This window comes from Lepidochelys olivacea (genome assembly GCF_965140295.1).
Source record: "Lepidochelys olivacea isolate rLepOli2 genome assembly, chromosome: 3".
Taxonomy (NCBI): domain Eukaryota; kingdom Metazoa; phylum Chordata; order Testudines; family Cheloniidae; genus Lepidochelys; species Lepidochelys olivacea.
This window is the reverse complement of record NC_140413.1, coordinates 170,080,955-170,225,133: the sequence shown is the minus strand read 5'-3', so window position 1 is coordinate 170,225,133 and position 144,179 is coordinate 170,080,955. Positions and strand designations below refer to the sequence as shown.

At 41.7% G+C, this 144,179-nt stretch overlaps 2 protein-coding genes across 6 annotated transcripts; one reads left to right on the top strand and one right to left on the bottom strand.

Moving 5' to 3' along the window:
* Window positions 1-53,500: 53,500 nt before the first annotated feature.
* BICRAL (BICRA like chromatin remodeling complex associated protein) lies at window positions 53,501-130,172 on the bottom strand. Of its 5 annotated transcripts, none has more exons than XM_084622472.1 (12): window positions 130,042-130,172; window positions 87,358-87,406; window positions 82,448-82,496; window positions 82,280-82,348; window positions 77,711-79,414; window positions 75,296-75,401; window positions 73,933-74,033; window positions 73,303-73,364; window positions 73,009-73,154; window positions 72,724-72,818; window positions 59,404-59,506; window positions 53,501-55,737 (listed from the first exon to the last, which is right to left on the bottom strand). In XM_084622472.1, the coding sequence occupies exons 2-12, from the start codon at window positions 87,399-87,401 to the stop codon at window positions 54,938-54,940; spliced, it is 3,279 nt and encodes a 1,092-aa protein (XP_084478598.1). In that variant the 5' UTR covers window positions 87,402-87,406; window positions 130,042-130,172; the 3' UTR covers window positions 53,501-54,937. The 5 variants fall into 5 exon arrangements, with proteins under 5 accessions (XP_084478598.1, XP_084478594.1, XP_084478596.1 ...); XM_084622468.1 differs by lacking the exon at window positions 130,042-130,172 and adding an exon at window positions 113,446-113,570; XM_084622470.1 differs by lacking the exon at window positions 130,042-130,172 and adding an exon at window positions 111,750-111,820.
* Window positions 130,160-132,938, top strand: TBCC (tubulin folding cofactor C; the record flags this gene model as incomplete). The annotated part of the gene is made up of 1 exon (XM_084622473.1): window positions 130,160-132,938. The coding sequence occupies one exon, from the start codon at window positions 130,160-130,162 to the stop codon at window positions 131,282-131,284; it is 1,125 nt and encodes a 374-aa protein (XP_084478599.1). The 3' UTR covers window positions 131,285-132,938.
* Between the last annotated feature and the right edge of the window lie 11,241 nt (window positions 132,939-144,179).

Sequence of the window (144,179 nt, the reverse complement as noted above, 5' to 3'; positions counted from 1 at the left end):
CTTCCTCATTTATAGGCAATTTCAGCCTTATATCATAAAAGCAGTAAGTGATTGTCATCTGTATGCATATTATGTGACAGGCAGATTATCAGGTATAAGTCTTAGTGCTAATGACAGGACCTTTTTAGTGAGTGATTCATGTCTGCATACCTATAACCTGTTCTCGAAATAGAGTAGATGATTAAATAAGTCAACAAAAGGTCAACTATAGGCCAACTATTGATTGTATAAATGGTCAGACCTTGACTAGGTGAAATGAAAGAGACACTTTGTCCTATTCATGCGTTAGAACAGTGTGAGACAGCTTCTGTTTCTCAATAACTTTTAATATTAATTGATATACTTTGCTTTAACAATATTATTTAATATAAAGTATATTTTTATAGTTATTTTCAAAGGAAAATAATACCTTACAAAAGTCTATGCATTTCCTTTTCTGTGTGAAATTTCATCTCACAAAGAAATGAAACCAAAAAATGAAGAATGAATTGTCTTATTTAAAAGGTCTGGAAATCAGAGTTTCAAAGTCTTTGTGCTGTAAGAACCTGGTCCTAAGCTTAGTGAAGTTCATGAAAAAACTGGCCCTTAAAGAAACAATCCCATTTTTATTAGTGGGTTTGGCTCAGGCACTGTGGGTCAGGTTTTCAAAGGTATTTAGGCACCTGAAACCACAGATCAGTGCCTAGTCTGATTTTCAAAAGCACCTAAGAAGGTTTAGGCTCCTCACTTCCATTTACTTCAATGGGTGTTAGGCATCAAGTGGAATTTACAAAAGTGTCTGTGTAGGTTGGGTGCCTATCTGCCCCTTTAGGTACCTAAATGCCTTTGAAATTCTGGCCCTAAGTCATATAATATTTTAATTGTATTTAATTTAACAGTTGTCTTAGCCATTGTTAGATCATCCTAAAAATTTGTAAACTTTTCTGGAGGAAGTGGTTGTTTAACAGTGGTTAAATCAACTGCTAAGTTAAACAACATTTAAAACATTATATAACTGCACAACCTACCTTTCCATACCACTGAAATACTCTGATTTCAAATGCGAGGTCTATTTTTTCAATCCAATACTGCCGCATCAAACCAGGACTCATGGGAAGGGAAGCTTCATTGAGTCCCACTTGCTGCATGCAGATAATGAAATGACAGGTATTTCTAAAGACTTCTCTGAAAATCCATTTTAAATGTATTTGCATCAACTAAATATTACTTGAAATATTGCAGGTAATCACTGCAACTCTCCCACTCAATGCTGTGATTCCACAAGATATCACAAGCTAAGCAAAGCTTAGCTGGGGTGGCTCAGCAATTAGACGGGGCATTGGAAAAGTACAGGAGGTGTGTCGGACCCTCTTGTTGGTGACTCAGTAGATACAGACAGCTCTCCTGAGCCAGAGCCCCCTGCAGTCAATGGGAGTCTTTACATTCATTTCAATGGACTTTGGTTCAAGCCATTAATCAATACCCAACCAATGTGCCAGCACTCTGCCATATGGCACTGTGTTGTGGGACCTGTTGGCTTACAAATAAGACTGAAAACAGAAATCCTCACCCTTTGTGGTAAATACATAGAAACCATGGCACTTTTTGTAAGAATAGCAATATCAGCCCTAATGTACCTTACAAAGTTCCAATTCAAGTATCTACATTCTCCCTACCCTTAGTTTTAATATTTCATATAAGATAGTAGTATTCATTACCTGTCCTATACCTCTGTGTAGCGTTAGTGTGCTGGCAAATAGTTGCTGCACTTAAGAGCAAAGGTGGCTGCTTTTCAGTGGTAGATAAAATGATCTCTGTGGATTATATGTAAAGTACTATAGCCTTAAAATGGAAGATGGAAAGTAAATAGAAGAGAAGCTGACATGGATGCAAACACAGATGTACCAGTCACCTGTAAGTGTCCTTTCCCAATTTCTCCCTGTAAGGATCTCCTGCTTCACTGCCTGAAAAGGCTGTTTGCAATCATATTTCTGTAAAGCAATAGTGACATCTAGTGATCAATTAATCTAAGGTATGCTTTTACTCTTGTGGCTAAAACTTAGTTCCTGTGTTCTTAACTGTGGCACCTTCAGGCTTTCCTGGAGGGAAACTGCAGCATGAGGCATGCGCAAGGCCAGTCTTGAACTAGCTGTAACAGCAACAAACAAGAACAATTTATAAATTGATTTATAGGTATAGATGGCGCAGGTAGATTAGTTAGCTGCCAAACTCTAACAAGTTTCTACTGAGCATGTGCAAACTGAGATTTTCAGAAACTCAGAACTTGGTCAAGGTTAGGTGGATTTTCCTGGGGATGGCAAAAGGCACAGCCTGCACACCAGGACAACCTACCTGTCTGCCGAAATGTAAGTCCTTGCTCCAAACCAGGGAGGCACCCGAGCTTCTCAACTAAACAGTTGTACAAATTTTTAACATGATCAAAACAACGTATGTTTCCCCTAATCTCATTCTTGAAATGGCTACACCGTTTTGGCTGAAATATTTCAAAAAATTCAACCTGAAGCAGATACCCAGCACAGAAAAATTTCAACCCCAATAATTAAAGTTTGGTAAAGATATAAGCAACTCAAACAAAGACTTATAATGGGAAATGTCAGTCAAACTTATCTATAGGCATCACTACCTGCACTGCCTAGAATTACTTTAACAGCAGCCTAAGTTTTCCTGAAAGACACTTTTTGAATGAAATGGTATTTCACAAATGAAAGTATATATCAATTACGCTTCAGTAATGCAAATATTAAAAAGATCTAAAAGTTTTTTAAACAACACTGATCTATTTTCAGTATAAGATCCTACTTTAAGTATTTTATAGAAGATTAAGAATTTTGCCTAACAAACACAACACTTTTCAAAAACGGTATGCAGACTATAGTGGTTTATGTTGCTGTGTGTGCTTCGTGCCACACAGCAACATCTGCTAGCAGTTAATTTGCAAAATGAGAGACTGTCACCACAAAATGTAGACCTTTTAAAATAAACACAGGAAAAATATTACTCAAGCAAAAATAAAGCTGCACAATAAATATAAGTGGGTGGTAGCACTACACTAGCATAACGAATTTTATAACGAATCAAACGACTCACCCCACTGAAGCTGATCACCGAAGTGCCACTTCTAAGTGACTCCAGTTGTCAGGTTGATAGAAATCAGGCTTCCCCCCCTCCCCTTTTACTTTTTTTCCCCCCTGTAAAAATATCCTAATTATCTATGTATTTTCCTGGGTGGTAATATTTTAAAAAAACAAACCCAAAATCCAATCTTTCAAAGAGATTTGTCAGCAGAAAAAAATGGGGCTTTCCTCTTTTAGGGCTATGGCTACATGCAATGGTCAGAGAAACATGGTCCTTACATTACAGTAAATACAGTATGAAAGCAAAACCAGAACACATTCACTATTCTATGGTGGCCGTGTTGTTTACTGACTGACAAGACCGTTAGCATTAGAGAGCCAGAAAGAGAGGAAAAATAAGTTTTCTACAGAATATAATATTGATGCTCCTTAATGTGAGCCAAAAAAGAATCACACTGAGTTTTAAGGAAAACAGCCAACGAAACAAATTAAAAAATAATCAAATTCTTAGGGTTAAAAATATGGCACAAACAAACCTAACAATAATTTGGTGGAAATGGAACTAAGAATAAAAACTGTTTCCAGTTTTTCTATTATCTTAACTTCCTTTACTATTGGTCAATTCCAGTTCTTGTGGTCTTAGATTTTACCAAAACAGCAAGGGTCACTTTATTAATCCTTGCTAAAGGGTTTATTATCAGTGCAGTCATTTTATTGCCATAATCATTTTTGAAAGCAATAGCTTATCTTTGTACATAACGTCATATATCACAATGAGAAATGCTTTAGTACTGAATGAAGAGTAGCAAAAAGGGGTCTTTTAGCTGCATCTTTCACTTTTAGGAGGAGATCCAAATTCTCCAGTGGGAACGCAGCCGTTCTGTAACCTATCAAGCCCGTACTGGGGAATAAGCTAGGTTCCAGTAGGAAAAGAATATAAGACTACTCTCCCTTATGGTTAACCTCATATCCTAACACTTTCACATTTGAGAGGAAAAGGGGCTACAATTTGCTGTCATCATAAAATCCACCCAAATTTAGAGTACACTACCCTCAGAATCTGGACTAGAACCCAGAATTTCTGGGTTCCGCCATTCCTCTGCTGTCAGAAAACAACTGTGACAGCCACTGGTCCACACAGAGAATGAAAACCTACTACTGCTATCATTTACTATATTAGCTCAAGTGGCAGAGAGCTATGCTGTGGATCTAGAGGTTTAATCCTGCTCATTACCCACGTGGTAGCCAATATGTACAATTCAATTTCTGTTTTTTCCAGTGGTGCTGGAACTAGGGAGACGGGGGTGCTCCTGCACCCCCTGGCTTGAAGTAGTCATAACAAACACCAAATACATGGTTTCCATGGTTTCCTTCCTCAGGACTCACACTATAAAAATTGTTACAGCACCCCTGTTTTTTTCAGTCTGCTTTTTTAAAAACCTAGGCAAGTACACACAAAAAGTTATGCTAAAAGAACAGTAAGGTTGCAAAGTCAAGCACTCAAAAGTTCCTTCAGTGCACAGAATAAACAGAGCTCACAGAATGAACCAGGGTGGTGTGGTAAGAGTCTGACTCACTGAAGTCAATCACAAAACTCCAGTTGACTTCAATGGGGCAGGATCAAGCCCTTAGCGAGACTGTTAGCGGAGGTTTTCAAAGGTAGCAATGGAAGTTAGGTGCCTAACTGCCATTTGTACCTTTGAAAATCTTCCCCAATGCCTGTTTGCCCCCTGCCTCACTGGTTGCAGAAGTTGGAAGGTGAGTAGTGACTGAAGCAGGAGACTGCAAGAACGGAAAGAATTATATCATGGTTTAGGCAATCGAATGAGGCCCTCAAGAGCTGGATTCTATCCCTGCCTTTGCCACACAGTTCTTATGAGATGCCAGGCAAGTCACTTAAACCAGACTTTTCACAGGTGGTCACTAATTGTGTGGTCCTCCTTTTACTGGGTGCCTGATTTGGTACTGACACCAGAGGGAACTGTGCTCTGAACATACAGAGTGCTATGTAATACTAAGTACTCTGAAGAATCAGGCATCTCAAATTGGGCACACAAAAGTAGTGGTTACTTTTGACATCAATGTCTCTGTGTCTCAGCTCCCCGTTGGTGAAATGGAGGGGATACCTGCCTCACCTCACAGGGGTATTGTGAAGATAAATTCATTATTGTTTGTGAAGTTCTCAATTACTGTAGTGCTGAGTGCCACAGAAAAAGCACTTAAGAATGTTAATAATTCTGTCTTCAGAGCAGGGTTTGAACAGTGTGCCGTAAATACGGCCGAGACCCACACATTGCATGATGAGGACAAAACGAAATTAAATCAAATGATATGTTGAATAGCTGCTCATTAGTTGAGCACCACCCTTCCTGTGCGCCGAATGAGGCTGAATAGCTGGCAGAGAGAATGGTGAAGGCAAAGGGAGGAACTCTGACACTGATGTTTTCCAGGAGCTCTGACAACTATTGCAGAGTCATAGACTTAGAACTACTGCCCTGATTGTGGGAGTGCAGGACACCACATTCCGGGACAAATGTATCTGCGAGCAGACAGTGTAAGCCCCTCCCCGGCTGGCTGGGTTGCAGGTGGGTGTGGTATGACAGAGAGCCTGGGAAATGAGAATTGATACAAAGTGTTCTTTGGAGGATGGGGGAGTGGAGTCACCTGTCCTCAGCTCTAGGGGAGGCAGGTGCTGCTCTGCGAGGGTGCTGGCCACGTTAAAGGTTATGGAATTTTTAGACAATGTGGTCTCTTCTCATTCATTTGGATACCCTGATGCTATAGTGTAACATCCCTCTTCCAGTCTATGTACTGAATGAGGCAGGGGTCTCTGTGGGGAAAAAATAGTATGTGATCGTGTAATTAAAAACTATCCTGTAATGCAATCAAACAAGGGGGCTGAATTAAGGTGCACAAGCAACCTTGCTTCTGGCATTTCCCAACTACTGAGTGTTTGACTTTGCACCCTTAATGTTCTTTTAATATAGTTTTTTTGTATGCAATATGTAAAATAGACTGTAATGCTGTTCTATTATTGAAGATTATTTTAATGTTACTGAGATTCCCAGCACTGAATTAGCTTTGCTTTTGTAAAGATGTTTCAGTTTACATAAATGCATATTAAATTAATAAGACAGCATTTGTACATCATCCTCCATCTGAAGATATCAAAGTAGCATACAAACATTAAACAGCTAAATTCTGCTTTCACTTACTCTAGATTCACATGAGTGTAACTCCACTGACTTTAGAGTACGTTTACCTCAAATTTGGCCCTACTTAATTAACTTTACAGCACCCTGTGAAGTACTGCAGCTTTTGTTAGTATTATTATCCTCATTTTACAAGTGGGAAAACTGAGGCAAATAGTTCTTTTTTAAAGGGCTGGATACTGCCTAACCCTTCCATGTGTGCTGAAGGGATGGGAATGATTTTGAAGGGGTATAATAGGCTCCTCCTGCACACTGGTAGTTCTGGGAGAAATTCAGAATGTCTTTCAGTGCTCCATGGAGTTGTGGCTACTCCACAGAGCTGTGTCAAACTACCTGGTCAAAGGTCATATCATAAGCAAGAGTCAGAACCAAGATGGAGCATGAGTCTTCTAATGCACAGCCCTGTACTCTAACTGCTAGACCATGCTGCTTCTCTGTATCTCTCTCTTCCTCTACCACTGTACTGTAATTACGGCTCCATTTTCAGCTGTCAGATATCAATTAATGTAAAGTTATTGCATAGCTTGCCTATAATATCAATTACCATCTTTCAATAGATGAACCATATATATATATATATACACACACACACAGACCAACCCTCTGCTATGATACTCAGCTGAATTAGACCTTGTTTAACTGAGATACTTATGATTATACATATTTTAAGCTAAATTAGACAGCCCTTACCTGTGTTTAACACAGATGTAATTGTGCCATAAAGTAAATTCTGTAACTGGATCATTAATCCAAGCAAATGATTGGCTGATAACAGCTCATAGTTTGACTTTTAATCAAACTTCTCACAACTCCTTTGCAGTCAACTCAAGTCGAGTTGATTAGTCTTATAAAATAAAGCTACTGATTTTATTGATCAACTAACTCATTGTTTTAAATTGTCTTAGTAACATCCCTTTTTAGCTGACCATGGAAAAAGCTGGAAGCAGGTTTCTGAAATGTTTGAGAAACAGTGTTGTTGGAGTGAATAACGATCCCCAGTAGTTGAACTGACTTACTGGCATTCAGAGAGCAAGATCAACACAAGTGGTGTTGCATCTTTTCTCAACAGATTGCTCAGTTAAATAGTCAAAGTTACTAAATAACTTTTGCATTTCTCTGCAGCTAGCCAAGCAACTGATTCTCCAAGGAAGTATTTAAGTTGTACATACCCACTGAGGCCGTTTCGGAAATAATGATTTATTAGGGGAGGGGAAAATAAGTCCTTAAAAAATCAGACTTTGAAGCTTTTGATTGTGGCTTGCTTTACTGTTGAGATTGTGGAACTATAACAAGGTTGCTCTCAGGTTGTCAATCACCATTTTCTTTAACACAGCCACAGAGCACCACAAACAATATCCTCCCCTAAAGGAAAAGGATTTTTTTCTTCCCAGGGATCTGGTGGCAAAGTCTCAAACAAACAGAAACACTGAATGTTAGAGTTCAAGCTAAAGAAAACCACCTCTCCTCCTAGGCATCTTTGCTGGGAGTCCAAACTCTTGCTGAGATCTGGTAGACAAAGTTTTGAACAGCACACTGAAGAGTCTAAGGTTAAAATCCAAACACAAAAAAAATATGCCCTCAAATCAAATTTTCCCTTCTCTCCAGAGAAACTCTCAGTAAATCCCCTGCTAAGAGAGAGGAGAGCCTTGCCTCTTCAAAGTTCTGGTCCCAAGCCCTAGACAGCATTGGTATCCTGAGTTTTTCTACACCAATAAGCTGTAATCTCAGGACCACTTCCTCTCCCTTTGCAGTTGTTCTCGGGGGTTGCATTTTCAGGAGGGAAAAAAACCTAGAATAGGTTATCATGGTCCTCGATATTCCCCTCTCAGCCTTAATAGGCCTCTGAACCATGTTAAAATAGTCTCACTCTTTGGCATAGATGTGGGAGAGAAATATATAGATAGCTGTCAGCCGACTCTCCACTTCCCCTAACCTTGGGCCTGACTGCCAACCCATTCCAGGCCTGCAACAGTATATAATATACAACAGTAGTGTGCTCAGAGTACATCTAGATGGCCATAAAAAACCCACTACACCACGTTTAAGAGCCTGTGTGAACTGAGGTGGGCTTGCGGGGCTCAAGCTGTAGGGCTGAAAAAGCAATGTAGAAGTTCAGACTCAGGCTGGAATCTGGGCTCTGAGATCTACCCCTCCCTGACCCCTTGCAGGATTTCAAAGCCCGGGCTCCAACCTGAGCCTGAACATCGACACCACAATTTCTAGCCCAAGCCTTGCCAGGCCCAGGCCAGCTGCTGCCTTGCTGTGGCTCTTCTATTGGAGTGTAAATGTACCAGGTAGGATATGTCTACAGTTCCTTGGCCCCACTCCTTAGCATGGCCAAGTATCTCTCCCATCGTGTCTGAGAAGGAGCTGATAAAATGTGTGTTAATGGGAGGAAAAACAAAGGCCCAAATTCTGCTTTCAGTCTGCCTCATTGACTTCACTGAAATTGCAGGGGTGTAACTAAGGGCAGAATTCAGCCCTAAATATTGTGAAAGTGTATAATTATATGATCTGTTCATCTAATACTTTCACTGCTAAAATGCCTTTCATGTAGGGATTCCAAGTCTCCCTGGGAGCTCAGACCCAGCAGCTCTGCACCAGGCAAAGAGCTGTGCCAATGATATACATTGGGGCAGGCCTTAAGTCTGCTCTGTGGCCCCTCTGTGCTGATGAAGCTTGTACAAAGAGCCCACAGGGCAGTAATTAATCAGGCCCAACAACTAATAAAAACTTATAATTGTTACTTCGGAATTAATTGCTGACCTCTAGTCTGATGCATGACTTAAAGATCCAGTGAGTTCTGGTTTTGATTTTGTTTTGTCAGTACATTAACCCTGAATTGCTTCATTCGCCAGAAAAGGTGAAAACAAATTACTCAGACTGTCTTCCTCCAAGAAGATGTGCCTGATCCCCCTCCCTTTCCTCCAACTCAATGCCATTCATCTCACTTAGTTTTTAATAAGAGAGACACTGGACTGTACTATCCAGTTAGACTGCATGGCAGTAGGTGGTTGGTTTCAATTTTTTTCTCAAATCAAAGAAATTAAGGGCCTCTGTTTTGTGTCCACCCTTCCCTGCCCAGGACCCTAAGAAAGAAGCTCAGAATCCAGCCATGGAGAAGAGAAGGGATGGGAAGTTCTGGAGCCAGCATGATGTGGATCATCCTCTAATCTCCAGCAGTAAATTAATGCAGCTTCATTTCAGGGTGCATTTAAAAGAGGATTTGGGGGACAGCAATGGGCAGGGGAATAGCTGGCTGCAGCATTTCTTCAGTGTGTGGATGGAGAGGGGAGTCAGGGGACCCCAAAAGTGGGGTGAAGACACAAAGCCTTCACATTGATCCATGGGATTTGGAGGCAGAACCTCCTGTTCATTCCAAATTGGGAGCGATGTGAGAAGAACTTGGGTGAGTTTTTCCACACAATCTGGGCTCATATTTCCACAAATAAATGTTTTCCCATGTGCAAATAATTGGCACATAAATTTAACATGCACACAATAGAGGCCCACGGAAGATTTGACCACGTGAGCTAAATATTCAGTTCAGGGTGCTGGGATTAGAGCTGCAACATCCATCATTGTTAATGACACCTACACATCTAGTCCTGTGCAACACAGTAGTTCCCAGACCTGATGAGGCCTAAGACTCAATGATTTAAAAATAAAATCTCAATCTGAGTGTGCAAATACATATTTAGAATTTGAGAATAAAAATGTAGAGACAGGACTCTCTTTTTTGAAAGCCACAAAGTTTGCTTTAATACCTTATGTTCCTGAATCAGATCCATTTCTCTGCAGTAAACTGATGCTAGCCTAGCAAAGCCTTCCTTCCCAAGGTCACAGAGGAACATCATATTCGTTTATGGTTTCATAATCACCTCAAGCTGAAGTCCATTTTCTGGAGTTTTTCAAGTTATTTGCAAATTATAATTTTCTTAAACCTTGCAGAGCAGTAGCTGTAGATTATCTTATTTCAGCCTTGCCATACAATGACTTTGTTGTTTCATCTCGTCAGCAGTTTTAGGATCATATTATTAGGGATAATACTGGGAATTATGGAATTAGCTCAGACTCCTAGAATCTTGCACTGACCAGCTTATCCTGTCTCCACTTTGTGAATGCCTGATGTAATATACAAGACAAAGAAATTTATACCATTCCAAAACATTAAGCTTTCACCTAATCATTATTGTTTGAAATCTTATTGAAACTCAACCTGATCTGCAGCTGGATATTACTAATATTTGACCTCAGACATGTGATGGTACATTAAATGTGGCTGGTAAAGTATCTGGCTAGCAGATTCATGATGGGAAACTTAATGAACTAGATCTATACATATGCTGCTGTGCACATAAGTTATATCTGGCTGCCATGTGTGCCCAGAAGCAGTTCTTTCTCTGGATATGTTGAAATGCTCTGTCACCACAAGTCAGGCTAGCCCTTGATATTTTTCATAAGCCTCCAGAAGAAATTAATGTTGGTTCTTAGAGGTTATATCTTTTGTATAGTAAAAAAAAAAACAGATAACTATATCATACTGAAAATAGAAATATATCAGAATTGAAGAAGGTAACATAACCCACGCGAAACTGATAACGCCACTATGGGGCTCATGTTCCCTGAGTGAAAGAATTACACGCCATGAAAATGGCTGGCTGGTGCTTTCTCTCATCAGAACAGTCAGCGTTACTGCCAGACTGTCCGGAATGAGGGTGGAGGGGAATAAAACAAAAACGTGAGGCACAAAGGGTATGGGAGGAGAGCTGAGAAAAGGAGGCAAATGGTGTTTTTTAACATCTTGTAGCTTTCAGTGATCAGAATTGTGCCACAGTAAGTAGGACGTATTTAAATACAGTTGTTGGTAATGGGGTGCCAGCATGGTTCCCTGGATGAGTGCAGACACAGATTTGTTTTCCCTGGAAACCTTATTAGCCAAATCATGTCACAGATTGCACCTAACACCATTCCCAGCTATGTACGGTCAGCTTTGATAACACGGGAAGTGCTCAAAGTTTAAATAGATCAGACAGACAAAGGAAGTATTATCATCACCGTTTTACAGATGGGGAACTGAGACATGGAGAGCTGAAGTGACTTGCCCAACGTCCCTCAGGAATCTAAAGCAGAGTCAGGAAATGAACCAAGATTTCCAAAGTACCAGACAGTGCTTTAGCTACAAGACCCTATCCTCGTTTTGTGCTTCTATCTGACTCATATTTTGCTGACAATTATGTCCTGACCACATAAGAAGCTGAACCTTACACTACATACAATGTGCTGAGCAAAGGCATTTTACTTTGCAGAACGACATGCCCTTTAACACGTTCAGTCTCCCAGGTTGCCTGAGAAGCTCCCAGTTTTGGCTGTTTTCCACACTCGTCCCAGCTGGTAGCATCAATCTCCCAATCTGGAGAGCTGGGGGGGAGGGTGTGAAGAGAAGAGGGGAGAGAGAGAGAGGAAAAGGAAAAAGGAAAAAAAAGAAATTCCTGTTTGGAACATAGATTCTGTCAGCATAACCACATGGCCATTTCTTTGTTATAGTGGGAGGGAAGGAAAGAGGGAGGGATGGAAACGGAGGTCCAATTATTTTTTAAAGGGTGCGAACAAAGATAGACGCATACACACCTCTTTCTGTATAACTGAGCTGTACATGCAGAATGCCCAAGGCAAAACCCCTGTTCTGCAAAGCACTTAAGCACATGCTTAAGTTCCATTGATTTCAAGGGTACTTAAACATGAGCTTAAAGTTAAATACAGTTTTAAATGCTTTGCTGAATCAGGGCCTGATCCAAAGCCCACTGAGGTCAATGGAAAGACTTCCATGGACTTCAGCGGACTTTGGCTCAGGCCCCAGGTGAACACGTCAGGGACTTGCATGCGCCAAGAATTGTAGATTGTCAACGTGAGTGCACTTATAGTTCTAAAAGTTCAGGCCTGGATGCCTAGGGTGTTGAGAATAACAAAGGATGTTCCATTCTCATCTGGGTTCTTAGGGCACTCAACTAAGAGGATGACTTGATGGTTTATCAGTACATAGATTAGATAGGTAGAGAGAAAGATAAGGGACCATTTCTACAGAGTTACATCACTATAATTCTGGAATAATGCTGCGGTGAAATAAAATGAATCTACAAGCATAACAGTTTGGTTCTTGATACATTGGAATGAAATTGGAAAAGATCAAAAGGAAGTCTCAGAATGTTATTCTAGGTGTATCATCCCTTTATGTTTGACTAATTTGTCCTGAGTTCCACACGTCCCGTGTGCAGATCCTTTGCTTGTGGGTTAAGAGTAGTTGGTTGAGGAGAATAAAACTGTAAGAGCAGTTAGAGAAATTAAGAATACATGGGGGGGGGGCCCAGAAGGGGTTACTTCAGAGAATTCTATAGGTCAAACATTCAAAATGTCCATAATCAAATGTGCATGTGAAAAATTTCACCAAGTTTTTCAGTAAGAAGCCACATATTTTCAAATGTCCCTTAGTATTTAGTTGATTTTTTAAGAGTTTAGTATAGTTGGAAGGAATTTATCATTGTATAAATGTGCATTCTGCTTGAGGAGCCATTGTTTCCTGAGGATATGTCTATGCTGCAATCCAACACCCGTGGCTGACATGGGCTTGCTGGGCTCAAGCTGCATGGCTATAAAATTGTAGCACAAACCTTCAGACTCAGACTGGAACCTGAGCTCTGGGACCCTCCCCCATCACAAGTCCTAGCACTCAGGCTGGAGCCTGAGCCCCACAGCCTGAGCCCTGTGAGCCCCATCAGCTCACATGGGCCAGCCAGGGGTGTTTTATTGCATTGTAGGCATATCCTGAGTTTCTTAATCCAGTTTTTCTAAGTGTCTGGGTTTTGCCTCATTAGAAGAATTCTTGTTTGAACCTGGTTTCTTATTGAAGAAACATTTATCACCTTTAACACGCAATTCACCACAGAGAGGATAAGGATTTACGACGTTGCTGTTCTTTCTGAATGAGGTATTCTTCCAGCAGCAGAGACTCAGCAAGTCTGCAGTGAGTAACCAAAAATACAGCCCCATGATATGAGAGGATTCCATTTAAAGGGAGTGATCCAATACATTGCAAAATTCAGAAACCTCAGGAGATTAATTTTTTTCTCAACTCCTTTGCTACAGAGCTGACCTTCAGAGGCCTCTCTGATTCAAGTAAGAAGTTCTTATGGCTCTCGGATACCACGGTGATGAGTGTGGTAGAAATGCCTAGATAGGAAGATGAGATATAGATGGTAAAAGGATGTGTACATTGCTTTGAGTTTTGACCATTCCCCGTCACCCAGTGCATTATGCACCAAATCTTGTCCCATACTCATAGCCCAAGATCTGTAAGCACTGGACTGAGCTGTATTTCACTCCAGAGGCCACAGAGCTGCTCCACAATCAGTATTGCAGCCTCAGGCAGGAGAACATCTCTCTCCTGCTGAAGTGGCACATGGTTTCTTTTCCTACTCCTCCATTCTCTCCCCTATTGTGGGGATTCCCTGCAAAATATGAGCCATGTGCAGATGGTTTCCTCTGTGCACAGATCAGGATGGGATGGCATTGTCTGACTCAGCGTTTGTTTTGGGCAACATTCCTTACTTTTTGTCCAGGCAACTTTATAAGGCAAAGATTGAAATTATTGAAAAGCCTTTCTCTGAATGATACGACCTTTTGAGGACTGTATATGAGCAAACTCTTCACAAATTGTAGTTTAGATTATACATTATAGCTACATTATAGTTCTGAGCCTTTTACTAAAAGGATTTATGCACATCTTCTACTGTAACGTAACATAAGGCAAGGAATGTAAAAGTGAAGGTGGAGACAACCTCTTTTCTTCACAGTGAGGAATCAGCTTGGGTATAATGTCATAATGTGCAATTTGGTGGCATGTGCAGACTATGTCTGTGGGTATCCATGTTAATTCATTTCAGATCAGGCTGAGATAACAGTAGTTTTAAAAAAAATCTGTTACAATTAGTTGTAAAGAGTTATAACAAGTTGTGCAGGAGCTGGAATTTCTGTTTCATAGGAAATTCCACAATTTTGCATTTGTTTTGTTCCAAATTGGAATGAAAACAAAATGTTTTGAAATCTTTAAAATATAATTTCTGAAAAAGTTTCATTTCAGGGCAATCGAAACCTTTTATTTAGATAACACCAAAAAAAATTATAATAGAAAATAAATTTCAAAATGAAAAGTCATTTTGAAATAAAAAAGTCTGAAAATGTTGAAAGATATTACCTCATGCACCTTGTCTCTCACGCACTGACCTGGCAGTGTTCCTTGTGTCTCTTCTCATGCTCTGCACAGCAGGGGGAGAGAATGGAGGAGGAGGAAAAAAAGAAACCGTGTACAGTGAAGCCATGGCAGCACGGGCTTCATCACAGTCTGTACAAGCTCACCAGGGACCCAAGGTAATTACTTGGGCAGCTAACTTGCACTGTAGTCAGTGTTGCCACAGCTTCACTACCTCCATAGCTGTACCTTCCCCAAGCTCCCCAGTAGACTCTCTGCAGCTCTGGGGATCCATGCTGCTAGTAATGCTTAGAATCTGGTTACCATTGTGAATACTCCTGATCACATACTTAAAATTCACTTTCTGTGGATGTATTCCAATATTTGCTTAATGTTTACTATTTCTGCAAACATTTCCAGTAAATTTGCTTACTAGAATTTCCTAGAAAGCAAACAAAAGGGGTGTAAACAGAATCCGAGAATTCATTTTAAAATCCAAACAAATATCAGTAGAAAAATCTTTGCTGCATTCGTCCAGCTCTAGCATTTATAACAGTAAACTTCTGTGGCCAGGAACCTCAGCTGGTATAAAACTGACAGCTCTGTTGAAATCAGTAGAGCTATGCTGATTTACAGATGAGGATTTGACAAACAGTACCTTTTTTTAAAATGTGTGATTGAATTGTTTAAACTGATTAAACAAAATACAACAAAAATATATAAGTTCAAATGATTTAAACAACCTACAGAACTTTACAAATACAAGAGAAGCAAATATTCAGTTAAATAAGGTTTTAAAAAATCATTAGAAAATAAATTAGATGAAAGACAGAATGCATCCATTCCCAGTGAGAAAAAATATATATCTAATTTCTAATCCCTGCAGAATCAAATAATAAAACATTGACATGAGTCCATAAAATAAATTATGTATGTTCATCTGTGATCTATCCAGTGGATTAATGACCATAACAATCCCGTATTCAAAACAAACAATACAGCGGTGAATTTCTCTCTCAATGCCTGCTGTATACTCTTTAAACTTGCAAATCTGATGCCCTCTCTATACATGACAACTGATGTGGACAAATACCAACATTGTAGCATGACATATGTCAGCAAAAGAATATAATGGAAGAAGAACAAGTATCGGGGGTAGCCGTGTTAGTCTGTATCCACAAAAACAACAAGGAGTCCGGTGGCACCTTAAAGACTAACAGATTTATATGGGCATAAGCCTTTGTGGGTAAAACACCATTTCTTCCCACAAAAGCTTATGCCCAAATAAATCGGTCAGTCTTTAAGGTGCCACCGGACTCCTTGTTGTTTCTGTGGAAGAAGAACAGTAACTTTTTGCTAGAAGGGCTATTTTTATTTTCTCTCTTAGTGAATTAATTGCATATGAAAGTTGGTCAGTTGACAACCATTGAGACCGAATGCCTGTATTTATCCACAGAGAAGATACAGTACAGGAAGCGACTGCAGAACTCTCTCCTGTTGTGCTGCCTCCCTGTGCGCCAACCCTCAGCTAAAGTGGCAAGCGTTAACTCTGTCCCGGAGAACCAAGAGTGGAGTTCAACCTCCTTGTTAGTTCACTGTTGGGCCCCGCTATGGAGACTGCCAAGAAGGGGTGAAAACTGTAATGTTGCTTGTGTGTGTATGACACATCCATGTGAAATTGACCGGAGACCACCAACCACAGCTTAAAGATGTCTCAGAGAAGTGCCAAGTCTCTTGCTGCTCAACAATGTAGTTTCATAAACTTGTAACAACATGTTAGGGCTAGGACAGTGTTCTCAAGTTATATTACTCACTTGGGAGGGCTCAAGAGAGTGTATTTAAAATTGGATAGATTTAGAGTATTAGAGTAGATATTGATGGCAAATTACTGAACTTGTTAGTCAGCATGCACTGTGTGATTGCAACTGCCTACCCAGAAAGGAGTATGGGATGGGCCCAGAGAGTTCAGTGTTAGAAGTCAAACCAAAATCAACCCACAAGATTTATGCAATGATCTGCAATGTTCACAAAACTCATTTCCAATGGATGTGTTCCTGTGTCTCTGACACCAGAATAAAAGAATGGCCAGACTGGGTCAGACCAAAGGTCCATCTACCCCAGTATCCTTTCTTCCGACAGTGGCCAATGCCAGGTGCTTCAAAGGGAGCGATCAGAATAGGGCAATTATCAAGTGATCCATCCCCTGTCGTGTTGTCCAGTCCCAGCATCTGGCAGACAGAGGCTTATATGCATTATGTAGACACCTTTGACTGTAGCACCGGGTCCTGAGAGGAGGAGAGAACATATAAGAACATACTCTGGACGGGAATGGTCAACGATTTGCTCCCAGTCTGCAAATCAGAAAATGCTGCTTCAGATTTGGCTGTCATTCCTCCCATCGCTAGAGACCAATGCTACCCACTGGAACTCTCTATTTTGGCGGGGTCTGTCACCCCAGGTAACCTGACCCACCTTAAATCTCATTTGATTAGAATACCAAACAGCTGGTGTAATTTTTGGTAATAACTGCATTAGGCCAGATTTGACCTACAAATGAAAGTCCTTATATCCCATTACTAATCCCTGCAGTTCCCTCCAGGTAGTAAAACCTGTAAGCAAATACCACTCATACTGTAAAAAAAGAGGTAAACAAGCTTGGTATCCCAGAATCCTGAGGTCCTTCATACTCCAAGAAAGGGGATCACGTAACATTATATTTCCCATAAATACCTGAAGGCATGTTGTCAATTTCTCGACAGAACCAATTGCCCACATTTTTGCAAACCATTCTGTGGCTAAGAATAGTGTTGATCTTTTTGCAATATTTAGCCACCACTCTAGTACCAGCGTGGAGCAGCTACATAATTAGGCTCTACTGGTTTTATGAAAATGGTACATTCCGCATGGTACTAAATAAAAAATTGCATTTCTAGCTTTAGATGTTTTGCTGTAATCGCCAACATTTTCCATGTAACATTTTCTCCCAAAAGTCAGGATTCTCAGTCACAGCCACTTCATAGGTATAAAAATAGCTGATTTTCTCACAACCTCTTCAACGATTAGTCAACAAACCTGCCCCAAGGTGGTTCAATTTCATTGGAGTCAGCACCTATTGTATACAATGTGGTTTGCGTTTCTTTAAGCATTCAGGAGTGTTTTCAGTAAGAACTCCAGATGGCCTTGCAATCAAAACCTTTGCATTCAGCTGATACCTCAAGTTCTCTGTTGATATTGTTATGAAGAACTTTAGCCACATATGAATATTCAATATGGAAGGTGTTTCAAGTGAAGCAAAATATATTGGCTTCTGCAGCAACATGTGTTTAACTATTCTTCGTCTTTACAATATCTTTAAAAATATTATGTGACATTAAAAATAGTAAAATTAGGAAAGAAAGGAAAAGGGAAAGAAAGGAAGCATGAATGAAGTGAAGTTCCTTTTTCTTTTCCCAAGTGAAATTGTTACTTAATTACAAACAGGGCACCCCTAAGTGAGGAACTGAAGAGAAGGGCAATATATATGACCTTTCCATAGCACTGTGGTTTGAAATACATGCTAGGCAGAACCAATCAATGTGGACAGATTTAGCAAGATAAACACCCAGGGCGACATTTTATGTTTGACAAGACTAGGTCTTCTCTGGGATAGAGAACAGCAATGAGAAAGCTTGTTATGTACATTTACAGATGTACATTTAAAAGGAAAATATTTGCTTATCAGTTGTGGCAGTATAATGTCAAACATACAGTAACTACTTGATGTTTTAACCTTACCCCCAAGCTGTAAGGAAACTGGGTAGATAGTTCGTTTTCTTGTGTCTTTAGAGTAACTGAACATGAAAGGCTGGACTTAGGGGGAACAGCAGATAAGCTGCCCAACAAGGCCAACAGATCTGGGGAAACATGTTCATGTGCAATGGATATCCCAATGTTTGCTTGGAAAACTGTAACATTTAGTGCTGATTTAAAGAATCCCATGTGACTAGGTAGTGGAATTTACACAGGAAAAAGAAAAGGATATGGAAGATTGATACAAGTTGAGAATAAATTAATGGTTGTGTTAACATACCTAGGACCCATTTTAATTAATGCTATGATTATATACCATAGTTAACGGAAACATGTATTTTTTTAAAAAAAAGGCAAAGTAATGACCTGTGCTGAAAAATCCAATCTCAGACAAATACCTTGTAGATAGTTTAGCATCAGAGGCACATTTTCCCAGCAATACAAAACTGATGCTACAAGAAAAACAGGCCTATTTTAGCATAGATTGCTAGGGTCTGATCCCAATTTCTATTGAAGTCAATGGAATGACTTACAGTGATGTCACAGGGCTTTGAATTGGGGCCCTAGGCAGGACTTAAGAACAGCTTAAGATACTTGCAACTCCATATTAATCTTAAGGAAAAATCCTGTAAAATTTAAGAGAGAATGATAACTTTGCTATGCAATTTTTAAAATAACGTATGGAGTTCGATAGCAGAATTATAATTTTCTACTAAATTCTATAGGGTGTTTTTAAAATGTAGAAATTACATTATTCTCTACTAAATTCAGGGTGATTTTTGTAGCACCTTCTTGGTTTAACAATGAAAAGCCCTATATATTATTATTAGTTTTCACAAGGGACCCCAAAATCCCGATAGTGTTGTCATCCAAGGTTTTGATTCAGGCACAATCCTAGTCCTTAGTTACCTTTTCCACAATTAACTCTCCTGTTTGACAATAGACGTTGCTCTCATGTGCCCTCTGGATGCTTACAGAGTGATTGTGAGAACTAGAACAGGTATCTATCCCAAATATAGTTTACCACCAAATACCACATCTTTAATGGGGCTTTGTTAAGGCAGCAATTCATTGCATAGGGTTTGTACTTTGATTATTTTCTATCTTAACTCTCGCCTTTCGATATGCTGTACAACTGCTTTTTTTCCACTGAAAAATACCCCCCCTGAAATATTTCAGTTGAAAAGGAAAATGTGCAAAAATACTTTTTCTGCAACAACTCAAATTTAGGAACTAGGTCACCTGAGCAAGTTTTATCCTGGTTGTTTATTTAATGTTAGTTCTTCCCTGGAATACTACTGGTAACCAAGTATTTGGCTACATTATTCTTGGATCACCATAAGGAATAGTCGGCTAGCTGTTCCTGGGTTAAATTTTTTTTGAAGGGAACAAGACAATCTGGTATTGGGCCTTCTCTCTCCCATCCAAACTCAAAGTTGCCATTTTATTCAATCACGCTATTCTCAGCTATTGCGATTTCCTATACACGTGCCCTGAAATTAGGGTTGCCAACCCTCCAGGTGTCCAGGAGGGTGTCCTGGAGTCTCCAGGAATTAAAGATTATGTCATGTGATGAAACCTCCAGGAATATGTCCAATCAAAATTGGCAATCCTAGTCCTGATGTAGTTGGGGAAAAGAAGTGCCTATCACAGAAGTACATGAAGCACCCACTGAAATTACCAAGCATGTAAGGCAGGCCTGCTAGAACCATGTGCCCATTAGCTGGATCCTCCTGCAGCTACTCAGTAGTGGCAAGGAAGGGACCCAGAGCTGTGTTACATCCTGCACAGATTTCCACGCTGAAACTCAGCTGGCCTCCAGGGAATAAAAACATAAGACTAGCCATACTGTGTCAGACCTATGGTCATCTAGCCCAGTATCCTATCTTCCAACAGTGACCAGTGCCAGATGCTTCGGAGAACAGAACAGAGCAATTTATCATGTGATCCACCCCCTGTTGCCCAGTCCCAGCTCTGGCAGTCAGAAGTTTGGAACACCCAGAGCATGGGGTGCCACACACATTAGACAGACCTTTGCTCCACCTTATCTTGCCCCAGCCCTGCTCCAAAAATGCAGGGAGCCCCAGTGGAAGGACATTCACAGAGGACTAGGAAGTTTACTTGTATAAAGATATCTCACTGGTTGGTTCACTTGCATATAGAATAGGGTGCCTGTAAACTTTGGGTTCATTAACTCACATCCGGTTTTCCACAAGAAGAAATAATAGCTCTGCATCCAAGACCTACTACTACTGGCTAAAATTTCTTGTGCTGTCACTTGTCTAGGGATGAAACTAGTGTAGCTTTGATTATTAAACCTATACTCTCACAGTCTGATGCCTTGTTAGAAGGCCAGGGGTTATTCATTTCAAAACCAGAAGGTAGAGTTTAATGAATAATGAATAGCAGCTGTTGGAAACAAATCTTCATAGCCCTGGGACTGTCTTTCCCTATGTTACAATTACACTTTGATTGACCCCAACAATAACTAACAAGCACGCCCAGCTGGATCATAAACTAAGTGTATACCACGTCCAGATTTGGTGTAAAATTTCACATCAATGAAACACTCACCGTCCATCTAACTTTGTCCAGTTGTACATCAATTAGACTTAGGAATTAATTCTGCAGAAGTCTGGGACATGCATATTCCTGGTGAAAAGTTCTTTACTGGCAGTGAACACACACACATCTGGGAAGTCATTAATGCACAGGGACAGTACACATGGAAGAAGAACACTCACCTAGAATTTGGGGACTCTTTATTGTGTGATTGCCTGTGGGCTCTGAGGGGGGCAGATGTTTTCCAATTTGCTTAAAGCAGCAACATCCTTGTAGCCAGGACTGACAGCAGAAAAGGATTAAATAAGAGAAGCTGATTGATTGAGCAGCTGAGCTGTTTGGATGTTTCTTTATGAAAAATCTTACTAAGTTAGGGCTCAGTTCTCTAGCTAGTTGGCATTTGGAATAGCCGCTGACTCCAATGGGAGTTCAGTCCATCTATTGTTTGAAGTAAAATGTAGCACATCACCTAAATTTGTCAATTGTCTGAGAAGAACTGCTCCATTGCTTCTACCTTGCTAGCAAAACCAGAAAAGCCTGATATGTGTGCGCTAACAACAGTTCTCTGTCAACGGCTAACACAATGTCACTACCTCCCTTTCTCTCAAACAGGAAAGCTAGTCCATAGGCAAAACATTACAGGGATGAGACAGTGGTGCATAAAATAATCCATCTTTTAGATTTCCAGAGTGGTCCCCCTGTTCTTTCCCAATAACCCCAGCTGAATCAAATAAGAGAAGAGCAGATCCTCATCTCATCAAACTCCCTGGTATTTTCCTCATTAAGACAATTCCCAATATAAAACAACTACTGTAGCTAAATGTGATTTTCATAGGTTTTGTAGGGGAGACAAATTCCTCTGCCAACATTCCCTCTGCTCCACAAAATACACTGCAATGGACCACAGTTTATTTTTACAAGGCCTTTCCCTACAGGGAAGGCTGGAGTGCATCCTAACCTATAGCCAGAATGTCACAGGCGTAAGATTCAGCCATGACACCATGCCTCTCCTGTTCAGTCTTCCAGATGCCTCCAAAGACAGCACGCAACAGAACCTTTTGTATCCATTGAGCTGTGACTGGCTCAGCATCTGGGCTGTATGCAGCATGCAGCAGAACAGTAGCTGTGTTCCTTACCTGTTTTCTCCATATGTGCAGAAGAAACACAGATCCCTTCCTTCTGCTGCTCTCCCTTCCGCTGGACGTCAGACAAACAAAGGGCTGTGGAATAAAACAGGATCTATCACAAAGACAAAAACTGATCCTTCTTTCTTTCCCCTGCCCACAACACTTCTCTCCCCAAGTGCCTTCATTTGTGGTCCTCACTTTATGTTTTTACAATGATTGTAATCAGCTATACCTTGTGTTGCTGAATTTAGAACTCCACAAAGGTTGCAATTTCTTGTCAGATTTTCCTAAGGTCATTCTTTTCTATATGGAATTTCTTTGGATTCTTGTCTGAATCTCAGAGGACCATATCCTGGGCCATCATGATGGAAATGTTTCTGAATATATCTGAAGGGATGTTAAAGATAAACTGTAGGATCAAATTTTCAGCCACAGTCTATGATCTTAGGACCACAAAAGTACATGCAAAATGTTGGTGCCCTCAAAACCTTGTGGGTACTCAGCATTTGTAGTTGGCCTCTCAGAAATCCAATTCATCTGCACATACATGAGAACAGGTCCAAGTTTGAGGGTGCAATAAATGTATGAGTATTTTGGAGGGTATTCTGGTGTCAGCTGAAAATTTGGTCCAAAGTGATTTTTCGATCTAAGTGAAGCAGATACATACCTACATGCCTCCAGCTTTCATCCAGACCATATCACACGATCCATTGTCTACAGCCAAGCTCTAAGATACAACTGCATTTACTCAAATCCTTCAGACAGAGACAAACACCTACAGGATCTCTATCAAGTGTTCTTAAAACTACAATACCCACCTGGTGAAGTGAAGAAACAGATTGACAGAGCCAGAAGTCACCTACTACAAGACAGGCCCAACAAAGAAAGTAACAGAACGCCACTAGCCGTCACCTACAGCCCCCAACTAAAACCTCTCCAGAGCATCATCAAGGATCTACAACCTATCCTCACTCTCACAGACCCTGGGGGACAGGCCAGTCCCCGCTTATAGACAGCCCCCCAACCTGAAGCAAATACTCACCAGCAACTACACACCACACAACAGAACCACTAACCCAGGAACCTATCCTTGCAACAAAGCCCATTGCCAACTGTGTCCACATATCTATTCAGGGGATACCACCATAGGGCCTAATCACATCAGCCACACTATCAGAGGCTCGTTCACCTGCACATCTCCCAATGTGATATATGCCGTCATGTGCCAGCAATGCCCCTCTCCCATGTACATTGGCCAAACCAGACAGTCTCTACCTAAAAGAATAAATGGACACAAATCTGAGATCAGGAATCATAACATTCAAAAACCAGTAGGAGAACACTTCAATCTCCCTGGTCACTCAATAACAGACCTAAAAAGTGGCAATTCTTCAACAAAAAAACTTCAAAAACAGACTCCAACGTGAAACTGCAGAACTGGAATTAATTTGCAAACTGGACACCATTAGATTAGGCCTGAATAAAGACTGAGAGTGGTGGGTCATTACAAAACCTAAACCTAATTTCCCCAATACTAATATCCCCCTACAGTTACTCACACCTTCTTGTCAGCTGTCTGAAATGGGCCTCCCTCATTACCACTTCAAAAGTTATTTTTCCTCCCTTGGTATCCTGCTGTTAATTGATTTGTCTCGTTAGACTGACCTCTTTTCATGGCAAATCACATCTTTTCATGTATTTATACCTGCTCCTGTATTTTCCACTCCATGCATCTGATGAAGTGGGTTCTAGCCCACGAAAGCTTATACCCAAATAAATTTGTTAGTCTCTAAGGTGCCACAAAGAGTCCTCGTTGTTTTTGCTGATACAGACTAACACGGCTACCACTCTGAAACCAGTTATTTTATAATTACAGAGACTGTATATTCATAGCCCATTTGTTATCAATTTTAAATGGCGATTCTAAAAATGGGGTTCTTTTCACAGCCCATTATATAGCACAGGTACAATGATATTTTTCTCTTGGATGAAAAGTGAAGACAAATTACATGCATGCCATGAACCTTCATGAGTCATGACAAAAATCACACTCTCTATAAAAGAAACTGAAAGACCATTTAATTTACTTACACTATACTAGTATATTCCACCCTATCCACACCAGAAGAGCTGTTGGGCCTGATTCTGACCTCATATTGATTTTATCCCAGTGTAACTTCATTGACTTCAATAGAGTGCGGACAGAAACTACTCATATGACTCTAATACACATAAACCCTACAAGCAGGACCGGCTCTAGGCACCAGCAAAGCAAGCACATGCTTGAGGTGGCACATTTCCAGGGGCGGCACATTCATAGGCGCCGACTTTACCCGGCACCGGTGGGTGCTTGCGCCCCCCACCCCTGCCACAACTCCGCCCCTTCCCTGCCCCCATTCTAACCCCTTCCCCAAATCCCCAACCCCGCCTACTACCCCGGGTGCACCGCATTTCCCCTCCTCCCTCCCAGGCTTGCCGCGCGAAACAGCTGTTTTGTGTGGCAAGCCTGGGGGGGGGAGAAGCGGAGCGATGATGCACTCAGGGGAGGAGGCGGAGCACAGGTAAGCTGGGTCGGGGGGGCCACAGGACATAACCCTTGGAGAGGGGGGGCAGAGGAACCACTCCCCGCCCCAGCTCACTTCCGTTCCGCCTCCTCCCCCAAGCCCACTCAGCTGTTTTGCGGCAAGCCTGGGAGGGAGGGGGGAGAAGCGGAGCGGTAGCAACGCGCTCAGGGGAGGAGGCGGAGGTGAGCTGGGGCAGGGCAGGGTGGGGCGGGGCAGGGAGCTGCTGCTGGGTGCAGAGCACCCACCAATTTTTCACCAGGGGTGCTCCAGCCCCGGAGCACCCATGGAGTCGGTGCCTATGGGCACATATCTGGGGAGGCATTCCAGCCAAAAAGGGGGGGGCGTCCAAAAAATTTTTTGCTTGGGGCGGGAAAAAGCCTAGAGCTGGCCCTGCCTACAAGTCTTATTTGAACTTTCTAAGTCAGAAAGTTCTTGGATGAATGAGATCATGGACATTAAATACACTTTGGGCCAAGTCTTTGACAAAAACATTGGGCTTTTTCCCAACTGTCTCTGGTGAGAGGGTTGGGGGTCTTTTCTCTCCAGTGCAGGGACTTTGCCATAGTTATCCATGCCTTTGTCACCTTGAGACTGGATGGCTGTAATGCGTTCTACATAGGGCTAACACTGAGATGACTCAACAATTGGAACTAGTGCAGAATGCATCTGCTCACTTATGGAGTTTCCTGCCAAGAACAGTTTACATCAGGGCCCTGGGATCTGCACTGGCTGCTAATAAGTTTCTGGCTGGAATTCAAGGTGTTGGTATTAACTTACAAAGACCTACATGGTTACCTGAGAGACCACCACTCTCCCTTTAACATGCTGCTACAGCTGAGATCAGCAGAGATACTTGAACTGGATCTTGAGCTTTGGAATTAACTCCCAACCTAGTCTACCCAAGCCCATGACATATTGAAAGTCCCATCTATTTCCTAGGCATTTAGGGAGAGGCATTTAGTTTGAAGGCTGGGTAAAGAGATGTTGTTCTTTGCTCTGGGGGGAAATTTCATCTACTGGTAAGTAATTATTTTGCACTGGGAAGAACAGTCCACTGTATTTGAAATGCTAATGTGGAAATAATTTATGTCAGGGATGGGGGCCTGCCACTGAAGGCAATGAATGTTTTATAACTGACTCCAGCAGCTGAGGGGGAAGAGGGCTGGAGGAGTGAGAGAGGGTTGGCAGAAGTTCTAAGCATGTCAGCAATGATTTTTTTTAATTATTTTTAAATGTAGAAATATTGAAATATAAAATGATCTTAATCTGAAAGATTAGGAGTGGCTAGGTAGCTGGCTGGGAAAGGTTGGTGAGTCACAATTCATCTGCAGAGCCTTTCATGAGGTGTCTATATACTGTACTGAGCCAAGCCTTTCAAAAGGGACATCTGCCTTCACCCTACCACTAATTTGCTTGTGATCCCCAGTTTGGTTTGTGACTCTTTAGATGTTTCTGCTGAGATTTTGTGGAACTACAGTTTTAGGTGAATAAGATATATAATGTATCTGCTTTGTCACTTTTGATTAGAGAGAGAAGTCCAGCTCAATATATTTATCTTCTGGGTCGGGTATTAGGAAAGTATGTAATTCCTAGTGCTCTGGTTGTTTCTCTGACAGATTTCAGACTGTTTCCTGCCTATATCAACTACAGCTAACCCTTCCCCCCTTAGCCATAATGATGTTATTTCTTAGAGACTCTGGGTAACACTCCTCTTTGGTCGGTTAATGTTGTGTCAGTTTCTTTCCTCTTTCCAGAAGATTTCTGAGTTCACTTGATGACTGAAGAGGTGGGCACACAGATCCAGCACTTCACCCCTGTTGAAACTGGAAGTGTTTCTCTTGATTTACAAGTCATGGAATCTTCTTTGTTTCCTTTTATATCGAAGAATTTCTGGAGGCAGGGACCTTGCATATACTTGGGTTATTAGGCACAAGTGGCGCACCATCAATGTAAGAGCACTGATGCAAACCCCTAGTGTAGTCACAGTGCAGTTGTGTAAATTGTGCCTTGCACTGGTGCAATTTATGCCAGTGAAAGTCATCATTTACACTATTGTACTATATCTACATTATTATTTCCATCGATGACTAAAAGTCACAGTGAAGACATCGCCATAATCAGGTCTTCACAGTCTCCTCACGCATGAACTTAGGTTTCCAGACAAAATAATGGAAGTTCCTTCCACTATAAAGCTTTAAACTGGGGGAATCTAGGGCCTGATTCTCCACTGCACTCTACTCCTACTACAGATTACTGCAGGCACTTCTGGTTTCACGTGGTGTAGCTACAAGTAAACTACTTGCTGCCACAAGTGAAAGGAAGTACAGACAAAGTCTTAGTGTTATTCATAACTGTATTCTGTTTGGCAAACATTATGATCAGGCACCAAGTAATGACATGGTAATACATATATATTATTGAATATATTTAGTGCACAGGATATCAAATTAGAGTATGCGGTACATATGATACTAAGTAGATTTCTAGTTTATTCCAATTTACATGACTTGAGGTTGTGCCTAAATTATGAAAGTTCTGCCTTTTGCAAATTAGTGCCAAGTATAGCAAAAAAGTGAGGACTACTCCATCTGTAAAAAGAAAAGGAGTACTTGTGGCACCTTAGAGACTAACCAATTTATTTGAGCATAAGCTTTCATGATGTAGTGAGTTGTAGCTCACGAAAGCTTGCGCTCAAATAAATTGGTTAGTCTCTAAGGTGCCACAAGTACTCCTTTTCTTTTTGCAGATACAGACTAACACGGCTGCGACTCTGAAACCTGTCACTGTGCCCAGTGCTCTAGACTAGATTTTGGGGCAGTAAACATTTTCTGCCAGTATTTTGGAGGAAGAAAAGGTTGTCTAACATATTTTTGGTTCTTTAAATCTAGAATTCCATTTCCAGTAAGAGCCACAAGAACACTGGGAGAGACGTTAGAATTTCCTACTTGGGAAATTGAGGTTGTTTGTTCGTTTTAAGGAAAAGTAGATCCTATTCTTGTCTTCCCTTTCCTACATGACACAAACAATGGGGGAGGAGTCTAAATAAATGAATCCCTGGGTCCAGGAGCTCAGGAGCTTTTTTCCTGTTGCTGTCATACTGAGATACTGTCTGTTCCAAAATCCTGTCTCATTGCCCCAGTATCATTGTTATGTCTGCAGCAGCATCCTGCTTTTGTCAGTGAGTGCTCAAAGCATTCCTGCTGGGTCAGAGAGTGTTATAGAAACACATGGATTAGATTGGACAAGGCAGATAGATAAACTAATTCATGACTGCAGACATTGTAGGTGTCTGCTCAGCTGAACCACAGACATGTGGCATTTGAGAGAGAACCCAGAACCACTGGCCCAGAAGAAAAGACAGATGTCTACTTCTCAGATTAAAGGAGAATTCTCTATAGCTGCTCCCCTAATAGATGGGTCATACCTTAAATAAGCTGTCACAATAAAAAGCAGTGAGACCCATACATTAGCCGGTTACAACTCCAACCCAGAAGACCTCAGATTTTAATTGTGATAGAAACTAGAAGTGCTGCGCAAGAGACTCACCACTTATGCAGTAAGGGCTATAACCTTGTTCCACTGACATCAGTGTGAGTTATGACATTGATTTCAATGGGCTCAGGATTTGGCTTTGAGAGCTTGAACAGCAGCTGGTCTGTTACCTATACAAAAATATGCTCATAGTTTGCTATGAGCCAGTGCCTCCCGAGGACCCTGAGGGCACATTTACCCTAAAAAGTTTTATCAGTAAAATTTCTGCCAGCATACAGAGGCCAACATTGCGGTGTCGCTGAATGGTGTACACTTTTGGCTGCCTTTGTCAGCGCAGCACCTTCTTATGAGCACCTTCAACCGTGAGGCTCTGTGTGTAAGCGGGGGAATGGTCTTGCTATTGTGGGAAACTTTCCTGGCTTCTGCACTACCCTGGTGAAATGGGCTAGCAAAAGGATCTGAGCTCTCGCTCCCACTTCCTTTACCCAGAGGCCTGCCTGACCTCGAAGGCTCCCCTTCTAGTCTCCTGTGTGGCAGAGTCCTCGTAGCCCCAACAATGCTGGGCTCAGGATTCCTGGGGGCTCGACCCCAACCTTGTCTTGGTCACTTAGGGCAGGGTCTAAGGTGTCCCCACTTCGGGATGCTCTCTCTGCACTAGATGCTTTCTCTGACCCACTGACCATTGCATACAGTTCTAAGCAAATACAATTTATTGAACAGCAATCAGTTTAAAAAAATAAGGAAAAAATGGGAAAGGTTAAAGGAAAACCCGTCACCCTGCTCTGTGGCAGGGGGACATCACAACCAGCGTTTCTGGGATGTGAGGGAGTTCAGTCTGTTCCTCACAAGTCCCAGGCCTCCTTCTCAGGCCCTGGCTGTGCTGCAGGGATGCTGCGGGTCGGACACTTGCTCTGGCTGTGGCTACATGCCCTCAGGCTCTAGGACCCTTCTTCCCAGCGTCGCCCCCACCCCGTCAGGGTTACGATCTCCCTCCAAGTCTGGCCTGCAGAGCCTCTTAGCTGGGGAAGTCTCCCTGCGCTGGGCCTGCTGCCCAGGGTCCCCCTCGCTCTCCCCAGCTGCTCACTGCACCTGGCTCCAGACTGCTCCAGCCCCAGCTGCACCACTCTGTCTCAGCACTGCTGCTGCTCTGCCTCCAGTTCCCTGGGCTGCTTCTCTGGCCCCTCTGGCTCCAGTTGCTGCAGCTCCCCTCCCAGGACAGGGCTGCTCTGTGGGCTGCTTCTGTGACTCTGCTCCCAGCTCTGACCTGCTTGCCAGGATGCTTCTCTGGCCCCTCCGGCTGACACGGCTCTGCTCCCCAGCCCAGCTTGGGCCCCTGCTCTCTCCTTAGCTCAGCCCCACTCTGTCTGACACAGGCAATTCCAGCTCATACAAAGGACAGGACCCCCCGGCCCCGGCCTGCTGATTCCTGATTAGCATGCCTGCCCTGTCAATCAGGCTGACTTAGAGCATTGGCCTCTCCCCATTGTTCTTGGGGACTGTCAGTCTCAGGGTCCTGATTTCCCATCGACCCTTCCCCTTTCTTTTCATACTGGGAGCTAGCCAACCAAAACACCCCCAATGAGTTTTAGTAAGGGGACAACAGTCCCCTTATATGTGGAAAATCATGTCAAAGTTTGGCTGCTCAAGCAAATTTATCAACACCGCCTGCAACATCTGCCAACAAGCATGTGTGGCTCAAGGATCGGACTCCTCAGTCACGAAAGGACCCATGAAAAATGAAAGCTGTAAAAGAGATCAACCTCGACCTCGAGGGATGGCCAATGACACCTTGTTGTAGTAACAGGTTGTATCAGCAAAAGACATGCAGCATAGCGCACAGGTATTCCAATGTCCGCTATGCTGCTAGCCTAAGCACTATCTTCAGAAAAATTTTACAGTGCCTAGTAGGATTCCAGCAGTCCTCTCCGCACTTGTGGGGGTTTGGTGGTCGAGGTTTCACAGTTCTCTCTGTTCCATCCCTCAGTCTTCTCTTTTTCATACCCTCGGTTTTTTATTACCACAGTTCTCTCTGTTCTATCCTATAATGTTTTATTTGTGCCAGTTTTCAATCTCTCCACTGTCTTGCTATTGGAAGCAAGGATGCTGACCAGATCAGCTGAGCTTTCTGGTCTGTTTTAGAAACAGGCCTACTGATTCTTTTGTATTTGTGGAATTATAACTACCACCTCACTGGCCAGATGTGCAGCAGTGAAACTGAGAAAACTAAGCAAGTGATGTGGGCAGTGAGTGAAAGTCACCAGGTACCACAGGCATTCACTGACCAGCTGGATATGGTGGAGCAGTGGTTATGGGCCCATGAAATGAGCACTGCATGGTGGGATTAGAACATGATGCAAATCTGGGATGATCAGCAGTGGCTGCAGATCCTTCAGGTGAGGAAGGCCACATTGCTGGAGTTGTACAAGGAACACCAGAATGAGAGCTGCTTTGACAAGAGGCTCATGCTGTGGAAGTTAACAACCTCAGATTCCAGTTGGTTGGTACACTCAGTTCAGTGTTGAAAAATCCAAAACGAGGGCAGTCTGCATCCAAGTGTCCAAGATCATTAAGCACGTCCTGTTGCACAGGATTGTGATTCTGAAACCAATACATGGATCAATATGCAGGAAATAATAGATGGATTAATTGAAATGGGCTTCCCTAACGATGGTGGGATGATAGATGGGACACACATCCTGATTTGGCCCCCACACCCTTGCTTCTGAGTATCTACTTTTCCATGGTTATGCAAGCATTGGTGGATCACCGGGGATGTTTCACTGGAATTAACCTTGGGTGGTCAGGTACGTGACTCTTACATCTTTAAAAATTCAGGACTTTATGAAAAGCTCCATGCAGAAACATTTTTTCTGGACTGGTACATTCACCGTCAATGCCAATTGTGATTCTTGGGGGCCCAGCTTATTGTTTGCTTCCCTAGCTACTGACGCCATACACTGGGCACCGGACAGCAGCAAGGAAAGCTGTAACTGTTGCCTGAACAAGTGCAAGATGACGATGTAGTGTGCATTTGGCAGATTTAAGGCTCAGCGGAGATGTCTGATGACTAGGCTAGATCTCAGGGAGCCAGCTATTCCTACAGTTATTGCTGTATTTCACATAACATTTCTAAGACCAAGGGGAAAATGTTACCAGCAGCATGGAGGAAGAAAGTGGACAGCCTGTGTGCTGATTTTGAGCAGCTGGACACAAGGGCATTTACCAGACCACACTGAGGCACTGTATGGCTGAAAGAGGCCGTAGGAGAAGAGTTTGACACCATGTCATCGCCATTAATGCACATCTTTTAGACTTGAAAACCGAAACATTGTGTTTTGGAATAGAAAACCTTCATCCAACAAGTTTACAACAGTACTACTGAAGAACCATGTAGTCCGAATGCCCAGCTACTGGATTGTTGCAAGCATTCTTTTGTGGTTTTGATGTATTTTCTTTGAATACTCAGTTACTGGTTTATGTACATTTCAGTTTCAGGTTTGAATGCATTGAGTTATATTTGTATTGGGGTTTTTTGCTGGCTGAGAATGTTTTCCCTTTGAATGCCACATTGGGTATGTGGGAATGCTTTTTGATTGTTTTAAGTACTCTTTCTGTTTTGCCTATTAATGACAGTGCATACTCTTCAAATAAACTGGTTACTTTAAAACAGAATTCTTTTGTTCCCTGCCAACATGTGGCTGGATGTCATTTTCAGAAGGGGACTGGGGCATGAAAAGAGCGGGGTAGAGTGTTGGGAACACTGAAGTTCAAATATGTCCATTAATGGGGGCAGTAAACACACCTACCTGAGTTCCTTGCTCAGTGGTTCTCTCTCTGAGTTTGGCTGGGTCTTGAAGAGCTCCTGGCTGTCCATGGGCTCTGCACTCCCCATGTCCCACCCCTCAACGAACTCATGATCACTGTGCTTTTCTGGAGTGCCTTCCTCCAGACAGATGAGGAGTCAGCTGTCACTTGCGGCTGAGTGGTGGGGTCCTCCTTCAGTATGGCATCCAGCTCAACATAGTGGTGGCAGTTCTGGGGGGCCACGCCAGGTGCTTTGTTGGCCTCCTTTGTCTTCTGGTAGGGCTGCCGCAGTGCCTTCCCCTTTGCCCAGCATTGGCACTTGTCCCTGTCACACCCAGCTTCTGCATCTCTTCTGCAATGTCCAAATAAACATCTTTATTCCTTCAGGAATTCCATAGCTGGGCTTGCACTGCTCTTACTCCCCACCCCAACCCCCCGGCCTCCCTCACACACACCCCGCACACAGGCTAAGGAAACCCAGGACTTCTTTCCTGGACCAGACAGAATCATGAAGTTTAGCTGGAGTTTTAGTTGCAGCTTTACCTGGAGCCATACTTACGTGTTTGCAAAGGGTGGCTGACAGGAAAAGAGGCATCTCCAATACACACTAGAGATTTTAAAGCAGGGGCAGGGGAGGGAGGGCAAGCATCTGGTCACTATGATCCCTGGGCAGGAGAGTTCAAAAATTTTACCAGAGGAGTCACTACCATAGGGACAGAGGCATTGTAGGATTGTTGCTGGAGGACTGTTTGTACTGGTACCAGTAATGTAGCTCCACACAGGCATTATACCAGTAGAATAGTGCTGGCATGGGACTAGCATGGCTCAGGGAGCTGGTTTAGCTTTACCAACAGAAGTTCAGGGGTTTGTTGGCAGGACTCAAAACAGAGTGTGGACACTTGCAAGGCTGTGCCAGTAAAAACACTAGGGGCTTTTGCCAAGGGAGCTGTGTTGGTCAGAGATCACATAACTCCAACAGACCCTAGTCATTGGGACCGAACCTGGGATCTTTGGAGCGCAGAGTATGACCCCCTACTGCATGAGCTAAAAGCCACAGCTGTCTCAGACTCATCAGTCTCTAGCTGGGCTAGGTGCTACTTGCGGGGTATAGGGTGCCACACCAAACAGGCATGGTTACAATCACACTTCTTCACATCCCTGACCGACATAGCAATGCTGGCAGAAATCTGTAGTTTAGAGTTGGCGTAAAGCACCACAAAGGATCTTGATGGGGGCGTATCTTTGGTATTTTTGGGCTTCCCTAAAATGAGGCCCACTTACTCTAGTCATAAAGAAAACATAAATCTGGGAAATGTCACATCCTAGGACAGAAATATCTTGAAAGGCTTCTCAAAAAAAAATTCTGAACTCCCATCAACAATCTCCATGTGAAAAGAAAAATGTAGGCCATGTGTGAATGTAAAGGAGAGAGAGTGAATAAAATAAAATATTCTCCACCCACATCTTGGGAACAAGAAAGAGAGAGGGTATGTTCAATCTTTAAGTAAATCACTTGTAAAAGGAACATAAATGATGTTGCTTTTACCCACAAGAAATAGCATGGCAGGGTTTCTCTTTCTAAATTAGTCTTTATTGTCTGCTTGGTAAATCATACTTCCATGTGATATTTATTAAAATGAGTTTTATTGGCACTGTGGACCTGTTTCTTGCATTCTGTACTTTCCATTTATTTTCAAGAGGAAAAAGCACACAATTGTTTTTGTTCTATAGCTGAGAAGACTTTATGGCTGGTCACATCACGGAAGATCAGAGTAACAGAGAGTTGATCTCCAAAAATAATTTATTCTTTTTTATTAAGCCTGAATGCAGTAGGAATGGTCTTTTAGACAATAGATCATGTTGCTTCATCATTTTGTCCCTGTTCATTATAAGAGAGCTTTTTTAAAAGTACATATAAAAGGAGAAAAAACATATCCTTCCTAATGAGATTTTTCTATGCCTGTGTAACCTCAGTACTTAACACTAATTCCTGTCTACAAATGTTTCACTCTGCACAGTTATTTAAAACCTTTTATAACTGACCAAACCTTTACATACTCGCCAAACAAGTACAGCCAATTTGCAGATTGACACAAATTCACCTCCTCACTGAGGCCATGAATCACCCCATATGTAAAATGAAAGAGAGAGAGTGACATGGTTCTGGACAAATACATTCCTTGCATTTTTTGGCTGGAAACCTACCCACGTTTGGTTCGAATTAAAGATCAATCATACTGAAACAAATAACTAAATGGAAAGATATGGGGCCCTTTGAAGTGCGTGCAAATCAAATTTGGGTGATAATTAGCAGCAGACAACTGAAGTCTACTGTTTATTTACACATCAACTGATGTTACTGAGTGCTGTTTGAAGGTGAGCATATGGAGAGTGGAGTGATTTTGCTTTATTAGAGATGAACTTGACCATTTTAATATATCAGTTAAAAATGACCACACTTGAAAAAAGGCATGCACAGCTGCCTGATTCCTTTACTTCAGATACTACCAAATAATGTACAGTTACTGGGCTTTGGGAGTTCTATCTGCTGTATTTTCCCCTGCAAATAGCTTCCTGAATAAAAAGTTGCCCAGGGATGCCATAATTGGAATAGATAAAAAGCTGCTCATGCTTGTGTTATAACAAAATATAATCTCCAATGAGGTCTGCCCAAACTAATTCCCTGTTTGTTTAATTTGGTTTGCCAGACTGCATTAATATATGTGTCATCAGCTGCGTGTTTGGCAAAAAGTACAGTTCTTCTTCTTGATGCACTTGGCTGCAGTCTTAGAGTAAATACTGTATTGCAACACTAGTCAAGAAAAGAATGGTTCTCCAGCACTGAACAGACGAGTGAGACGACTCCTCACTGATTTATCCAGTGCATTGATGTCTCCAGTGCACTGCAGTAGGTTTGGGTATAGTTTTCACAGGACTGCATGTTTTACAGATTTTTTAAATGACTGACTGCTGATAAATCTAAACCATCAAAAAGCAAAGAGGATTTGATAAAGATGATAAAAATTAGGCCTGTCGATTAATCACAGTTAACTCATGCAATTAACTCAAAAAAATTAATCATGATTAAAAAATTAATCACAATTAATTGCACTGTTAAATAATATAATACCAACTGAAATTTATTAAATATTTTTCTACATTTTCAAATATATTGATTTCTATTACAACACATAATACAAGGTGTACAGTGCTCACTTTATATTATTTTTATTGCAAATATTTGCACTGTAAAAATGATAAAAGAAATAGTATTTTTCAATTCACCTCATACAAGTACTGTAGGGCAATCTCTTTATTATGAAAGTGTAATTTACAAATGTAGATTTTTTTTTGTTACATAACTGCACTCAAAAACAAAACAAGGTAACATTTTTGAGCCTACAAGTCCACTCAGTCCTACTTCTTGTTCAGCCAAGTTTGTTTACATTTACAGGAGATACTGCTGCCTGCTTCTTAATTTACAATGTCACCTGAAAGTGAGAACCGGCATTCACATGGTACTTTCATAGCCGGCATTGCAAAGTATTTAACATGCCAGATATGCTAAACATTCTTATGTCTCTTCACACTTCGGACTCCATTCCAGAGGACATGCTTGATGATGCTTGTTAAAAAAAAATGTGTTAATTAAATTTGTGACTGAACTCCTTGGGGGAAGAATTGTATGTCTCCTGTTCTGTTTTACCCGCATTCTGCCATATATTTCATGTTAGAGCAGTCTCAGATGTTCATTTTAAGAACACTTTCACAGCAGATTTGACAAAACACAAAAGATACCAATGTGAGATTTCTAAAAATAGCTACAGCACTCGACCCAAGGTTTAAGAATCTGAAGTGCCTTCCAAAATCTGAGAGGGATGAGGTGTGGCACATGCTTTCAGAAGCCTTAAAAGAGCAACACTCTGATGCGGAAACTACAGAACCCGAACCACCAAAAAATCAACCTTCTGCTGGTGGCATCTGACTCAGATGATGAAAATGAACATGCATCAGCCTGGCTCTGCTGTGGATCATTACTGAGCAGAAGCTGTCATCATCATGGACGTGTGTCCTCTGGAATGGTGGTTGAAGCATGAAGGGACATATGAATCTTTAGCGCATCTGGCACGTAACTTTCTTGTGACACCAGCAACAATACTGCCATGCAAACTGTGTTCTCGCTTTCAGGTGACATTGCGAACAAGAAGCAGGCAGCATTATCTCCCGTAAATCTAAACAAACTTGTTTGTCTGAGTGGGAGCGGAGCCGGGGGCATGCACCCCCAGGGAAATGAGAAAGTCGGCACCTCTGAATTGTAGGCAGCCCGTAGAGAGGAGTGAGCTGACTTACACCCTGTGTGGGCACGTAGCTTGGCTCACACTTGAGCCCTCTATAAACAGTTAATAACTAGTGGCTAATAAGAGTCATGGGAGTCTCCTCAGGAGAAGCTTTGCCTGCTCTAATTTAAGCCAGGCTTGGTCTACACTTAAATTAGGGCAGCATAGTTATGTCAGTCAGGGGTGTGACAAAACCACACTCCTACCTGCCACAGCCAGGGACTGTGCTGGCAAAGGCTCCGTGGCAAAGACACCCTCAGACTCAATAGGGCACATTGGCTCTGAGCACAGCTCTACAGGTCAGATTTCTGAGGACAAAAACTCATTCCCTGAGATTGTTTTGGGGGCATTCCCACACATTTATATCCCCTGGGAACACAAATATCTTATTTAGTTCTCATATTACTGAAGCAGGAATCATTTCTGTTAAAGCAGAACCAAGCATCTCCAATGACTGAGATGAGCTGAACTGTAAGTCTCCAGCTAGGAATTAGAAGTTTAAGCCAGATATACACGTACAGACTCTGGTCAGGGGTGTGTAGAGATGTGATCCCTCACTGACATAGCTGTGCCAGAGTGGTCCTTAGTGTAGATGCAGCTATACCAGCAAAATTGTTTTTACCAATATAGCTTTTTTAACTTGTGGGGAGAAGGAAGGGGCTGCTGTGCCATTACAAGGAGAAACTTTGCCATTATAGCTGTGTCTACCCCATGTGTGTTTTGCCAGTCAGCCTGGTCCACACTTACCAGTTTTGCCAGCACAACTAGGTTGTCAAAAGCCTCAATGTAAATGCACTTATAGCTGCACAAAAGTGGTTTTGCAGGTATGGCTTCCATAGTCTGAGGAACTGGTACAAGCTATTCTGGCAAACCCCTTCTAGTGTAGACTAGACTGAAATACACTGCAGTTTTCTCATGGGTTTGTGTATTCCATGCCACGTCATTATCATCCACCTTCTGTTATTTGTCATCTTATGGGTCTGCTTTTTTGCCATCGAGTTAGCTCAACACTACTGGAAACCCCTTAATACCCTTGTAGGCACAACTGAACAACTTAAAGGTAAAGCTGCTACAAGATGACCGCTTAACGCAAGTGAGGTGGTGTTAAATTGTGTCTACATGGGTGTCAAAGAGGCTTTCCAATCATGTTAAGCTAACGCAACTGAATTAACTCGGTTGAAAAAGCAGCATCTTTTCCCCCCTGTGTAGACAGCACCATTGTGGGCAATAGGACTGCAGGTGAAAGTATTACCCGGCTGAGTGAAGAATATAGGGTCTAGGCCTCAGTTCTAAAGAATGTCATTTTCTCCTTCCTTTCCTTTTGATTTTTAAAGGCCCCAGAAAATAAACAGTACTCAGTTTGGGCCTAATTGTGCAAGGTGCTTGGTGCTTTCAATTCCCACTGAAGTCAATAGAAATGGAAGGCAGTCACACCTGGCAATATCCTAATATAAATCGATGTGTTTTACTACCGAGAACTTCAGGTATCTCTAATTTTTGCTATTTGTATTTTATATATTAACATCAAGCTGCATATTGAAAATATACCCTACTAAACTGACAAGGAGTCATCTTCTCTTCCTACTATAGAATTCTTCTGTCAAACGCCACAGTAAAATGGACTTACTGATTGCCATCTACATTTTAAAAGGGACACTAGGACTGCTGAACAGTAAAACCAGAAGAGGATAAGACCTGGGAACAGGGGTTGTTGAAATATGCATTTTGGTCAAGCATAAGATAGGTTTCAGAGTAGCAGCCGTGTTAGTCTGTATCCGCAAAAAGAAAAGGAGGACTTTGGCACCTTAGACACTAACAAATTTATTTGAGCATACAAAAGCTTAGGCTCAAATAAATTTGTTAGTCTCTAAGCATAAGATAGTTTCTCCATCTAGTGGTATATTTTGGAACTATTTTTGTAATCTACATCAGTCACCAAAAATTTTTGTTCTGTCATATGTAACGGTGGCTGGCTTCATGATCCATACAGTTATCTAATCCTTTCTTGGCTCGTGGTCTCCATGATATCTTGTAGTAGTGAGTTCCACAGGTTAGTTATGCTTTTTGGATTAAAACTATTTCCAGTTATCCATTTTAAATTTGTCTTTTTTCACTGGCTGTCCTCTTTCTCTTGTATTAGTGTAAATAGGGTACCTGGTTTGCCTTCTTTATAACATTTGTTATTTTATATATCAGGTCTCTTTTCATTTGACTCCTCTGTAAACTGAACAATTCTAAATCTTTCTCTCTCCTCATGCAGACACCTTTCCATTGCTTGTCTCTGAACTGCCTTCACTGCTGTATGTTTTCAAGATAAGGTGGCCAGAATTCAACGCTTTATCCAAACAGAGGGCATACCATTAACTTGTATAACGGTGTAATATTTTCAGTTTTATCTAAGCTACTCTGTACACCATTTTTTCCTTTTGATCATCCCTACACATTGCGTAGACGTTTTTACAGAGGCCTACACTGCAAAGTTAGGTGGATGTAAGCTGCCTTGTGTCGACCTAGTTGTGCATGCATCTACACTTACATTTGTTTCCCACCGATGTAAGTGCCCCATTACAGCAAAATACTAACAACACCTCCCCAAGCAGCACTGGGCCATGATCAATGTACTGAGGTTGACACAGCATTAAGTGTAGACATTATGTTACCTATGTCGACCCTAACAGTCCTCCAGCAGCTGTCCCATAATGCCTATCATTAACCACTCTGGTCACAATTGTGAAGCACAATGCCCAGGGGTCACAGAGACTGGAAGCCCCCCTCCCTTCCATTTAAGCCCCATGAATTTTTGAAATGCTTTTCCAAATTGTCCAGTTTGGCAAACACACCTAGTAGCTCTCCATTATTGTTCACAGTGGCCCATCTGACCATGCCAGCTACATGCTCCAGGCACACACTGGCTTGGAGTAGACAGCAGCTATTGGATCTGCTGCGCCCGTGGATAGAAGAGGCTATGCAGACACAGCTACGGACCAGCTGTAGAAATGCAGATTGCACAGGGGGTGCAGGGGAAAAGGGTACAACAGCAACTAGCAGCAGTGCCGTGTGAAACCCGAGGAACTGCACCACATGTATCGGTAACCCAGGAAGGCCAACAGTTGACGCAATGCCAAGCCACAGACCTGCTGCTTTGACAAAGAGCTGCGTGCCATGCTTGGAGGAGAACCCACGACCACCGTGCACATCACTGTGGATACCTCCAAGGAGACCGAGTCGCAGCCCCTGGTGTGAACAGCTAGGACAAGGAGGAGGTGGAGGAGGATGGGGAACATGCAATCAGAGGGGCCAGCTATGCTACAAGCTGGGGCTTGTTTGGGATTCCACGACTGTCCGTCAGTCCCAGCAGCTGAGCACAGGTGAGCCTGTTGCCGGGGAAGGAACCTCAGGCAAGCGTGTAAATTTACTTCCCATTACACTGATGGATCCCTCAACCTAACAGGTCACAGATATTGACTTTTCAGTAATAGACTCATAAAAACGTAAGAGAGGTGTCCCTGCATTGGGTGGCTGGGGTGAGCTTGGCACACAGATCCAGGAACATGGCCCTGTGCATCCAAAATTTCTGTAGCTGCTGCTCATCATCCCAAGCCTGCATTACAATGCGATCCCACTAGTGAGTGCTTATTTCTCGGGCGTTGAAGTGGTGCTCCATGAATGCCGCCAACAACCTTGATTTGGTTCTTGCTATGTCCCACAGCAAACTGACCACCAGGAAATCATAATGGTTCCCACTGTTTTCTTTTGTCTCTGCAAATACTGGAGAATCACGTGTCCTAAGCTTGCAACGCTCATGACAATAGTGGAAAGCTGTGCTGGCTCTATGCTTCTGTCAGAGATGGCGGACAGCGACTAGTCCTGCACAGGTTCATAGGAAACTGAATATAGGAGCGAAAATTATAGCATCAAGATATTATGGGGTGGAGAACATAGCATTATGGGAAGTTGACACCTTGCTCCCAGTCACCACTGCATGACTCGTTTCTGCCAAATTCATTGCCAAAAGCAGCCAAAAGACAACACGCTGAATGATGGCAGGTTGCACACTGGGATACCTGCCCACGGTGCACTGCACTGGGCATCAAACACAAGCGCTCATGGTAAGTGTGCTCAACGCCGCTGCAAGGAACCAAGTATGCATGCGCACAAGCGATGTACTAACCCAGCAGCTTTATGCTGACGTGACTTGTGTCAGCAAAACTTTGTAGTGTAGATATGGCCATAGGCACAGAGTTACTGCCCCTATCATGGGAGTGCAAGCAGTGTATCTGGGAGAAGCCAGTGTAATGGGCTTCCCTTCCCACTAGATGGGCTGCAGGTGGATGTGATTTGACGGGGAAACTGGGGAGCAAGAACTGGCACAAAATGTTCTTTTCAGGGGATGGGGGGAGCCACCTATCCTCAGCTCAAGGGGAAGCAGGTACTGCTCTTCTAGGCTGCTGTGTGCTAAGTGGTGACTGCTTGGATAACAAACCTCTTTGAATCATAGAATATCAGGGTTGGAAGGGACCTCAAGAGGTCATCTAGTCCAACCCCCTGCTCAAAGCAGGATCAATCCCCAATTTTTTCCCCAGATCCCTAAATGGCCCCCTCAAGGATTGAACTCACAACCCTGCATTTAGCAGGCCAATGCTCAAACCACTGAGCTATCCCTCCCCCAATTGAGATTAGGTGTGAACACACCCTTCACCTAAAACAGTTGTAAGAAGCACTTAAGGGGATACACCTAAAACAAGGCCTAATAGAGTCTGCCCAGAAACTAGCATCATGTGGGTGGGGGTGGAGCGGCTGTTACCACTGTGTGGGTAGGTGGGGAGGTGGGAGACCGAACACACAGAAGAGAGAGAGACCCAGAGGCAGGAAGACAGACAGCAGCCTGGGAGCACAGTCTGACCCTGGGAAAGCTAAAGAGAGCACTTTTGGGTCTGTTGGCAAAAGAGACTAGAGGCTTTAAACTAGAATTTGCTCCTTTTGTTCTTGGTTCCTCCTGCATTTGGAGAACCAGACTTTGCATATTCCTTGGTAAATAAAGAGGACTACATCAAAGAAAATACCAGCCTCCATCAATTTCTATTTTCAACTGGAACATCCTCAGAGCCCTGGTATCAGAATTTAGACTAGAGGGTCAGGTCAAAAAGGAGCGATGCTGTGTTAAAGTTTGTGGGAGTTTTAGGTAATGTACCCTCACCTCATTCCTTTGGATGCCCTGATGCTATAGAGTAGTGTCCCTCTTTCATCCTGTGCCTTGCACGAGGCTGAGGCCCTGTGGAAAAAAAATATGTGATCATGTAATTAAAGACTGTATCATAATGCATACACAAAAGAGGGCCAAATTAAAATTGCACACGCAACCTTAATTCTGGCATTCCTAACATTTGAGTGCTTGACTTTGCAACCGTAACATTTTAACACCGTTTTTGGTGGGGTTTTTTGTTTTTAATGTAATTTTTACATATAGTTTTTTTCCCTCTGTCCATGTCACGAGGACAGGATGGACAAGAATGTGTTTTCAGACCACCATCTGCCACCAGTTATGCCCGAGTTACCCAAAGAGCTAAATTCGGCCTTGGCGTGAGAAGGCATTTCTCAGACTGAAGTGCGTAGTAGTGGTGCCCCGGGAGACCAGAACTAAATTTAGCCTTATATCTTGAAAAGAATCTCTTGTGCAGAGAACATTATTGTTGATGCTCTTAACCCACAGAGAAGAGCTCTGCAGGGTTTCTCTTCCTGAATTAGTCTTTGCTGTCTGCTTGGTCAGTCATCATTGCATATGATACTTACTGCATTACATTTTATTGCAGGCCTGTTTCTTGCATTTGGTACTTTTCGTTTATTTTAAAGAGGAAAAAGCACACAACTGTTATGGTTCTATAGCCTAACAGACAGCTGGTCCCATCATAGAAGCACAGAGTAACAGCCAGACAATCTGCAAAAAAGGAATTTTTTATTGTTTAGTATGATTGCAACAGAGAGGATCTTATAGGGAAAGTATCACCTCATTTCATCGTTTGAGCCTGATTTTGCATAGGACACCCTGAAAGAGCAAGAGAAATGGGAAAAAATATTTTCCATAGTAGTGGAATTTTTCTCTGTCTGTGTAACCTAAATATTTCCACTACTTCCTCTGATACCTGCCCAACATGTTCCACACTCTGCCATTATTTAAGCGCTTTTACAATTGGCCAAACCCTGTACAGACTTGCCAAACAAGCGAAGCCATTTCACAGACTGATACAAATTCACCTTCCCACTGAGGCCCCAATTCACCACGTATATAGAACGAAATAGAGAGAAGGATACATTCATAGAATCATAGAATCATAGAAGGTTAGTGTTGGAAGGGACCTCAGGAGGTCATCTAGTCCAACCCCCTGCTCAAAGCAGGACCAATCCCCAATTTTTGCCCCAGATCCCTAAATGGCCCCCTCAAGGATTGAACTCACAACCTTGGGTTTAGCAGGCCAATGCTCAAACCACTGAGCTATTACGATTCTTTCCATTTTGGGGCTGGAAACCTGACCACGTTTGGTTTGAATTTGTTTCATCATGCTGAAACAAATAGCTGAATGGAAAGACATGGGACCCTTTGATGGGCATGCAAATTAAATTTGGGTGATAATTAGCAGCAGAGAATTGAAGTCTACTACTGATGTTTCTGAGCTCCCTTTTGAATGGACACGTCCAGAGCTGATTGGGCTATTCACCAGATTAGAGATGAACTTGGTTTAAGTCACTGTGTCAATTAAAAACTACAGAAGTGAAAGTGGGCAGGGGAGAAGAGCAGAACTATCCCCCTCCTTTTCTTCAGCTGCTTTCAGAAACAAAGTAGAGCGATTGCAATTCGTTCCGCTGCTTTTTCCCTCTACACTCCAAAATAGCATTCTGAGTAAAGCAACACACTGGGATACCAGGACTGGGAAGTGGAAATATTGGTCCACACACATATTTTAACAAACATCTTTGGCCTGTATTATGACCATTCTAAACCTGGCCTCCTTTTCAGGCTTGTAATTCTCATAGAAACTCCAGTGCTTCACATAACTTTGCATGAGAGGTGTGAAATGCACCCCATATTCTTCGCAGTGATATTATTGTGATATGATTATGACATAATTATAATGTATTTTATGCAAGAGAATTATATGAGGTGTCATTGGAAAAGTTATGATTTGCTGAATATGATTATCCTATTTGTATGCATGTATCATTTTTGTATCTGAAGTTATAAATATTGACTATGTATCTGTATTTCAAATGTAGTTACCAGGATAATGCCCACAAGACAAGATGCTTTCAGTCTAGATAGTAGGTGGGGAAGGGCCTATTCAGGGCAATGGGCCATTAGGAAAAAACAATAGGCCTTAGGAGAAGCTGATCTCCCACCTGGGGAGCCTTCCTGAGAACGCTACAGACAGCCTGTGAGTGATAGCTGCTATGACTCTATGAGGACATGTGACTAGGCCACATGATGCTGGACTTCATCTTGGGATGTCAGTATTTTTCCACAAACTAGTCTGGGAGCCAAGCTTTGAAACAAAAGGTTCCCACCATATGCAAAAGCTTTATAAGGCAGGGAGTGACATCATCTGGGGTTCTTCACTCCGCACCCAAGGAGACTCCTGGAAACATGTGAGGAACAAAGACTGAACTGGGAGAAGTGCTGGACCCAGGCTAAAGGGATTTCTAGCCTGTGAATGAAACACCTGGGGATTCCAAGCTGTAAAGCAAGTGCAGCTTGCCCTTAAGAATCTGCAGCCTGCTTGTATAATCTCTTACGGTGAGAATCTGCTATTCATATCCAATCTATCTAGTATACCAAGCTTAGTTTGCAATTTTGTTTTTTTGCTAGGTAATCTGCTTTGATCTGTATGCTATCACTTATAATCACTTAAAATCTATCTTTTGTAGTTAATAAACTTGTTTTTGCTTTATCTAAACCAGTAAGTTGGAGTGAAGTGTGTGGGAACCATAACTCAGGAGCAAAAGCTGTTGCATATTCCTCTCCACATTGAGGGAGGGGACAAATTTTATGAGCTTACGCTGTACAGTTCCCTGTACAGTGCAAGATGGGAAAATTTGGGATTTATACTCCAGAGGGGGTGGACGCCTGGGGAGATGGGAGTTGCCTTAACTATAACTATAAGCCTTCCTATAGAGGGGCTAGTCAGAAAGCCTGCATGTAACTGCAGCTGGGTGTGTCCCTACCTGTATGTATGTCGGTGAAAGTGCAGGCTGGAGGTCTCTGCAGCTTGTCACAGCAATACAGTGTGAGAGGGAGCCCAGGCTGGTGGGTCAGGGAGCTCAGTGGTTCCAGGTAGCACCCTGGGGGGAACCTGTCAAAAGAGAACTCCCACACATGGCCAGAACCCCATTGACCTGAGTGAGCGTTTTGCAGGATCTGGGCCTTAAATGTCTAAATAACCAATTGTGCTATCGAATGGAAAATTTGTTATCTGATTATTTCCTTTTGGGGGCAACCACCAGATAGTCATACAGGGACTCAAAAGATTTAAGGTGTTCCTAAATATTTCTCACATCTATGAAGAGATTTTTATAGACTATATATATACACACACACACACACACACACACACACACACACACACAATAAATGATGATCACTGTTTCAGATGTAACTGATCCATGCCATGCAGACTATAATCAAGTTATTAAGTTTATAATATGGACAGGTAAAAGATGTGTTCCAAGCTCATATTATTTTCATTTTAATGCAGCACTGTTGTCTTCTTACTAATTCTTGACACTGATTTACAATAAAAGCAAAACTAAAAACAAAAAACCTAAGCGAAACATGAATTATTCTTGCATTAGCTGTGACCTATACACACGAAGATAATGAAGTTATAAAGAAATGAACAGTCAGACTGTTCTAAACATTTGAAATTCTAATGAATAAAAGTAGGTAGAAATTAAATCTAAACTTCTAGGCATTGAACAGCTCTGATTCAGCTTTCACTAATGTCAATAGAACCACCACAGATATCTACGCTGTGTTTAGTTGTAGTATAATAGCATGTATAGGATCTAGTTCAGATAAAGACCCCATTGTTCATGATATTACACACACACACACACACACACAAAGAATCTCTGGGCCAGAGAGTTTACAAGCTAAAAAGTCAAAAAAGACAAAGATAATACCATTATACCCCCATTTTATAGATGGGAAACTAAGCCACAAAAGTAAACATTTTCAGAAGTGATTCATGATTATGAATGCATGCCTCAATTATTAGGGTTCTGAAAGGAAAAATAATCTATGTCTGATGGAATATAGCATCATGGAAATAAAATGGTGAAGCTGAGTCTCAGCTAGAGATATTAAGATACTCATTGAACTTATTGGCTTCAACATCTGGCTTGCCAAAGCCAAAAGAGAAACCAAAGAATAACAGTTAGCTACTTTCTTGTAACTGTTGTTCTTCGAGATGTGCTGCTTATGTCCATTCCAAGTAAGTGTGTGCGTGCAGAGTCATCAGAAGATTTTTCTCTTAGCAGAAACGTTCCCCTCATTAATGGCCTCGGTGCCGATGTTGGGGCCTTGCGGTGGTTCACAGGCCATAGAGGGTGTCAGGGGAGCCCGCCTTTCCGAGGTGACCGACGGAGATCTGGAGCCAGGGCCCTGGGCTTGGTGGTATGCCCATGAGATCCAGAAGGACCACTGCACCAACACCTGCCATTACAGTGGCCAGGGCACCATGGGGAACTGCTGTCCCTCCTCCTGCCTTGATAGGTGCTGAGAGCAGTGCTGGCTCAGCTTCGAGACCTATAACTCCTGCTCCGAGTCCAAAGACTACTCTGATCTCGGTGACCCTGGTGGTGCCAAACGGGGTGGTGCCAGAGTGTGGTGTCGAGTGCAGGGCGACTGGTGCCGCATCATGGCCGGTTTGCCCTTGGAAGGCAGGGTGCTCCTCTGTGCTGCTGGTGTTGGTACTGGGGACTGTGGAGCTGTCATAACTATGAGGTCCCTGGCCACCTTGAACGTGTCTGGGGTGGACAGAAGATTCAGCTCCTCCACCTGAGGAGGGGAAGAACATGCTGGGGGAAAACCCCAAGAGAAAACTTATCTAACTATAAAACTACTTGAAACACTAACACTAAGTTAACTGTTTCAGGTACAAAGAGAAAATCCACTAGGGGGTTGCTTGCATTGGCAAGAGAGAAGAAAGCAGCTTCAACGACCATCACGGGTGTTAAGAAGGAACGGAAGAGGCGGCAGGGACCTATATATGATGCCGCAAAGGCATGACTCCAGGGAGCTACACAGCGGACCCAAGGGAAAAAGCCTTCCGATGACTGTGCACACTTACTTGGTATCGACATGAGCAAGTACTCAAAGAAGAACAGGTCTTGCCTTTTTTAGAAATCAGTGTGGTACAATTGTACCTTAGGAAGAACAGTACCACAACTCCCTGGGAAAACAAATATATTTTACCCTGCATTTGCTGTGAAAAGATTACCACTCCCCCGAGCAGGCAAAAACAAAACTTAAGTGCATTTTTGGAAAGCTTACACTAATCACTTAGGTTTAATAGTCTTGGATAACAAGTCCAAAGTTTGCCTTTCACTATCGGGGTATATTTCTTATCAGTATGGAAAATATAATCTTGTTTTAAAAATTAACACAAATAATAAATGCTTTCCCTTGTATATATTGTGCACAGAGACCATAATTTGGAATTGCACAGTCTCTAACATGTCAGGAATCTGTTGCTGCAGAATATCATTCAGTACTTTGAACACATTTCCCTAATTCCCTAAGTTTTTGATGTCTAGCCAGTTTTTAATAGTTGCTTCTATGATTTTAAATCTAACATTGAGGTATTAGATATTTTCTTTTACAATCAGCTCTCTCAAACCAGGGTTTGTTGAACCCTGGCCTTACTACAAGGAAGAGAACAAATATATGTCTAGGCACAGACTGAGTTGCTAAGTGGAATAAAAATTAAATGATCAAATCTACTTTTCAGACAACACCTACAGGATCCAGATATCCCGAAAATTTGGTAAGGGGAAGAAGGTTAAAATCTTGTGTAATACTGGCGGGAAAAAAATGTGTTCAATAAAAATTATTGTTCATTTCTAGGAGGTGTCCATCAACATCAGATCTGATGCAGAATTACTGGAGATGGCCACAAATCTATTCTCATTCATAGCACATTTTATATAAAATTTTGTGCTGTGAGAAGAGGTGACTTTGGGGGTCTCAGTCCAAGTCCCAGTGTCCAATTCATAAGCTCCCAACCCCACAATAGGTACTAATTACCACCCTGTTTGGTATTCTCCTCCTAGAAACCTGACCCTTTCAGTTCACCCCAAAGACCCTCTTAGCACCTGTCCAAGTAGGGATAACACAAAACCCAGCTAACCTGTACACAGGAGTTTCAGAGTCCATTTAAGTGCCCACTTGACAACCACCCTTCCCATCCCACCCACGGACAAGCCATGTCCATTGCACTGCTCTAGGGGCTTTCCAAACCCATCTCCTCTGGTGAATTTCACTCTGAAAGTAAGTTTCCTTCTTGATGATATTAATCATATGTTTTTATTTTGTCTGCTATTTACCAGCAGATGGTGCTACAGGAACACTGAATAATGAGTGTATTAAGACCATGCAATGAACTACAGCCAAACTTAGTTTGTTCTGCCTGTCACTGCAACAAGTTAGACAGTTTAGTTGCAACCATTTAAAACACAAATTTCATAAGTCATGCACAATAAATAGTAACATAAAATCTCAACTTACCTGGAAATTTAACACATCACCCATTAAGCAAGTTATAAAACAACTGAAATTAACAACCACAGCAGAACCAAACTAAATTATCCAAATTCAGTATCTTGCAAGAATTAGTACTGATGTAACCCAGTTGTGTACAACTGTTAGCAAAGTGGTCCAGATCTAAAGAAGAAAATTGTGACATTAATAAATACTTTGTTAATGCAGACCCAGGGCAATACGTTGCAATACTATTCACAAGACCTAGCTACAGATGTAGTTTTAGATACTGCCTCAAGTTGCAATGATGAAAAAGGTCAGAGAAATGACATATTCAGCCACATTTTCTAAACCTGACTTCAATGCTAGCAATTTTTGTGTGTGAAAACGGGTACCTGTACATGCAAATCAGCTTAGTTCAGTACCCGTTTGATACATGTGAGCAATGAGGTGTTTGCTCACAAAAATAGTTGCATGAACGAACTTATCAGTATAATTTTAGAGACTAGTTTGAGAGCTGTTTGAAATTATATTTGAAAAGGCTTGTAATTTGTGTAATGGTGTTATAATAGAGATTTTTAGGAGGGCCTAATCATCAGAGCCTGCAGTCAGGCAATGTAAGATGCGACACAAGATTGTGGAGACAGCTCAGCTAATGCACTTCATTCCTGAGCTACAAGACACTGCTACTGCAGTCTTGCACTTATATCAAGCATTGTACCTTCTCATTCAGTAATGTTGCCACTCAGTTTCAATTTGTGTTCCATGCAGGCTTTCAGCCCAGGGTGACTGGCTAGTGCATTAACTGACTGCATCTCTTCTCCCCGTACCATTTATCAACCAAAATTAATTATATACAGTCACTAGTTATGACCATTTGTATATGGTGCTACATCTTGAGATGATCATTTGGCCCAAAGTTCAAACTTGAGGTGAAGTTCAGCTTTGCTTTCAAAATCAGATAATTATTGAAAATTGTCACTGTTTAAAGAAGACTATATATATATATATATAGACAATATAGACAATTTTCAATAATTACCTGATTTTGAAAGGCTTATATATATATAAAATCAATAACTTGCACATATCAATCAGTGACATTCTATTTACTCTCTGCCACTGCCCGATAACTTTAATAAAATCATATAATTAATAATACTACCACCTATCTGTGTAGGTACTTACATGATGCTCATCAGTGTAATATCTCAGCATCTTCACATAGCATTTTCCACTCAAGGATGACAAAGCCATTTGCAAATATTAATGACTTGACTTCACACATTCCTCTGAAGAAGCAGAGTCCTCCTCTTTATTTACATTTTTTCATTGATTTCCAAGGAGTTTGGCTCAAGGCCTAAGTGCCAGATTTTCAAAAGGGTTCCACTCCCAATTAGGCACTAAACAGATAGATTTTCAAAAGGTTGGTGCTGAGCTCTCAAAAATCTGGCCATGGTAATTTGCCTAAGGTCATACATTGTGTCAGCATTCCAGCCTAAAATAAAAAATAGGCATGCTGATTTGACTACTAACCAACATTCCCCACAAGCAGAAAGATTTGTGATATGCATGTGATTTCACTGATGGCAAATTACAGACTTTGCTTAATTTAAAGGAACTGATCCTCATCTGGTATAAAATGTCAGTTCCATGGATTTATATGGGCGATGTGACAATTTACACTAGCTAAGGATCTGCCAAAAATGGTACACTCTCTTTGTTTAGCCACATAAAGATTTGAGTTACTAAAGGAATGGTGGAATGTCACTAAAGGAATGTCACAATTCAGGCTAATAATCTGCAAGAGTAATGATATTGATCTAAACTACACTCAGGGTACAGGGGTCAGGATAAAACTAAAAGGGTTACATCAACCTATACAACACATATGAACCTAATAAGCAGGTTTCTTCTCCAAATGGAAAGATTTAACCTATGCTTAACAAATGAGAAGACTTGACATATGATGTACAGTTTTATTGTGAAAAAACTAGCTCCAAAAATGAGTGTGTCCTTCAAATTCTATAGGGTTTTTTTTAATTTTTATTAAAGAAAAACTATCAGATCACTCAGGTTAATATGAAAACTTTCTCTCCAGCCAAAAAAAGACCTTTTTTTGACCCAACTGAAAATCGTAGTTTGCATTCCACAGCAGCAATCCTTAAAACCGATCAGCCAGCACAATTGTTGCTGCAATTTCAGTCCTCTTGTCTCAATCCAGTGCATGGATTTGTTGCATAAAGACTAGATGGTTTTTAGCACGAGAATTTGGGGACCAAAGGACACAAAAATGATAGTGGATTCACAAATCAGAGAATAATAAAGAAAATTAAAATATAAGGATATTATTTAGAGGCTGGATTCTGTTGATTTTTGCACATTATAGCTCGTAGTTGTTAAAGTTGGGATCTTCTACAGAACCTGTTACTATGATTTTGCTGCTGGCTTCTTGTAAAACTGTTCCTTGTGTTTTCTGTCCCTGTCTAACAAAGGGCCTGATTTGAGAACTGCAAGGAAGACTGAGAACCATTCCAAAGGAAAAACACCAAAATTTATAAAGAGGAGGAAACATTTTTGGAAGACGAAAGGCAGATTTTGAGAGAAGGATTTGAAGTTCACTTACATACCTCCTGCTGTGCTACAGGTTTATTCTGGCAATCTTTTCTTTTTAGAAATTAAGACATGGCTGTGATCCTATGTCTTCTTTAATTAAATAACTTATTCATACATATACAAAAAGATAATGTTTTTGGAAATTCTGCATCCAAACCAAAGCTCGAATCTATATGCCAAACACCATGATCGAAAATGCTAAGGTATCTATTTTTTTTTAAAAAAAAAGTCTACTAGAGTTTTCTCATCCTTGCAGAAAAACCAGAGCACAATTCCATCCTGATCACAGTGAAAGGGTATTTTAAAGTGAAGACAGCTGTGTAGTAACCTATACCTCACAGATGTTGGATGTCTGGGAAGTTTTCTTGGTGATTCTATCACTGAACACAATGCTTAGCCAAACTATTTTATAAAAGGATGCAAACAACATATAAGCAAGTCATAAAGCCATCTTCATTTTGTTACAGGATGAATCCAGGCGAAAAGCATCATGTAACTAGGCTTTATTCTTTGCCTTGTTGTCACAAATTAGAATAGATTTCAACTCTTTTCATGTGAGTTGAAAATACTCACTACCTCCCTGAATCCAGGCCCTAGTCTTAATGCCCTCCTATGAATGTTTACTTTATTTGGGCTCCAAGCCGAAGCGTTTTGCTGGATCAGGGCCTTAGGATTAAATTATATCGTCTGCCAGGCCCAACCACAGTGGCAAGGAGGCACACCACCCAGGTGGAAAGAGGTATTATGTTACTGAAAACCATGTTTTCTGTATGCTGTGAGGGAAGGGTTGAGTCATCCAGGGGCAGAGTGAGGTGACATGGCATCACTCATGCTACACCAAGCTATGCTCCCTCCAAGGCTACTAATACAGACAACTCCCCTCTCCTGCATTCCTTAGTCTTAGGAGGTAGTTTATGCCTCCATCATGGGAAGATGCACTGGAGGAGAAGAAAGGGCTACCTGTACCCCTTCCCCTGTATACCACACCCAGGCACGGGAGAGACGATTTAGTCCTTAATACCATATTGTTCCTTCTTTCAACCACCTCATCACTTTAAGACAGGACTTCTGCGATAATGTAACAAGGCATAGCCAACTTGAGCACTTTGAGAGAAGAGATTAAAACTAATGATGTTTTTATGCTACCACATGACCCGTGGCTTATTAGCATATCTTCAAAAAATTACATGCACAGCATGAAAAACCTAGTCTATTAAATATATTATTTCATAATACAGTTGCATTATAAAAAGTACAGTAAGTCAGACTGTTCTGCAACTATATTACTTGAAGCTGAAAACAACCCTTCTTTTGGAAATGTACTTATTCATCTTGGTTAAAATCAAGACAATCACAGATATACTTTTTCCCAAATCTTTGGCTGTATTGCAATGGTTGTTTCAATCTGTAATCTCCAACTAAACATTTCCTATCCATGGATTAACAATATATTTACCGACTTGTGTCTTTTAACAGTATTTATCCAACATAACAAAATAAACTGCAATTTGTTATACTTTTTTTACAAAACATTTTATAAATATTTTTACAAAATGTATACAAAGCAATTTCAAGTGAGACATACTATACAAATGAAGGTATTTAAGCAAATAAAGTCCATACCACATTGACAATAAGTGACACATCCTCTTTAAGTGAAGTCAGTCTGTAAGGCCTCCCTAGTCTAAGAGATAAATTATGCTAAACTCTTCAAAGTTAAAATATTTTTTTGTAATTGCCAGTTTAAAATTTATTTTAACCTTAGGCAGTATTCAAGAACATTGGAAATCATTACGCTGATCCAGCAAAGCATTTTAGCATGTGCTTAAAATCAGGCATGTATTAAAGTATTTCACTGGATCAGATTCCAATTCACACTTTATTAAAACAATATTTCATATATAATAATATTCTGTTTACTGCGTTACCAAGTATAAGTATTCCTAAAGTAGAATTCAAATGAATGAATAACAGAACACTAATGATCCAACAGTAAGTTTGCTGGCCTTTGCTCAATGGATTCCGGACATAAGATGTTTGGACAAACCTTTGTCTGACCTAATCAACAATGTTAAAAAACATGTCTTAATCTTTATTTGTCACTATCTATAATTCACTGCCCAGGAAAAATAAATTTACATAGTGGACACAACATGTTGTTATTTAGGTTATATATTTGCTGTACAGATGCTTGAAAGCTAATACGCCTTTTGAGATGGTACCAAGAGCGACAGGATCCATAAATGTGCACCTTTTTCTCATAGGATGAAAATTAAACTAATTTACATTGCTGATATAACTTACAGCCTTCCTTTCTAGACTGCTCATATTGGCTGAAATTGAATGAATTATAAGATACATAATCCACAGGATACACAGCCATCATTATCTTTATGAAATTTCAAAGGCAATCGGCAAAGACTATACTGTCAGTCTCATTAACTAGAAAATAGCTAATTGCCTAAGAGTCTACTGTAATGATGCCCAGTTAGAAATTTGAAACTGGCAATACCGTGTTATTATTTTAAATGTTTTACATGACATTTGGGAATGTTGGATTTTGACAAATTTAAAATTGGCACAAATTTTTTAAAATGGCAATTAATAATGTACAAAATATTTATATTTCCATTCACATTGAAGGGGAACTGAACCTTAATTATATGTTAAATATTGTTATCTTTCTCAGGTTGACTAGATTTGGTTTTCTTATGTTATCACATAGTGGACTGCAGCTCAACAAAATGGAGGTGCATTATAATTTCGTGCTGTCAAAAGCCCAAGGGCCAAATTCTGCTCTCTTTTGCATTGGTGCAAATGATAGCAAAACCTGGCCTTTTGTTTTCTTTCCTGGCAGTTCTGGCAATCTGACTGACAACCACAGTTTGTCACAATGGATCTCTAGATTATGATAATGGCAATCAGCAAGTTTTGAAACATGGTTGTTTATTTTTGTGAGCAACAGGGAGGAAGACAGAAGGAAAGAGAGATAGACAGCATGCCTTAAACCACAACAGCTCTACCCTTCTGAGCAAACATACATGCTAGATTCATCTCGGTAATGGCAGAACACTTATGTGCACAACAGCACTAATGACCAAAGTAAACTATTAAAAAAGAAGCATGGACCATAAAAGGGAAAAGTCACATATTAAAAATAAATAAATAAAATAACAAGCTTCTATTCTTGTCAACACGAACACCAGCCAAATCAAACCACGCAGGGGTTTCCTTTGGCTCTAAAATGTGAATTAATAATTATACAAGTTTGGATATGTTTTAACAATGGGATGGTTGATTAACTTTGGTCTGTACATATTTTGGTAGTTATGACTGCTGCTGTGGATGACTAATATTCTCTGACAGCAAGAAGCAGAAACAAGCAACAACAACACTGGCCTTTAAATTTCTCAGATTAAGGCTAATGTCCCCTCAAAGTATAAACTACTAATTTAATAACACAGTTTTCAAATAAAAGTGCTTTTGACACTTGGTCTTAAAAAAAAAACAACAACATTTATACCACTTCAGAAAGACTTAGGTTGACTATATCCAATTATAAAATGCAAAACCTTCTCCTCAAGAGTTAACATGTATATGTATTTATATATATAAATTCATGGCTCTATCATGACCTCCTCCTGTACACTTTGCCACTTATTAGCTTCTGATCTTCTTTCCTTAGTCTAGCATATATTATTTCACATCATACCGTTGTGACTAACATTATACAGTATCATTCCACAGACTAAATTCACCCACTACAGATACACTCATGTACTACTTTCTGCCCAGTGACAACAGAAAAGCACTTAAAATATGAAGCCCTATAAACGTACCGATGACATCCTTCCAACTTAAAATCCTAGAGCAGATGGATTTAGTAATAAATCAAACAGACAATCATTTCTGAATAGCGGTACAATGGGTATTTAACCACGAGGTTTTCCTGGAAAAAATAAAATAAAATCTAGTGATTTATGGAAGGGGGAAAATTGTTGCTTCCATTTGTCTTTTTAACGTTTTCTTGAATAAATCTGCCTTTTCATATGACTGTGATTGTCAGTATATTACCTTATTACCTAGGGCCCAGTGAACTGCAATCTCATTAAATTGCAGTGTTAAACAATTACCATAAGCACTATCATTATAATACTTGAAATGTGTAGGCCCCAACAGACTGCATTCTAACAAGGATTAACTTTACTGGATATCTCACTGTAATCACAATGAGTATTGCTCTCAAACACAGAACAGAATCTAGTTTAGAAAGATTAACCTTTGACATATGTCAGGCTGTACTTGTGGTGTCATTCACATTTGCTTCTACTAAGAGAAACATAACTTGTCCATGGTACTGTAACTATTAACACTCTAAGATACTATTTACAGCTGCTTCTAAAATAGAGTCCGTTTCTACAACACCTTCACTGTGATCTGGAATAAATTTTTCCAGACAGTTTTCTTGTGAAGCAATTGGTGAAAAGTTTGGAAAGTCTAATTCTACAGAGCCACTGCCAGTAGCCTCACTTTGTGGCGGTCTCCCAGTTTTTTTCAGTTCCAAAATGTTTTTGAATGTAGTTTCTAAACTCTTACTGAGGAGCAAATCCTGTTGGGGTTCACCCGAGCCTTTCATGTTGTCAGGATGTAAAACCTCATTCTTTGGAAAGCTCCTCTGAGTTTTGTCTTGGAGGGAGTTATTACATATTACCTCTGAGTGAGATTCAACTGTATTTCTTGACATTTTATGTGTACCATGATTAGCTCTTGACAAGGTTTTTGACAAGTCTTCAGAATTTGAAGAATTTTCATTGGTCTTGGCAAGATCTTTATCAGCCAATTTCTCTTCAGAGACAGCCATGTATTGACTGTCAGGAGAACAGCTAGCCTTCTCAAACTTTAAAGCTTTAGTAAGGCTTTCCGTTTTTTTAGTAGAAATTTTTCCTTCTTGTTGTGTCATAATGTTGTTAGGCACTAAATGAAGTTTGTTGTGATTTGTAGACTCTGCTGTGCTGGATTTTGATCGGTCTCTGGTTTGGATCTTGGTAGGCTGACTGTGAGAAGTCAAAGATTTACTACACTGATGATCACTTTCACTGGACTGTGCTTCATCAACAGTTTCATCAAATCGTTTAGAGGAACAACAAAAATCAGCCAGATAACCATCTGAAAATTAAAAACAAACATATTAGTTTGGAGTTAATAAATGTCAAAGACAGTAAATGTAAAGAAGTGCTAAACAGAACAAGCATTCGAATGTGACTGAGCATTAAAACCCATGATCAAACAGACATTATTTGCTCACATTGCCCTCTCTTGTTTGAAAACGCCTCTAGTATTTACTGTCCATTTATTGGACTATAAGAATATGACTTTAATGGAATCATAAGCACATGGTTAAATATTTTTGCTGGATCAGGGCCTAATACCTGAGATTTTGATGTAATTAACCAGTGGGCAAATTAAGTATAGTTCACTGTACTCCCAGATAAAGCCAGATACAAGCTGGACAAATTATGTCTGAGGGGAAGTTTGAGTGTCTGGAATAGTCTCAGACTTCCCCCTTGACTCTTTCTATCGTTGCTCTGAGCCTTATATGTATTGGCTGTTCCAGGATTCTGAAGCTCTTCTGTCCCTACTGAAAGTTTCTGAGTAAATAGGGGATGTGCTGTTTTCTATGACAAATGTCTGGTTTAATGGTAATCAGTGTAGCCAAGATGTAACTGAACTATTCTTTTAAGAACATATTATTTATTTGTAGTGAAAGTAAAACATGAAAAAGAGATGGTTATAAGAACAGAACTCCAGGGAATACAGCAGGGATTGAGATATATGTGTTCTCAGGTAATGGAAATACACACAAGGAATGTGCACTCATCTTATGACTATGGATTCTGCTTTTTATTTGCTAAGCACTGTATATAATCCTGTTAGAGCTAGGCAGAAAACCCAGTAATTCTGTTTCATGGAGGATTTCAAGATTTTGAAATTTGGTTTCATTCCAGTTCAGAATGAAAACCAAAAATTTTGAAATTGTCTGCCAAATGGAATTACCATTCTCTGCTCAGGTCTAGTAGAAGCCCTGGCAGGATGCCCCGGAGCAAGGGATCCTGGAAATCCCAGCTGCCAAAGAGCCATGAACCTGGGACCCTCAGGCTCAGGGCTTTCAGATCTGGTTTCTGGTGGAATTTTTTTCAAAAAATCTACATAATACAGCAGAACATTTCTATTTCAACAAATCGGAAAATTCTGACACAGTATTTTACTGAAATTTTTCCAAGCATTTCTAAAGGCTACTGAGAATTATATTCAAAATAGGCAGTTTGAGTACAAGCTCATTTTCTGTATAATGAATACATAACCAACATTTTGGTGCTCGGGTATATGGCATCAGGATATAAAGCATACTAAAAAACATTTTTCATTCGAATAAAAACCAACTACGTTTAATATGAACAAAAGATACTAAAAAGTGAAATTTTCTTACATTTCTGGAGAGAGTTAAATCAACATATGAACAATGAATTAGAAGATAAACTTGTTTGAAGACCTTACACTTACTAAAGGTATGCTAACAGGTAAGTTAGGGATAAGATTGCCTGCTTTACACACAGACCTGAGTAGGAAATGGTGTGGAGCTACACTGCCTCTGGGGGAATACCCGGAGAGACTGTGCCAGATTTTCCCATTATGCAGATTGCTCCCCCAGTGATGGTTGGTGCATATTGTTTACCTAGTTCACCAACTCCACTCTAAGGGGTAATGCAGAGGGGAGTCGGGGCCATGGCCCCACCTCTTCTCTGCCCCCTTTTGAGCAATTTGTTTATCATGAGGAGAAAGAGACTAGAAGTTCCTGATCACAGGGGCCCTAGTGTGATTGGACCTTACACGAGCTACTCTGGGAAGGAGGAGAGAGGGAAGCTTCTTGTGAATCTCCCTTATACCCAGGCAAGAGCTGCTCATCTAAATCTAGTGCTAAAATATTAAAAATATAAGAACACCCATTTCTGGTGAACAAACCCATTTGTTTCCTTATTAAACCAATGTTACATTTCACAGCATCATGCATAAGAAATACATTTTTACTGCAAAGGAAGAAAAACAGTTTTGTGGGGAGGGATTTTGTTTTGCCTTCCACTTTATGCTATATATTAACAATATTATTTCCTGATTTCCCTACTTCTGGTGGAGGATTCCTTGGAAGACTGGAGAACTAGCCACATTAGAACAACAATTTGCTTATACGTTATGTCCCTTTCCCCTATCCTCCATATGTTTTGCCTATTTAGGCTATAAACTCTTTAAAGTGGGAACCAGTCTTATTCCTTTTGTGAGGCACCTAGCACACTTTAAGCAGTTGGGAAATAAGTAGAATTAATAAAGCTAGGAGACTGAAAACTGGGCAAGTAATTGGAGAAGGGATTTTTAGCCACATTGTTCAAAACTCTTTGTTTCTATCTGAAAACCTTTTAACTCAACCTTGTAAAAGAAGCCCACCACTCTTTCAACTGAAGGGCAAAACAGCTCCCACTCCAGGTATTTATTCCTACTAATCCCCTGGCAAAAAACAGAAAAGATGCAGTTGTATTTCTAAGGTAAAAATAAGCAACAAAGCCTTTTAAAAAAGTCCTTTTAGCCCTTGTTTATAGATAATAAAGAAGCAAAAAGAACGATTTTTGTTATTGTTCCTTTGCAGGTCTCCATTAAATGCTAAATTGATAGCCACTTGCTTCACAAGTTTACAGTGTAAGGAGGTCAAGGGACCAAACAACAGAAAGGGATCATCTATATTTGCAAAAAACTGAATTTTCCTCCCAAATCTGCCCAAATTCTGCTAAGGAGTTTTAGTTTTTTTCTCCCTCCCTGTTCTTACATTTAATATTACATAACGGAGTAAGACGCTAGAAGAGTTATTAACAAAATATCCAAACCCAATTGTCTTTGCTGCTTGGCCAGCTTTATAATAAATCCACAAATTGCTGCATGCTGAGGTGCGGGCAGGATCATAAACGTTTTACCTGATAGCAATACAAGGACCCATATCCTACACCTCCTACTCCATTAAGTAAGGTTTGCAAAATAAGGCACCAAAGCATTTGCAAGCATCCTAACTATCTGAATACGATATCTAAAAGAATACCAAAAAACAACGAGGAGTCCTTGTGGCACCTTAGAGATAAAAGGACTCCTTGTTGTTTTTGCTGATACAGAGTAACACGGCTACCTCTCTAAAAGAATACCATTTCATTGAATATTTGATTGTCCTAATATTTGTATTTTACATTCTCTCAATGTCCTTTAAGATGAACAGAGCATCAGGATGCAACAGGAACATACACCTATACTACACAAGTGCATTTGTTGAATGTTTCTGATTTGGTCTGTCAGCAGTGAAACAGTCAACAATGCTGGAATGTAAGTGGTCACTGGGCTCCAAAAGTAACACTTCATTAAGTGAATGAGGGAATTCACATTCTCTCAGTATTATTGTATCTAGCTGGCTGTAGACTCAAAGGTTCTGTCCACAGAAGCAACAACATGATTGTTGCTAACAGGGTTCTTGCATGGTTTCCCACCAGTGCAGCCATTATTTTTTCCCTGAGAACAACTTTCACTTTACAAAGTCTCTCGATGTTAAGCACGTCAACTTAGGTTCTTGAAGCTGAAGGTATGATTTCACCATAAGCCATTAATTCTGAAGCAGAAACCAATGGTTTCAAAGAGGAACTGCACTTAAAATCAATAGCTTGGTTTGGCTCTAATATTTTTAGCATCTAGAAGATTATGCAAATAGTTTTCTACTTCACAGTGCTGAAGTTAAACATTTCTTACCAGGATCCACTAGTGCAAGGCGCTTATCCCGGGACAGAGACGCCCTTTCTTCCTGGTTAAACATCCTGTCAATCATAACCATTTCTGCAGAGGGATTTATCCGCTGCAAAACAGAATTCCTAGAAGTTACTTCATATGTTCATATAAAAAAACAATCTCGCCACAGCTTTGGAGCATGAGAGGATGGATTTTAAATAAAAATTTAGGTTTTTTTTCTTTTTGTATTCCACTAGTATTAACTTTTTTGGGCAGGGACGGTCTTTTATTGTGTTTGTACAGTGCCTAGCACAATGGGGTCCCAATCTTGATTGGGGCCTCCAGGCACTACTGGAATACAAAATAATAAATAACTGCATTTTATTTGTTAAAGCTTTGTTGTAACAGTGAATCAATATAATTATACAAAAAATAACGTTTCAAGATGGGCTACATTATTTATCATTCACATTTGCAATTTATTATCTAGCATGAAACAACTTTGTTAGAAAAAACACTCATGAAGAGCCCATACTGTAGCATTTATTAACACACTTCTGTTGCCCATCCCCCACCCTTTTTTTTTTTTTTTTTTTAAGTTAACTATCTGGTGCTGACAGCTCTGCTGCATCCATTGCTCACAATGAGATTAAGCCAGGAAAAATCCATCACCAAGCACTAGAGGATTAACCCATTGCCTGCTACATTACATCCCATACAATTAAATCCAACACCATGGCACACTGTTCCAAACAGCATTTCCTTTCCAATGTTACAGAATCTGAATGACTGCATAATGATTCAAAATATAAAGGATAGATTTTTTTATATTAACCTACTCTTTTTGAATGCACAATTATTTCCCAATATATGTGATGTCAGTCAGAGAGCTGTCTAATCAGATAGTCAGATGCCTAAATGATGTCAACTGTACCTACAATTATTTGTGTCCATAAAACTCAGGATAATGTAAAAGAGACTGTACTGAAACCCACACTATTTTAAAAAGACTTTAAAGCACACCAAGCCTGAAACAACTATGAGGATGCCCTGATATTCACACAATAGATCCCAACATTATTATTTACATAAATTATAGCAGTTTTTCCTTTTTATAGCACTTTTATTGTAAGCCTGTTTTCATATGCTTCTTACTCTCTGGGAAAGTTATAACTGTGCTGCATATTTTGCTATCGAGATGCAGCAACATCTGCTTTGACTTCACTAGGATTTTAATAAGGGTTAGTTTAACACGGATTTAAAAACTTTTTGTTTTTACCAGTGAAGACAAGGCCAGATGAGAGCATTTATGCACCTTCTTAACTTTAAAGAATGTGAGTAGCAACATCAGTGGGACTACTCACACAGTTAAAGTTAGAACATTCTTAAGTGCTTTGCTGTGTTAGGCTTAGGTGACTTGTCCAAAGTCACATAGGGTATATCTACACTGCAATTAGACACCCACGGCTGGCCCATGCCAGCTGACTCAGGCTTGCATGGCTTGGGTTGCATGGCAGTTTCACTGCAGTGTTGACTTCCAGGCTCAGGCTGGAGCCTGTGCTCTAGGACCCTGCAAGGTGGGAGGGTCTGAGAGCTCGGGCAGCAGTTCGAGCATGGAAGTCTACACTGCAATGAAACAGCCCTGCAGCACAGTCCAGCCATGGGTTTTTAACTGCAGTGTAGACATACCCAAATAGAATGTCCATGGCAGAGCTATGAATAAAGTCCAGGTGCATAGTAAAGGGAGTCCTCAAAGAGGAAAACATAGTTAAGACTGAATAAAATTTGTTTTAGAAATAAAGAACCTCCAATCAATAGAAAATAGCATACTGCTTATGTACAGTATATCTTTCCTCTTATCAATTTAGTCCTCATTCTGGCAACCTGAACCACACAGGTAGACCCACTGACTTTGATGAGATTCTGAGGGCATAAATATTTGCCTGCATTGGGGCCTTAGGAAAGTATTAAATATAGCAATCCTGAAACACAGAGTCAAGCATGCATATATATGTAGACATCCACACATATTTATTTCACTTATTAAACATTCAAATAAATGCACAATTATTACATTCTGTCTACATGAGAGAATATGTAACTATTTCAATTTGATATTATACAAGGGGGTTTTTGGGTAAAGAAATCACATTGCACATTACAACAAACGAACAAATGAACAAGTGCAGATACAAGCACTTGCTAACATGCTTATCTCTGGAGATCTACACCTTAGAACCTCACACTGAAATGAACAATTTCAATGTGAGATCATTTCAACAAATAAAGATATGGAGCATCAGAAATAACCACACAGTAACATACCCCTATCTGAAAATCAGCACATTTGATTCCAACGTATTATTCTGAAATAAACACTGCTATGTTTATTTCACTGTGCAGATAATCCAGCTATATGAATACTCACTTGTGTGCATCTGGATAACTATACTCCTTGGATACCTAACAGCAAGGAAAATTACTTTTCCATTGGCTTAACTTTATTTCCCAACAGTATTTTTATTTAAAAAAGAAATATTTCCAAATATTTATTGAGTCTCATTGAGAACTAAAACTAACCAATTTTTATGCTTACATCCCGCATTAAATAAATGCATGTCTGGTGAAAATCCAGAAACCCACCTATAGCTTGTGAGAGGCAAGTAATAACCGCTCCACTACTACTATTTCAGATTATGGCACAGTATAGAGTTTTCTGCCTTTCAGCACCCCTGGCTGGACATTGGATCAACATAAATATAGATCCAGAGGCCCTATCCACACCACCACAAAATGATCCCCTCCATGCTGAACAATTCAGAGCCAAGCAAAGCACACATCTCTGGAATGCATGAGGAGCAGAGGGTCACATGTTTGGGGCTACTGTGGCACTTAAACAATGTGGAAGACCATGAGCAGGCTCTGCGCATATTTTCGCTAGCTTCTTTTTCCCAACCGTAACATCATTTTTATCTTTGCTTTTGTACCGACTTACATTTATTGTTGGGAAACTGATATTACTGGCACATTGAGAAGCAAACAAAGAGTTCTTTTTAGAGCTGTTGATTAATCGCAGTTAGCTCATGTGATTAACTCAAAAACAATTAATCACACTGTGAAACAGAATACCAATTGAAATTTATTAAATATAGTAACTCCTCGCTTAACGTTGTACTTATGTTCCTGAAAAATACGACATTAAGCAAAATGATGTTAAGCTATTCCAATTTCCCCACAAGAATTAATGTATATAGGAGGGATTAGGTTCCCGGTAAATATTTTTCACCAGACAAAAGACTATATTATATATATGTATACACAGTATAAGTTTTAAACAAACAATTTAATACTGTATACAGCAATGATGATTGTGAAGCTTGGTTGAGATGCTGGAGTCAGAGGGTGGAATATTTCCCAGGGAATGCCTTCCTGCTAAATGATGAACTAGAACTCAGCTGAGCCCTCAAAGGTTAACACGTTGTTAATGTAGCCTCATACTCCACAAGGCAGCACAAATGGAGGGAGGGATGACAGCATGGCAGACAGTGACACACACATAGACAGAGAGAGCGAGAGAGAGAGAGAGAGAGAGTGTGCGTGTGTGGCGCATTGCCCCTTTAAGTGCACTGATCCCTCTCTAAGTACACTGCCTTTTTAAGTAAATCAGGAAGTTGAGACAGCAGCTGCTGCCTGCAAGCTCCCTTCATGTCCGTCCGTCTCACCCCTGCCCCCCGCTTTATGGAGATAGGGTAAGTGGGTGGCAGGAGCAGGGGGGAGGGAGACACCCTAATATTAGCCCCCCCCTTTTCCCCTCGCCTCCCCCGCACAGCAAGCAGGAGGCTCCCAGGAGCAGCTCCAAGGCAGAGGGCAGGAGCAGCACATGGCAGCGGGAGGAGGGACAGCTGAACTGCCAGCAATTGAAAGCCTGCTGGGCGGCTGCCACACAGGGAACTTAGGGGAACGGGGAGCTGATGGGGGGCTGCCGGTCCACCCTGGTTCCAAGCCCCCACCAGCTAGCTCCAATGGGCTGCTCTTTCTACAAGCAGTGAACAAAGCAGGCGGCTGCCAAACAATGTTATAAGGGAGCATTGCGCAACTTTAAACGAGCATGTTCTCTAATTGATCGGCAACAAACAACCGGGACAACTAAGTGAGGAGTTACTGTATTTTTGGATGTTTTTCTACATTTTCAAATATATCAATTTCAGTTACAATACAGAATACAAAGTGTACAGTGGTCACTTTATATTATTTTCATTACTAATATTTGCACTGTAAAAATGATAAAAGAAATAGTATTTTTCAATTCACCTCATACAAGTACTGTAGTGCAATCTCTTTATCATGAAAGTGCAACTTACAAATGTAGGATTTTTTGTTAAATAACTGTACTCAAAAACAAAACAATTAAACTTTAGAGCCTACAACTCCACTCATTCCTACTTCTTGTTCAGCCAATCGCTCAGAGAAACAAGTTTGTTTACATTTGCAGGAGATAATGCTGCCCGCCTCTTAATTACAATGTCCCTGGAAAGTGAGAACAGGCATTCACATGGCACTGTTGTAGCTGGCATCACAAAATATTTACGTGCCAGATGCGCTATGCCTCTTCATCCTTCGGCCATCGTTCCAGAGGACATGCTTCCGTGCTGATGATGCTCGTTAAAAAGATGTGTTAATTAAATTTGTGACTGAGATCCTTGGGGAAGAACTGTGTTTTACCCACATTCTGCCATATATTTCATAGCAGTCTCAGATGATGACCCAGCACATTGTTAGTTTAAAAACACTTCCATTGAAATTTGACAAAATGCAAAGAAGATAACCAATGTGAAATTTCTAAAGATAGCTACAGCACTCAACCCAAGGTTTAAGACTCTAAAGTGCCTTCCAAAATCTGAGAGGGACGAGGCGTGGAGCATGCTTTCAGAAGTCTTAAAAGAGCAACACTCTGATGTGGAAACTACAGAACCCAAAACACCAAAAAAGAAAATCAACCTTCTGCTGGTGGCATCTGACTCATGATGATGAAAATGAACATGCTTCGGTCCACACTGTTTGGATAGTTATCAAGCAGAACCCATGCTCAGCATGGACGCATGTCCTCTGGAACGGTGGTTGAAGCACCAAGGCATATATGAATCTTTAGCGCATCTGGCATGTAAATATCTTGTGACGCCGGCTACAACAGTGCCATGCAAATGCCTGTTCTTACTTTCAGGTGACATTGTAAACAAGAAGCGGGCAGCATTATGTTCTGCAAATGAAAACAAACTTGTTTGTCTGAGCCAGGGGTCGGCAACCTTCAGCACGCGGCCCATCTGGTAATCCGCTGGCAGGCCGAGAGACATTTTCTTTACGTTCACCATCCACAGGCACAGCCCCTTGCAACTCCCAGTGGCTGCGGTTCATCGTTCCCAGTCAATGGGAGCTGCGGGGAGTGGCGGCCAGTTCGGCCACTGGGAGCTGCTGGTGGCCGTGCCTGCAGACGGTGAACATAAACAGAATGTCTCGCAGCCGGCCAGCGGATTACCTGATGGGCCGCATGCTGAAGGTTGCTGACCCCTGGTCAGAGCGACTGGCTGAACAAGAAGTGGGACTGATTGGACTTGTAGGTAGTGTTCCCTCTAAATTTTCCCATGCATGTGCGGAATGAACTTTGTCATGTGCACCAATATGGAGGTGATGTGTGACACTTCACCTCCATATTGGTGCACATAAAATTCATGCAGCGGGGTGGGGCCGAGGGGTCCGGAGTGCAGGAGGGCTGGTGCAGAGGGTTGGAGTGTGGGGGGTGAGGGCTCCAGCTGGGGGTGCAGGCTCCAGGGTGGCACCGGAGATGAGGGGTTTGGGGTGCAAGCTGCCCAGGGGCTATGGCGGGGAGAGAGGATTCCCCCCAGCTCTCTCTCCCCACCGCAGTTCTGGGCCTGGGGCCGCAGGATAAACACCTCTCCCTTGGCCACCACAGATCCGGGGCTGGGCTGGGGCCAGGGAAGGGGTGTCCAGGGCTCCCCCAGCCCCGGACCTGCTGCGGCCAGGGGAGGGTAGCCTCTCCCCTGGCCGCAGCAGGTCCAGGGCTGGGGGAGAGGCATCTCTCCCCGCCGCAGCCTTGAGCACCTGCTTGTCGCTTAATAGGCTGCTGCACAGCCACGCAGCTTAGAGTGAACTTAGCTTGTAGGCGCTAAAGTTTTACATTTTTATTTGGTTTTGAGTGCAGGTTTTTTCTGTACATAATTCTACATTCCTAAGTTCAACTTTCATGATAAAGAGATTGCACTACGGTACTTGTATTAGGTGAACTGAAAAATACTATTTCTTTTGTTTTTTACAGTGCAAATATTTATAATAAAAATAAATATAAAGTGAGCACTGTACACACTTTGTATTCTGTGTTGTAACTGAAATCAATATATTTGAAAATATAGAAAACATTCAACAATATTTAAAGAAATGGTATTCTATTGTTGCTTAACAGCGCGATGAATGAAGATTACTTTTTTAATCGTGCAATGAATCGCAATTAATTTTTTTAATCGCTTGACAGCCCTAGTTCTTTTTATGAATGGGTATTTTTAAATAAATATAGTATATATAAGATATATGAGCTAGCTCACCCCGTCCTGTGGAAAAAAAAAATATACAGGGCAACGCTTAGTGGATTAGTTCTTCTAGAGCAGTGGTTCTCGACCCCCTAGGCGGCCGCAAGCAGTTTTCACGGGGTCCTCCAAGCACAGCCAGCATTAGACTCACTGGGGTCCAGGGCAGGAAGCCAAAGTCCCTCAGCATGGGGCTGAAGCCTGGGGCCCTGAGCCCTGCCACCCGGGACTCAAGCCAAAGCCGGAGTAACTTAGCTTCGCAGGGACCCATGTGGCATGGGGCCCCAGGTAACTGCCCTGCTTGCTAACCCCAACACTGTCCCTGACTTTTATATATGCAGAAAACCAGTTGTTGTGCCACAGGTGGGCCGTGGAGTTTTTATAGCGGGGGGCTCAGAAAGAAAAAATCAGAGAAAAGACAGTTACCTTTTCTGTAACTGGTGTTCTTTGAGATGTGTTGCTCATGTCTGTTCCACAATAGGTGTGCGTGCTTGCCACGTGCACTGGTGCAGGAAGTTTTTCCCCCGAGCAGCATCTGTAGGGCAGAGCGCCCCCCCGCGACCTCTGGAGCAGCACCTGCCTGGCGCAGTATTAGGAGGGCTGCACTCCCCCCACCCTCAGTTCCTTCTTGTCAGACAACTCTGACAGAGGGGCAGGAGGGTGGGATGTGGAATAGACATGAGCAACACATCTCGAAGAACACCAGTTACAGAAAAGGTAACTCTCTTTTCTTCTTCGAGTGATTGCTCATGTGTATTCCACAATAGGTGATTCCAAGCTATATCTGTTGGAGGTGGGTAGGAGTTGACAAGTTCTCGGGACGGAGTACCGCCCTGCCGAACCCAGCATCGACCCTGGCCTGGGTGACGATCGCATAGTGCAAGGTGAATGTGTGAACCAAAGACCACGTGGCGACCCTACAAATCTCCTGGATGGGGATGTGGGCCACGAAGGCAGCTGACGAGGCCTGCGCCCGAGTCGAGCGTGGCCTCACAATGGGCGGCAGGAGAACACCCGCCAGCTCATAACGGGAACGGATGCATGAAGTGATCCGCTTAGAAAGCCACTGAGTGGGAATCGGCTGACACTTTGCGTGCTCAGCCAAGGCAATGAACAGTTGCAAAGACTTTCTGAACGGCTTGGTCCACTCGAGGTAGAAAGCCAGAGCTCGCCTCATGTCGAGCGTGTGGAGATGGCGTTCCTCACTAGTCGTGTGAAGCTTGGGGCAGAGGATTGGCAGAAAAATGTCCTGACCCATGTGGTAGGTGGAGACCACCTTTGGGATGAACGCGGGGTGTGGGTGGAGCTGGACCTTGTCCTTATGAAAAACCATATATGGCAGTTTGGAGGTTAGGGCCCTGAACTCCGAGACCCGCCTGGCCGATGTGATAGCTACCAGGAAGGTCAGCTTCCAAGAGAGGTGAGACCAGGAACACATGGCCAGTGGTTCAAACGGGGCCCCCATGAGACAAGCCAGCACCAGTATCTGAATACCCACCCAGGTATACAGGTCCCACTGTGGAACCGGGGGCTTGGAATATGGATAGAGACGGTCCAAACCCTTAAGGAACTGGCCGGTCATAGCATGGGAAAACACGTGTGCCCTTGCACCGGGGGATGAAAGGCTGATATGGCTGCCAAGTGTACCCTGACTGACGAGGGCACCTGTCCCTGGGCCCTCAGGTGGAGGAGGTAATCAAGGATAGGCTGGACCGGGGCGGCCGTCGGGGAAACACCCTGACCTACCGCCCACCTTGAAAACCGAAACCACTTCGCCACATAGGAGCAGCGAGTGGAGGGCCGTCTACTTTCGGAGGAGGACGCGCTGAACCTGTTCCGAGCATGTCCTTTCCTTGCCACCTAACCACTGAGCAGCCACGCCGTGAGGTGAAGCATTGCTAGGTTGGGATGGAGGTGGCGGCCCTGGTCCTGAGAGAGCAGGTCCAGGAGAAGCGGCAACTGTCATGGCGGAGCTACCGCCAGCCCTGAGAGGGTCCTGTACCAGTGCTGCCTGGGCCACACCAGGGCAACGAGGAGGACCCTGGCCTTGTCTGTCTTTATTTTCTTCAGGGCCCTGCTGATCAGAGGGAATGGGGGAAATGCATAGAGAAGCTGGCCTGACCCGGACAGCAGGATAAAGGCATCAGAGATAGCGCCCCTCCCTAGGCCCCCCCCCAGAGCAGAACCAGGGGCACTGTCGGCTCTGCTGGGTCTCAAATAGGTCCACCTGGGGAGTACCCCACCTTCGGAAGAGCTGGTGCGCCACTTCCAAGTGAAGAGACCGCTCGTGCTGAGAGGAAAAATCTCTGCTCAAGCGATCTGCCTTCACATTCCGGGCACTTGGCAGATGGAAGGCTTTTAGGTAGATGTCATGGGCTACACAGAAGACTCACAGACTGAGGGTTTCGTGGCAGAGGATCGGGCCCCGCCTTGCCTGTTGATATAGAACATTGAGGCCGTGTTGTCCATGAGGACCCCGACTACCTTGCCCTCCAGGTGCGAGCGGAAGGCCATACATGCCTGTCGCACCGCCCTGAGTTCCTTGATGTTTATAGGAAGGGGTAGGTCTTGCAGAGACCACAGGCCTTGGGTCTGAAAGTTCCCCAAATGGGCTGCCCAACCCAGGTCCGACATGTCGGACACCAGCTCCAATGACAGGGCCGTCCCTGTTGATTGAGGTGGACCACCACCACAGGGAGGTGGTCACTGAGTTCGGCACGGTGAGGACTTTGTCCATTCTGTCTGCGGCCTGGGAGAACTGTGGGGCGAGCCAGAGCTGGAAGGGCCTCATTCGGAGTCTGGCGTGACGGACCACATATGTGCACGCAGACACGTGACGCAGCAGTTGCAGGCAAGCCCTGGCTGTCATCACCAGGAACCTTGTGACCAAGTCGATGAGCCCTTTCAGGGTCTCAAACCTGTCTGGTGGGAGAGAGGCCCTGGCCGACGTTGCGTCCAGTAGTGCCCCAATAAACTCTATGCGTTGGACCGGGACTAACGTGGACTTGGCGTTGTTTATCAACAGGCCCAGGGCAGTACATGTGGACAAGAGGAGCGCCACATGATCCCTCACCTGTGACCGGGAGGTGCCTTTGACTAGCCAGTTGTCCAGATATGGGAATATTTGGACCCTCTGACATCTGAGGTAGGCCACTACCACCGACATACACTTTGTAAAGACCCTGGGGGCCGTGGAAAGACGAAATGGTCGGACCATGAATTGGTAGTGACTCTGTCCCACCTCGAAATGGAGGAAGCGTCTGTGCCCCTCGAATATGTGAATGTGGAAGTATGTGTCCTGTAGATCGAGAGTAGCATACCAGTCCCCGGGATCCAGGGAGGGGATGATGGAGGCCAGGGAAACCATGTGGAACTTGAGTTTCACCATGTAGTGGTTCAGGCCTGGCAGGTCCATGATGGGCCTGAGCCCCCCCTTTAGCCTTCGGGATAAGGAAATACGGGGAGTAATATCCCTTGCCCAGGAACTCCCAGGCACCACCTCTATAGCTCCTAGGTCCAGGAGCCGCCCCACCTCCTGCTCGAGCAGAGCCTCAAGAGAGGGGTCTCCCAGGAGGGACAGGGGTGGAGGGTGGTTGGGCAGGGAGGAGGTAAACTGAAGGGTGTAACCTCGGGAGATGGTATTGAGGACCCATCGGTCCGAGGTGAGCCGCGACCATTCTGGGAAGAAAGCACACAAGCGATTGGAGAAAGGGAGTTTTATTGGGGGTAGTTCCCTGCTGAGAACTGGCAGGGTACCCCCAAGCATCCCAACAAAAACACCTTTTGCCCACCTGCTTGACCTCAGAAGACCCAGGCTGGGGGGCAGGCTGGGATTGCCATTGCGGGCACTTTCTATAGTCCCGCTGCTTTGTGTGGGTGGCCTCATACTTCAGGAGGGCGGCCTGGGTGGGAGCCTGCTGCGGCTTGAACTTGGGTTTTGCCGGAGGAGGGACATAGAGGCCCAAGGTCTGGAGGGTCGTGCGGGAGTCTTTCATGCCATGCAGCCTTGTGTCTGTTTCCTCAGCAAACAGAGCCTTCCCGTTGAAAACGAGATCCTGCATTGACAACTGCACCCTGCTGGAGAGCCCAGACAGCAGAAGCAATGACGCCTGTCCCATGGACACCGCTGAGGCCATGGACCGTGTGGCCACATCTGCTGTATCCGAAGCGGCCTGCAGAGATGCCCTTGCAGCTGCCGCCCCTTCCTCCATGAGTGCCTTAAACTCCTTCTTATCACACTCCTGGAGGGAGTCCTCAAACTTGGGGAGGGATACCAAGAGGTTAAACTCGTAACGACCCAGGAGAGCCTGATGGTTTGCTACTCGTAGCTGAAAGCTTGACAATGAATAAACTTTTCTCCTGAAAGTATCCAGCCTCCAAGTCTTTGTTCTTGGAGGTCGGGGCTGATTGCCCCTGCCGCTCCCTGTGGTTGACCAATTCGACCACCAAGGAGTTGGGCACCGGGTGGGTATACAGATATTCGTGTCCCTTCGTGGGTACAAAGTACTTGCGCTCTGCCTTTTTAGAGATGGGAGCCAACGAGGCTGGAGTTTGCCACAGGGCATTTGAAATTCTTGCAACCCTTTCATGGAGCAGCAAGGCCACCTGCCCGGTGCTGAAGGGGACAGTACATTGAATAGGGAGTCTGAAGGCTCTTCCATCTCCTCAGCCTGGAGGTGGAGGCTCGCTGCCACCCTTTTTAGGAGGTCTTGGTGGGCCCAGTAGTCCTCCTGTGGGATGGGGGGGGCAGGGCCGCAATCAGCTCCTCCGGACGGGGCAAGGCCAGTGCGGTGTTTGGGTGCTGTCCAGCACCAGTGGATCTACCTCCTTGTCAGACTCTGGGCATGGTACCGAGGACACAGGTCCCACCGACCTTTTTTCTGGTGTTCTAAAGATGGACGCCGCCAGTGCTTCCGAGTCCCTGGCCACCAAGCGAGCCCCCACCAGGGGCCACGGTGCCCACTGGTACCACTGGGCCGGCCACGACGCTTGGAGCCATTGTGCTTGCCGAGGCACCGGCGGAGCCAGCTGTTTGAGCTAGCTAGTTTGGCTTGTAGACAAGCGGCTGTGAGGGGAGGCCGGCTGGCGTATGATCCGCTGCTGCCTCTGGACCGGGAGTATCGGCAGTGCTGGGAGCTACGTCAGTCACAGAACTGCAATCTCAACGCGGAGGAACGGCACAGACAGTAATAGCTGCTCCGTGAACAGCCTTGATGGGCGGACCCACGTCAGCGAGACGCCGGTGATTGACACCCAGGGCTACGGTGCCTTAGCAGAGACTTGGAACGGGAGTCCGAGCGGGAACGGCGTCGACAATCGAGCCGCAATCGACTGCGGTAACTCCTGCAAGACGAGGACCACTGGCGACGTCCACCACGGTCCCGTCGATATTCATTCCGCGAAGACAAGCGGTGCTGTGAGTCCCGGTCGGACAGCATCCATCCCAACAGTCTGGCCAGTGTCGAGGGCGATCCACATGGACTGAGCCCTGAACAGTCACTGGGCAGTGAGCGGTGTCAGGAACGTTCCCTTGACCGAGACCAGTACCAGGCCGGTGGCGACTGCGGTGATCCCAGCGGCGGCTTGCCTCTGAGTGTGGGGCCGACATCGGCGGAGCTCCGGGCACCAGCATGGACATGACATCCCTGGCTGCCTGGAGGGCTTCGGGCGTAGATGGCATCTGGACATCCAGAGAGGCCTGCTCTGAAGGGGCTGGGCTACTCTGCTCAACGTGAGTCGGAGGCCTAGGGCCTGATGTGGATCAAGGACTACCTGACATGGGCCTAGCCTCTATCCCAGACTTCCCTTGGTGCCGTTGCAAAGAGGGTGTCTTTCCGGTCCTCTTGGCATGCCCCGTGGATGGGGAGTGGTGCCGGCTGGACGATGGTACTGGAGGGTCTCCGCGTATCAACGCCTCAGTGCCAGGTACCAGTTCAGAGCGGCGTGCCGGGGTCGGGGCCAGCGCCAACTCCATCAGGATGGCCCAGAGCCTAATGTCCCTTTCTTTTTTAGTCCGGGGCTTGAAAGACTTGCAGATCTTGCACCTTTCGCTGATACGGGTTTCTCCCAAGCAGCGCAGACAATCTGCGTGTAGGTCGCTCCTTGGCATAGAACGCCTACAAGAGCCACATGACTTAAAGCCTGGAGCGCGGGGCATGCCCTGGACCGGGCTCAATGACTAACTAAACTAACTGAATGAACTAACTGACTACAGGTACTACTGATCAAACGAAGAGTTCTAGGGATGAACTGGAGCTGAGCAATTCCGACGCACCTTCACTGGCAGCAAGAAGGAACTGAGGGTGGGGGGAGCGCAGCCCAGGGGTAACAGGGGGGTGCTCCCCCCTACGGATACTGCTAGGGGAAAAACTTCCAGCACCGGTGCACATGGCGAGCACGCACACCTATTGTGGAATACACATGAGCAATCACTCGAAGAAAAACCCCTGTTCTAGAATTCTCCTGGCATTATCCACCCTCTCTAACCCCTTCCGAAGCAGAGCCAATTTCACTTCTGAAAGCACAACTCCAGGCTCTCCTAGCCCCAAATGTCTGAGCAGTACAGTTGCAGAACCACTGCAGCTACCCAGTGGTAGCCAGACAACACTTGTGAATACAGAGGGAAGTAATACAACTCTGAGATCACTCTGTTCTGCATCATTAAACCTGTTTTAATAATTCATTCCAATTTGCATTAACTGATCCATACATTTCACAAAAATATTTTTTTCTTGCTTATCATGCTTACCATTGCATCTTCTAGGAGCAAACATCTGTACTTATTTAGCATAGCTTGTGTCCTTTTCAGAAGCTGCGTGGCTACAGATTCAAATTCACTGTCCACTAAAAAGACACAGGGAATACATTTAGATAATGTTCTTCAATAACTAGCACAGACTCGCAAAAGTGTCCTTTCTGTTTAGTCTTTCTGATTTACACAATCAATTTTTTCAGCACCCCATGTAATATTTAACTGCTTAAAAATTCTATAAACAGCACAACTTTTATCATACCAAATTAAAATATAAATTACCTTTTCTTAAATCCTCCTTGGTTGGCAGTGATCCCTGGCACACATGATATGAGAGGAGTCTCTGGACTGCATCATTTAATGATCTGAATTGACTTTTATCTGGTGTCACAGCATGTGCCTGCTCCTTCTGTAACTGCTGTAGGATACTAAAAGGAAATTGAGTAATATCAATAATTAACATTTATTCTAATACAGCAAGGCTATATTACAGTTTACGAACTGACAGAGTGAAAAACGCAGAGGTTAGTAGAAATGTCTATAACAAAACTACAAATGAAAAAAAAGATGACTTACAAAGCTCCTTTTGTTAGCTGTTTAGCAGCAGGCCTCTTTTGTCCAACTGTATGAACATCCACCTGTATGAACATCCATAAATGTGAGCTAGCATAAATGACTCCTGCTTTGCTCATGAATGAAGTAAGCAATGGGTAAAACTACGTATCTCATCTTACACAGCCCCCCAAAAAGAAACCTACCACATAGGTAGTAAACAACAATGTTAACAATTGAGTCCCACTACATAAAGAATAAAAAATGCTATGGAATAACTAGGGGGTGTAGCCTTAGAGCACTTCTCTGATTGATTAGATATCAAAAGCAGAGCGCACAGTATTGAATTAGCAGACATACCTTCACTCAGATTGCTATATTGATTCATTCATATTTAGAAAATAGGAAAAGGTTTTGTTTTAAAAGCTTTTAAAACTGTAAAGAGGCTCCTGGAATATCTCTAAGGGGTTGGAAGACATTCCTCTTTCCTTCCTCCCACCAAAACAAACTTTTGGAAGATTAATGATTTTGTTTAGGGTAGGGATCAATGAGAATAACATGAAGGAGATTATTAATTAGTATTTCTACACTGTTCCTGGTTCCTTATCTTCATTAAAATTAAGAAAAACAGATTAACTGGAAAATGCTCCCTACCTGCACATGTTGTTGGACAGGAGATGATCCTACTACATTTTCCTGCTGTGATTGTGTTGTTCCTAAAGGTTGCTGGATGATTTTACCTCCAGAATCCTGTCCTGTAAAAGTACACATTAAAAACAGTCTATTACTCATGATTCTTAAAACAAATCATCACAGAATATTTGAAGTCCTGTGCCTAATTCTTTACTTGATCTGAAAATTACATTTCGATTGATGTTGAAACATAATATCTGCACAGAAGTATTGCTACCGCAGTCATGAAAGGAAATCAGTACATATTAAAATGGTACTCAGATACTATAGTGCTGAAAACTATAAAAATGTTTATAAATAAAGAAAATCAGTCTAAAATCTCTAAACACATCCATCCAAAATAAGAAAAAAGTCAAATATCATAAGCATCATCCCAAAAGGGATTTGTAAAAAGATAAATTGGAGTCTATCCAGCTTTTTCTAATAGTTCCCAAAAATTATAAACTCAAGACTCTGCAGCGCCATTAAAAGTTGTGAATGAGTGGCTAGATCACATACTGTTGTAGATTCAGATGGACAGCCTCCCATCTGATTGTCTTGCTGTATAATTTAGAGGAATTATCTCAGCCCAACACACCCACCACATGTAACACAAATAGTACTGTTACATTTTGCACAAAAACATTGTGTAGAACATGTACATTCATTGTAATATATTAAATCAAAATGGAACTAGAAGTCTAGTGATATTTCCTGTTGACTTAAGTCTACATTAGAAACTTTAAAATTGTAATTAGGATGGTGCCATTTCAAGAACCCATATAATATCTTCTCGTGTTCAGTGCATCACTACCTTAACTGAAAACTGATATTTACATTCTCTTTACAAAACAACAACTGCTGATTAGATTCTAAGACATCCATTACTAGGAAAGACAAAATGGTGAGCAGTTAAGAGTTGTTATCACATGAGGATGGCGGGAAGTCTCAAAGGCATAACTGGAATTTTGCAGCAGAAGACCTTAGTTTGAAAGTGACTTGATATTTCTCACTTCCTATGCTTAAACACATCACACAGATGACACATTTGGATTGTGGGAAAATATTTTTAACTGCTCATTGCACAAGGACATCTTGTCTATCATTCCAGCAAATAGAATCAGATGGCTACTAGCAATCCTTGCTGGAAAAAGAGCATATGACCAATTGTTAAAGAGAAAGTCTGTGGGCTCAGCACCGTTGTCCCTCAAACGGAAAAAAAAAAGAATAATTGTTAGGACTCCCCATTGCCACTGACCATCAGTCAGTGCCTGACATAATGAAGGAGAACCCACTATAAATGCCAGAGGGATTGGGGAAAACCATCATGAAAAGAATATCTGACCTGGCAACGTGTTACTCAGAAGACCCGTTAGCTGAGGTTGTCTCAAGCTATCCTGTGACTTTGATGCAGAAACTGGTGAGGACTGGTTCATAACTTTTTTCTGAGCCTGTGAAAATGCCATAGAGAAATTAAGGTTAGTCTAGTAATCACTGAAAGTTTTAACAGACCTAATAACAATACAAAAATGAATCCTACAATTGAGTTCAACTCTTCCCCTACCCCCCGTGATTATGTAAGAATGGCATCAAAGAAACAAAATGAGAACAAAAACTATACTTTCAATACATACTCATGTCTTCTGAGGAGATTTCTTATTATATTATATTTTCTCTACATAGGCCAGTTTCCTTCAAAGAACTCCCCCTCCAAATCTAAATCTTCTAAAACAGTTCACCATCTGCAAGGTTAACTGTGCCATAATAGCAGTAAGTCTAGTTTTACTTTCTCTCAATACCAACACAATGACCCCCACACCTAGAAATGTTAATAGAAAAACTCAGTGCAATCATATTAATAAATTTAAATCTCAGATGAGCTGGCACACATAGCATCTAATAGCTGTTGTGTGATATTTTAATGACATTTGGAATTCCAAACATGAAAAATAATCATGTTGAGCTGACTGGTTGGAAATTAACTATTTCCCTACACTCCCTTCTCTTCTATACTTTCTGTCCTGACATATAAATAATTAGATCTTATAAACACAGTGCCAGTCAGTCCTCATAAGTACAAAGAGTACTGATGTGTAACACGTTTCCTGTGTAGAACTGGCAGCACTGGAATACTGAAATGTTCTGGGAGGCCCTTCTGCAGAAGAGGAAGGAAATCTTCAAGACTACTGTACCACATCCCCATAAAACAAAAAACTATCCATCCCTACCCATCCTAATAAGTGCCTTCAGTACAGGTTTTATAAATGCCACTGTCCTAAATATACAAATTTGAAGAGTTGCAGGAGAGTACAACGCCAAGGAAGTAGAGAAAGTATGGAAAGTCACCATTTGTGAGATAACTAAGTAACCCTTTTTTCCTCTGGAAATCATATCTGCATATTCTTAACTTGTGAGGGTCTCACAAGCTGTACAAGGATCCTGGTCCAGAGAGTGGTACACTACCTAACATTGACTAATTAATTAAAATATAATTTACCAATAAAATAAGGGTGGTTTGAAATTAAAAATATGGCTGCGAGCACAGAAAAAAGCTAGAGCTAATCATGGACAAGAACTGAGGTAGCTGGGGCCACACAGCCCTTTTATGCCTCAGAATTTTCAGTGCCAACAAGAGGACACTTCTGTGGCTCCAACGGACACTGCTTTTCAAAACTTCCCAGAGCTCCCATCCCACAAGTGGGAAAGTACAGAGGCCACCTCAAAGAAGAACAGGTAACTAGACCAATTTATTATGCTTAAGGAAAACACAAAATAACTGTAGCTGATTTCAGAAGTGGTGTAAATTCCCACTACTGATCACGTGACACTCGTCATTCACTTACTGCGCCCAACAACACAAATCAATCCAGCTCATTTCTCCTATCTCAAAACACATATGCAGTTTCTGATTCAGAGTTACACAGAATATCACTATTTTAATATTTACTGATCACTTACTAAAGAAGGCATATTTATAAGGCATATTTATAAGGCTTTTCTTTCACAACTGATATGAGAATTTTTTCTCTCCAAAGAGCTCTATAAAATTAACCTCTTTGTAACTCTTTCAATGGTCTACACAAGAGTGTATCTCTGCCTCAAACTCCAAAACTGAAAATCCAAACTCACTGAGACATTTAAAGCCACACAAATAAAATATGCTACAGGGAATAATCCTGTGCTGGCAGAGAAATGGCCTAGAGCACCATATACCCTTTCCCATCTCCAATTTATGTGGGCCAAATACTGAGGGGACCTTCGCATGCGTAACTCTCATTGAAGTCAAAATGACCTTCAGGTACTTAGCACATGACAGAGTTTTGCCTTATGACTCTAACAGCGCAATTTTCAAAAGTGCTGAGCTGGCATAGTTCTGCTCCCACTGAAATCGATGGTAATACTTCTATTGATTTCACTGGAAGCAGAAACAGGCACACATGGAACACTTTTAAAAATCACACCACTAATCAACAAAAGCAAGATTCTCTGAATTAATGGGAATGATAGAGTCATCCACATTAAAGACACATTCGAAGATGGTTTTTGATTAAATGGTTGCAGCAAGATTAGATTTTTTTTCAGTAGATCAACAATATTTGTTTGTAAAACAATTAATGTAAGCACAGTAAATTGTGTGTGAATATTTGGAGAATACAGTATTAAACGATACCACCTATTAACGTCCTTCCCCACCAAAGAAAAAGGTAATGCTTTAGAATGCTTTTGTGCAGTTTTGTTGGTACTTAAAGGGTATTCATACCTGAGCAAAAGTGAACTGTTGCTGCGTTACTCCTACTGATGTGCGACTGAAAGTGCTGATAGATTTCGAAGAGGAAACTGGAAGACAATGGGATACACTCACTGAAACTTGTGTTCTGTTCTGCTGTGTAAGTTGATCTCCAGTAAAATTTCCTCCTGATGCAACAGACTGAACTGGTGGCCCCAGGCTGGGATGTACTGTGCCAGAAGAACTTACAACAGTAAATCGATTAGATGCTGACATATTTGAGACTGTAGACTGTCCAGGTGACATTGTAGTAAAACCTGATCTACCTTGAGAAACACTACTTTGACTGGGTGATAAATGCAACACTGTTGGTGATGCCTGTTGTAATGGCACCTGTCCACCAACAATTTGAGAAGTTCCATGATTTACTATAACTTGACTTCCAGGAGCTGTAAATGTCTGACCAGAAACTAACTGAACAGCTGTATTCTGATTATTCAGCATCTGTCCTGAATATGAATGGTTGGCCCTGAGCATGCTTGTAGAGTTCCTGTTCAGCATAACATGCTCAGCAGATACTTGGCTAGAAACCAACTGGGAAGGTTGAGTCTGAAGAAGTTGTCCATTTATGGTCTGCACATGATGAACTGAATTAGAATTGACAGAGAGACTTGTAGGTATGAGAAACTGATTTTGAGATACATGAGGCTGTCCCATAGGAGAATGGATAACAATACTACCTCCAGCATTACTAACTGTTTGAGGAGTAACTGATTTCCTTGTGTTTTGCTGATTAACAATATTAACAGACATATGAGGACCAACTACTGAATTTTGAGGTGAACTTGCTGAAGCAAAAGGAATCCCTTGTTGTACATGATGCTGCTGTATTCCCAAGTTATTCACATTGTAAGCTGTTTGCTGACCCATCTGAATAGGCTTTGGTTGGATATTAATCGGAACTTTATTAGAATTTGGTGCTAGACCCCTCTGAATAATGATATTATGCACTGGTAAAGATGTCTGAAAATTTGTGCTGTTAAATGGGACAGTTACAGGTTGTGCTACTGGACTTGAATTTGAGTTACCAAACAGTGAGTTACCATTAGGAGTTTGTCTATGAACCAAGAGTCCACTACTCATGTTTGCAGGTGCTTGCTGTCCACTGCCTTTCAATATAATCTGAGATCCATCAAGGTTGTTAATAGTCATCATGGAAGGTTGATTACTAAATGAACCAATCAGCTGTATCTGCCCCGAACCACTAATCTGATTACTATTAGACAAATGCTGGCTGGGAACACTAATTCCCACATGTTGCATAAAGCCATGTTGCACACCAACTGTATTGCTTGCAAAAGATGCTCCAACTGGTTGCTGTACCACTTGAGTAACTCCTATAGGTTGCAGCGTCTGACCTGAGTAATTAGACACATTAGAAGCCTGAGTAAAGGATGCTGATGAAGAAGGATGAAGCTGAGCTTGTGCAAACTGTTGGCTAGAACCTATACTGGCATCCAGATATGCCTCTTCTGCCAAAGTCTGTTCAGTAATATTGGCCTCCTGTAAGGACTTCTGAAGAATATCAAAAGGCTGATCCTCACTGAGATCAGGTAAAGGAGAAGATTCAAGTTCATCTTCAAGAAACTGAAGGCTACTTGACAGTTGTAGTCCATCACTAGGCCCCTCTCCAAGCTGATTGCTTACACCTTTGATGGAGGATTTAGGATCAGTGTTCTAAAATGAAAAACAATAAATAAATTACATTGCATTTTTTAAATAATGTAAGAATCAAACGGTTTCCAAATAAATTTTTCCCTGCAAAAAACAAAGCCCCTCTATAACAACACATCCTTGTAGCTACGTATGCATGGTGAAGTTCAACCCGTGCATAGGGCTAGCACAAAGCCCTTACATCACTTATGCGCTCAAAACAGACTGCTGGGGCAGCACAGCTAAGGTGCAAAATTCAAATCTCAACCCATTCAAAGCCAAGATGTCTTCAAAAACCCAATTCCTTTTTGGCAAGGTCTGGGTGTGAAATTCAGAGCCAATTTCAGATTCTGAACTCTGCCTCGCCCCTGAAGGGTAAGGAATTTTTGGCTTTGGACGTCTCACATAAACATTGTGCAAACTGCTGCATGACACATATTGTCATATTAGAAAACTCTCATACCTCTACCTTCAATGTTTGCTTTCGTCCCCCTTTCTTTGATTGCCACACTACTCCATGAGTATAATTTATTTATTCAATTCATGTTGGTGTCTGCCTTTTACTGAATCTAGCTTATTTTATGAAAGCATCTCTGTCACTCTGGAATACTGAGGGATAGTTCTTGCTATTTTATTAAAGGTTTTCAAAAAAGTAACAGAAACCTTGCAACTTTACCTGTAAAACTATAATATACAGTACATGCATGAAAACACATGGATTAAATCTGGCACATATACTCTATCAGCACTTCAGAAACACCTAAAATTTAGGGGCCAGATTCTCTGCTGTGTGCACCTTCTATTAGGTGCAGCAGAAGTGGGACTAATTGAAACCTGGTTACATCTCCCAGATTCTCTGTCCACATGAGAACAGCCTGAGGACTGCTCTAACATGTACCAGCTGACTATGCTACCCAAGGGACCATCCATCATCTGGGAATTGTGCTCTGGCCACTCCCTCTCCATGTGCAGAGAGTCATGTCATTGTGGTGCATTCCACTCTAGGAAAAGGCAGTGGTGGCAGCAGAGGGTATATGAGAGGCTGAAAATAGAACACAGTGAGTGACATGGGCTAGCATTAGAAAAAATGGGTATAAAATGGCTTTGAACAAATGCAGGCTGGAGATCAGGAGACTGTTTCTAACCATCAGAGGAGTGACGTTTAGGAACAGCCTCCCAATAGGAGCTGTGGGGACAAACAACTTAATTAGTTTTAAAAGAGAGCCAGACCAATTTATGAGTGGGATGTATGACATGATTGCTTGTGATGGTGGGGGGCTGGGCACAGCAACCTTGAGAATGCCTTCTGGTTCATGTCTGATATTCTTAAAAGCTCATGCATAGCTGTCACCTGTAGGGGTCATCAAGGTATTTCCCCCCCAATATATTCTGGTGTTGGTTTGGGTGTTTTGATATTGGTTTTTGTGGTTTTTTTGTTTTGCTTTTTTGTCTCCTTTGAAGCATCACAGATGGCGATGGCTGGAGATGGGACCCTGGATGGAATTCTGGGTGGTACTGAGAATTCTCTCTCAGGTGCTTGGCTGGCTTGTTCTTGCTCACATACTTAAGAGGCTGGTTGCCCTATTTGGGGGTCAGGAAGGAATTTTTCTGCAGGTCATACTGGCATTGACCTTGGGGATTCTTCACCATCCTCTGTGGTACGGGTGCAGGTCGCTTGTCAGGTCCATGTGGGTGTATTTCACTTAATATCCTGCCACTGAAGGGTCCTTTGGTACTGGTGCACCTCAGTCCCTCCTACTCTCTGCTGGTGGGTTATAATAGTTTAGTTTCCTGTGGGCTGTAACACCTTAGTCTAATTTCAGCTATCGGGTTTAGTGTGCATGTATTGGTGTCCTGTGATACACAGGTCAGACTAGATTGATCTGATGGTCGCTCCTGGCCTTAAATCCTATTACTCTAAATGGCAGTGAGGGAAGAATGCAGGATAGTGCCCCACGAACCTACAACCAAAAGCCCTCCTGCCCCAGCTCCCACTGCCCTCCTGGCTACTTGCCCATCACAAACGTCTCAGGCTGTAGCAGGCTCTCTGCCTCTCCCACAGCCCCTAAAGGATCACTCCTCCCGCAAAACAATCCCATTGCCCTCAGCAACACCCACCTTCCCCAGCGTCTCCTGTCTCCCCTTAATACCGTTTCCTATGGGCACCCCCAAAGTCTCCAGTTTCTGAGACATGCAGGAAATAGGCTCCTGCTTCCCCCACTCCTGCTAATCAGCAGGACCGAAGGGAGCAACCACTGACTGTCACGGGAAAGAAATGTCATGATGCCCACTTCTCCCATGAGCACCTTCCTGCTTTCTCTCTGACACATGGGAAGAGACCCTAGTCAAAATCCACGACTTTACTCTCCTTTATTTGCCTCCTTAAAATTCACCTGTACCATGGTATATACCGGGAACTGCTGTCTAATGATGGCGACATAGGTGGCAAATTGTGATCATTGTTCCTGGCTAGCTGAAAATTGTGCACACCCTAAAACCATTTTCCCAGTTTCATCCAACCAACGTGTTTTTCTTATCCTCCTGTCACATCTTTGTCTTTTAGATTGTAAGCTGTTTGGAGTAGGGAATAATGTCATTCGCTCCATGTTTGTAGTGCAATATAAATGTTAATAAAATAAATATCATAAATAAATAATAAAAGGAGCAGATGGTGAGGGCAGACAATTTGCCTCTATAAAACCTGTGACTACAAAAAAGTTATAGGTGCTTTGAACATTCATTCACAGGTTTCCAGGTCTAGACGTGCCTATTTTATGTCATTTATTAACATTCTCAACATCTACTCCATTTAGCTGTATACAGGACAAACAAACCATGACGAAAGCGTGTAGTCACAATAAATACACATTTTCTCTTCTGAATACTTACATTGGAGTTGGCGAAAATTGAATTAGAATTGGCTGCAGAGTACCCTGCATTAGTCAAGTCTTCATTGCTCTGTTAAGGCACAAATGTAGTAAAGTAACGTTAAACTAATAGTAAAGCAGTCACTAAAGTCCGTGTAATTTTAGAATAGTATAGTAGAATACTACTTACAGATTTACTACTAGGTCCATGTAGAAAATAATTCAGTGCCTGTGGATCTCTTTTTAAAAAGAAACAAAAGAAGTTATCACTTTTAAGTACTTACATTTGTTAAAAAAAGCATAATTAAGACAAAAAATAATAAAAACCTTGAGCCAGGTGCTCCATTCATGTAAATCAGTGTAGCTCCACTGACTTCAACAGAGCTATACCAATTTACATCAGCCGAGGATCTCTTTTTTGTTTTCAGCTAACCATGTTAATATGTAAATTTATATTTTTCGCCTTTTTTTTTCATTACTACAAAAAAATCTAAATATCACTTTACATGTTTACTTCCATTCTATAGGCCAATACTGATTACACCATCTGTTAAAATAAATACCCAATAATCTACAACACAAAAGAGTTTGCATTAAATGGACAAACAATGATATTAGATCAAGAAATGTAAGCACTAAAGTATCCTGTCTTCCAACAGTGGCAAATGCCAGGTCTTCCAGAAGGAATTAATAGAACAGGTAATCATCAAGTGATCCATTCTGTCTCCCATTCTCAGCTTCTGGCAAACAGAAACAAGGGACACCATCCCTGACCATTTTGGCTAATAGCCATTGATAGACTTATCCTCCATGAATTTATCTAGTTCTTTTTTTTAACTAGTTATAATCTTGTCCTTCACAACATCCTCTGGCAAGGAGTTCCACAGGTTGACTGTGCATTGTGTGAAAAAATACTTCCTTGTGTTTGTTTTAAACCTGCTGCCTATTAATTTCATTTGGTGACCCCTATTTCATGTTTTATGAGGAGTAAATAACACTTCCTTATTTACTTTCTCCACACCAGTCATGATTTTATAGACCTCTATCATATCCCCCCTTAGTCTCTTTTCCAAGCTAAAAAGTTCCTGTCTTATTAAACTCTCCTTATACGGCAGCCGCTCCATACCCCTAATCATTTTTGTTGCCCTTTTCTGAACCTTTTCCAGATCCAATATATCTTTTTTGAGATGGGGTGATCACATCTGTACACAGTATTCAAGATGTGGGCGTATCATGAATTTATATAGAGGCAATATGATATTTTCTGTCTTATTATCTATCCCTTCCTTAATGATTCCCAACATTGTTTTCGCTTTTTTGACTGCCGCTGCACATTGAGTGGATGTTTTCAGACAATTATCCACAATTACCATTCAAGAAAGAGATCTTGGAGTAACAGCTAATTTAGACCCCATTATTTTATATATCAGTGGTTCTCAAACTTTTGTACTGGTGACCCATTTCATATAGCAAGCCTCTGAGTGCAACCCTCCTTATAAATTAAAAACACTTTTTTATATATTTAACACCATTATAAATGCTGGATGCAAAGCTAGGTTTGGGGTGGAGGCTGACAGCTCACGACCCCCCCAAGTAATAACCTCATGACCCCCTGAGGGGTCCCAACCCCCACTTTGAGAACCCCTGTTATATATATAGTTGAAATTATGTTTTCTAATGTGCATTACTTTGCATTTGTCAACATTGAATTCCATCTGCCATTTTGTTGCCCAGTCACCTAGTTATGCGAGATCATTTTGTAGCTCTTCGCAGTCTGCTTGGGACTTAACTATCTCAAGTAATTTTGTATCATCTGCAAATTTTGCCACCTCACTTGTTTACCCCTTTTTCCACATCATTTATGAATATGTAGAATAGGACTGGTCCCAGTACAGACCCCTGGGGGACACCACTATTTACCCCTCTCCATTCTGAAAACTGACCATTTATTCCTACCCTTTGTTTCCTATCTTTTAACCAGTTACCCTCCCATGACAGCTCATTTTGCTTAAGAGCCTTCAAGATAATATTTTGTTAAATGAAAGAGTGATACATGATTAAAAAAAGGGCAGCTAGATGAACTAAGTATTTGGAGTTCAAGTGTATTTAAAAAATACACATTCATGCAATGCAAATCTGGTGGTAAAAATTCTCACTGTATGCAAACAAATATGTGACTAAGTTACAGGGATTACTTTGTAGTTATTGCTAAATATAGCAATTATTTTCTTCACACACCCATTAATGTACACATTCAATTCAAAAAGTTACATGAACTCTTTGATTTAAAAGAAATAATCTTTATTTGTAAATAGTACTAATAAAACATTGTTATGGATCTCCCCAATAAACACCAAGGTCAATCTGAAACTTTCCCTCTTCTTTCTTGATCATCCTAAAAGAAAAATAGAAAACAAAATAAAGACACCTCAAGTTTCCACCTAGCATAAGCTCACAAACACCAAGAAAGTCATGCTGCTACTATACGCATGCCCTGAACCCTTCTGGTTCAGCCAGTTGTACTCTGTGCCTCTAGAATACGGCTTTAGTTTAGTATGCAAACATTTTCATGGAATTGGGTATCTGATTCATTCCAACTCAGCTAATTGTCATATCTATTTAAATCAAGCCTAATTAGCCACAATAAATAATCACAGTTGGCTTTTAATTAAACTAGATTGAAAATAGGGGGAAAAACCTGAATCGTTTTCAAAATCTTCATAAAGTACATTCCAGTTCAAACTCCATTGCGATAATAAGACAAATAGTGATTTTTAAATGTAAACTACAGAGTTAATCTTAGAATGGACCTATATTTGTTTCCTGCCACTTGTTCTGCTAATAAGATGGTAAGCTTTTGCTTACTAGTTAGTTCCACTAATTAAAGAAATGACTTTTATACTTATTTTAATTTAAATGGGATTTTTTTTTTAAAAGGAGAGAGCTGGAAACCTAATACCTGTATAAAATTAATATTAATGCATATAGTAGAGCAGAGGGCTCTGTAATCTAGCTGAAAAAGGTGTATAGTGAGTTCAAATGATTGGAAGTGGAAAATGGGTGAATTCAGGCGAGAAATAAGGTGTAAATTTTTAACAGTGAGGGTAATTAATTATTGGAACAACACTGCTAGGGACTTGGTGGATTTTCCATCACCTGAAATCTTTAAATTAAGACTAGATATATTTCTAAAAGCTATGCTATAGCTCAAACAGAAGTTATACTATACACATTTTAAACATATTGCATGATATACATGACACTCAGTTAACATCTAGGCATCTAAGATCAGATTCTACTCACACACACTACAACGTTCACACACTATATTTTTAAAAGAAATCTTATTTTCAGTACAGATTACAGAACATTAAAAGGACAAAGGGGAAAGGCTTCACTGTCTCATTCATATATGAACACGTTGGGTTTATGAGGTTTTGCTGATGCTTACCAGCTTTAATGATCATGACAAATTTAAATGTTGATGTTTCATCATCACCCAGCTAACCATCCTTTCTTATAACTTTTATTATTTCTAAAAATAAATCCATAAAGATAAGAAGACACTTACCAAACTGAAAGATTTAATGGAGACAAACTTCAGTTTTTCTGTCCTGCCATATGCTCTGAATGATAGCTGATACAAGCAGTAAAAAAGGACACTACAACAAATAATGCATTACACCCCAACACCCTCCTATTTGTAGGACCTCATCTTCTGAGCATTCTGTGGACTTGGACTGGAATTCTTGTAACTTGGCTTATTATTGAGCTGTTCCACTTTTGCTTCCATTTGGACAATTCTTAAGATGTTCCAAGCAGGATGTAAATATGTTCCCTTTGGTGGCTGAAGTCAGCAGTCTCATATTATAATACTGTACATGATGATTGTTAGGCAACACTACCAACAATTTGTTATTTTGGTAGCCTATTCACATACCAGTCTAATCTAATTATAGTGATTATTGGGCCTGATACTTCCTTCATTCCTTTTGCATTCAAGGCTCTCACTAGTTTCAGTGGAAGTTTTGGGTGCATAAACAATGCAAGATAAAGCTCACTATTCTCTATACTTGACATATGTGGGTAGATTTGTCTTCTTGACTTCATCTATACCTAGAACCATGCAGGAAAACTTTCCTATTGCAGTGACTGGCATAACATTTGGAAAAAAATTCAGAGTCTGAAAAAAGTACTAGATATTGGATATTCAATATATTCTACACATTTTGGACATATTACGATAAATGTCTGCTCTTAAAGAACTATACTGATATTTTTGCCAGCCAAGGGAAAAGGACTTCACCATGCCTACAGTGAATATACCTCAATTCCACAAAGCTTTTCTTGGTGGCAACTGTACCTAAATATTGATTTTTGAATCCCATATGGAATACACATCAATTTGCATGTAAAAGTGGTATAGAATGGAATAGAAATAATTCAAAGTAGGAAGACTGTGGTTTTGGTTGGCTGGTTGGGGGGGGGGGTTGGTTTGGTTGGTTGGTTTTTTTACACAATTAGGGATTTAAAATAAAAATGCCTTTGAAAAGACAAAAGTTGATAACCTTTAAAATTCCTGATTGTTTGTAATTCTTTATAATACTGGGTAACAATTCAACTCTTATTAAACTGGTACACAAATGCATTTTATCTTCTGTAAAAATAATTTTGGTGGCTTGTATTTTGAAACAGTCTATATATTTTAACTATATTTTCATTTAGAAGGTAATGTTTGTGAAGGTGCTATACTTACAGCCCTGAAGGCTAAAGTCCTTTATCTAGCCAAAAAAAGAGGTATTTTCTTTGCATCAATAGTGTAGGATAAGTTTCCCCGTTTCCTAATGTGACTCAGCACTGACCTGACAGAATCATCATTGGGCAAGAGGGGAAGTCAGTGTCATGCCAAATACCAGTGGACTACCAATTAGCATAAACTTTGATTGTGACTATCTGTTCATTTCACTTACAGGCCTCCAAACTATCACATGACACCAACTTTCAGAGACTTCTGGAAATTAATCATCTTTTATATGGATTATTTTTGTACAATGATTTTTGCATAGATTCTTCTTTAAGAATTTCTTAAGGAGAACTTACCCAATAAGATCAAGGAGACAGGACTCATCGTCGTCATCATCCATGACAACTAAAGGAAAAAAGGAAAGAACTGCTATTTCATCAAAATCAGATAAAAGATCTCCTTCAACAATAAAACAAAATTTCAAAGCACATCCATTTTTTCAATAAACAATTTGTGGGAATTGTGTGATATTTACTCTGGGCCACATTCTTAGATGAACTTGAACAACAGCCACCAAAGTTAATACGAGTCCTGAAGCTAATGTGAGTCCTGCACTCTTATCTGAGTGCAGAATTTAGCCCTGTGTACCTATCTGTGTAAACACAATGCAGTATTTTAATCCTGTCATTCTGTGGCTATTTTAAAAAAGGAGGAAGACAACAGCCTGACCAAACTGACTAACTGAATCACTTTGTAGATGGAAAAATGTTAATTATAGACTCATATTTCTCTCACAGTAAAATACTTTTCAGGAAATTTTTGTTTACCCATCAGGGAACAAATAAGTGTTGCAAAACCTGGAACATTGGGGACTACGAAGCATGGTGTTTTGTTATTCACAATACAATAAGGTGAAGTAAGCTGAGGGGAGTAGAAACCACAGCCCAGTGGGCTGGGAAGAACACTATTTGCCCAACCTAAGTGATAAGGCACTGAGCAGCTGGCTGAGAAGTATGCTGTTTTCTCAGAACCCTTTAACACACATTTGTGTCAGTGGCTGGCCCTGAAATTTATGCCCACTCTTAGTTTCTTCTAAGTGATACTCATAAGCATACTTGAGTGATCTCCTGGTAATAGAAGTAGTAACTGAAAATCCTAAAAAAATCTGCTACACACATCACTTGCATTAACTGGATTGTATTTAATTACTTGTACATTAGTTCCACCCTATCTCTACTTCCAAACCATCATGACCACCTTCTCCCCTACTCACTGCTGGTTCAGTTTGGTACAGATGTTCTTCTGCATTTATAAAGTTGATCACTTTCTCCTCTGTTTGCTCTGCTCTTTAGGCTTCTGAGATTGTAGGATTCTGGTTCTCCTACCACAATAACCATTATCATCTCATTTCACTGCTCTATCTCCTTTGCCCTTTTCCACTCTGTTGACACCCCTTAAGGTTCTATCCAGAGTGGATAAAAATCAACTATTTTTTTTAATAAATTTTTTTTTATTTAAATCGGATTTTTTTGATAAAATGCTTTTTGAGGAAAAAACCTATGTAAAGATACAGTATAGCTCAAAGATATCTCATCATGGAAAAGGGATTATAAATTATAATTCTATAGTATGAGACAATATATTCATGTAATGTTTAGGAAAAGTTTTGTAAATGAGTTCCAATAGTTCATGGATTAGGGACCCAATCTTATGGGGTTCCAGGGACTTCTGTATAGATTATTTAGGTTAATCTTTCTATCTATCCAATGGGACTCAATGCGCAGCCCAGAAGATACCGTCAGAGATGCTTAATTTTGCAGTTCTCAAACTGTGGATTTGTGTCTCCAGAGATAACATGCTTGTTAATAGCAAAAATATTTTTAAATTAATAATAAAGAGGTGAGAAATAACAGACCTCAACGCTATTGTCCCTCTGCAAATTTGTGTACACAGAGTCAACCCCTTACCTCTCTCTAAAAGTGCAAAGTTTCAAAAAGTTCAGTGAATAAGAAGATTGTTGGGAGCAGAATATATCTGGACAAGCAGAAGAAGCCTGGAGATAAATGTGTGAAGGGAGGGACAGGCAACAGAAACAAAAGTGAAACCGTTTGAGCAGCATATTCCAGAAGTCTTGAGGCCTTTCTGAGTGTAGCCTTCATTGATTTGAGATCTATCATAGCATTCACTCACTGGAAGGGAAAACCTATAATGGCAGCAGGCCGTAAAAGAGACCCAGTTTGGGAATATTTTAATGAAGATCCTCTACCTGTGGGTAAGAAGGCATGCGTACAAAATGCAAACAGTGCAACAATGAAATGCAAGGCCTGGTTGCCCAAATGAAACAACATCATGAGAAGTGATCCTTCTCAGGAGGAAGCTGCATTGAAGATGATGAAAAGAACATGTTTGAACATGCAGGATCTTCAGGTTGGTAAACGTTTTTATTTCATACTTCTTTCTTAAAGGCTGCCTCTCTTCCTTCTGGACTATTTTTGAATTCTCATGTTTGAGCAAAAAATATAGTTGTTACTCTATGGTACTATTATTTTAGATGCAGTTGTGATAAAAAAAATAAATAGCTGAAATAGGCAGATCTTCCTTTTACAATTTCACCTTTAAAGTAGTACTGAGTGTCAGTGAATGCAATGAGTAATACTAAATGAGCAGTGTGATAATAATAATTAAATAACTGCATTGACTTATTTTGTTTAGGAGAATCCATCCTCAACATACAGGATTCTGAAGACTATCCACAGTCAAGATCACCATCATTTTCAATAGTTTCAGTTATCTACCAATGATAGTGTTTCAGTCACATCATTTATGTCACATAGCCACAGTATATCACCTGTAGCAAAAAGAAAAAAAAATCTCCATCATTCAGAAACAACCATAGTTAAGTTTGTGATAAGAACCAGAAGATTACAAAAACAGGTAATTGATGAAAAAATTGCTCAGTTTGTTTATGCAACAAACCCTCCTTTCCGTATGATTGAGAACCCACACTTCATTAACATGGTTCAGTCATTAACACCAGGATACAGTCCACCCAACAGAGCAGATGTTGCAGGCAAATTGCTGGATAAAGTGTATGAAAGAGAAATTGAGCAGTGTGCAAAAGGTCTAAAGGGTGAAATTGTTAACCTGAGTCTTGATGTGTGGAGCAATGTCCACAATGATCCTGTTGTATGTGCTTGTGTGACAACAGAAGAAGGGAATGTCTTCTTTACAGAAACATTAGACAATAAGGAAATGCACACACAGCAGAATACTTACAAAAAGCTGTAACAAACTGTGAAAAAAAAATTCAAATGTCTAGTATGCAGCCTGGTCACCGATAATGCTGCAAATGTATCCAACATGAGAAGAAATTTAGAAGACAGTCCCAAGTTAATAACATACGGTTGCAGTGCTCATTTGATGCACCTCCTAGCCAAAGACTTCAGTGTTACAGAAATAAAGGCTAATGTTGAAATTGCAAAATACTTCCGTAACAACCACTTTGCAGCAGCTGCTCTGAAAAAAGTGGGAGGAACCAAGCTAACTCTCCCACAAGACGTGTGATGGAACTCAGTAGTGTACATAAGAACGGCCATACTGGGTCAGACCAAAGGTCCATCCAGCCCAGTATCTTGTCTACCGACAGTGGCCAATGACAGGTGCCCCTGAGGGAGTGAGCCTAACAGGTAATGATCTACTGAGCTCTCTCCTGCCATCCATCTCCACCCTCTGAAAAACTGTTTTGAGCACTATATCAAGAACCGGCCTAATCTGATGACAGTTTGTGAACAAAATCGTGAAAAAACAGATGGCACTGTCACAACCAAAGTTCTCAACCTTGGGCTTAAGAGAAATGCTGAACACATGCTGAGTACCCTGAAGCCTATTTCTGTAGCCTTGAAAAAAATGCAGGGAAATAGCTGTTTTCTTGCTGACGCTGTTGACATTTGGAAGGAACTGAGTGAGATCTTAAAAAGAGAAATATGCAATGACAGAGTTAAATTACAAGCCTTAAAAAAATGAATGGGACAAACACTATCGCCAGCTCATTTTCTTGCAAATATTCTCAATACTCGGTACCAGGGTCAAACCTTAACTGCTGAAGAAGAGGAGTTGGCTATGACATGGACATCCAGCAATCATCCCTCCATAATGCCAACTATAATTAACTTTTTTCAGAGTAACAGCCATGTTAGTCTGTATTCGCAAAAAGAAAAGGAGTACTTGTGGCACCTTAGAGACTAACCAATTTATTTGAGCATGAGCTTTCGTGAGCTACAGCTCACTTCATCGGATGCATACTGTGGAAACTGCAGAAGACATCATATACACAGAGACCATGAAACAATACCTCCTCCCACCCCTCTCTCCTGCTGGTAATAGCTTATTTAAAGTGATCACTCAATAAATAATAAACTTCAGAGCTAAAGGTGAACCATTCAAGAAACATATGTTTGCCGATGATGTTTTAAAGAAAGTCCCACCAGTTCACTGGTGGAAGTCACTTAAGCACTTGGATTCAGAGACTGTTGAAATGATAATCTCACTTTTAACAGCAGTAACTTCTTCTGCCGGTCTATAAAGAATATTTTCTTTCTTTGGACTAATTCATTCCAAATTGAGAAATCATTTTGGACCTGAAAAGCAGGAAAGCTTGTTTTTCTTTTCCAGATTATGAGGAAACAGGAAAATAAAAGTGAAGACAACTGAGTTAGCTGCAAAAGCCAATATTTTAAGTTTCTCATGTTGACCGGGCTGACGTAATCAATTTAATTTTTGTTTTTTTAAATATTTCATTTAACTATTTTAGTTAAAAACAATTTTAACAAAAACAAACCTGATTTTAAAAAACTTGAATGTTTAAACTAAATTCAAAAATTCATGTGCTTGTTTTGTTAAAATATTATGTTTGCTGTATTAAGGTTATAACAACCACAAAAATGCACTTTTATGTAGAAATCCATGATTAAATTGAGTCTTCCTGACTAGTGATTTAAATCATGATTTAAATCAAATTGATTTAAATCTATTCCACCCTGGTTCTACCCTTACACTGCCTCTCTTGCCCTCCTTTACTCGCTCTTCAGGTGACCTCATCTGCTCTCACCATCTAAGATACAAACTCTATGATGGCATTTTCCAAATCTATCTCCATAACCCTGACCTCCCATCCAACTATCCAGACTCACGTCTCCAAATGCCTTTATATCATCTCCTCAGGAGTGTCCTGCAACTACCTCAAATTTAACATGTCCAAAATGAAATTTCTTAGTGTAGTTGTCAGCAAGGTAAAAAACAGAGGAAATTGAGAGAGATTACTATCTCCCCATCACCTAGACTCGCAAACAAGGTGTTATCCAAAATGGGTCTGAGGTGGGATAAGCAGGATGCATGCAGCCCTTCTACAGTGCAGAGGCCCACTCAGTAAGGATTCCCTCTGCATTAGTTTGCAGAAGCAGGTGACAGAGGGCCCACCACTGTGTGGATCCTCCAGTACTCACTGCTGTTGGGTGCAGGAGGGGAGGGGGACAAGTTGAGCCTACCGATGGTTATTTCAACTACTGGACTAAAGTAGCATCCATGGAGTGACTCTACACTCTACGAAAGAGAATTCTTTCCCCTATGGACTAGCCCATCTACTCAATGCCAAATCCAGGTATTCAGTATGGGTGCTGGGCTGAGGATTTAAACCACAATGACTTACAACATAAACACTATTTTATTATGTCACTGCACTCTGTAAATATGTACTATTAAGAATAAATGTTTAGCCTAGCCCTTTCTTTAACTGTATTCCTAGTAGTGTTTATAGCATGTTGTTCTTTCTATTGTTCTAACAGCAGAATTGTGAGTCCACACATGGAGTATTGCTTTAGTAGTGGGATTTTCTAAGGGCTTGTCTATACATACCCTATTACAGTGGCACAGCTTTAGGCCACTATAATGCTTCACTGTAGACACTCACTGCACTGACAGGAGGGGTTCCCCCATCACTGTAGTTAATCCATCTGCCCTAGAGGCAGTAACTAGATTGACAGACGAATTCTTCCATCAACCTAGCCCTGTCTATACCAGGGTTTAGTTTGGCATAGTTTCGCACTCCTGAGACACGTCACCATGCTGATATAAGTTTTCGGTAGACCAGCCCTCACATGCACAAGTCTCACTGAAAATCAATAAAATTTGTGCTGCATTACATAGGTGCTTTTGAAAACCCCACCCCACCCCAGCTCAGCTTCAGTATTTACATGTGTATCAAACCAATAAAAACAAATAACTTGAATTTGACAATAAAAGCTCAATCACTTGTCAAAATCTGCAAATTATAATTAAAAAAAGAAAAGGTAGGACTGAATGAAAATGCATTATAAATAAAAATTTCAGTGGTAATTCATATTCTTCTTTACAATCTTTACACTTTATGAAGTCTTGACACTAAAGACTTTTTTGACTAATTCAAAATGAAAAATATCTACCAATATGTTTTTCTTCAGTCTGCAAGTCTCAAGTTCTATTAAAATCTACCCAACATACTGTTAACAATACAAACGCTCCCCGACTTACACAATCGTTCCATTCCGGAAAGCCTTGCATAACTCGAATTTTGCGTAAGTCGGAAACGTTTACCCGACCATTACGCGCAAAAAAAAAAAAAACCCTACCCCTCCTATTTCCAGCTTACGGAACTAGATACATACACTTTACATTTTAGCAAGCAACAAAGATCAAGGGCAGCCATGATAAGCAAGGTCCCAAACAAAAGCACACTTACAACATGCCAGAATAATGAATTGTGCTGTGAGCTACAGTCTCACATTGCCAGTGGACTAGACTTTTAAGAGCCCAAGTACAGAGTTCTTCACCTAGAAGGGAACTGAGCCACCCAGGGATTTGTCTATGTGAAACCTACCCCTTAAAACAGTGGTTCTCAAACTTTTGTACTGGTGATCCCTTTCACATAGCAAGCCTCTGAGTGCGACCCCCCTTATAAATTAAAAACACTTTTAAATATATTTAATACCATTATAAATGCTGGAGACAAAGCGGGGTTTGGGGTGAAGGCTGACAGCTTGTGACCCCCCATGTAATAACCTCACGACATCCTGAGGGGTCCCGACCCCCGACCCTGCCTTAAAACATAGGATCCTAAGCATGTACCCTGTAAATGACTAAAACTTTTTTTTAAATGAAAAAACTCAACCACACTTAAAATGGCTCAGAAATATGAGCACAGACATTACCCCTCAGGCTAGTCAAGATATGAGTAGCAGAGGCATATTACGTGGCATACTACAATATTTATGCTCATACACTTCCTAACTGTGAAATGGCTTTTGTGCAGAAACAGCCATAAGTCTTCAGTAAGTTACCTCTTCTGTTAGTAGGAAAGCACAGATTGTTTGAATATAGGCTTTGATAAGGAGGAGGATAGTTGTAAACATTGCCTCTGCAGTGTATCTGCATGCTCATTCAGGGGTCTGTTACACCAATTTCTAGGTTTCAGACAGAATTAGGCCCATAATCTCTAAACATCACATAAACAGAAAAAAGAGCATCACAAAATACAAATAACCTGGACGACAATCCACACATAACAGGTCTTTACAGATTAAATGTGTCAGTGCAAGATACCTGATTTAGGACCAACCTTATTCTTTTTTCTATATGTCTAATGAAATTCCCATTAATGCCATCAGAAATTCTGTGCATGTATGGAAAGGAGAATAGATTCCATGGTTTCCTTCTAACCTATCAGTGATTTGGTTCAATAGACATATGCAAAAAATCACTATCAGTAGTCTTTACACAATCAATGCAACAGTACTTCACACTAGCCAAAAATACACAGATCATATTGCTGGACATCTCATAGCCAAAAATGGCTATCATCTACTGAGGGCATCATCCATATATATTAGAAGGGCCATATGCTCTCGGGACTTGATACAGTTCAAATAATAGAAACTGTAGCAACTTCCTACTATTATAGCCTCAAGTGACTGCCACAACTTCCTACTTAATATGATGCCATGCTGAACTGCAAGAGAAAAAATGATACTGCACATAGTCTGCAAAAGATCTGCAAATAGCATATAGAGGATGTGGTCTGTGGAAAAGTGGTTCAAGTTCAGAACTAAGTATGAAACTTAGAGGCTAATTAGATATTTAGATTTCAGAGTAGCAGCCGTGTTAGTCTGTACTCGCAAAAAGGAGTACTTTTTCATGAAAGCTTATGGTCAAATAAATTTGTTAGTCTCTAAGGTGCCACAAGTACTCCTTTTCTTTTTAGATATTTAGGCTAAATTCTGCTCGGTTCACTGGTGTAAAGCTGAAGTAATTCTATTTACCTCAATTAAATTATTCCAGATGTACATCAGTGTAACTGATAGCAGAATTTTATTCATAGATACCTAGATACTATTGTGATTGATGCTCTATAAATACCATAGGGGAACTAAATTAAAGATACCGAGCCAAATTCAATGTGATGCAAGCAAGTGTAAGTCCTTAAGCTTACCTGTTTAGAAAAAGGAGTAAATTCAAGAGGTAGGGTGGCCAGGTGTCCGATTTTCGACCGGAACGCCTGGTCGAAAAGGGATCCTGGTGGCTCAGGTCAGCACCACTGACAGGGACATTAAAAGTCCGGTCGGCAACATAACGGGGCTAGCTGCAGCTCCCGAAAGCAGTGGCATGTCCCTTCTCCAGCTCCTACCTGTAGGAGCATCAAGGGGGCTCTGCACACTGCCCCCACCCCAAGCCCCAGCTCTGCAGCTCCTATTGGCCGGGAACCGCAGCCAATGGGAGCTGTGGCGATGTCACCCGCGGACGTGCCAGCACACAGAGCTGCTTGGCCGGGCCTCTGTCTAGGAGATGGAGGGGGGACATGCTGCTGCTTCAGGAGCTGCTTGAGGTAAGCGCCGCCTGAAGCCTGAAACCCTGGTCCCCTCCTGCACCCCAATCCCCTGTCCCAGCCCTGTTCCCCCTCCCCACTCTGAACCCCTCAATCCCAGGAACACCCTCCTGCACCCCAAACCTCTCATTCCCAGCCCTACAACAGAGCCCTCACCCCTCCTCCGGCACTTCAAACCCCTGCCCCAGCCTGGAGCCCCCTCCTACACCCTGAACCCCTCATTTCTGGCCCCACTCCAGAACCCACACCCCCAGTCTGGAGCCCCCTCCCATACTCCAAACCCCTCGGCTCCACCCCCCAAGCCCGGAACCCCCTTCTGCAGACCAAACTCTTCATCCCTGGCCCCACCCCACAGCCCACACCCCCAGCTGGAATCCTCACCCCCTCCTGCACCCCAACCCCCTGAGCCAGCCTGGTGAAAATGAGCAAGAGAGGGTGGGGAGAGCGAGCGACAGAGGAAGGGGAGGATGAGGTGAGCACGGGGTGGGGCCTCAGAGAAGAAGCAGGGCAAGGGTGTACGGTTTTGTGCAAGTAGAAAGTTGGCAACCCTAACAGGTGATGTGTAATATGTAAATTAAACTCCTTACACATATTTATTTCCATTTACCAATGTGTGCGCATACAGACGTCTAAGTTGGTATAATGTACACACCAAAGAGCTACAAAAGGTTGTAGAAAAGTTATAACTTTCAATAGGGTTTACTACTTAAACATTCAACCCCTTCTACTTGCACACTCCTCCCTTTTAGCCCTTCAACACACACAGACAGAATTTAGCCCATTATCTCTAAGTTTCACATAACCAAAAGAAAAAGAATGAGGGCCCAATTAAAAGCAAGCTTCCAACATACCAGTGATTGAGCTGTGAGTTGTTACCTCCTACAGACTCACTGCCAGTGGAGTGTAAGTCGAGGATATAAATGGTAAGAGTATGTGAAAATAAATAAATCTACGGGAGTTTAAGTGAGTCTAAACTGGAGGTGTTGGGTGAGAACTGGAAGATGTGAATTATATGAACCTCCACCCCTCTAGACTTTGACTCACCTCTGACTTTGTCTCAAAGACTGCAATTGGCTTCAAATCATGTTTGACAAGTACCAAATGCATTCTATCACTCTCACTCATTTCTTAAAATGCCAACAAATATTGAAAAATCTATTAACCTCCCAAACGATTAAAAATATGTACATACTTAGAATCTGCAGACTGTTTTCCATCAGAAATTAATAATTTTAAACTATATGATATATTGGGCATTAAAAGAATTATCAAGTAGTTAATTATTATAATTTTATTAAACATTTCTTAAAGATCCAAGCCTTACACTCCCAGGAGACAGTCAAGGAAAGAGGGGGACAGCAGAAGAAAAAGAGCACAGAAAATCTGACATTTCACAGTTTCATGAGACAAGTATTTACATTTAAACAGCTTACACTACAAACTAATCAATTTAGATACAGATACCAAAGCATGACAGAAAAACACTGTGGATGTAGTTAACCTCAATAAACACCTACACTAGAAAAGCTGGATGGGCTACCTGTGTTCTGTCATGTTCAACATATTAAATAAATGAAAGCTAAGTAGTGTCTTTACTTTTGTTTTGTTTAGTATTTTTCCAGCACTGACAGAAGACGAACTGTATGAACTAACAGATCTGTTCTATCATCTCTCAGCTTGTTCAGCAACTGATCATTCTTCAATAAATTATGTTTCAGACCAAAATATAACATACAGGTTCATAAGCTGAAAGCAAGCTTTATTTCTCTCTTTAAAAATATTCATTTATCCACTAAAAGTGGGTTGACCTCTTTACTGAAATAGGAATATATATATTCTTCTGTGCTTCCAGATGATTTTCTGACATGCTATACTATGCTCTATGTATCTAGTGAAAACTTTTAACACAGAAATTACCCTTTCATGAATGCAGACCCAAAGCACCTACTAACATCAACAGGAGTTATAATGCAAGCACTGAATGTGGAATAAATTCCAAGTAATTGACAAGATGCATTATAACCTTTTTGGAAGCCTCTGCTATGTAGCATGTCAAATATGTAAGTATTATTATCATCTCCTCCACACAATTTAATCTGTCAAAAATCAATTTATCATCATCACACCAAATGTGGCCCTGTTCTAAGCAGGTGCAACCCAACTAACTCGCCAGAGTGGTGTCTGCTTACATTCAACCACCATTATCATCAGTGCCAAACAAAGACACAATATAACTTTTGAATGTCTTATGATGATGCTAGGCAAACTTTGATTTTTTTAAAATAATTTCAACAGATAATATTGATATTTATTTTAAGCACCTTTTTCTATTTTTAGCCATTTAAATTTTTACAGTTGCAGAAAATTATGGGGGAGTCAGACAATAACTATTTAATGACAGTAGACAGAGTCAAAAAGTTAAAGCCTTAACAGTTAAAACACAAACTGTCAACATGACGTGTCAAAGTATACAAAGTAAATAACCTTATATCAAACTCAAATAAGTTCTCCAGCAACATTTTTCTTGCTTTCCCCATCTGTAAATTTCAATGACTATCAATGAAAATATTTTTGTCAGTTTGTGTGTGTATGGTGAAATCGACGTTTACTGACATTTACAAATAAAAATCTAATCCTTCCAAGCCTACTTGTTAATAAATACTCTAGGACCCATAAGTGCTAACTCTGTGGGTGCTCCAGGACTGGAGTACCCACGGAAAAAAACAGTGGGTGCTCAGCACTCATCGGAGGGCCCCACCGACCACCTCCTCCCCCTCTCCCCAGCGCCTGCTGCCCGTCAGCGGGCCCCCCGGGATCAGATGTTCAGCAGCAGGCAGGATGCACTGGGGGAGGAGTGGGACAGGAAGAGGTGGAGAGAGGACAGGGCGTGCTCAGGGGAGGGGGCAGAACAAAGCAGGAAGAGGCAGAGTGGGGGCAGAATGGGGGCAGGGGCTTGAGGGAAGGGTTGGACTAGGGGTGGGGCCTGGGCCGGAGTGGAGCTCATGCACCCCCTCGAGAAATTAGAAAGTCAGCACCTCTACTAGGAAAATGTTACTGGCAATGTTGTCTCTCTCATCAACAGAAGAGTTGGTCCAATAAAAGATATTACCTCACCCACCTTGTCTCACTGGCACTGGGGACAGTTGGAAGGTGAATATATAAACTTTTCTGATCTCTTAACCCACTCTTGTGCACTATGGAATGGTCCTGGTCCTGGCTCTACTCCTTGTGGGACTCCTTACATGCCCTTGCACACCAACACAGTACAGGGCAAGACTGAGCCAACAGAATATTCAAGATACAGTAACATCTGGGCACAACACAGTGAACTATGAAAACTGAGCTAAGGACAGGGCCAGAACAAAGGTCCTGAAATTAGAGCAGTTTAATAATATTCATTTACCAGAGTCAGACTCATTTAGCGTAGGTTTTACTAAGAAGTTAAGATTTCAGGCTCACTAATGAGAAACCATATGTGCTGCTATCTTTAAGTACAATCATACTGACCCAAGGAGAATATGGTAACCATTAGAACATCCTTATGGGAAATTTATATATGAACCTTTTAACTACTGTAGTCAAAGAAAGACAGATACAGCAGATAGATATTGGCTTGCTGACATAGCATGATCATTTAATCTTGCTGTTGCATTTAATCTTCTTTGCAAGCAAGAGCTACGGTGACTTAGGCTCAATATAGCACTGAGATATCTTTCTTTTACATTTGCAGTGGTAGTTTTGGATACACCTTCACACTGTTTCTAAACTCCAATATTGGCTTCATTAAGCTTCTTACTGATAATCTAACATTGCAACAGTCCACTTCTATAGAGGTTATTTTTATTTGAATGCAATGTATACTCATGCACTTGCACTAAAATAGTTTCACTATGATTTTATATAGAGATAGTATAATCAAATCTCATTAAAATTGCAATGTAATCAAATTGTCATCATAATCTCCAGGGAGACCAAACTTTCAGGGACTTTCGCAATTGCTTCCCCCTTAAGTGAACAAGGAGTTGTGCCATTTAAATGTCTGAAGAAATCACCAATCCACCTAATGAAAGGATAAATTCTGGCTTTGCCACAAGTCCTAAGTATATTGTTGCACTACCCTTGGAACAGATCAGAAGGCAAGTGGAAAACCGGAGTCACTCCACAATATGCCTCCTGGTTTCCCCCTTACTCTGGTGGGGAGGTATCCTTAGCCAGGTATGGCATAGACTAGATCCCCCAACATGCTGACCAGTATGTTGTGGGATTGGAGCCAAGGTTCAGTCCATTCACCACCTCTTCCTGCCTACTTTCATCCACATGCACAAGGGAGGGGAATGTGTAAGCTACTCTCCTCCCCAAGAAGCTACCCTTGGCATGGGAGCCCATACAGGGAAAAATGGGAGCACTGTAAATCCTCTTATTCCCTGTATGGCCACAAGACATGATCTGCCCAAAATGAATATATTTTTAATTAACATAACCATTTTTTCTAAATATTTTTTCTTTTGAAGCACAGTTCTCTGAAAAGTGACTAAATAAGGGTTCCCTGTTTAATGTCTCTCACTGACTATATCAAATTTTCTCAGATTAAAAAACTATGACTTTTCTAATTGTCAGTCCTGCAAACCCAATCTAAGATCAGAAAGCTAGGCTGTATATTTTCAGCCTGTACATTATCAATAATTAAGATTTTGCAAGCCAAATTCTTCCCTCAGTTATACCTATGGAATAGTAATTTCTTCAGGTTAGTCTCCAACTGGATTGGAAAAATGTAAGTGAAAGCAGAATTCAGTTCTGCAATTGGAATATTAGTAACTTTTTTTTTTTTTAAAGTACAATCTGGAATAGACTCTCGCTCTTTCTCTCCTAGCTCAGCTGTCAAGAAAGATAGAACATTGGAAAACTTCTGTGTTAGGACAGAAGCATGCCACAGAGACTGTCTGCTTCCCAGCTCTGCTTAAATATGCCACTTCCAATAGAAAGATCCCCAAACATGCGATACCGAATATCAACAGATGGGCTTCCATGCTCCACAACCTTCTCCTCGATCCCTTTGCCCCGGCTTGATTTCCACTAAGTTTTCTTCCTCTCCACCGGTGTAAGCAGAGGAAAACAAGCATCTCCTCGTTATGTGAAATCTCGAGGAAAAGCTGATTTCAGACTTAAAAAATGTAATTTAAAAAAAAAACACACTAAAGGTGTTCAATATTCCTTTTCAAACAAAAACAAAGATTTTATCACCTCCAGTTTCTTTATCCACTGCACTAAAGGTATTATTTGTACTCTTCACCAAAGCGGAAAGATATAGATAATGGGCTGAAGTTTTTTTTAACAAGTTAAGGCAGACTCTAACCAGTAAAAACTTTATTCACTTGCTTAAAGTCCCATTAACTTCAAGAACGTGCGTAAGTATTCACAGAATCAGGACTCCACTTGGTAAATCTCGTTGTATATGATATCTTCCTCAAAAACTGTCCCTGAACACTATTTATATTTCAATTACAATGTTGTTCACTTTATACTAGGCATGAAATCAAGATCACAATTTATATTTAAATATTTTAAATTCCTTGTTCCCTCCAAATTGTAAATTATTTAACTGAATTCCAATGACGTTCCATATTAAAATCAGTTTTGTAGTGTTACACTACCATCACCGAATTTTGCTTTTTCAGGTTTCTTTTCCATCTTTAAATTCTTCACTAAAAAGGGGACTGCAGTAGCACCATTGTTGCTAAAGATTTATGCATGTATAAATTAAGCCATTTCAAATCACATCAAACTAAAACTTGTCAGAGATTTTTAGCCTGGAGACCACTGTTTTTGTTATTGCAAAAGTCAGTTTAAAATATTTTAAAATTCACCAAATAGTGAGATATCTTGATTTTAGTTGCTTTGGTTTGGTTTTTAAGTACCAGAACAAAAATTACTTTATAAATGTTTTAGATCTTAAGACAAACTACTGCTCTATCTATTTTTACTTTTTAAAATTAGGAAATGGGCAAGTTTAGTTTGAAACACAACCAAACTGCATACACAGTAAGCTACATTCTTAACGTTTTAAGTTTGTGCTTTTAAAAAATTATTTAAATTATACAAAGTATACCACACAAAATCTCATTAATTTTGATATGATTTTACATATTGTGTCTGCTCTGGATATATCTGAAATTAGAGTTTTCAATGAGATTTACAATACAACTGAACTATCAGAGCCAAAAGCATGAAATATTTCATACTTACTTATATTTACACTATTTTCCAGTATTTTAAATAACAGTCTTACTATAATATTAACTATTTACATTATGCAAAATCCTAACAAAATTTGTCACTAACAGCTGTGTGAAAAGGAAGACTATTACAATTCTGGTTACATTGTAATAGTTCTGAATTATTTCACTCCTCTGATAAAATGTATATTACATTTTTATTCTCTTGGGTTGAGTACTGTTGTAAAAAATTCAAATGGATTAGGGCTGTTGATTAATCACAGTTAACTCACGCGATTAACTAAAAAATATTAACTGCGGTTAAAATAAAGTAATCGCAATTAATCGCACTGTTAAATAATAGGATACCCATTGAAATGTATTAAATATTTTGGATGTTTTTCTACATTTTCAAATACATTGATTTCTATTACAATACAGAATACAACGAGGAGTTTCTGTGGCACCTTAGAGACTAACAAATGTATTTGGGCATAAGCTTTCGTGGGCTAGAATCCACTTCATCAGATGCACGGAGTGGAAAATACAGGAGCTGGTAAAAATACACGAAAAGATGTGAGTTGCCTTACGAAGTGTGAGGTCAGTCAAACGAGACAATTCAATTGACAACAGGATACCAAGGGAGGAAAAAGTAACTTTTGAAGTAGTAACGAGAGTGGCCCATTGCAGAATACAAAGTGTACAGTGCTCACTTCATATTATTTTTTGTTACAAATATTTGCACTGTAAAAATGATAAACTAAAGAAATAGTATTTTTTTCAATTCACCTCATACAAGTACTGTAATGCAATCTCTATCATGAAAGTGTAACTTACAGATATAGATTTTTTTTCCCTAACATAACTACACTCAAAAACAAAATAATGTAAAACTTTAGAGCCTTCAAGTCTATTCTGTCCTACTTCTTGTTCAGCCAATCGCTAAGACAAACAAGCTTGTTTACATTTACGGGAGATACTGCTGTCTGCTTCCTATTTACAAGGTTAACTGAAAGTCAGAACAGGCGCTTGCATGGCACTTTTGTAGCCGCCGTTGCAAGGTATTTACGTGCCAGATATGCTAAACATTTATATGCCCCTTCATGCTTCAGCCACCATCCTGGAGGACATGCTTCCATGCTGATGATGTTCTTAAAAAAATAGTGCATTAATTAAAATTGTGCCTGAACTCCTTGGGGGAGAATTGTACGCCCCCTGCTCTGTTTTACCCGCATTCTGTCATATATTTCATGTTACAGCAGTCTCGGATGATGACCCAGCACGTTTGATTTATGAACACTGTCACTGCAGAGTTGACAAAATGCAAAGAAGGTACCAATGTGAGACTTCTAAAAATAGGTACAGCACTTGACCCAAGATTTAAGAATCTGAAGTGCAATCCAAAATCTGAGAGGGACGAGGTGTGGAGCATGTTTTCAGAAGTCTTAAAAGAGCAACACTCCAGTGCAGAAACTACAGAACCTGAACCACCAAAAAAGAAAATCAACCTTCTGCTGGTGGCATCTGACTCAGATGATGAAAATGAACATGCGTCGGTCCATGTTTGGATTGTTATCAAGCAGAACCCGTCATCAGCGTGGACACATATCCTCTGAAATGGTGCTTGAAGCATGAAGGGACATATGAATCTTTAGCACATCTGGCACATAAATATGTTGCGACGCCGGTTACAACAGTGCCATGCGAACACCTGTTCTCACTTTCAGGTGACACTGTAAAAGAAGCGGGCACCATTATCTCCTGCAAATGTAACCAAACTTGTTTATCTGACAGGTTTCAGAGTAACAGCCGTGTTGGTCTGTATTCGCAAAAAGAAAAGGAGTACTTGTGGCACCTTAGAGACTAACCAATTTATTTGAGCATGAGCTTTCGTAAGCTACAGCTCACGATGAAGTGAGCTGTAGCTCACGAAAGCTCATGCTCAAATAAATTGGTTAGTCTCTAAGGTGCCACAAGTACTCCTTTTCTTTTTGTTTATCTGAGCGATTGGCTGAAGTAGGACTGAGTGGACTTGTAGGCTCTAAAATTTTACATTGTTTTATTTTTGAATGCAGTTATTTTTTGTACATAATTCGACATTTGTAAGTTCAACTTTCATATAAAGAGGTTGCACTACAGTACTTGCATTAGGTGAATTGAAATATACTATTTCTTTTGTTTTTTACAGTGCAAATATTTGTATTCAAAAATAAACAGGAAGTGAACACTGTAAACTTTGTATTCTGTGTTGTGATTGAAATCAATATATTTGAAAATGTAGAAAACATCTAAAAATTTTAAATAAATGGTATTCTATTAACAGTGTGATTAATCACGTGATTAATTGTTTTAATCGCTTGACAGCCCTAAAACTTACTATTGTACAACTCAAAGTAACGGAAAGAAAAAAATTCAGAATCAAGACTACCACTATATCCTTCATTAACATAATTACATCAAAGCTGTGTGTAACACAATAAGTCTGATCTTGCGGTGTTTGCACAGGCAAAACCCCCAGAGTGAAATCTTGGCTGTACTAAATTTGATGGCAAACTCCCATTGACTTCAATGGGACCAAGACTGCCCCAAGGGTGTGTCAACATAAGAAAAAAAATAGAAGTATTTTATCATGCGTTTACATAGACCTGCTAATGCATTAAAACTACAACTGTATTGTCCATACGAGGATTTCAATGTGTTAATTACCATGTGTTAGCTTACTAGTTAAAACAAGGCCTCAAATGTAATTGAAGGGAGCTCTGCAAGGAATCTGGCTTGTATTGTCTGAGAATTCTGCAATATGCAGAAAAAATAAATAAAAGTAAGTTCAAACCCTTATTACTACATATTTTTGTTTTTTAAATTTCTAAAACATTGTTAAAAATGGCAATGTGAGAACCTTCCAATAAGGGGATATTATCTGACTCTCACAAAAACTTACCAGGCATATAAATGGTCAGCTACGGAGTTTGCTCCCCCACATTGTCTGCCTTTTACTCTCAAGAAGCAAATTTTGATTTTTGCACAACTGAAGTACATGAAATGTTATTAAAATACATTTCTCTTCCCTACCCCAGTTAGTTTGAAAATTATGCACCAGGCACTGCTAGAGAATGTTCATTGGAAAAAAGTGGCCAACATTGTGGAATTTGATTGACTACACTAAAACTAAGAATATGAAATGTATAAAGAGAGTAGTGTGGAAAAAAATGGATGAACTATTATCAAGGTGTCATTTTTATACATTAAAACCAGCAAGTGAAACTAATTTGAGAAAAGTACAGTAAACTTTTTCAGTTAGCCCATCCACTCAAAAACTGTACTTTCTGTTCATATTCTAATAAAGGTACAATTGTGTCCTGTGAATATTTTCCCCAGGCCCAGGCAAAGATAAGCCTCAGCAATTATACAACTATGGTACTTTACTCAAAATCATTTATACTCCAAATTACATTCTATATTTTTAAGATAGAATCACAAACATTTGCTTTTTCATTGGCACTTACTGTATATACTCGTTCATAAGCCGAATATTTTTGGTAAAAAGGTGACGCATCAAAGAGCGGGGGTCGGCTTATAAACGGGTCTACACCAAAATTTGATCATTTTAAACTCAATGAAATCATTGAATTGAATATCTAATACATTGTCGTTTTGTTTACCTGGAGCGTCTGCAAGCATGGAGCCCCTCAGTTCCCAGTGGCCACGGTTTGCCGTTCCCAACCAATGGGAGCTGCGGGAAGTGGCGCCACTTCCTGCAGCTCCCATTGGCTGGGAATGGCAAATCGTGGCCACTGGAAGCTGAGGGGCTCCGTGCCTGAGAACACTCCAGATAAACAAAACGTCCTGACCCACCAGCGGCTTACCCTGACGGGCTGGGAGCCGAAGTTTGCCAACACCTGAAATATAGGGTCAGCTTATGAAAGGGTCATACAGTTTTTACCATTTTTACTTATCCATCTTGGGGGGGGGGGGGGGGCAGCTTATAAACGAACTGGCTTATGATCGAGTATATACGGTATTTAAAATCTCAACTTTTTTCTCTGTGTAAAATGGATTTTTGATCTAGGGGTCTCATACTGAGGAATCTTTTATTTAAAAGATTAGATTATAAGGTTGCAAATCAATTGTGTGACTCTGGAAATAAATATTAATATTTTAATATTCTCAAAGTACTTCTATGACAAGAAAGGTGCAATTTAAATTTTGCACCTGAACAATTTGCATATTAATGGCCCCTTACTGAAAAACTATGGTTGATAAAAGATCGGAAAACTACTTTGTGATATGTAACATTATATATACTATAGATGACAGAGTAATTTTATAAATTACATACATCACTACAATCACCTATTAAATACATAAAGTACTATCTCCAGTGGGCTGCTGGACGCCTCTGCAAGTGTCCTCGACTCCCACTACACTTTAATTCCCTTTCAGGAAGCATTAATCATCTTAGAGGATTGTATCCTTTTACAGTGACATATACTGTTTCTGCACTGGAAGGGCAAGTAACACATGCACACTAAAGCACTGTACAAAGAAAAAAAAAAGATAAAGGCAGTTCATCCAGTACTCAAATATTCCTTAAATTTCATTCATCGTTAATAATAGCTCAGAAAACTAAGGAGGCCTCATTTGAGATTTGGGAAACCATTCTGAATTTCACATACTTGTAACTAAGGCCCTAAATATATCCATAGAGGCTTGGATGTACAGTACTGTAAAATTGTAAAACATGTGCTGACATTTTAAGAATATGCACACCAGTGAAAGAAACTAAATTACTGTCTAAAGTCTGTATAGATTCCTGAAGCTCTCAGTACTGTTGCCTAAAACTGGTACTTCCTTCTCTATTATATGCTGAGATGTTCTTGAATATTTCAAAATACCATCATATTCAATATCATAGCATGTTACAGTACCTGCTATATTGCAATACAGTGTTATGAATAATTTCTTGTACCAGTTTCTTCAGTTGGCTTTATTTAATCTGCTGTTCAGAACAGCTGTATCTCATGCTCTTTTGCTATGTTTACATATTTTTTAAAGATACCAGACAGAGAAAGTGACATAATGCAATCCCAGATTTAAAAATTTTGGGAACAGAATTTGATTACTTAATTTACTTGTAAATCAGTGTCCAGTACAGACATTTTCAGTGGCATTCCTATCAATACACCTGACTAGTCACTAAAGTAATAATCAGATATCTTGGAAAAGACAGAAAGAACACCTTTAAAGTACAGAGGAATGTATGAAGTAATACTGTGTTACTGGTGATAATTCATGCTGAGCATGACACTATGTACCCTTCAATTACCCTGTTCTAGAAACCAAATAATGTTTGAACACACTGAACTTATAGTACTTAGTTTACCCAGAAAACTAGAGTGGAAATCCTCAAGAAAGATACAAGATGATTCTTGGCCCAAAGTCCATGGGAGTTTTGGCATTCACTTCAGTGGGTCCAGGATTTTACCCACAGTCCACAAAGTTCTTAATAAACTCAGCTCTTAGAGCCCAATCCTGTAACTCCTCACTCAGGCAAAATTCATACTAAGACTACGTCTACACTGTGCACTGCACAGCAGTCCAACTGTGCCACTACAGCCATGCCACTACGCAGTGTGGCTGCTCTCTGTCAGCAGGAGAGAGCTCTCCAGTCGACCAAATTAAACCACCCCCAACGAGGGGTGGTAGCTTTGTCGGTGGCAGAGTGTCTCTCACTGACAAAGCGCTGTCCACACTGGTGCTTTTTATCGGTAAAACTTATGTCAGTCGGGGGGTGTTTGTTTCACACCCCATGCGACAACAGTTTTACTGATGAAAATGCAGTCAATAGGAGTTTTGCGTGAGTGCAGTGTTACAAGCTTAGCCCTTTGAAAAATGATCCCTTCCAGTTGCAATTAACTTTAAAGCTTTTTTGTTTGTTTGTTTTTTAAACATTACCTTGTGATGAAGGATTTTGCAAAGTATTTTAAGGAAGATTTGTCTCGATATTTTTTTAAAACTTTTCCTCATTCAAAATGCTTCTTGAAACAATTCTAGAAGATATATCATCTAGATGAAGAATCCAGTTAAGAGAGGAAAGGGTGTATTATATAGTGTTAATTAATTTTCTTAATTCCCATTTCATTAATCTGTAAACACAATTATTCTGAATGAAAAAACAGAGCAAAACACGGTTTCTATAACTGAATCAAAGACTTGGTCTACAGTAGAAAAGTTGTAACAGTGTAACTGTGTCATTTAGGGGTGTGGTTTTTTTTACCTACGTAGTTATACCACCATTAGCTCTTCTGTGGAGGATGCAGTTATACCAGTATAAAGGTGCCTTTTACCCATCTTTCACTTCCCAAATCAGAATAAGCACTTTTAAACCAGTATAACTGCATCCACACTGGAGGGTTTTTTTCTGCTGCTTTATACTGGTGTAATTAGAGAGGCAAAACTTTCTGAAGTAGGCAAGCACAAAGGCCTTGTCCACACTAGAAAGGGTTTATTGGTACAGCTATGCTAGTATAGCTATACCAATAAAGCTTCCTAGTGGAGACACATTTCATACTGTCCAGAATAGCTTATACCAGCTCCCCAAACAAAATAAGCTAAACTGGCAAAACGGCTTTTTTGTGGTATAACTGTGGCTACCCTCATGCTCTTGTTAACAAAATTATGTTGGTTGGGGTGTAAAAGAGCGTGATCCCGACTTATATAGCTGTGCAAGCACGAGCCCTACCATAGATTCAATTATACTAGCAAAAATGTGCTTTTGCTGCTATCGCTAATCTTACTTGGGAGGGGGCACTGCAGTACCGGCAAAGACGCAGTTTACCGATATAAACATCTACACCAGTATCTTGTCTTTGCTAGTATAGCTATATTGGCCACCCTAGAAGAGAAGCAGTTTACACTACCAAAAGAACACTTCTGCGAATATAGCTTATACTAAGGGTAGCCAATAGGTGACCATGGGCCAAATCCAGACCGCCAGACACTTTTGAACAGACCCTGAAATCTTTTTATTTACTTATTATCATTACCGGGGGAGGTGGGGAGGGGGAGGGTTGTTTTTTTTCCTGGAGCCTAGATCTTGACTTTACCTTGACCAAGAAATTTGAATCTTGACAAAAAATTGACTACCACTGCCTTATACCAACCAGTCTCCCAAACAAAATCAGCTATTCCAGCAACAGGACTTTTTTTTAACTGGTATAGCCGCATCTATACAGGGGCTTTTGCTAACACAGGTAGGTTGATTAAGGATGCAATTTTCCACACTTCTGACACAGGTGTGCCAGCAAAACTTTCAAGTGGAGGCCAGGCCAAAGTGACACTTGTTAAAATGCCCTTAGTACATTTAGGACCCAACCCTGTAAGTGTTTGGAACTACTCACAAGTACACATATGCATGCGTTTAAGCATTTGCAGGATTGAGCAGTTACTGACACAGTACCCTTGGTACTGTTACCATATTTTTGTCACTTACTAATTTGCACAAATTACTACAATAATCCACAAGGGATCTCCCAATTATTAGTGTGAATCAGATATATTCTGTAGTATAAATAATCAGTACTATTAATAAAATGACTCCTCCTTCACACCCTCAATACTATTCTTAGCAAAATAATGTAAAATAACAGCTCTGAAAGTGACACGTTTTCATGTATTAAAAAATATAAAATTTGTACGCAAACAAGAATTTCACTTCCTTTTAATTGACTTTAAATAATGAATTTGGAAGAGTTTATTGTCCTGTCATCAATATGGATGGTCTTCAAAAAACAAACAAGCATTCATAGAGCTGTATCTAGATATGCTCTAGACATTATAATTTATATAAAGGAAGAGATTTAAAAAAAATTAAATGAGGAAAATGTTTAATTTCTCACTGAAAATACAACTCAAAATCCTTTCATCCACCAACAAACAAAGGCTTTTAAAAAATGCCTTAAAATTAATCCCAAATGAGAAAATCTTTCAGTACCATCATAAAGGAATGAGAGGTCTGAGTCTGACAGGAACATACTGTGACGTATCAAAAGGCATAAAATTAAAAGGGAAACAAACAATATGCCACATGCTTCAGTAGTTTTTTTACACAGTTTGACAGAGTTCATTCATGTGTCCTGAATATAGATTTTATCCTTTTTCTAAATATGCACATTAATAAGTATACCTTAAACGGTGTAGTATTTGAATGATGAAGTTTTATTTTTTTAAATAGGAGGGAGATTTCAATGGTCTCACTGAAATACACACCGCTCCAAAACAAAACCCTCCCCCCCATGTTTCATCATAACAGAACTACCAGTCAGAGGGAGTCTTCTCATTGGGAAATTCTTTTAAAATCAGTCTTAAAAATTATCATGAAGACATACCGACTCTCCCCCACACAAAATACAAATTCATGTCTATCTAGCAGAGGATAAGAAAAATTTGCTGTTTACTCACCCACCAAATGGGTTACTTGCCCTAGGCATGTGGCTAAGTAGAATTTTGCAAGGCTAATTAAAGGTGTTTTTATTGTCCTTCTAGCGATGAAGAATTTTTAATTTGTCATCTGTATTTTGAAATGTCTCACTCCTATTACTTTTTTATTAACGCACCTTATTTTGAGTATCAAAGCCTGAGACAGCAGCTTTCACCACAAGAAGAGAAATGCTTTTAATCTCACTGTGAAATGAATTTCAAATGAGTGTTCCCCTCCCCAAGTTTGGGCCATATTTTGGGTTCACAGGTAACCCAACAAATATTCCACTCACGTTATCAGCCTTTAAACAACAGGCTCTCCACCCTCTGGGACACAGAGCTCCCTCACACCCCACTGAAGTCATTTGGATTTGAAGGCGTTTCACACCTCCCAGGAGTGCACCCCTCGCTCTGGCAGCTGAGTCAAGGGCTGTGGGGACAATCTGAAAGGGGGAGGAAGGGAAGAGACTTAAAATGAAGTGGAGATGTGTAAGGGCCCCTTCCGGAAACAGCTACTGAGAGCTCAGTACATAACCGTGTCATGTTTCCTTAACACACCCAGCAACATGATCTTTCATCTCCTCCCCCGCCTCCGCCCCCAAAGAGAGGGAGAGGCGTTCACACCCATCTCCACAGTGAAGGAGACCAGGGAAGGAGGTTTTCCCTCAGTAAGGAACGAAGTGCTCTTTGCTGCACAAGCAGCATTTCCAACAGTCCGAATGAGCAAAGGAAATGACCTGAGGAGGGCGACGCCCCACACAGTGGAATGAAAATGAAAAATGAAGGAAAAACAAAAAAAAAAAACCCAACCACCCAGGGCTTTAAAATGGCGCCTGTAGGGGAGGAGGCCAGGAGGGAGGAGAGTCACAGTGAAACTGCGCAACAAACGCTGGCAGGCAGCCAGACAGCGCCATCTTCTCCTGCTCTCCCAGTCACACACAGCGAGCCAGCCCCGCGCGGCAAACCAACAGCCGAGTCCACCGGCGGCGGCGGCGGGGCTTTCTCCTTTGGACTGAAATCCTGACGGGACCGAGGCGAGCAGAGAGTGTGTGTCAGGAAAAGCCCAAGGCCTCCCCCCACCCCCGCGCCTCGCCTCCCCTCCCCTCCTCTCCTCCACTACTTATTAAATAATACTTGAAACACAAACCGTGTCCTCTTTCCCCTTCAGTTGTTAGAGGGTGTTTTTAAAAATACGATGCCGTATTACAGCACTTTCCCCACAACCCCGTGATCGGAAAGAGGATTTTTTTTTTTTTTTGGTTAAGGTTGGAGGAGAAAGCCGCTAAAATTAACCAACCCCCTCCCCTCAAAAAAAAAACCAAAACAAAAAAAAACCCAACAACTACTTTGCCCTTCCTCGGCTCAGAAGGTTTCAATGAAGCCCCATCCATAATGCCACCAGTGTTTGGTTTTGGCTCAAATTCCGAAGGAGATTTTTCAAAATTTAAAAAAAAAAAAAAAAATGGCTCAGAGGACTAATCGGAGGAACCGGATACGCAGAAAATCCAAGCAGCAGATACACAGCCCTTAAAACGCAAAACCAAAAGGGTTACTCGAGAGAGTCTCGGTTTATTATTACGTTTTAAAATAGAGAGAAAGCGAGATTACAGGTAAATACGTTCAAAGCGGGGGGGGGAAGGGGGGAGCCTGATCCTACAAAGCAAAAAAAGAAAAAAAAAAGAAAGAAAGATGATTAAACCCCAAGTCCACCGCCCAAAAATCGCACGCGCCCCCGGGGATCATCAGTTCCACGCCGTGGCAAAAATAAACACAGGCAAATTCTGAAGAAACCTGCAAAGAAACCAACAAAATCTAGTGGCTACATTAAAACCGATGAAAAATAAATCCGCAGCAGACACACATCAGAGAAACGAATTCAGAGGAATTACAAGATCAGGATGGTGGAAGCAGGTAGCGGGGGGAAAATCAAGCCAGGAGCGAAGAAAAAAAGAAAAATCCTTCCCAGCCCCACACAGCCAGGAGAGAGACGAAGTGTCTCCATTTTCCTGAGGAGGAGGAAGAAAGAGTGTTTCACAGCCCAGAGAGCTTTAGAGAAAAGCAAAGAAACGAGGGGGGAAAAAAAGAGGGAGGAGATTTGAAAAGATTATTTTTCTTTCTCCCTCTCACACTCTCTCTATCCCCCTCGCTCCTCACTCTCTCTCTCACACACACACACACGCACTCTCTCTCTCTCCCCCTCTCCTCTTTCTAGCCCTCTCGATGGCCATCAAGGGGGGCGGAAAATTAAAAAAAAAAAAAAAAAAGACCAACAACAACTAATTTTAAACCAGCTCAATCAATGAGTCATTAAAAGAGATTCCCCCCCCCTCCTCTCCTGCATTTGCATGGCATCAGCAAGAAGAGGGGGAAAAAAACCACCCCAAACCTCTCCCCTCTCTGCAGTGATCAGCCTGGACCTGAAACCTTCTCTCTCTCCTCTTTATTTTAAGAAACAACTTTTTTTTTTCCAAGTGGCCTCAGCAGCCACCACCGCAGCCTCGCTGAAAAAGAAATAAATATTTCATTTCCATGTGAATTAGCATCTGCTCAACAACCACCCACCAAAATATCCCTCTTCTTTCTCCCTGTCTCCCCTCTCGCTCTCTCTAGATATATATTTATATACATAGCCCCAGAGCCAATAGCTCTCTGGGCTGAAACCTAATATCCTGGTTTTGGCAACTCCTGGTTGTTAATTTGCTCCTCTTTCTTTTCTGTCTGTCTGGAGATAGATTTCCCCCCTCTCTTTTCCCTCCCCGAAGGAAGGGAGGAAGGAGGTTGTGTGTTTTTTTTTCCTTGAAATTTTTATCACAAAATTATAATACACTCAAAGGGAAACTCACCGTCATGAAAAAGCAGTGCCTTGTCAACGGGGTTTCTTCGCCATCACATCAGGGGCTGGCAGTGTAAGAGCGAGAGAGAGAGAGAGAGACAGAGAGAAGGGAGGGAGGCAGGGAGGGGGGAAGAGAGAGAGAGAAAGAGAGAGGAGAGCACTGCACTGCACAGCACAGCACAGAGCAGGAGTTGCCAGCCACACGGAGAGAGAAATAAGCAGAGAGAGAGAGAAAAAGGCAAAGGCAGCCACCACACGCAGATATTATTATTATTTTCCAAGCTCTAATTAACTCTCTGCTCTTCATTTTTTAAAGTTAGACACTTTTAAAAGTTTTTTTTTTAAGAGAACTGAAGGTCTGACCATCTAGAAATAGCTCAGCTGTTCACTTTCACTTAAAAGTTGTAATCTACTTCGTTTATTTTTGTTTAAAAAACAAAACAACCTTGTATTTTTTCCTAAAAACTTGTAGAAAGCCTCCAAGATTTCTTCCAGACTGACAATACTGGACAATTTTTGTTTTTGTTTTTAATCTAAAGATGTATAAAACAGGTTTTAGTGTTAAAAGTTGCAATTTACTGACCTTTCTATATTTAAAAAAAAAAATGTGAATTGTGGATTTGTGTCCCACCTCCAAAACATAACTAAATTAAAAGCAAGTTTAATTAGAAATGCCTGTCAGCAGTAAGAAAGTGAACTTTCGGATCGAGTCTCGAAGCCACTGCAAATGCAGAATTTCCACTGATTTTTAAAGTTTTGAATAATCTAGAAAGGCAAGATCTGATCCAAAGCTTGTCAAGGAGTGAACTTGTTGGTATACTGAATTCTGTAATTATTTATCTCACTCAAAAGTAGTAACCTATTATAATTTTTATTCTTTTAAAAATCTGGGTTTGTAATGGTTTTTACGTAATTTAAAATAGCTGAAATGCTTTTTTTCAGAATAAAGTAGTAACATTAAAATAAATTCTCCTTCAAAATAAAATTTTGATAAGATCTTGTAAGTCTTGCTTAGAAAAATCTCTCATTGAGGATTGCATCCTGATTCTTACAATGAAAAGATTTATAGGTAACGTTATTATAGCTCTTTAAAGACCACTTTCTCCTTTTTATGCTGCAAGTTTTAGTTTTCAGAATTTTTTATTTCAGAGTGAAAGTAATTTCATAAATGAGCAATTTACAAAAAAAGCAAGGGGAGGTGAGTTTATTGGCTATGGACTAAAATTATTTTTCCCCGCACCCTTCTTGAAAAATTAATTTGGTTAAAACTTTTTAGAGACCAGGATTTGGAGAATGTATTTGGCAGCACTATTTTTCTTTCAGAGTAACAGCCGTGTTAGTCTGTATTCGCAAAAAGAAAAGGAGGACTTGTGGCACCTTAGAGACTAACCAATTTATTTGAGCATAAGCTTTCGTGAGCTACAGCTCACTTCATCAGATGCAAGCATAAGCTTTCGTGAGCTACAGCTCACTTCATCGGATGCATGAAGTGAGCTGTAGCTCACGAAAACTTATGCTCAAATAAATTGGTTAGTCTCTAAGGTGCCACAAGTACTCCTTTTCTTTTTCTTTCATTATTCATTAAGTCCCAGAAAATATTCATTTTCAGTTTTTATATAAAATGACCAACTTCAAAAAAATGCTTATGGTGATTGATATAAGTAGAACCTCTCTGAGAAACCAAGGGCTAGATTACCTTTGATTAATGTACAGATAGTATCTAAATGTCCTAATTTTAAATGTAGATGTGGTTAACGTTACCTTTAATGGTTTAAGTTATCCCACCCTAAAATGAAGCACACAAAAGCACACCACCTCTGGAGTTCTTATTCAGGCAAAACGCCATTTGGGCCAAACTCTTCCTGGAATTACACCCCATTCAATATTATTGACTTCAATGAGATTTTTGCATGATTAAGAACTATTGGATTGGGCTCCAAATATAGGTCCCTATGTTTTCTTCTGATTTGGTGAACAGAAGAGATCCTGGCTTTGGAAGGGTAGAGAAGCGTGCAGTTACTGGCTCCTTTTCTACAGTCTTATAAAGCACCACCATTAGGGTTCCACAGGTAATGAAGGGGCAGTGCAAAGTGAGAAGAAAGGGGAGAAGGGTCAAATGATTTTTGGTGGGGTCTCCTGTCAAAGAAACATAAGGAAGCCAATGTAAATTACTGTAGAGGCTGCAGTAACTTGCATTTCCTCCCCCTTGGAGGGAATTTCTAGGACAATAACCTTGCTGTCCAGGTTCCGGGACTGCAGGGAGCTGATGAAGTGGATGTACTGAGGCACCTTGCCTCCACCACAGCCCCCAAGATCTATGTTGGTCAACAGGTTTAGAGATAAGAACCCTTTGCCTCTTCTGCTGGGTGATAAACCTGTACCCATTTGGAGTTCCCACTCCCCTCTGCAGGAATAATCCATAGAGACTAGAATTTGGCCTACACAGTAGTATTTATAATAAAGACAAGACATTGGAAAGGACTCAATAGTTCGGACAATAATGAAATTTGCACTTAAAGCAGGACTAAAATCCCACCGTTCTACACTTTAAAGCTCGAATTTGTTCTTCATATTTAAAACAGTAACTTTTCAGAGGACTATTGAATTTAACATTTAAAATTGCTCCCTTTTTGAAAGGGAAATTGCGGGTGCCCCTGCACTGAGACCACATCAAGTGCTCCCTATGTCCATGCTGACTTAGTGCACAGGGAACAGAGCCAGCAGTGATGGGGAAGACCTTCAAGTGCCAATGTGGTTTCCTCCACAGCCTGGTTCCCCCAATCAAATTCTATTCCCCAAATTCCCCACTACACATATCCTGAGTGCTCCCTGGCTCCACCAACTTCCTCAACCATCATAAGGAACCAAGAGAAGTAATGGTGCTCAGAAATGAGGGGACCAGAGCAAAGCAAGGTTGTGGGAGCACGGAAATCCTTGTGAGGACATGGTGTGGCAAGGAGCTATAGCAGGTGTGCAGGGATATGGAGACATGGGGGAGAGGTGAACTGTGGTGGGCAGGGGAAGAGGTGAGGTGAGGGTGAAAAAGAGTTTGAGCTAAGGGGAGAAATAGAGGGGAGAAAATCTGCAGTCCGATGAAACACCATTCCCCTTCTTTTCCACCTGCAGGTCTCTCCCAGCACTCAAGTCCCATTTCTCTATTCTTCACCCCGCCCCCGTAACCCATAACCCTACCCTTCAAATATCTCATTTTGATTGATGTCACTTATTTTAATGCCAAAGTGACCTACAATCTACACAAATTTGGCATCTCCCTTTACTTTTATTGTTGAAAATTATTTAGAATCAACAGAATTACAAGAAAAAGAGATTACAGAATTATCTATTTACATTCAAAGGACTTAGTTTCACAGCATCCTAAATTTCCTGCATGTGTCCTTAATTTTGGGTCTTTGTCACACTGCATTGCAGATTTGGAGCTGAGCCAGTTGAAAGGTATGCCTCATACCCCTGCCCCATATCCCTACCCCTTGAAACCACTTTCAGACCTCCTGCCTGGAGGGATTGTGTGGCCCCCATCCCCTCACTGGTAGTACACATTCCTCCCGTGACTCCATACAGCTCTATTCCTTTATGAGCTCTCCCAGTCTCTCAACTGGTCACCATATATCCCCTCTTTCCCTCCTTCTACAACTTTTAGATGAAATGTATATTAACATGAATATATACAAGTACAAATACATCTATATTTACAGACAGATCAACAGTTAAAAGCTGAAAGTAGTAGGAAAGTAGGAGGCCATGATAAGAAGCAGGGATATTGGTGGGGTGAGAGTATGCAGATAATCAGGCATGGAGGGGAACAAGAGCTCTACAGGATGACATGGAAGAAAAGATTTCAGCCGTACAGGATTCAGAAGGAAAGCTGAGCTATGAAGAGGCATAAGAGGATTCTGGTGGGAAGGCAAACAGAGGATTGTGCATATCAGTACAGTACTAATAGTTGTTCACATGGATAGCTGTCATATTACTGACACATTTAAAAAACTGGGAAATTCCAGTTTTAAACTTTGAGTTAAGATTGCTAGTCTGCATCATCCTCCAATGCAAACTGTAAAAACTCATTCAATACCACAACTCCACTCCATTCATTAAGTACTTCCCATCCAGCACATGTGATCCATGTCTCCTTCATCCCTCTGAACAACCAGTGTTCAACCTGAACTCTGACCATAAATATAATACACCAATATACCACATTGATACTGCCACATGAAAATTACTGCCTAATTGCAAACAATTACCAGCATACATCATCCATTCACAAAACTTCTTAAATGTTTTTTTAAAATCCTCACAGCCACTCTTGTTAATCTGATACTATGCCACAGTTACAAACCAATACAAAACCACGTCCAGAACTATGTAGACTGTAACTTATGAAAGCAACACAAACCCAATAAATTTAGCTAAGTTAAGCCTTGTTTTTCAGGTTCAGATCTGTGGGTAGTGAAAGGGAGGCAGCTGTGGTTGAGAAAAGGATGTGATGAGTCGAGTGTAGAAGATTTGTTGAATTACTTATTGTATACTTCCTTATGTTTTATGTTTTTTTGTTGGTGAGATAAGCAGTCTAACCTTAACTCAGTGTTAAGTGGCATTTTTTGTGTGGGAACGTATACTGAAGAGTGAAAACTAAAAATATTTTTTGTCACATTTAATGAACAAGAACTTGAAAATACAAACACGCTACTTGTGAAAACATATTTTTCCAGGTCTGGAAAGAGGTCTGGCCATGTTTGGAAGAGAACAGAAAACTGGTATTTGTGCGCCACCATTTGTATATAAACTTCGTGTTTAACGACCCATTTCAAGTCATATGGCACTTGAGGTTTATTATCCTTGAGGAGTCTTTTCTTGGGGACTCAAGCTCTAAATTCAGTCCCTGCTTCCTGAGGATAGCTCTCTTCTTTGTGTACATTGATATATATTTCTCCACACCTATTATTTGTGACATCCAGCTCTCTAACTGGTTCAGTACAGACTTAATTCTAAAACAACTGCACTCTGGTTGGAATATAATTATTATCTTAAACATTACAAAGGATTACTTTTCAAAGCCTCTTTCTATTACTCATGGCAATTAGGACAACCAAGTGAGTTTTACAGCTGTTGCTCTAAAGCTCCAATTAAACAGTGATTTCTTTTGCTTTCCTTTCCTATTTTTTAATACAAAGCCTCGCCTTTTATTATAGCCAAATATACATATAATTTTAATCCAAAACTAGACAAAAAAACTTTTAAATGATCAGTTCATTAGCTGTAATTTTAAAGAAACAACTATGATTAACTCATATTTCAAAAGCAAATGTAAACCTCTACATTTTGGATTATAGAAAAGTTCTTATGGACATATAATCATTAATGTGCTTAAGCTTAACATTTGACAAGTAGAAGTAGGTGATTATATTACATGTAATACAAGGAAAACAAGACTACCCTATGTCCTTTCAGAATTAATACTAGTTTTATTTCTGAAGCGTCTCCCCATACCTACCACCAAGTCACTCAGAATGATGTATAACAATTCACAATAAAATAAATAGTACAACACACATAAAAATTATTTTGTTTTCTCCCTTTTGGGGTAGTGAACTCTGCTTGGGGATGGGAGGCAAGGGTAAATGGCCTGTTGATAATGAGAACAATTTTTCTGTTTGGATGGTAATTACAGTATCAAAATGTATTCTACTATTTGGTTTGAGTTCCGCATTTGGGTATCTAGCTCTGGCATCTGGTTCCCTTCTTAAGTGGTTGTTTTAGGCTGCCCCAGGAGGTGGAGCAATGCTGCTATGGGCTGGGATTTGGAGGCCTGGGGGATGGTAACTTGAGCCCTGTGATAGTGGGAAGGGGGAGACAAAGAGGGGAAAATACATGTTATTGAGATGTTTGACTTTGACGTTTTTGGCTTTACCAAAATTGTTCTCGAAAGGAGAGGATGTCAATGGACAATGATCTTGTCCTATTGTCCTGCCGATTAATACAGGTTCAACTTTGAATGAAGTTAGAACAATTCAGGATTCAGTGAAAGATGAGGCTCCTGACTTCGCAGGTTTGCCAAGACTTGCTTGGACAATACTTCAGCTGAGTATTCAGTGCCAGCATGAGTGGTGTAACTGTTTTGTTTACATCCAACCAAAAATGCAAGAAATCTAGTCCAAAACTGTTCACATATATAGCGTGCTTTGTCTTGCTTCTCTAAGAGTCCTGGAACAGTGTTAAAATGAGATTGGTGTTAGTCTGTTACTCACCCTGCTGCACAATGGAATCCTTCTAGGAGCTGCTCAGGTTGCTCACCATAGTGGGTTTAAAGACACCAAAACTCATAGTAAGAGATTACAGTACATCAATCTCCATGTGGATGACAAGTTCTCTGAAAAAGCTCAGGAGTTCATGGCCATCATGACAATGATGAATCTATGCCAGACATCATGACAATGGTGAATCTATGCCAGATGGTTGCTGGATCAACTCATATGCTGGACAGTACTCTTGATATGGTGTTTGGAATAGGAGTACCAGAGTAGTCAGTTGCCTTAGTGGAGGATAGCTATCTGCTTAGACTAGACTGATGTTGGTTGTTTGAGGAAACAATCAGAACAGATGACAAAGAAAATTTTTGCCTGCCTGAATTAGACAAATTGTTGATGTTGATCATTTGTGGAACAGGTGCACAATCTAGAAGTCTGGCTAGATTCCAAGCTATCAGAAGATCAGGCAGCAACTACAATCAAATCAGATTTTCCCCCTCTCTACCCTGCCTATTATATGCAGCGAAAAAATTGAAACTGTTTCTATCAGGTTTAGACCTTGCAGTTGTCTTCTGCACCTTTGCCACCTCCAAATTAGACTGCCCAATGTGCTCTAGATGGGACTACATTTTAAATCTATCCAAAGACTGATGCTGGTGCAAGGCTCAGCAGCTAATTTAGAAACCTTGCCATGAGCACATTATACTCATGGTTCTGGATCTACACTGGCTACTTGTTAAATACGAGGTAGAATTTAAAATGTTGATTTTAACCTGGAAAGCCCTACTTAACCTAGACCCTACTTACTGGAGAGACCATCTGTCTCCCTGTACTATACTGTCAAAATTGTATCAGTGGGTGCACCTGAGCTAGAGCCCCACTACTGTAAGAGAGAGTGCGCAGCTGGCAGTGTGTTAACCAAGAGGTCCCCTCAGTTTTGGAACTCTCTCCCCTCCCCTGAATGTCTGAAATAGTCAGAATGTATTGATAATCAGGGCATACTGCAAGGGTCATGTTATTTTCTCTAGCTACGAAGGACTAGTAAGGCTTTGTCCAGATAGATTAAATATGCTTTTTGCTGCAGTTTTATTGTTGGTTGTTGTGACTATCACCATTAATGGTTGAAGGCTGATTACTGGAAGAATCTCTTTCGCAATTGTACATTTAAGGATCATCAAAAAACACCTAGAGTAAGGGACAAATACTCCTTTTAATTGGCAAATAAAATAAACATATAAAACTACAGTGAGAGAATAAATAAAAGCATTCTCCTTATAACAATGACTGCGTAGGGAAAAATAGGGAATGCATAAGGATATAAGCACATAAGGATATCAACAATGGTTATGTAAAAGTAATACAAAAGAAACTGGGGGAAAAAAAAGTAAGATATTTAAAATTGATCTGTGAGGGTAACGGATTGGAATAGAGGCCAAGGCGAAATAAGTTCCACATCTTAGGGCCCACCACAGTAAAGGCACAATCAGCATTTGACATACACCGTTCAGGATGTAGCTCAAGTAGGCAATATTAAAGATGTAATTCAGAAGCTAAACACCAGTGGGTTGCAACAAAAAAGCAGAAACATGATGGAGCATCTGCTGTTGAGTAGAACTGTAGCAGGAAAAACATTAAATAAAAGGGAGACAACATGAGTAGATAATGGGAGTCAAAGGAAATCCTGTGTTCATTTTTGACTCTCCCATTATTTCATTGAGAGATTGTGGGTACATCACTTAAGTTCAAGTTTTTATTAGTGGCCTCTATTTTTGGGTGTTCAGCTGCAAACACCTAGGCCCTCATTTCCAAGTTATCTAGGTACTTTCATGATTCCCTCTAGTAACACAGTATCTTTTCAGAGGTGCTGAGCACCAGCTGCTCACAATTGGAGTTTTAGGTGTTCAACTCTTCTGAAAATCAGGATCAATGTGCTTGAAGTTGTGCAGCCAGAAATGGAAGCATTCAAAATTAAAGGCCACTTTGGAAAATTTGGCTCACAATAACTTTGACCTCAGTTTCACCATTTGTTAAAAGAGAATAATATCACTTACCTATCTTTAAGTCATTTTTATATTTTTGAATAAATGCCAAGTAGTAATTGCTGTAGTATACTTCCACTGCTAAATTATTTTGGACCCTATTCTCTCCTAAGTGAGAATAATCCTGAGGAAAATAGAAACTGCATCTTTTTACTTGAAAGCTTCCCCTCTAATTCTTCCATCTGGGAGACAGGGTTTACCCTGGCCCTTGCTCCAGAAGTGCCAGGAAATTTGGCCGACAAATTCTCAGAAGTCTTCAATGAATCTTAAGGCTTTCATTAAAAGCCAGAACCCTTTAGACTGAGGCCCAGTGCACATACACATGAACCATCTGGTCACATGTAAAGTCCCATTGACTTCAAGAACTACTCAACATGAATAAGGGTTGCAACGTTGGGCTCTAGATAATTAAACAAACACTGGCAGACAAAAGAAACTGTACTTTTCTGACCTGATCCCTACACTTTATTCGGGCCCAGTTCTTGCTCATTTTTTCATTCTCGTAAAAAAATGTGCAAGATTGGGCCATTGTTTTGAGCCAAGTATGATAACTAGCTCTCCATGAATCAAACTGTTATCTTTTTCAGTTTTTATAGCAGAGAATCATTGTGTAATCCCTGTAAATGGAGATGTGAAGCTATGGGACAGTCTTTGTTTCATGATAGCACTAACTTGAAAAATACTGCAGTAGGAATCTGTTCCACGTGCAATGATATGGAACCTGCATTTAAGATAGTGGCATGGAAGATTGGGTCCTATTTATTTATAAATAAATGCCTTAACACTGTCTTATATATCTTCATTATTTAACAAAGGGTTAGATATTCAAAACACAATCTTTAGTTGAGACCAAATATATGACTACTTTGCACTTATAAAATCTATCAACCAAGGATCTCGAAGTGCTTTACAAATGAGACAATTAGCTAACTTTCACAATACACCTATAAAGCAGATGACTACTATAACTATTTTACAGAAGGAGAAACTGTAGCAGAGAAGTTTAGGGGCAAACATTCAAAAGTTGCCTCTAGTTTTGCATGCCTCCATTTTTGGATGCTCAGCTTTAGACACCTAAGGCCAAATTTTCAGAGGAGCTGCGCACTCGCAACTCCAGTTGAAGTCCGTGGGAACTGCAGGAACTCAGTATCTGAAAATCAGTCTCCAGGTATCACAAGCTGGGCACTCAAAATTAGCAGAGAGAATTAAAAATTTGGGACTTAACCAATTGAATCACACAGAGAGTCAGTGCCAGGAACAGAAGCACACCTTGTGTCTTCCAGACTAAGCCCCAGATCTGTGCTAACTTCCTCCCTGCAAACATGAAGTTTCACCACTAAAACGTTTTGAAAGAGATTTGAGCATGTAAAACACAGGTTTACCACAAAAGTGGAATTTCAGACTTAATAATGTTTGCCATTTAAAACTCTATAATAAATGGAAGATACTAGATTATTTTTTTATAAAGGGTTTCAACCATGGTACACATTTGACTGTTAAACGTTCATCATACTAAAGGTACAAGTCTGATTTCAAAAAATAACTGAATTTAAATGCAAAATAAAAAGAACTAAAAGCTTAATCCACAGAAGGCTAAATCTCTAGGCTATCATTACCCACAGCAGCATGGGAGGTAGTAATGCAATCTTTCCCATACTGCCCTGCTGATGCTCCTTGACAAGAAAAACCACTTCTAGGGCTAAAAGCGTAGAGCAGTCTAAATTCCAATTCAATCCTTAGCTTCTTCAATGATATCATCATGTTGCCAGGTAGTATTGTGATGATGGTTTTCACCACTAGGAACTAGGTTGAATTTCATGTATTCCATACAGAAACCAATAGTAAATTGATAACTACTTTCAGTCATTACTGAGGCCAGATTAAACCAAGGACCCACATGTGAAAGACTTCATAACCCATTACTCCTCATCTAATTTTATCTAACAATTTAGGCTTTTTCTGGATTATCTACAGTACCTGTGAGAGCTTTCACTGTTGCATTGGAGAATCTGAGCCACCCTGTTCCATATGCATAATAAAAATCAGAATGAAAAGCAGCAGGATCCAGACTTGAAATCAATGGAACTACTTATATAATGGGAATATACAGTAGACAGTTTTCAGATTTCAGTATTTTAGGGTTTTTTCAAATTTCCAATATATATTAGAAGGGAGTTGCCCATATTACAGACTAATGACCTGCAACATTTTAAATTCAACTCCATTTAATTCAGTTAAATTCCACCTGTTTATATCAGGAAAAAATTTGGTCCTCAGTATTTAGTTTTAATTTTAAATTAGAAATATAAACAAAAGTCCTAAAACATTAAAAGCAGCCCAAACAGGTATCCTATGTCAACTCCTAGTGTCACATTCTAGTTGATTGAAAAAGTAGTGTACGTTAAAGGAGCCATGTCTAATCACCTTCACCAGGGCTTCGCAGGAGAAAATACAAAAAGTAATGTGGAAAAGGCTAGGGCATATTCCTCTTCAATACGTTGTCTCTGCAGAGCCACAACATAAGAATCACATGCCTGGCTAGGGTGACCAGATGTCCCGATTTTATAGGGATAGTCCCAATTTTGGGGTCTTTTTCTTATATAGGCTCCTATTACTCCACACCCCCATCCCGATTTTTCACATTTGCTGTCTGGTCACCCTATGTCTGGCCTTGCAGACACAGAAACAGAAACTTGAGTAGTAAGAACCAGTGGGGATGGACCTATCCTTCAAGCGTACAGTACACAGACAAAGGTATACATATCCAAAAGGAAGAGAACAAAGTGGGAAAAATCAGGGTGTCAACAGGACCAATAGAAGGGTTTGAAGTCTCTATCCAATAAAGGAAAAAAAGTGCTTCCGGAGGAGACCTATACCAAGTTTCAGCTCACAATGAATTATAATGAATTTAAAAATTCTGGAAGTAGGAATTAATAATGGAAATGTTAACACAATATCCTAATTATATATATGCTGGCAGGAATTGTCTTTGTAAGTGCTTCTATCGTGATTACTTTGGCTTTTTGAAAAGATTTGATAAATTATATTTACAAAACAAAATATGAAACGGCATTAAAATAGAACAGAATTTTATACAGAGCTTTTCACGTGCAAAGTATCCAAAAGTGCTTTCAATAATGTGTTAGGTACTAGGGGCCTGATTCTCGTTTTCAGTAAGGCCCTTTTAAAATATGTAAAGTGTGCAGTGTAAAAAGGTCTTAAAGTAAGTGTAAATATAATTCATATGCTCACTTTAAGGCCCCCTCAGAGTTCCAGAGCTGTGTAAAAGGGCCTTAGTGTAAATGAGAATCAGACCCTCATAGTGCAACAGTTGTGTAGACCAATGCAGCATCCATTATGCAGCACCTGTTATGCAGCCATCAGCAATTCACACACGGTCAAGCCTGAACCCTAGACTCAGAACAATGCAGGACTCCTATGCCCACACAGAGCCACATTATCCATGTTTCTTGGTGGTGCAGCTTTGGGTCTTTGATAAAACAATCCTATTTGACAGACAGATACTGCTGGACAGATTTATAGAGTTATTCCCTGTAGTTTTTAAGTAGTGACAAAAGTGCAATGCAATCTTTAACTTTCACCTGAACAGTACTATATGGCACAGTTGTAGTGGCAAATTATGAAACCAACTTCTGACTTGGAACTTGAACCCAGATACCTAATTCTCCCCTCAAATAAAGGGATGCAACTTCCACTGATTTCAGTAGTAACTGTACCAGTGTAACTGAGAAGAGAATTGGGCCCTTTAAGGGTATGTCTATGCGGCAGCTCGGAGAGAGCCTCCAAGCCCAGGTAGACAGACTCACACCAGCAGGACTTGAGCTAGTATACTAAAAAAGCAGCGTGGACCTTGTTGGTCAGGCTGCAGTTCAGACTCTCAAGCCCACCCAGCCCCCAAGCCTTGAGAGCCCAAGCCTCAATGTCCAGACTGCTATTGTTAACATGCTAGCTCAAGCCCCCAAGTCTGTCTTCCCCAGGCTGGGAGGCTTATTCCCAGCCGCAGTGTAGACATACCCATAATGACTTCCTTACCCAAAAAAAAAAAAAAGAGCGTTACACTGATAACTTAAGGTTAATTTTTAAGAACATATTTCCCTAAAAAAATGTAACCTCTATTAATTAGAACGGTTATCCAAATTAATGTGCACAAAGGACATAGTTTAATATTTTTGTACTAGTGGAATCAACATTCTAATGTATTCCTCTGTCCACTGGTTCTTTCTTCAAGAGGCCATGAATCAATAAATCAAAAAACCAAATCAATAAAGCATTTCAAATGTAGATAATGTTCTATACCTGTAACAATGTGATAAAGATTAAGCAGGGCTTGGGAGCATGTTTAATACAAGTGACATTTAAGAGCTCCATAGTGCTGGTGCATGCTCAGTACAGATGAACGCCTGTCTAAAGCACTGACAGCTTTGTGGTTAACAGAATGTTCAAAGACTTCAGCAGCACCTAAAAAGCTCTGCTGTTTGCACATGCTCAGTAATTTCAGAAGCTTAGAGCTAAACCAAGCCAGGATGGATTGTCAAAGAGACAACGAAAGGCATCTTCCTAACCACAGGCCCATTCACCTGCCAAATTTCAAGTTCCCCACTCAAAAGCATGAAGCCACTAGAACTCTTCAAAGAAACAGTTTCAAAAAAATAAGATTGGCAAAACTACCTATTTTTCTCTAACCATGGTCTCAGAAATAGCTACACTGTTTTTGCTGAATTTCCCCCCAAAATTCAGTCTGAGGCAAAGAACAAGCATTGAAAATTTCAACTCAAATGGTTAAAGTTTGGTAATGTTATAAACAGAAAGCAGGGGCTTAAAATAAAACGTGCAACCTTAAATAGAGGTGTCACAGCCAGGCCTGAATGTGACTCTCTCGGTACTCCTACAAAAAATACTGTACTAATAATTATTTATTGAAATCTGAAATTCTAAATGAGGAAAGGAAAGTTGTAACTTCTAGATGAGAAAATTGAAGGAAAGGATTTTGTTGCTCCTTTCTCTGTAATCTTTCATTACTAGTATGCAGTGTCACCCTCTGATATCCATGTAACTCACTGGTACAAAACTACTTTGGTTAGCCTCTTAACACCATAGTTCATTTGTGTGGCTTAACAGTGTCAAAAAAATTCCATTCTCTATGTGAATCTCATACTCACAAATACAGTTGGCTCTTGCTACTTTGTACCATCAGTAAACTGCAGGAAGTTACCCTGGTGAGATTACCAAGTTTTGTGAGTAAAGAATAAAAAATTATATTACATCACAAGCAGTACTTATTTAATGTATTTTGACAAATGTAGTTTAGTGTCTGGTTATTTTGGACATTTCCTCCAGCACAAAACAATTGATTGTACACAATTTTGTAAAGGTAATGAAGTCTTCGTAACTTGAGACTTCAATACTGCACTCTCAAAAGCTCTCTCCTGAGATGCTGAGAAATGGTACGAGACTACTGTTTTTTGTCAAAGTTACCGTGTTCATGGATAAGCGCTTTTATCATTGTACACTTGCATTATTTGTGTTGCCTACATCAGTGACAGCATAAGGTAGGAAACTCTGCCTGTCACATGACAACATACATCTACCTCTTATTTTAATTATAGAAACAAGAAAAAATAATAATGTTGAAGGAAAATTTTATTTATTTTTACACTAAGCTCATTGCACCTAATTAATGTCCGATATAACTCCACAGCAGTTACATCAGGGATGGATTTGTTTCTGCTGTTAATTGGCATAAGCGTCTCTCTAGGACATGTTTATATATTTCAGTTAACTTATATTTTATACTGACAAAATTCCTACAAACCAGGAAAAAAATGAGAGGCTTTCAGAATTTCTTTCTAGTTTTCATGATTTCAGCACCCTCCTTTTCCAAAGCCTAAGAGATATTTCTTACAAGATTCAAAAACTCTTATGTTCCTTTACAAGCAGAATTCTGGACCCATTAACTTTGCAGTGTTGAGATAACTAAGTGTTGGAATGCATTAAACACTACATTACCCTTCTATATTCCATCTGAATAGACTATTACCTCTGGTATGCTGGAAATCAATTACAAGAAAGCAATATGACTCCACTGCAATTACTGTGTTACTTTCGCCTCACGCTTACAAACCTGCTGAAAAGTACTTATCTTACTAGACAAACATTCATCCTTCAATTTTTAAATCATAACATCAAAGTTATTCCACCAATACCCCCTCTCCATTGCAATGCAGAACCCTTCAAAACTTAAGCTTTTGCAAAACAAGAAAGAAGGGCATTTCACTGCCTTCCTTCTTTACTGCCTCTTCCTTCAGGGTCCAAAATGGATTGTCTTTAATACATGCAAGGTCCCGTCCAGATACTCCTTAGTCGCTAATGCTGTAATTTTACTTTTGACACAAAAATCAAACCCAGTCTCTCCAATAAACAAAATATTATAGCTTGCAAAGTCAGTCAGATTCAATGCCCACTCCTAACTGTGACAGGCAATCTGTTATAGCAGACAAAAAACAGATTATTTTCCAAATAAAAGATATCAAACCCAGACCACTTTCTCTGAGTATTTCACATTTTCATTTTAATGGATTGTTTCTGAGGTTGTTGGGGGGGATTTTATAATTGTTTATATTTTATGCATTTTCTACATTCAAGGAGGAAGATGGCAAGTGGTAGAACTGAACAGGTGTTAAGATTTATTTTTTTATAAAGCAATCTTCCTCATACTATATAAACTTCCTTTGTGATACAGAACATCAGTTTAACCAAAAAATATATGTTCTGCTGAGAATTGCCAATTCACAGCGACAGCTGACTGTATTTCTACTGTGAAGCCAGCAAGCTTACTTTATTTCTGTAGCTTCAGCAACAAACATACTTCAAAAATATGCCTTGACTGTAAAATAAATTTAAGAAACAGAGTAAAAAGAATAACAGAGTGAGAGAAATCCTTGGTAGTTCTATATTTTTGCAACAGCTTCCTACCTCTAAACACATTAGGACCCACATGCACACCTTTCACCTGTACCCTTCCCTTCGGGATAAAACAGAGAGACAAGAAGTGAGATGCACAATCATGAAAAACACAACTGCAATGGTGCAGTCAAACTGAGCATTTGCACCTATAAACAGCTACTTAGATCCCTGTTTATTTGTGCCTCCAAATACTCCATTTGCAAATTTGACTTTTTGAAAAAGGTCACTCGATCCCTGATAATAGTTCTGAGGAGCATGTGCAGTGCCATCAGCCAGCATCACATAGCTACACCAAATGAAATTTAGTACAGGAAGTACTACAAATGTTTGTCTTATCTATACCACTTTGATACTGGAGCCTCCTTAAGCCCTAGGTATCCAGTGTACTCGGTCTTAATTTTGATAGTACTTTTAATACCTGCCCATTTATTTTGTAAGTTCCTTCAGGGGCACAGCCCAGGTCTTCCTCTTTGTAGTCTATTGGGCCAAGACATTCACAATACACAGAAATTCACAATAAAAATAACATAATTCAGTGGGCAGCCATCACTCGCTTAGGCCAGACTTTATTTTGAACGTCAAATACATTCTAGTCGCGACAACACCCCAGACTGCAAATTATTTACAAGAAGTCACGGAAGGAAGAAAACAAGGAGCGGGAAGAAAACCTCCCTGCAGCCCATCTTCAAAGCGACCGGACAGGCGACCGGAAGAGGCTCTGCAGAGGGAACAGGCCGCGGAGGGGGGGGGGAGGGGAAGGGTCGTCATGGCAGGGGAGAGGGGATCAGGGTTATTTCGGCTCTGGCCCCTTATTGCTCCTGCTGTGGGGTTACCCCGGCCCGCGCCTGACGCGCAGCCCCAGCCTTTCCTGGGACACGTCCCAGCCCCGCTCTCCTCCGGCTGCTCTCAGCCCGGGGGGGCGCTGACGCTGCTGCAGCGAGGCAGGAAGGCCCCGGCTAGGGGACCGCAGCACCCCGCTGAGGGAAGGGACCGGTCAGAGGGGGGAGCCGACGCTCCGTCACCCCCGCGGGGGGGTCTCTCCTGACGGGCGAAGCCGAGGCTGCCCCCGTGCCTGGCCCAGCCGCGAGCAGGCGGCTGCTGAGCGGAGGAGCAGGGCCACGCCGCGCGGCCGGCGAGTAGCGCGCGCACCTGCGGCTACTGGTCGCGCGGCCTCCTCCGCCGGGCTCAGCAGGGGACCGGCCCCGCGCGCTGGCGGGGGAGGGGGGGGTCACGCGGGGTTATTTACGGCCTGGCTCTAATTTCGGAAGCCCAATAACAACAAACCCACAGGCGGCCACGTCTAATGCGGAGACTCACCCGTCCCGCAGAGAGGCGCCGGCCCCTTTAAAAACACACGAGGCCCCGCCCATCCCCCCCGCCTTAAAGGCCGGCCGCCAATCGCGGGCGGGGACCCAGCCCAGGGTGCCGGCAGCCAATGAGCAGGCCGCTTAGTGAGAGGCGGAGCGGCGGGACGGGAGAGAAGATGGAGGCGGCGGCGGCGGCAGCAGAGCGGGGTCCGGCAGCTCCGGGCGGCGGCGGGGCTGCCCCTCTAGGGCCGCGGGCGGTGGCGGCGGTGCCGGAGCGGCTGCAGCGGCGGGAAGCGGAGCGGCGGCGGGAAGCGGAGCGGCGGCGGCAGGAGAAGGCGGCCCAGGCGGTGCAGGAGGAGCAGAGCGGGTTCTTCGCGGCCGCCTTCTCCCGGGAGCGGGCGGCCATCGAGGCGCTGCTGGGGCCCGGCCCGGGCCAGGCGGAGGAGGATGCGGCGGGCCAGACCGAGTCGCTGGAGGAGGCGGCTGCCCGGCTGCAAGGGCTGCAGAAGCTCCTCACCGACAGTGTCCGCTTCCTGGCGCCGTACGAGGTGCGGCAGGGGCAGGAGGCGCTGAGTCGGCTCCAGGCGGCCTTGGCGGCCAGGCGCCAGCAGCTGCAGCCCAAGAAGCGATTCGCCTTCCGGGCCCGCAGGAAGGAGGCGGAGTCCGCCCCGCCGCCTGCCCCGGCCGGCCAGCTGCCCTCGGAGTCCGCCCCGCCGGCCGGCCAGCTGCCCGCGGAAGGCGAAGGGAGCGGCCCCCCGCTGTGCGGCTTCAGCCGGGCCGAGGCCCAGACGCTGGAGCTCGGCCCCTCGGAACTGCTGCAGCGCGATGTGCTCCTGGCCGACCTGACCGACTGCCGGGTGCTGCTCCGCGGCAACCCCAACACGCTCCGGGTGCGGGACTGCCGGGGCTGCACCGTGCTCTGTGGCCCCGTCTCCACCTCGGTGCTGGTGGACGGGTGTAGCGACTGCCTCCTGGCGCTGGCCTGCCAGCAGCTCCGCACCCACCGCACCCGGGACGCCCGGATCTACATGCAGGTGACCAGCCGGGCTATGGTGGAGGACTGCAGCGGCGTCCGCTTCGCCCCCTACACTTGGAGCTACCCAGGCATCGAGGGCGACTACGAGTCCTCCGGGCTGGACAGAGGCAGGAATAACTGGAACTTGGTGGATGACTTTGACTGGCTGGCCAGAGATGAGCCCTCGCCTAACTGGAGCGTGATCCCTGAGCAGGAGAGAATCACCCAGTGGGACTGAATGGGGGCTGCAAAGGAAACACTTTCCGGTCTCTGAGACTGCAGAGGAAACTGATCAGCAGGTCCCAGCAGAGCTGCAAATAAAACTAACATTGATTTATTCTAAAACAACATAATAGCAGTTTGTGGGTCTTCAAATGCTGAATTATAATGTGGGATTAAACTACTTGTTCTAAACTGCTGTAAATTGATGTGCTATGCTAGAGGCTGGTAACCACTGCAGTATCCCTGTGACAACTCTTTATGGTTTCTGTGATTTGTATGCTGTTGAGCCTCTAAATAGAGGTATGCTGTTGCCTACTTTTTGTTCAACAAGATAAAATCTGAATTGCCTTATGGTAATGTACACTTCAGTGGATCAGGAAATACAATGCTCAGACTCCAGAGTTCTATAGCCTATTACAAGCTGTGACCCTGTCTAGGAAAAAATGTTTGTTCTTCATGGTTGGTAATATGGTAAAAGCTTTTCAGAGAGGTGGAATTTTTCCATTAGCCTAGTGCTGTCTACGCTGGGGTTTAGGTTGACTTAAATTCACTCTCCTGAGATACGTAGAATTCACACCCCTAAGCTATATAGCTAGGTCAGCCTAAATTTTCAGCATAGACCAGGCCTAGGATTTACTTTGATCTGCTAACATGGATGAAAACTACAATTTGCCTTGTCTGCCTAGGCTTTTAGGATATGTTGGCCAACAGGTAAGGACCTCCCTGTTTTCCTGGTGGAGACTAACCCTACACTCAAGGTTTTGATCTCCAGTTAACTCAAGGTAAATACGTTCATAAATGCTAATCTGGGTGCTAAAGGGCAAATGTTTGTAGCCTGAAATAGCTATTCAGGAAATATCCAGATTGGCAATTAATGTTTGTAATGGCTAATCTGTTGATGAGGTAAAAAGTAGTGTAAACAATTTCTTAGAGTGCACATATTTAAGGTATGCAATAGATGATTGGTACCACAGGGGTCTTGCTCTAGTAATTTGGTACATTTGCCTAAAGGGGTTGAATTGCTGTGAAATGTTTTTTGGTGGGGGGAGGAGAGGAAGAATCTTAACCACAAACTCTTGCTCTACTGTCTGTACTGCTGCCTTTACTTTTTGTATAGGCAAGTTGCATAGGCTATTTACCAAAACCTATTATGGTGAAGATGTGGCAGTAGACTTTCAGAAAGCACATTGTGTAGCATTATGTACTTACATTAGAAGACAATGTGGAACAGTCTGCAAGCCTTTGTCCTTTTAAAAAAAACACCAAACTATATACAGGAACTGCCATTAAAAGCACTCTGTTTACAAGTAGGACAGATGGTATAGAGTGTGGAAATTTGAAACAACTGCCTTGTTCAAAGGTCATTTCATTGTAACATTCCTACACCTAAGAACATTTCTACTCTAAAATATTAGTGTAGATAAATATAAACACTGCACTTCAGCCCAGAGAGCAGGGTTTGTTTTTTTCAGTAGGCAAGGCAATGTTTTAAAACATCAAACACATTCATAATAACGATAAGGCAGCATCTATTTGAAGGTACTCTACCTGACTGTTTTTAAAGAACAAATATAGTGTCACCTATTCTGTGTTGTTGTTTTTTTCCAGAATAAAGTTGTTACCCTCTCAGTTACAGTTTAACTTGTATGGGGTTGGGGGTATTTTCACAACTTTGCAGTTTTGTTTCTTACACTAATTTACATCTTCAGACTCACAGTTTCAGGTATAATACCATGAATGTACTTTAGCAACTGTATTTAACTCAATCCTTTTTTGTCTGATTTTCTGCTGATGTTGAAACTGTTTTGGCAGTCTAATGAATATGTTCCAAGAAAATAGTTCTCAGGGGTCTGTACGTATTGTATCTTTAAAGGGACATTATAAAATGTCATATCTCAAATGTTGTAGCTTTATTTTGTAGGCTCTATGTGTATAAAGAATCAGTGGTGTAGGATTCCCCCAGGAGTAATCAACAAAGGGAGGAAAGACTAAAGATGGGTTACAGAGACTAAAATTTAGGTGTTATATGGAGATATGTGGTAGGCACTGTCTCAAAAATCACTGAAGTGAGTTGCCCATTTTCAATGCGTCCTCTTCCATAAAGTGCTTCACTCTTAAGAAAGTTCTGGGTCTTTTAATCATGGAGGAAAGTTTAAAATTTCAGAAGAGAATTTTCAGACAATTAGTAAGGCAGTTGAATACAAACTACTACTCCCTGTCTAAAGGTTAGCCATAATGATTGCACTGTCTAGGACATATAGAATTGCAGTAAGAAATGAATCATCATAATTCAGTTTGAAGTGGTCATTATCCTCAGTCTAATAGATCACTCACTCACTCATACAAAGAAGTGTGTGTGTATATATAAATATAAAAGTGATATGGTTAGTCTCACAGCCCCTCACCCTTGCCAGAGGCTGTATCTACTGCTATGTAAAATCTTTTCTTCTTTTCCTACCTGGGAATTACTCTAAGTAAAGGAATTGAACAAATAACAGTATTGTATCTAAAAAAGCTGCACTAATGTTGAATGACAGGTATAGTGTATATAAATATAAAGGTTAAAATTTAGTTTCTGTATCCCATGGATATAACATTAATATAGGAGCAGCTTGAAGTCAAATTAAATGCCTTAATTTCTGTAAAACAGCTTAGAATTGGGGGAATAATGCAAAATACTTTCAACAAAAATTCTTATTTTTCAGTAACTTAACTTTTAGCATAACTGTGAGCTACTTTGTGTCCACATAGAGGAGTGAGGAAACAAAGTGCCCTCTTATTTCCCCAGCATCAATTACCCATACTTCAGGCCTTGTATAGGGAAAAAAGGGTATGTTTCTGTTGCAATGTAAGCCCAGTGTTAGTAGGACTCAAGTCAGTAGACCCAGAATTAGAGAACTCAGGGCTGAATATCTACACTGGTAAATCCTAGATTAAGAATTTTCTACCCTGGACTTGAATTCAGGGCCCTGGCATCCACAGTGCAGTGTGAAAAGTTCACCACTGACCTACTGCCATGCAGATCAGCTGCCATTACTATACCAAAATAGCATTAACACCACAACCTTTTAAAAATAAAAAGTGCCTGAACAAGTGCATGTAAAAGAGAAACTCCATACTGCTTCATGTCCACTAGCCACCTGTTCTCTTTTCCCTTCTTCGCATGTTGGCTGCATTCTTGGCATCAGGGCAGTAAGGGTGGAGGTATCTATAAGGGAAGGGGTCACTATGGAGAACTACATAGGACACAGCTGCCCTGCCCAGCTGTTCAGAGGGCTTGATGACATGCACACCCAGCTATGGCGTTGTCCAAGTTGTTTCTGGACTGCATAACAAGATCCCAGGGAGGGGATTCAGACTGTGGTGTAGGTACAGCAGGAGTCATTAGTGATAATAGCCACTTGAACAGTTCTGTTTGGCTAAGGGAGAATGACAGAGCTATCATCAGGTTTCAGAGTAACAGCCGTGCTAGTCTGTATTCGCAAAAAGAAAAGGAGGACTTGTGGCACCTTAGAGACTAACCAATTTATTTGAGCATAAGCTTTCATGAGCTACAGCTCACTTCATTGGATGCAAGTACTCCTTTTTGAGAACTATCATCTCTGTTCCAGGAACTGCTAAGCAAGTGCTTGCTTCTGTGCTGAAACCCTATCCCCAAGCTGTGTAGCAAGCCTGAGCCTTTCCTCTAGCCACAAGTCCTTCTGTCTTTGGTACTAGACTGCCCACTGTCGGTGGGCCTGTCCAAAACTTCGACCATAAGTTCATCACAGAAATGCTTCTTGAACAGTCCATGAAGGTACGTTGACCCTGGCTTCTGCTGCAGTGTGGGCGAACTGTGGAGGTACTGCAGCCAATAGAGGTCCAGGGGCTAGAATAGGACAAGATGGTTATTGTTTCAAAGAGCTCTGTGCAGGAATTGTGGAATTTCAAAGATGTAAAATGTTACTTTTCAAAACTGAATTTCAGTACATGTGAGAGGGATGCTTCCAAGCACAGAAGCTCTCTGGATACAGCCAGGTTAATAGCAGCAAAAGACGTTCAGAGACAATGGTAACTTTAAAAAAAAATCAAAGCTGCTTTTAAAAAAAAAATTGCAGAACAGCTCACGGTGGGGGATGCCATCAATGGCCATGCTACAAAAGATTTTTCTATCATTTTGGGCTTCCCACATTTTGGAGGACATCAGTTCTTGTGCCCAATTTGCAAAGGGAGATGTTATTTCAAGCTGCCTGTGAGAAACCAGCACTGTATGCAACTGGAGAATTCAAATGTATAGTGACTGAACAGCACATCTATGAATGGAGTGGGCTGCTTAGCTACTGAGATGGCCCTGGAAAATATATCTTCCACAGAAATACAACTGCCTATCTGGAGTTCTAGATACAGGAAAAGTTTGCAGCTAGCAGCACCTGGGGTTGGGTCAGAATTCATGGAGGAATCAACAGGATGCTGCATGATCTTCCACGTGGCTTAGCCTGTTATGGATGCATACAAACACCCAGAACACCACAGCCATCCTCTTCTGCCCCCGCCAGGCACATTTGTGGACAACATTTCAAACCCCTCTTGTAGGACTTCATGGACCACCTTTAACTGAAATATACTAAAACACAGGCGCTGGCTTCCTCTGGCCTTGGGAGTGCTCAACCTCGCGCTCTGCTCCAGGCCATGCTCCCTCCCACCTACCCTCTTCCCCCAAGCCCCCTCCCCTGTCTTGCCTCTTCTTGCTCCCACTCTGCCCCAGACCCTGTCCCCACCCCTTCTCCCAAGACCCCACCCCACCTCTTCCCACTTCGTTCTGCCAGCTCCCCCTGTCCACGCTCCTCCCCCTCCCAGCACCTCCTGCATGCTGCAGAACAGCTGATCATGGTGGGCAGGAGGCACAGGGGGAGGAGTTGATGGGTGGGGCTGCTGCGAGGCAGGAGGTGCTGGGTGGGAGGGGAGAGCTGGTTGCTGGTGGCAATTAGCATCCACTAATTTTTTTCCTCTGGGTTCTCTAGCCCTGAAGCACCTATGGAGTTGGCACCTATGGGACTAGATTTGTAAATAGAACACATTTCCACCTCCCTTCTCCCCACCCCCAGCTCACTGTTTCCAGGCAGTTTGTTACACCATTGAGTGGTTACAGAGCAGCATGTTTACAGGCATGGAAAAGTAAAATTATTATTAAGAAATAGGAATGCCCTAGCCAAAAATCTGCAGCTTTCCAGTAAAAATTCACTTTCAAGGCATTTTTACCGTTTGCATTTTCTGGTCACCATTTTGAACTCTATACTGGGGGGGAGGGGATGGACAGACGATGCGACAATCTGTCATTAGCTAATCGGTCATACACTTCAGTGGTGCTGCTGCACCCCCTGTCTTCAAGTAGTCATAACAAACACCAAATACATGGTTTCCTCATCAGCACACCCACTATAAAAATTGTTCCAGCACCCCTGATACAATCTACCACTAGCTGCTAGCTGGGACTCCTGATAACCACTGCACTAGTGTGTAGAATAGAAATCCCTTCCATTCCTATATTAACAAACATTCATTTGGAGCCAGAAACATAGCAGGCCCCAGACCACCTTTTGTCCCTTTTCTGTCTGTTTTCTGCAATGGGATGTTCCTTGCGGTGGTGGTGGGGGGGGAAATAGGAGGGCATCAGAAAGCTCCCCAGAGGAGCTTAGGCCCCGGGATGGGCTGCTGCTCCCGCAGCAAAGTCTCATTTGGGACCAGTTTCAGCAAGTTACTTTTCTGGCCTCACTTGGCACCTGCTGTTGGTTCCCATCAGTCCCCATGCTGGATTCTGGGGCCGGCAGGTTGCCAGCCTGGCTGACCAGGACCTCATGCACCTCCATTGGCTTCATGCTCGGCACAGTACCCAGCTGCTGGTCAAACTCTTCCTAAAACACACATGATATTGGTGAGTGGCCTGATGTGCCATTCTGGCCGCTGCTTTTCCAGTATTCTGTCTTGAGCCACTTAATCCACTCCCTGCACTGGTCACCCATCTGATAAATTTCCAACCCTGCCAGCTTCTTTGCTATTTGCTGGTGTGTATGGTCATTCCTAGTACTCTTAGTAAAATCCAGTATTTTGCTGGCCTCACACCAGAGAATCACCAAAATCTGGCTGTGCTCCAGTTGCATTTTGGTGACTCTAGTGTGAGGCCAGCAAAACAGCCATGAAGCAGTGACCTTTGCAAAGGGCTTCTTCTGGTCAGTCTTCATTACAAACACAGAAGCTTCTCTGAAGATGTGTTTGCAGCTCTGTGGTCAGAAAACAATGGCAGGGTTAAACTCTGACTGGGTGAGTGCTGCACTACAACAAGGGGCTTGCTTCTGTTTTCCTGGAGTCAATTGGCAATTCTCGGGATGGAGACGACAAAGGAAGTTGGCCCATGGGATTGTGTGATACTTTTGGCAGACTCCCAGGACCTGAGTCATGGGTGAGGGCTACATCCATACTGCAAAGCGATAGGGCTTGAAACCTGGGTCCCGGCTTCACTCAAGCTTGAACCCTCCACCCACCAAAGGGTTCTAGGACCCTGGATCTGAGCACAAGTCTGAGGGTATGTCTGCACTGCAATAAAATACTCATAGCTAGCCTGTGTCAGCTGACTTGGGGTCCGGCTGTGGGGCTATAAAGTTGCAGTATAGCCATATAGATTCAGCCTGGGCTCTGGGGCCCTGCTGACAAGGGCCATTCACAGGTGTTCTATTGCAGTGTAGAGAGATTTGAGTGTTGGTGGAAGGGGTGTTTGGGTTCAAGCAACTGTGTTAGTGTGTTATGAGCAGTATGGCCTTGTCTCACCGCCATGCACTGAGTCCTGGCCATTCCTGACCCAGAAGAAAGCATTCTGTCCTGAAGGTAACATGCTCAGCCAGTCGGGAAAAGGACCATTTCCCACTACTGTCTTATACTGTGACCTTTGGCATTCCAAGCAGCATTAATGGACATAGAAGGAGGGGAGCTGCAATGCTGGACCTTTCAGCATGAATGAGGGCATGCCAGCTGAGATGCCAAAAATGCAGTTACCATACTCTGTCAGAAAACAGTTGTCTCTTCAAAATCAAATGGAAAATGACAAGAGATGTAATTATGACGGTATAAATATTGTTCATTTTATGGTTTCACAAAGATTCTTAAAGGTGGAATGTGTTGGGAGAAAAGAAGTTTAATAAAACATTTTAAGCATAGGTTAATAACCTGTTTTAAACTTCAGCACTGTAAAACTTATTCCTCCCTACACAATACTATTCCATCTGTCAACCGTTAACTTATTTTTCATGAAAACTAACATGAAAGTTGACTCATTCAAATGCCTTATTTATTTAGGAAAAATGAGCAGGTACATGAATATACTGGCCTTGTTTGGACAGAATTATCCCACTGCAAGCTGGGATGGAAATCTAAGGTGCACTAGCATGTGGCCCACTGGCTATGTGATACTGCTACCATGCGTAGTGCACAGAAGCAGGGTCCACGTGGCCAGGTAGTGTGCTGTAGATTTACCCCCAGCTTGCCAAGCACAAACTCCCCATCTAGACAAGCCCACAGACAGCACTTAAAAATTACAGGGCCAGAGTCTGCCACATTTACTCCATAGTAGCCTCAATAGAACTATGCGTTGAATAAGGTGCTACACATAAGAATGGTCATACTGGGTGGGACTAGTGGTCAATCTAACCCCAGTATCCTGTCTTCCAGTAGTGGCAGATGCCAGATGCTTCCGAGAAAATGACTAGAACAGGGCAATCATCAAGTGATGCATCCCCTATCATCCCATTCCAGCTGGCAAACAGAGGATTTGGGACGCCCAGAGCATAGGGATGTGTTCCTGACCATCATGGCTAATGGCTACTGATGTACCTATCATCCACTGTGCATAAGACTGGTGGAGTCTAACACACAATATTTAGAACTCTTCCCCCCTCAGCCAACACTAGCCAGGCAGGAAAAAAAAAATTATATCCCCTTACACATACCCTTTTTTCTCTGAGATTAGGTTACTGCAGTGTGCTCTACATTGGGCTCCACCATAAATCCATCTAGACAGTGAAGAGGGTGCAGAATTCAGTACCCACTGCTGGGTCAGTGGGGATCCTGACCACAACACACTGACATGGGTTCTGGCAGAGTTACAGCCAGACTAAGGTCGGCTGTCCCCGGGCTACTTCCTAACTCCCCTCCTTCTGATACCTGGATCACGGCAGTGTTCTCCAGGGGGGTCCAGCACCATGGGTTCCTCGGGGCAGTGGACAAGCGGCAAGTCCGGTAACTCCCCTGGATAGCCTAGCCTAGCTGTCTTGGCATGGACCTGGGGCCATGGAGTTTTCCCAGTTGCAGACTAGGCTGCCTGCATCTAGCCTCCCTGGCAGCTGGTCCTCTAGTGAGCTCTGAGGGCCCAACTTTATACTTCCCGGTTGCACTTTTCTACTTCTGGGTCGCCCGCCTGTCCCTCTGAGGGGCGGGCTCAGAGCTTCCTAGCTCCACCCACTTTGGTGTCTGGAAGGGCTCGACCCTCTCCGGGGCGGCGGGGAGCCACACTGCCTCGCTACACTCCCCCTTTTCAAAGCAATGGTCATTAGAGTTTGTAAGGAACGTTCTAGTTTTTAAAAAAGCTTGGGATAATTTAGCAGTAGTTACAATTACTAATGTAACGCTCCTCACAATTTGAGATAATCTCTGATTTCCTGTACTTTCAAATGGAAACAGAATGACTCCCGTCTTACTGTACAATACCAGACTCTTCACATGTAGGCTTCTGGTTTGAGTGGTTTTGTTCTTATTATATTTTACACTTAATTTTTTTTAAAGAGACTCACTCTGTGCTAATAGATCTGATGAGTGGAACAGCCTTCTCATTACACTGTTTTTCTTTTTAGCCATTCTGTTGTCAGCCACTAGAGGATGCACATAGGTCAGATGATCTGTGCTTTCCTCCTCAGAAATTGGGAGCATCACAGTTCTGTTTACCTGTTCTTTTGGCCACCATTTAGAGGGGCGGAGGGAGAAGAGCTCTATTTTAGCCCTGGTCTACACTAGGACTTTAGGTCGAATTTAGCAGCGTTAAATCGATGTAAACCAGCACCCGTCCACATGATGAAGCCCTTTATTTCGACTTAAAGGGCTCTTAAAATCGATTTCCTTACTCCACCCCTGACAAGTGGATTAGCGCTTAAATCGGCCTTGCCAGGTCGAATTTGGGGTACTGTGGACACAATTTGACAGTATTGGCCTCTGGGAGCTATCCCAGAGTGCTCCATTGTGACCGCTCTGGACTGAATGGGAGGTATGGGATCTGATCACTGTATGGGGAGAGGAATCTGTGCTATCAGAACTCCATTCCAGTTTTCGAAATGCCAAAACCTCCCAGAGCATGAAGGACAGAGGCCATAACAGGGACCCGAAGCAGTGCTGCGTGAAACTTAAGGAGCTGAGGCAAGCCTACCAGAAAACCAAAGAGGCAAATGGCCGCTCTGGGTCAGAGCCCCAAACATGCCGCTTCTATGATGAGCTGCATGCCATTTTAGGGGGTTCAGCCACCACTACCCCAGCCGTGTTGTTTGACTCCTTCAATGGAGATGGAGGCAACACGGAAGCAGGTTTTGGGGACGAAGAAGATGATGATGAGGAGGAGGTTGTAGATAGCTCACAGCAAGCAAGCGGAGAAACCGGTTTTCCCGACAGCCAGGAACTGTTTCTCACCCTGGACCTGGAGCCAGTACCCCCCAAACCCACCCAAGGCTGCCTCCTGGACCCGGCAGGCGGAGAAGGGACCTCCGGTGAGTGTACCTTTTAAAATGCTATACATGGTTTAAAAGCAAGCATGTGAAAGGATTAATTTGCCCTGGCATTCGTGGCTCTCCTGGATGTACTCCCAAAGCCTTTGCAAAAGGTTTCTGGGGAGGGCAGCCTTATTGCGTCCTGCATGGTAGGACACCTTACCACTCCAGGCCAGTAACACATACTCGGGAATCATTGTACAACAAAGCATTGCAGTGTATGTTTGCTGGCGTTCAAACAACATCCATTCTTTATCTCTCTGTGTTATCCTCAGGAGAGTGAGATATCATTCATGGTCACCTGGTTGAAATAGGGTGCTTTTCTTCAGGGGACACGTTCCTGCTGGGCTGTTTGCCTGTGGCTGAACAGAAATGTTCCCCGCTGTTAGCCATGGGGAGGGTTGAGGGGGTAGCCACGTGCTGGGGTGAGGCAAAATGCAACCTTGTAACGAAAGCACATGTGCTATGTATGTAATGTTAACAGCAAGGTTTACCCTGAAAGACTGTAGCCACTGTTTTATAAAATGTGTCTTTTTAAATACCGCTGTCCCTTTTTTTTCTCCACCAGCTGCATGTGTTTCAATGATCACAGGATCTTCTCCTTCCCAGAGGCTAGTGAAGATTAGAAAGAAAAAAAAATGCACTCGTGATGAAATGTTCTCTGAGCTCATGCTGTCCTCCCACACTGACAGAGCACAGACAAATGCATGGAGGCAAATAACGTCAGAGTGCAGAAAAGCATAAAATGACCGGGAGGAGAGGTGGAAGAGAGTAAGTGGTGGGCTGAAGACAGGGATGAGGCTCAAATGTGGCGGCAGCATGATGAGAGGAGGCAGGATTCAATGCTGAGGCTGCTGGAGGATCAAACCAGTATGCTCCAGTGTATGGTTGAGCTGCAGCAAAGGCAGCTGGAGCACTACAGCCCCTGTGTAACCAACCGCCCTCCTCCCCAAGTTCCATAGCCTCCATACCCAGACGCCCAAGAACGCGGTGGGGGGACCTCTGGCCAACCAGCCACTCCACCACAGAGGATTGCCCAAAAAACAGAAGGCTGGCATTCAATAAATTTTAAAGTTGTAAACTCTTAAAGTGCTGTGTGACATTTTCCTTCCCTCCTCCACCACCCCTCCTGGGCTACCTTGGTAGTCATCCCCCTATTTGTGCGATGAATGAATAAAGAATGTATGAATGTGAGGCAACAATGACTTTATTGCCTCTGCAAGCGGTGATCGAAGGGAGGAGGGGAGGGTGGTTAGCTTACAGGGAAGTAGAGTGAACCAAGGGGCGGGGAGTTTCATCAAGGAGAAACAAACAGAACTTTCACACCGTAGCCTGGCCAGTCATGAAACTGGTTTTCAAAGCTTCTCTGATGCGTACCGCGCCCTCCTGTGCTCTTCTAACCGCCCTGGTGTCTGGCTGTGCGTAACCAGCAGCCAGGCAATTTGCCTCAACCTCCCACCCCGCCATAAACGTCTCCCCCTTACTCTCACAGATATTGTGGAGCGCACAGCAAGCAGTAATAACAGTGGGAATATTGGTTTCGCTGAGGTCTAAGCGAGTCAGTAAACTGCGCTAGCGCACCTTTAACCGTCCAAATGCACATTCTACCACCATTCTGCACTTGCTCAGCCTGTAGTTGAACAGCTCCTGACTACTGTCCAGGCTGCCTGTGTACGGCTTCATGAGCCATGGCATTAAAGGGTAGGCTGGGTCCCCAAAGATAACTATAGGCATTTCAACGTCCCCAACAGTTATTTTCTGGTCTGGGAATAAAGTCCCTTCCTGCAGCTTTTGAAACAGACCAGAGTTCCTGAAGATGCGAGCGTCATGTACCTTTCCCAGCCATCCCACGCTGCTGTTGGTGAAACGTCCCTTGTGATCCACCAGAGCAGCACTATTGAAAAGTACCCCTTGCGGTTTCTGTACTCGCCGGCTTGGTGCTCCGGTGCCAAGATAGGGATATGGGTTCCGTCTATGGCCCCACCACAGTTAGGGAATCCCATTGCAGCAAAGCCATCCACTATGACCTGCACATTTCCCAGGGTCACTACCCTTGATATCAGCAGATCTTTGATTGCGTGGGCTACTTGCATCACAGCAGCCCCCACAGTAGATTTGCTCACTCCAAATTGATTCCCAACTGACCGGTAGCTGTCTGGCGTTGCAAGCTTCCACAGGGCTATTGCCACTCGCTTCTCAACTGTGAGGGCTGCTCTCATCTTGGTATTCATGCGCTTCAGGGCAGGGGAAAGCAAGTCACAAAGTTCCATGGAAGTGCCCTTACGCATGCAAAAGTTTCGCAGCCACTGGGAATCGTCCCAGACCTGCAACACTATGCGGTCCCACCAGTCTGTGCTTGTTTCCTGAGCCCAGAATCGGCGTTCCACAGCATGAACCTGCCCCATTAACACCATGATGCATGCACTGGCAGGGCCCATGCTTTCAGAGAAATCCGTGTCCATGTCATGATCACTCACGTGACCGCGCTGATGTCACCTCCTCGCCTGGTATCACTCTGCCAGGTTCTGGTGCTGCATATACTGCTGGATAATGCATGTGGTGTTTAATGTGCTCCTAATTGCCAAAGTGAGCTGAGCAGCCTCCATGCTTGACTTGGTATGGCGTCTGCACAGAAAAAAGGCACGGAACGATTGTCTGCCATTGCTCTGTCGGAGGGAGGGGCGACTGACGACATGGCTTATAGGGTTGGCTTACAGGGAATTAAAATCAACAAAGGGGGTGGCTTTACATCAATGAGTATTTCAGGCAGGACTTCACGGAGGGTTCCAATAAGAAATGGTGCACCTAAGTAATTGTTCTTATTGGAACAAGGAGATTAGTCTGGCCTCTGATTGATACATGGCTAGATTTACCTCGCTGCACCTTCCCTGTGAGTGACTGCAGTGTGACCTAGAGGAATGAGTCCCCTAGACGGGGGATGGGGGGAAGCAAATGAGTACAAAACAAAGCTGGTCTATTTCTTGTTTTGATCCACTCCATCTATCTTTTACATCTTTGGCTGGCAGCAGACGGTGCAGAAGGACTGCAAGCCATCCACATCTCATGGCTGCTCGGCAGAAGACGGTGCAGTAGGACTGCTAGCCATCTTCATCTCTTGCCTGCCTGGCATACGAT

Coding starts and splice junctions, on each gene's coding strand:
- BICRAL (XM_084622472.1), bottom strand. CDS start 87,401: ATGGATGATGACGACGATGAGTCCTGTCTCCTTGATCTTATTGG. Junction 79,415..82,279: donor CAATTTTCGCCAACTCCAAT/GTAAGTATTCAG, acceptor TTTTCATTTTAG/AACACTGATCCTAAATCCTC. Junction 55,738..59,403: donor CCTTGCACTAGTGGATCCTG/GTAAGAAATGTT, acceptor TTTAATTTTCAG/ATGGTTATCTGGCTGATTTT.